Raw genomic sequence first — 144179 nt, 5'->3', positions numbered from 1 at the left:
GATCCAAAAACGGCCGGCTATAGAGCCATGTTTAAAGTTCACAGAAATTGATAGATAGTCAAGTTATCGATCATCCTATCCCTTAATAACCTTCAAACAACACTTGTCAGATTGACAGAGTGATAGTTGCAACTTGCACGTGTCACTTTTGTCACCTTTTTCAACAATGCAGTCACTTGAGCTTCTTTCCAATCGACCCGCAAAGTCCATTCGTTCAAGGTTTTATGGAAACATACTCTCATAAGGCCGGTAAAGACTGTTGCTGATTCTCTGAGTAATATGGGGTAGAATCCGTCAGGTCTACATGATTTATTGGGATTCAGAGAGACGCTTAAAAACCTCTTAGGCTCTTCCTGTTGTGTTTCAAAACTAATCAACGTCAAGGCCACTGGACGTCACAATAGCAAGAATGCTGTTCAAGTCCTCATTTGTAAATACACTGCTAAAGAACTGATTAAGAACGTTAGCATTTCCCTCATTATAGGACATCTCTCGTTGAACTACTTTCAAATCAGAAGAACGGTCGTTTGCCTTAAACTTCAAACTAACGCACGAAAAGAAGGCTTTTTTTGCGTTTCAGGCAAAAAAAAGTTTCAAGACTTTTCACTGCGGTGCGACAGATTTTCTTAGCTTGATTACAATTTTTGGCATACAGGTTATAATTAGCAGAGATACGAGTCCGTAAATAACGCTTTTAGGCAGAGATACGAGTCCTTAAATAATGCTTTTAGGCTTCATTCTTGGTCTTTAGCTTAGATATAACTGTTATTTGAAGTCAGGAAATTAAAAAAAAAAAAACACACACGCGCACATACACCCATGGACTCATCGGTAGAACGTAATTATAAAATAGATAGGTACTATCTAAGCCTAAAAATGTAGAGTTTTCTATTCTTTGCCTCGCTTGATAATCTATATTTTGTACTACACACGGCGTGATCATGACTAATATTACTTTCATTTCACTTATCTACAATTATCTAGCCCCATAAGACTATAGATATGATAAGCAAGTAAATTCTATAATAAAAGCTTTAACATCACCATTGTTTCATTAGAAGGCCATCATAGGTTTTTAAATTGTTCAAATCTGTCAGCGCAATCATACGGTCAGATATATATACTTTATTAACAAAACTATCGATTGTTTCCTGTCAATTTGAAATATTATTTTAAGACATTGACGAGATAAATAAAAACCTAATTATAGAAAATCATTAACATTAACAGGTTTATTTATGATAAAATTATGCGTAATTCCAAGAGGAATTTTTGAGTGAAAATGTTTTCCTCTTGCTTTTCTTTTGCGTTAGTTTCAATTTAGATTCCGCCGGTTGAGGTTGTCGTCTCCTGTTTTGAAGAAGTAAGATTTCCATTTAGAATTATATACTGTTAATTACCATTTTAAAGAATTATCATATAAAAAATGTCGTTCCATAGCAATGTAGGCGGAAAGCTTGAAAGCGATTGTTGTATAATACACACAATTCGATCATTGCGCCTTGCGGCGTATTTGTATGAAAACATCCCTCGAAAGGATCGATGAAGGATTAACCGGAAACTAACTTACAAATTAATGACATTTCTAAAATTCTACTCAAAAATGCGCATGTATGAAAATTCTAAATCAAAGAAAGTTCCTTAGTTACAACTTACAAGTTACAACCGACGAGAACCTAGTTTGTTATACGGAGAACTTGCTGATTAGCAATTTTGAGCATTAAACTAAAGCTTGTTTAGAGCTCAATGTATGCTATTGTTAATTGCGGATTATTAAAAGATCTCAATGAAAATAGGTAGGTAAAGGTGATTTTCTTATTAATGACTTGCATTGCAGAAAAGTTTTCTAAGCTGCAATCACGTTTTAGAATCGCTGCTGGGATCGTGTTGTGCTGCCTTGAGAGTTGAGTTCAACAACCAAAATCAAAACTATCCTAGTGGAAATCTTTCAGTTGAGTGCCATCGCAACAGTCGCAACTTATTGAGCACTACATCCAATAAAGAAATCCATCCTAAGTTAGGATGGATTTGTTTTTGGTGCCAGCTTCGATATAATGCTACGCATATTGAGCTGAAAAAATCATCGTATACTGTGGCTCGGATCTGTTTATTCTGTTATACTGTTATAGAATATGTTATTCATTGTTTGGTAGTAAACCTAAGTAGACAGCTGTTGTCTGAGACGTACTACATTCAACTTTACTGCGGAAAACTGGCTGATTTATTTTCAGCGTTGAATTTTTCTCGACACATTGAGTTATAGTATTGACTGCTCACTGCTTGGGCCCGATTGCAATTTAATGAAGCCATCACTACTGGCGAAGGCAAACCTAATCAGTTAATCAACCTAGAGCCTCAATCGATCTGTAGATTAACAAGATTTTTTTTCCTCGTTCAACCAAGTTTTTTTAAAAATTGTTTTTTTTTTTTGTAAATTCGTCGCTTCAAGAATTTTGAATAATGAATATTTATAACGCTTATTTCGTTTAGTTAGTGAGCCCTACAAGAGACTCAGGCACGTTTTCATTTACTTAATAATCTTGCGAGGGTTTCTTGTATTACAGCACCGCCCAATCGACACAACTCCAACATTAGCCACATCGAGTACGTGCAAGTGGTCAATGCAACGCGCAGTGGGGATCTTCTCGAACACCGGCAGTGGGTGCGGCGCGTCGCGACCCCAGCCCGGCAAGAAGTATGCTCCACAGCAGCGTCGTGAGTTACAGCTGCCTCATTTATGCACAGACTAATACTTGTCAACTTATTATGTATTATATTTTATGCAATGATTATCCCTTTACATAGAAGTGGCTATACTTTGGGCTAGAATTCCTTCATGTTGATTGCTGAAGGCTATTAACATATTCGCATTTCCTTATTTTAGTATCTACTTTCAAATTTGTTAATTTACAAATTTCTGTTTTGATTACTTATTAATTTCAGTCACGTTCACGTCCTAATTTCTGATTCATTTGTTACCACTTTCGGCTTCGTTTAAATACGAATTTCTGCTTTGATTATTTTCTGTCTTTCTCGTCTAAATTCAATACTGTTTTTTTTACAAATTTCTGTTAAATGTCTCTACTACTTCCTGTTATATTCTGTTTCGTTTATCTACAGTTTGGGCTCCAACTTTAGCCTACCGTAAGTGTAAACTTTGTCTTGTATAAAACGTCAAGTTAACGAAGCCCCTAAAAAAATGTAGTTTGCAGTTAAACAATAAGAAAAAAATTGCAGCGGTAAGAAATGCTGGGGATGAAGAATTTGAACAAATATAACATAAAATTCTCAGTTATTTTTGGGACAAAGAAACATATCACAAGGAAAAACTCGTAAACATTTGCGTCTTTAAGATGAAAGCCTTGCTCTATGTACATATATTACGCACGTTCATATGAAGTCTACGGTTTAAAGAACGAATATTTAACTTCCCCGTGACGTTTGCCAAACAGAATTTCTGGTAAAAAGAACAGAAAATTTCCAATCTTAACTACTTTATTGACAAATTTCTATCTATTCACTTGAAGAAAATGCAGGAGCATTTAAATGTTGGTCATAATAAAAGCTTGATTTCTCGCAGTGTATGCTGACGTCGGTGTAAAGCATCAGCAGCAGGAGACGGGACTGGCCAAGCGTGACTCCCTGCAAGCCAAACTGCAGCTAGAAACAGACAACATTTTGCGATGGAAGGCCGTCACCGAGGTGATGCATTCCGACTACGCTCTCTTCGTTACCATTTGTCTTATATTTGTTGAATTGTGTTGTGTTGTCCAGCATTTAGGGTAACCACGACTTACGATTTAATAATCGGTATGAAAAATTGGTTGGACGATCGCTGGTAAATGTTCTAAATTAATGATCCCATGTGGTTTCCGAGTGACTGAAAGGATTATGTGAATGAAGGTATAAGGCAAAGGAGACTAGTCTTAATAGTTTTCTCATTTAATTATTTTTCTTCTATTTGAAAGTGTTCATGTTGTGTGAACAATATTATTTTGAAAGCTGCAGAAGCGGTTAATAGCGACCAAGAAGTGCATTCAACATTGCGTTGCTCTGCTCAACACGCATTTTTCCGGCAGGTGGAGCTGAGCGACACGAAGCAACAGCTCGAGGAGAGCGAGAACACAGTGGCGACCCTGCGACGCAATCTCGAGAGCCTGCAGCTTCAGTCTCACAAACTGAACAACGAACTGGCACAGCAGCAGCACCGCAGTCACCTCGTCGACAACAAGTGAGTACAGGCACTGCGTGGTGTAGACAACAAGTGAGTGCAGACACTGCTTGGTCACCTCGTGGACAACAAGTGAGTACAGACACTGCGTGGTGTAGACAACAAGTGAGTACAGACACTGCGTGGTGTAGACAACAAGTGAGTGCAGACACTGCTCCTCGTGGACAACAAGTGAGCACAGACACTGCGTGGTCACCTCGTGGACAACAAGTGAGTACAGACACGGCGTGGTCGCCTCGTGGACAATCAGTTTGTACAGGCACCACCCCCATGGGGCGCGTCTACACCCGACACAAGGCTGATCTCGTTCTAAGATTGTCTCACAGACAATTTCATCGCTCAATATGGAACATATCATTAGTATTCAAACTTGGGGTGACAGAGTGGTTAAGATCACCAAGATTGGAGCATTGAGTTCCGTGTTCGAAACGCGCAGCGTAATGAAAAATTAATGTCAAAATAGATAAGGTATAAGGGTGATGCAGCACAGCCAGGTTGAAATAGTAATATGCGGGCTCGAGACCCACAGCTTGCTGTGCAAATTATACTATATGAATCCGCGCCGTTCGTAATGCCCTAATTTTAGCGCGGAAGCCACACTAGTAAAATGTCACTAATAAAGTAAAAAATATAACTCAGTACTCACTACAGTTAGTGACACAGCGCGCATTTTCTCGTCAACGTAAACGTGGTCACGGACGGACGGACAGACAGACAGACGGACCGACGGACATGGCGAGCCCAATAGCGCCTTTTTTCCATAAATGAGAGAAAATGCGCTAAAAAATAGTCTTTAATTGCCAAAATTTCATATTATTGCCAATGAGGTAGTGTTGATATTTATTTCAATCGTAGAGCGATTCAATATTGAATTTCGATTCTCTAATGCTTATTTGGTTTTGAGCAGAGTGGGCATAACTCGGGCCATGATGGCAGAGTTGCAGCAGCAGCAGAGCTCTCTACAGAGCGTCACAGAGCAGTTCAGCGCCAACAGACAAGCGCTGGAACAGAGGCAGCAAGAAACAGAAGCTGCTCTGTATAAGATACAGGAGTCGGTTCGTAAGCGGGAGGCTGAACAGAAACAGCAAGTGCAGGAGTTTATTCTCAAATGTAAGTTAGTTTATTCTCAAATGTGTTTACTCTCGCTTTTCATTCGAAGTTCTTAATTAATTGTTGGTTTCCTCGGGTGCGTGTCCGCAATACCGGTACCTATCGTGTCGGTATATTAGCTAGACCTGAATATTCTTTTGATGTCGTAGAATTATATCGCAGCGGACAAAGAGGGTGCAAATATATCGAAAATCGGATAGACTTGAGATATCCTCTAACCAAATTTGCAGGCAAATAATAAAATGAAAATTATTGCCAATTTCAGAACTGTGTTCAAATTGAAGTTTTTTAGTTAATGAGGGTTTGAAAGGGACTTTCATCTCTCTTTAATTCAGTTTGGATGACAAAAAAAATATTTCATAACATGAACGGGATTCTCGGGATTAGATAACGGGAAGGGTATTGTTAAATCTATGGGACGTAGAAACCAGAGGAACGCCTTTTTAAACCGGTAATGTTTTTTCATTTACAAATATTGTGTATTTTTATTAAGGCGAGCGCACAATGAATGGCGCGGATGAACGAGTTAAGGAGGCTGAGCAGCAAATGAGAGTGACCTGCACTGAGCTGCATGAGTGCAAGCAGCAGCTCTCCAGCACAGAGACTCAGCTGCAGCAGAGTAATCAGCAGCTGCGTGACTTGCAGCTGCAGCTTCAGCGTCTGCAGCAACTGGAAGCTGGGCTCACCCGTGACCTGGCCGAGGTAATTTGATTCATTCTTAATATTCACCTCTCGTACAGAAAACTATGAAAGAGAATATAAATGTTAAGAAAGTTTCTATGTAGAACAGAATAAATAATATACTCTAATTTGTTAACATTATATTGTGTATGGGAATAGATTGCTCGTGACACGTTCCTTTCGTTGACACTTGTATCAATAATCAGGGACACACCATTGGAGGTAGAACAATTTAAATGATAATTATTATGGCGATGATAATACTTCATCGTAGTTCATTTAGAGCCGCACGGATTGCTTCTGTTTGATGTGATGTTGACGTGGCGAGTATAAATAATGCTTGTATTGTCCTCCATCTCAGTACTCGAGCACAATCCTTGTACTATCCTCTATCTCGCTACAGTACAATGCTTATACTATCCTCCATCTCACTGCAGTACAATGCATGTACTATCCTCCATCTCACTGCAGTACAATATACACTACACTATCCTCCATATCATTATTATTATCATTTGTCTGGGCCCCCGAGTACCCCGACATGACGCGCTCCTGTTGCAGGTGCGAGCTGAGCTGGTGGAGCAGCGCGAGACTGCAGGCCAGGAGGTGGCCGCCCTGCAGAGACGCTCTGCTGACCTGCAGCGTCGACTTGACGACGCACAACTCAAGCAAGTCCACTGAGTTTACGTTTGTTTAGTGTGGTCAATTTAACAGTTTTTCATTTATAATGATGCAGTGTTCAGAGAAATTCTTGGAGAATTAGAGGCTTCGTAACTAGCTATGTACAGTCATGTCAATGCAATGCTTGTACTATCCTCCATCTCACTACAATGCAATGCTTGTACTATCCTCCATCTCACTACAATGCAATGCTTGTACTATCCTCCATATCATTATTATTATCATTTGTCTGGGCCCCCGAGTACCCCGACATGACGCGCTCCTGTTGCAGGTGCGAGCTGAGCTGGCAGAGCAGCGCGAGTCTGCAGGCCAGGAGGTGGCCGCCCTGCAGAGACGCTCTGCTGACCTGCAGCGTCGACTTGACAACGCACAACTCAAGCAAGTTCACTGAATTTACGTTTGTTCAGCGTCGTGAATTTAGCAGTTTGTCATTTATACTGATGCAGTGTTCAGAGAAATTCTTGGAGAATTCGAGGCTTCGTAACCTACGGCTAGCTATGTACAGTCATGGCGTTTTCTATGGTTTATTGGTGCTTGCTAGCAGCACTAGTTGTATATACAGCCGAACTTTTGCATTCATCATTTGCATGTATTCCAATGTTAGCATGAATATCAAACGATGAACTGGTGTAATAAAGTTTCCCAAGCAGGTTCGTAGGACGCTGGAGTAGATTGCTATTGTTCGTGCAGGACTTCGGAGACCATGGAGGACTTGGCGCTCGCAGCAGACAAGATCAGCGCCCTGGAGGACGTGCAGCTCACCATGCAGGAGAACAGGACCGAGTTGTGCGACACCATCGAGCAGCTCAGGCACGAAGCAGCGCTTCTTGAGAAGGTCAGAGCCAAACGTGCCCTTGCAAGTGCTCAACCAAATTCTTTGCACGATAATGAGTGCATTCTAATTTATTACTAATTATCTATTAAATTACTTTGTTAATTCTGCATTCATGAATGCTGGCACTTAATACTTCACTTTTTAATTTTAGTATGGTACAAATAAAAAATTATCGATTCTTAAAGCTCGTCGATAAGGTTGAAACTATAACTGTACTTGCACGTGCTAACATCCACAGATTATTAGTATCCGTGGTGAAAATTTACGTAAATGAATACACGGAGAGCACGGATTCTTAGATGTTTTTGAGCCACATTTTTATAATAGAAATTTGTGATAAGTATAAAGTAGATAAAAATTGCTTCACAAAGTTAATAACTTCAAAGTTCCTTCATAAATTCAGTGTTGAGCAGGGAAGTAATTCGTTGTGTAGAGAGTTGTGCCGAGCAATATATCTGACGCTTCTATTTCCCTGTGAGCAGAAGAACCTCGAGACTGAACAGAAGGCTGCCGAGTTTGGGGCGGCAAGCATGGAGGCAAAGCGGGAGAGTGCGAGCGTGAAAGCCGCTATGGTGCAACTGCAGGACCTACTCAAGGAGGTCGAAGAGCAGCTCCAGGTAGTGCCTCTCATCAAGTATCACTTAAAAACTTATTATTGTAAATTAACCATTCTTCTACAGATTTTATCAAAAAAGTCGTAAGATAGTTTCCTTACTCGATGTTTCACATGTGACAAAACTCGGGAGCCGAGAATCACCTCCAGGCATTGTGTTGAAATGTCAGGACCAGATTGTGAAGACATGGGGCAGCTACAGGTAGTGTGATGTAAGTTCTGAACTATATACTGAAGCCGCGGATCAGCTGTAGGTAGTGAGCTGGAAAGGTAACTCTGCCTATTGAAGCCGAGGGCAGCAGCGGAGAGTAAGTTACTCTCTCTTCCGACTTACGTGACCCTTATGAGTATCTCGAATATTTTGCAGGAGTCGCAAAAGGCGCTGGCGACGGCAACAGAAGCAGCGGAGCATCAGCGCAACGAGACACTGTCGCAGATACAAGCCCTACGAGACCAGGCAAGTTCTTGTCACTCATTGCCTATATTCCTTCCATCCTTATGAGTAGTAATAATTTTTCTCGGTACAAAGAGTTGTCTGATTACAACAGGCACCACTTCCGATAAAAAATAGGCGAAAAGCTTTAGAGGCCCTTTTTCACTTTCTTACTCATGAATATCGGTTCATTAACTAAGTATGAGCGTCTGGTTGGTGTATAGGCCACTCGATTGATAAGCGACTTTCAAAACTCAGGTTTAAATGATAATTATTTTGAACATTTCTATCGATACTCTCTCTATTTTGAAATTGAATCATCGGAAGGAGCTAACAATGTTTGATTTTTTTGTTCATCTTTCGCAAATTTATGCTAATGAGTAGAATTATGTACAGACTGACTTTAGATTTAATTTTCATTCTAATGTCCTACCATTATTTATGAACTTCACCAGGTAACTTCAAATTGAAATATATAAAAATATAAATTAAACTTATTTACGTGTTTCCTGTCGTTTACATGTTTGACGATGGTTCTATGATAAGTTAGGGAGTCCAGCTTGTAAAATTAGAACTATGAATATAATTAGTCCCTGAATTTGGGTTAACCTCAAAACAGACGGGATCCCGAAACATAGCGATGGGCTTCCATGCCTTTGATAAAATTATCACCTTGCAAACAAATTGAAACCATGCAACAAATCTCTTTCTGATTTGAAGGCTTTTATTTTAATTATTCCGATAAGGGGAACTATAGCGTTCATCTATTTCTCTCTACGAGTAGACATCTCTGTACGAGTAGACATTTCTCCAGCTGGAAGGCACGTTAAAATTCTTGCCGTGGATGATAATATTATTTTTCAGATTTCAAGGATACCAAATTGCTTTTTATATGGTCAAATTTTCGGTTGACCATACGTTTGTTAACATCACCCGAAGATTCGTAGATACGATTGATTTAATTTTGCATGTGGTTAAAATGTTTGTGTTAATGTTTGTGGCCCAGTGGTTAAAGTTTAGAGTACCAGGATTGGCGCAGAGAGGCGCGGGTTCGATCCCAGCTCTGTGCGCCAGTTTCTGGTCAGAATCGACGAGAAGGCTGGGCGGTTAAGCACCGCAGAATTATAGCAGTGAGTTGCGAGTTCGAGACCGCAACAAGCTGTGGATGTTCTGCGATGTTAAGAATCGGCGACAGGCCTATGGCCTAATAAACGCTGAAACCGCTATATATGACCCCAACCACTCGATATAGCTATAGCCGATGGATATTTGCTGAAATTTTGAACGTAATTGACGTGAGTTTTCTGGGTTTCAGATGCGTGAGGCGGAAGCATCGCATGAGGCGGTGCAGCAGGAGACCCAGCAGGCCGCTATACTGCAGATTAACTCACTGCAGCAGACGCTGCAGGTACGTTCGTTTGTTGTACAAATCACGAAATGTTCAAACACTTCCAACTACCAAACTTTGTATCATTTTAAATGACCTTCCATCTCGCCCTTTATTATAAGCTTAGCTTGCATTGGGGCTGAAATACATCTTCAAACTTTTTCGTGAATTCAGATACTAGCAATGAGGCTCAGCACGCATCTGTTTAGTAGGTGTACTCTCCCATAGGCTGGCCACTCTCGATTGACTTGTTAATAATGAATAACTAATTAATTTTATTATCTTATATTGACTCGGTTTAATGTCTGTGCCAGGACCAGGAGGCTCAGCTGGACGAGTTACGCAGCAAACTTCGCTCTGCTGAAGACGCGCTGCAGGATAACCAGCAGTGCTACCAGTTGCTGCAGGAGCAACACGACGCACTCAAGTAACTCATGTTCATTCTATGTCTTCCTGCTGATATAAGGAGTGAATTAAACGTTTTTAGTCGAGAAGGGAAAAATTTAATTCTCTTTTCTGTCATTCTGTCTGATTTTTCTGCTTTAATTGTTCTATTTGTCCAGGCAGGAGATGGATGTGCTGAAGGTACAAACTACTGCAGACGCAGCAGCCATGGCACACATGCAAGAGCAGATCACGTACAAGGACGACGCTCTCCTGCAGTTACAGCTCGAGTTCGGTGAACTGCAGCTGACGCAGCAAGCGCAGCAGGCTGCTCTTACTCTACAGCGGCATGAGGCCTTAGAAAAGGTTACTCGTCATAGCCAGGGGCTCGTTGATCGCAAACATTTTGATTTTGTGTCATGTATGATATCGTGTTTGAAGGTCTGATCCCTCTTTAAAATATCCTTTCCCAGACGTGGAAACGAAAAGCATAATTTCCGCATATGTTGTACTCAAACTTGTTTCTAATTTTATTAAATTATATAAATTTAAATTATTTCGTCTTCAATTATTTCTTTAGTTTAGTTTTATTTGTAAATATACAAACAGTCGATGGTAAGCATGATGATTTGTAAGAACGTTGAAACTGTTCTCGTAATTCAAGCTTTTATTTTCAATCTGCTTCCATAATACCCTATGTTTGTACTAACGTCATTTCAAATTCAAGTGTTACAAAACTCAACCTTTACTTGATAATGAATGTAGTTGCATTCGAAACGTCGTAAATTATAATAAAATTTCCCTTGGAAACCTGATACTTGAATTTTCAAGTTCTATCGAAAGCCTAATTTGCCAAATAAAGAAACAAAAAATTGTCAATAAGAAATACTCTCTGGTCTTCAATGAAACTTACATTAAGGAAAAAATTTCTGCCGAATTACACCAGTTATGCAAATATAAGTTTTTTGCTTTGACCCAGGTGAGTGCTGGGGAGCAGAAGCAGCAAGAGCTGAGCCAGGAGTGCGAGCGACTGATAGCTGAGGTGCGGGTATCAACTGCAGGACGAGCGAGATGAATGCGAGACAACGATTAATAAAGTCACGTACGTTTTATTGTCCCCACCTCGTTTGCTTCAGCTCTAGCTGATACGCGTCTTTTTCTGTGTATACTTATTTTTGAATAACTAATATAACTTTGATCAGTTGAGAGAGATAGAGAGATGAGGTGCATCATAACGATCGTTTACACGCAGAATCGGTTTGTAATAACATAACATAACATATTGATCTCGGCGCTGAAGTGTAGGCCTGATATGTGGCCTGTCGCCTATTCTTTTCCTTTTCGTGCCTTGTTCACAGAAGATCTAATATCGTTTCAATTGACCGGATCTTTTAGAACTTAATAGAGAACTTACTTACGATAAATTCTGGAAAGCATTGGAGTGTTCATAATAAGTTGTTACCGTTCATTTTGACGCTTATAAGTCAATTCAGACGAAACACCGCATTTGTGTCGTTTCGTCATGAGAAATAAGTTTCGACTAGTCGATATTTAAGAAGACGGGAAATTACGTTTAAATATTTACAGTATTTTTATAGTACCATTAGTGGTTTGATTGCGCTCATAAATTCGAACTACTCGCTATATTTTTATAAAATGTTGAAAACACCCTGCGAAATTAGATAAAATGTTTTACATTCTCAGAGCTGAGCTGAACAGCACCGCCGAGGCCTCCAAGACGCTGGTGAAACGCATGGAAGATCTCATGAAGGAAATCGACCAAAAAAATGCTGCCATCCGAGCCTGCGAGAAAGAGGTGACGCCACCGATTTATTTGCCACCAGTATTAAAAAATACATAAAAATAACTTTTTTAAAAAACTACGTTTTTTTCTTGTGGACTAGAAAGTAGAATATAAATTATGGCCCGCCCCAAAAAACGTTTCTAAGAAGAACGAACGTCTTCGCCACAACGTGGAGAAGCTAGAGAAGAGCTTGGACCAGCTACGAGAAGAATGTCGTGCGGCTGACAACACCATCGCAGAGATTCGTAATCAGGAGCTCATCGAAGACCATGAACGCTACAAGCTCGAGACTCAAGAAACTATAAGCCAGCTTACGAGCGAGAAGGTGCGTTAGTTTTATAAGTTTCACCAATAGTTTCTTTCAGAAGTTAATTTCACCAATAGTTTCTTACAGAATAATATTCAGAGTGGTTTTGTAGCGGACGTTCGGGGTGCGCTAGGACGTCAGCACAAGCCGTAAGACTGCTACGAGGGACGTGGGTTCTATGATCCACAAAAAAATCTGAACCCATGAAAATCTTCCTCGTATAAATGTAGTTGATGATACAAGTTTATTTACTTACAATCAAAATGCAATTATATGTAAAATTTGTCAGTGTAATCAAATTTAGATGCTGCCCAGCCTTCTACATTTTATTCGCGGCATACGATTGGAAGCTAATATAAAGACAGTTATTTTGTGAAATTTAGTTTTCCGCTATTTAATTTTTTTCAATTGCGTCTGTCGACAAAAATTTCTGATGGCAGTACTGCCTCTTTACAGTTGAAAAAGTACGGAAGAAAGGAAATTGCATTTGTGCACCGGAACGGAACTTACAAATCTAATAGTATTTTTTCAATAATTGGCCTTTTTATTCGCGGACTTGACCGTTTTAGGCCAACTGACAGCGCTGGTGGGTCGTGTCGCACTCAACGTGATAATGAATGCTCGTCTTCACTAACAAAACCGAGCAATAACAGTTTAGCAAATTCATGCATTCGATCTAAGTCGAATCATAGTAACGTCAAAATATTTCTAGTGGAGAGAGACGAGCAACTTTCCCAAATGAGTTCGAATTTGAATTAATATTGTCTCTATTATAACAGGAAACGGTGGAGCAACGAGCCGCTGCAGCGGCCCAAGAAGCGCAAGCTCTCAGGAAGCAACTGGCTGCTTCAGAGGCTATGCACAATAGCAGGTTTATTGTAAGACCTCTTCTGTCTCATTCGCCATTTCAAAATCATTTATATTATAATCAGAAAAGTTATATTTTTCAAAATCTTTCTTGTCTTATTTGGTGTTGTAATCTATGTTTGTAGATTAGATTAAACGGCCAGATTACTTGTTAGATAGATTAAAGATAAGATTAATAGATAGATTAAACGGCCATTTTTTCTCTCCTCTCGGCTTAGAAGATGATTCAAAACTCATTTTTAGTAGGAAATTTTAGAACAAAATACATGCATTTGTTGGTTGGTTAAGCTAAATATTAGATATTTTGTTTATGACTCCTGTAATTATAGTTATTATGGAACCTCTATAGTATATGCCTTTCAATTATGAAGTTTTCCTTAAGAGTTTTCTTTGAAGCCTCTTATTTTTTGTACTTCCGTGTTGCAGGAGATGAAGGAAATGCTGTGGGAGCGCAACGCACAAATTGAGAAGCTCCTGCGCAGTAAGGAGCAGGAGAAGGATGCCGCGGCAAGGCAATCTGCTCAACTCAACCAGATTCTCGTGAGTCTTTAACTGTCTAATTTCTCTTATGATGTCTGAGCTTTGCAGCACATATTAGTCTAGCGTGTACTCATGCTTGACTTTTTCACGCCAGAGTTACGGTTATTTCGAAGGCGGGGACAAAATTACAACTACAATAATTGTGGACAGTGCCGAATTTTTAATAAAATACAATGTCAAACATTGTTAATTGCTGTAAAATGGTAGCTTTGAAATTTTATCAATCTTACTTTTAGAAACTACTTTGAATGGATCGTAAAATACATTCAACAAATAGAAGATTTTTTATTGTGAGTGCGCGTGTGATTAGACTTTCACTGCTGCATGAGACTTGTATTTCCATCTACTTGTTTCACTATCGGTCCTCACATATTCAACGGGATTTTTCACAGGAGAAGGAAGGGACAAACGTGCAGCCGCGTTGCGAACTCACCTCCGTGAACCCGTTGCTGGTGGAGACGGCAGACTTGCAGTCACCAACGGCGACCGCGCTGACAACATCGCTGCTGACGAAGGTAGCTGACGATGTGTCTAAGGGATCTGCTGCCCTCGTCTCTCCTCTGCTTGAGGGGAAAGCTGACCAGATGTCTTCAGCTGCAGCTAGGATGTCTACTTTGCTGCCATCTCAAATGACAGAAAAATCACCTTCGCCGTTTGTTGATGTCGTCAACTCGCCTGAAGAAATGGTGTGACTCTTTTATTTTGTTATAATATGCTAAGATGGACGAGCTTGGCACATGGCTATACCTGTATAAAACTATATATCTTGTATATTAAGATTGTGATCGTTTTATGTGTCTATATCAAATGCTGCTTCAATGTTTATGACAATACGGCAATAGTAAAAGTGGTGATGTCATACAACTCATGTGTGTATGTATATGGTTGAATTTCAAGTATTTCCTTCGTTGTATTGTATTTATTCAAATAACTTTGCCTGTGAACGTTCTTTGCATGGTGTGGAATGAGTGTTTGCGAGCACGAATGTATCGTGTATAAATACTTCAACGTATTCCTGCAAGTCTGTTATCTAAGTTTTTTTTCATCAGATGCAACCTTTTTCATTGAACGAAGTAAACCGAAACCCAACTCCGACAAGTGCAACGGGGGTCGCAACATGGAGCGTAGTAGCCAAGACTGATGATGCCTCAACGACGCCCCTGAAGCCAAACATCAGGAATGCATCATTTTTTTCAAACAAAAAAGACGAAATCTTCACTAAACCAAGCATCACCGCCGGCCCCCTGCAAGAAGTACTTGAATAATAGATCAATAATATTTAAACTGAAATTACCTACAATAAACTCGCTTATTTAATTATCCCATGAATTTCAGGAATTAAAAACTGCATTTAAGTCTTTCTTTAAAAAGAGACAATGGAGTTCTTGATAGCAATTCATGAGTCGTGTACTTTAGGTTTGATAACATGTTAGGTTATCACAATCCAATGCGATCATTTCAGAAGCGCGTGGAGAACGGAGCAAAGAAGTCGACGCATCTTCCTACGTTTTCGTACTTAAAGAGGGGAATCCTAAAGGACCACAATTCGAGCGCAAGTTATGGGAAGAGCAAGCGCGTGGTCTTCAACTCGCCGGCGTCTGTGTACCACATCGGGTCAGACAGCTCGGATACTTACGAGGTTGGTTGAGTGTTACGGCTTGAGGTGTTTGGGGTTACGTTGAGATCACAAGAATGCTACGTCTACGCACTCAGCGTTTGGTTATTATCTCTCCGTTCCCGTTTGCGGCACATTATTGAGGGCGAAATTTCATGCTATTTCAATGAATTTATTTACTACGTCGCTACGGAAGTTATAATGAAAAAATTTTTGTTCATTACAGTTAAAAAATATCAGAATAAGGAAGAAGATTAGAAAATTAAAGAAATAGGGTTCCAAAGAACAAAGTTCATGCTGCACAGACGCTAGCAGACTTAGGGCCGTGTTATCCTGTACGAGTGGCTGTGTTGTACATGAGGTCTACCCGTATGAAGTAATTAGCTGTAAAAACAGTAAACCACATTTTGATTTTCATGCATGAAAAACTTCTTTTGCGGTTAAGATCTTTACAGATATTAAAGTTTCCTGCTTATTTGCTCTGAACTGCTGTCTGTCACCACAGATTGCGAGCGACGTAGAACGATATGTGAAAGAAAAACCTTTGAGCCAAGTGCAAGCAAGTGGCAGGATCCTCATCAACCCGCGTCCCAGCGCTAATGTGGCTCCTCTGCCCAGGAATGATCGTTATTCTCGTGCCAACAAGAAAGTGAGAACGAGTTTTTGTATTGAGATTTCCTTGAAGTAAATTATGAATTATTAGGTAGAAAATAAATTCTAGCCCAAATTTGTCCTTTCAGTTAAGTAATGATAACTGAATTCAGTGTGCGAACGTTCTCTGAGAGGTAAGTTACAGGTCGTAAATTCTCATTCTTTGGGTAAATATTTCCCAATAATTTACTGTGTAGCTGAGGTACGTGCTCTATTCAGGGTTAACCATGAATGCCTTGGTCATTCTGCACTATTCCTTACACGCAAAATGAAGTACATTATTTGATTACTCAATTATAAAACGTTACTTTTTCTATAATGACGTAAATGGTTTTATCCCATTGGTCAATGCAAGCACTTAACCCCTCCTATTGTTAAAACTAACAAATAACTTTTCTCTTTCACGAAGAGTTGACTCAAGTTTTTCATGTAGGTAATCATGACCGACATAGCCAAACATCAATAGAACGTATAATGCAAAACTATGAGGTTGATAACACTTCACGTTTCCCGACAGGCCCGCGTGGAGACTCGAAGAACTTACAGCGGCCCTCAGATGATGCCGTCACAGAGCGATGTCCGAGTGCCGGCACCGCCCTTAATCTGCACTCCTATCCGTCGACTCTCCATGATGTCTTCCAGCCGAGAAAATATCGCTGAAGTCAACGACAGCTCATTCGAAGATGCCGCTCAACAAAACTGTGGACAAGTCTAAACCTCTACACTAGAGCTGTGACTGTATCATTGTATGCACATTGCACACTTTGCACAGGCAATTTCGTTTTGTATAACATTGTTAACACAAACACTCAAACATTAGGCTAAGTCGAGAAACTGCATTCCTTTATGGTTTATGCTATAATTTTGTTGTACGGTAGTTGTCTGAGTGAACAGTCTGACGTCAGTTGAAAATGTTACGCTGGTAACCGGTTTTCCGTAACTTCACTCGTAGGCGTATCATATGTACTACTACTACAGAATCTCGACATTTCTCCAGCACCCGCCGGACGCCTAACCGAGGCCGGGTACAGCGTTACAGCCTACAGGTGCTTGCATCAAGTCAAGCGTGTCAATTGCTTAAATCTTGTCAATAAATCCAGTTAACGGCGGTTATAGTCAGGTAATTTACTAGTAATTGTGGAGGAAACCGACAGAAGCTAATGCCTTACGCCACTTTTCCGTCGCATGTTAGCGATGTTACTGACTTACTGCCTTAAATTCAGACCCGAACAGGTCAGGCAGACCGGACCTTGTGTCGCTTGTGACTAAAAGATTGATTCGGACCACTTAGACCATGACTGAACTTAGACCTCGTGAAATAAGTAAGTGCTAAATCATCTTACACAATGTTTTACTGCTCTTCAGAATTCTTTTATCCCGCGCAAGCCAATTAGATCGAGTGGCGAGATTTGTTGGATTCCTTTAATGGGCTTGGTTCAACTCCATTGTTTATTCAAAAATCTTTTGCTTGTAAAAAGTTACCAGTTGCTTTCATGGTGAATTGAATACTGCTGTACCTCAAAGTTTCCCAATTTTTCTTTACCAGGTGTCCCTAAAGTCAAATGATGGAATAAATGCAGCAGTATCATTCGTGATGATTGGTCCCTGGCAGGGTTTTCTATGAATATAATAACAAAACAATCGGTGCTTATAATAATAATACAAAAAAATAATAATAATAGTTATACTAATAATTATAAAATGATATTACCAATGATAACAGTAATAATAATACTAACAATAATACATAATTTTCACAGTTCGGTGAAGGTCTCGAAAACGCTGCTCAGTACCTACTACAATGTCCACTGTGACTATCGGACCGGCCACCTCGCCGATTTTTACCTGAACTTAACAATTGACTACTGGTGTCGAACCCACACCTCATTATACAAATATCGGTGCCTTGAACTTTGACCATTCGGCTACCGTAAGAAGGTGCATTTATTTGAGAAAGTTATCACCGCTCAACAGCAGCTACACAACCTATTCGCGTGCAAGTTTTATGAATTTTTCTTGTGGGTAGCAATTTGACTTACACAGGCATGCAGCTATGTCTTGCACAGTAATCCCTCACCTATTGCGGGTGTTACGTCAGATCTCGACAATGATTGGTAGTATTCCACGATAGGGAATTTGTTGACTTACATATTTAAGTATTAATATTGCTATTGTTTGATAATTTTTCATTAATTTTAGATTGATTGAGTTCACTAATGTTGAATTTGATTGATAATTCATGAAAAACTTCTCAGGGGAGTAAAAATTGGATCAGTAGAAGGACAGTTTATTGAGCGATGAATTATGCGACATGCGTCGCATAAAAAATTTATGACGAACGTCATAGCTCGGTATCGTCCCCGAATCCGGTAGCTGTGGCGGGGACCCCTGCCGCTGATAGGTAAGCAGTGGGCCAGTGCTTCCGCCGCAGTCCCAGGCAAAGTCTCAAGAGATCACAGCACCTAAATATACAACATAATTAAGTAGGAGACAAAGTAAATTAGCGGTTAGACTTGCAATGCTCCGCGCTTAGAATTGCTTAATGTAACAAATGTTTCAGAAAATCTTTCTAACGATCTCTGCAATATGAGATAATCGCACTAGAGATTTATTTAAATGAATGCTACTGAGATCATGTTTATTTATAAAAATTGATGGCTCGAGAAGACTATTTGGCTAAGCAAATTAGACAGCATTTGAAAAGGCATGGAGGACACTGCACAAATAGTCGTCACGCCACCCACAACATGCTGTTGTCTAGAGTCCACGTGTTGCACCGAAGAAGGGGCACGGCCAGCTGTTCACGTCTCACGCCACAGGCAGGAGGAGGACGGGAAGATGAGTCTAGTGGAGTTGAAGCATTAACCCTAAATCCGAATCAACTTCAAGCAGGGCCACACTGAACGAGAACGTCACCATACGAAGTTGCGAAGCACAGATGCGACGTCTAGCACAAGTGACAGAACTCTAAAGACTGGCGGATCTTTGCGATAAGAGGCCGAAGATAGTTCCTGCTGTATTCTGCTGTGCCCTGGAATACTTAATTCTCCAGGTGAAATTGTGGTTGGAAGGTAGTTGTGGCATAAGGAGTGACACAACGATATAGATGCAGTTCACTGATACAGATGCTGTTAACTGATATTTTAGACATTCAAAGTTGAGGTTTTTAACAAAGTGGAGGTCGTGAAAAAAATTCTGCATAAAGTTATGCAAATAAACTGTCCGTTAATTGAATTCCTTAACAATAATTTTTCAATATTTTTTTCTGCCGATTGAGTTGCATGGGCTGTTGAAATCTGCCGATAGACTTCTTCAGAAATCTGCCGATAGACTTCTTCAGAAATCTGTGACCCAGCGACAATTCGCAAATGATTCTACTCATAATTATTCATTAAAATTTCGCCATGAAGTGAAGCAGCATGTGGGTCAGGCCCAACAGTGTCGCATTCCCATCCCAAGAAACGTACCGACTAAATTGTGTGTAGTCGAAGGACCAAAATTGACGATTTTAGTACATTCTCAACCACGCGTATTAAATTGCAATACTGGTTGAAAGATGGTAGAAGTTGCTGGAAGCGATGGCAACTACAGTGCTGTTCCACTCCAAGTCGTTGAGCCGACGGTGATACTTGTACGTAATTCAACATTTTTTTCACTGATCAGTGATCATTACTCCCAGTCCATAATTCTTCTTTTTAATGACATCACTTCATCCCATCTGCTCTAACTCCTCTTATAGCGTTAAGATTGCTGCGGATTGTACATGACCCCGTCTAGAGTTGAAACAGCAGCAAGGCAACCGAAGATTACATGCTACCTTTCAGGCGTGGTCGACCCTAGACTAGGCGTGTGCCCCCAGGTGTGGTTGATCCCTAGGCCTGATCTGGTGTGGTCTTCTTCCTGGTGTCGTTTTTCCTTCGCCTTGGGTTCTCTCTGGCGCGGTCTCGGTGTGGCAAGTACCCGTTCTTGAAGTCCTACCAAACTCAAACCCTCGAAGCCCCACAAGTGCTGTACATTTTCAGATAACTTTGTAAGCTGTGACAACTTTCGTATAACATAACTAGAGGCAACATCCTGACAACTTTCTTAATTGTGCCTTGTGCTATATAAACCACAACCCGTTATGTCGAGGGACGACATGGTCTAGCTTCTGGGACTTCTATAATAATGTTAAAAAAACATTGCTGGCGTAACCTACTACAGTTACTCATACTCTCCATCTTCTTGTAGTCATTGAGGGTACAAAAGGTCCAGTTTGGTTTTGTTTTGGGTGGAGAATCTAGATAACGGCTGAAAATATCAAACTAAACGTGTTTCTGCTTGCCGAAGGATAAGGTTCTGATTGCTTAGTCACTTAACTTCGGAGCTACAAGGCCGTCCAGTGCGCTTACCCAGGGAAAGAAATATTAACTCGCATGTAAAATTTGATAAGGTTGACTTGCGGTATGCAATTCAGTTTGTGGCCAGAAGCAGGCTACCTGTATTAAAATTTTAAAGAAAAAATAAGTAGGTAAAAACATATGATAAAAAGCATTACATAGCAATATAGGATCGATTACGTGCTTCTTATTAGGTCTAGATAGGGATGCATCAAACAAGTCTACACTCCACTTGATATTCCGAGCACAAAATAACTCACCTAAATTCCATAAAATTAGAGGGTCAAAAAAATCGCAAAATTTGTCTTTTTTCAATTTTGTAAGCAAAAAGTAACTGCAGAAAAGACGCATCGAACGCAACGCACCGCATGTATGTGCGAGCTTTAGTTTTTGCGTCCGGTTTTTGCATGAGACAGTGTAGCATTTTTATTGAAAGAGCATTTTATTACCAAATTATCACAAAGATTTCATAAAGAAAAATGCACATTAAACTGGAAAAAATAAGTCATGCGGCGCATGATGGTATCCTAATATAAAAATAGGCGATGGGAAAGCTGGGGATAAATAATTCCCCATAAATACTCAAAGCACAGCACCGTATTTTCACAGCCACCGCTTAATCATGTTCAATTTATGGTGTTCTAGCGTAGTATGCAGCTTCTACCTCTGAGGCTGAGTGTAGCTAGCTCATACTGTGGCTGGGCAATAACTCCAAGATTAATTTAATACTTGAATTTGTAGTTCACGGCAGCGCCCCCGGTTAAGATATGTTTCAAATTGCCAGGGTCAGGCTCTACTTTAACAAATGTGTTTGAGTATTACTGTGGGCTACTGCGTGGAAAATTAAGCTAAATAAAATTTATAGATTGGAGCTAAACTCATTCAATTAAAAAGTGAACAAAATTGTAAATAAGTCATTAAATTCAATTGCGCAGTTACACGAATGGTCACAAAATGTTAACCTGCTTTCATTTTCCATACAAATTATTCGACGGGTACTCCGCCTTGTGGTGCCTGACAGCGGTGATGCACGCTCAGAAGCTAGGTTCACGGTTTTATTTTCTTAAACTTCTGTTTCAGAAACTAAATTTCTGAACAACGGGTGTACTTATATCAAGTAAACCTAGCTTATGAGCGTGCATCATCGTTGTCTGGCACCACAGGGCTGAGTTACCTGCTATGAGAGTAAATCTCTTGCCAAGTTATTTTGCTCTAACTTCCCTCGAGAAAACAATAACAGTCTGGAATGTCGAATCATATTTCAGTTATTTATTCTTGAACCGTGAAAATCAAGACAAAATATTTCAACTTTGTTTGACGGCAGTCAAACATCAAGTTGGTCATCAAGAGCTAGCTGTACAGCCTCAAACTGAGCGACACTGATCACTGTGGTATCTGCAGGAAATCGTCGAAGTGTAGTCCTCTATGTCTAGAAGAACTTGCTTGTAAAGATTCACGTCGTCGTTCTGAACACGGGGGTACATCAGGCCAAGAAGGACGAATTAACTAAGATGGCAGATCAGTAGATTAAATAACACGGCCTTTAATCTGACGGCCTTTAATTCGATCGTGTGACGATATTGTTTGACCCGCTCCGTGTGACATCTGTTTGACCCGCTCCTATTGTTAGGCTAGCTAATTTAATGCCATCTAGGTGTCTCTATTGATTGCCGAGAATGGAGAGAGGTGTTGCACAAGCTAAACTTCTTCAATTGCGCTGCAGCGCTTCATCTCAAATGAGCTTACACTTCAGGTAACTTACTCATACTTGTCTTCCGTAAATGCCCCCATAACCCTGTACTGAGATTCAACTGAAATCTTGTCAGCTGACCTCTCATAAGAAAGAAGGAATTGATTATTTTACCATACCAAGAAACTAAAACTCCACAATCTCTCAGCCACAAAGCTAATCCTGATGGCAGACACCATGCAAAGAAGAAGAAAAACATATGTAGAAGAGAACCGATTAAACCAAATCACCATACTACTCTGACTTGAAAGCGCAATTGTTGCTGGGATTAATAATTATTCGGCTTATTATTGGTCTTTTCCGACACATCTGTAATGTGCGCACATCGCCACATGTAAGCGAGTCTTTAATCTGCGACAGGGAAGGAACTGATGCATTTCGACTGAAGAAATCACTTTAAAAAATGTCTTGATCTTCGAACAAATAGATCGTGCGAAAAAATTGAGAAAACTGGCACTTATTTAGGAAGACAGAAAGGCTTGCAAGCACGTCCTCTTTCGATTACGATTGAGTTGTCTCTTCACAAGATAGTAGGAATATTAATAATAAAAACTTGAAGTATTATAGAGCATCTGTGGCTCATGTGACTATTAAAGGTCGTTTCATGCAAACGTTTGATGCAGACATATCATTTCTGTATACTTTCTACGTTAGCGAAATGCGTTCGAACTTCAAACGTTGTCACGTCAGTGAGCCAACATGTCAGATTCAGAAAAAGAACAAAAATTGGCTGCAGCTAGATCTAAGGTGATTATTTACTTTATCAGAATTTCATATTTTGCTAAGAGTGCTAAAAATTTATTACGTAAACAATAGATACAATAATTACCCTAGGGCGTTCAAGAACAGACTAGATAAAGGCATAAAGCTATGGAAAAATATATGTTCAGATTTGAAATGCCTACCTAGCTCCTTATCGAACCCAGTGGAAGTCTAGTTACTCTAGTAGCTACTTCAAAGTTCAAACTATCGCCAGTCATGAAAAGATCCGGTCAAATGACACGAGTTTAGATCTATGAACAAGGCACGAAAAGGAAAAGAATCGGCGACAGGCTACATCAGGCCTACACTTCAGCGCCGACATCACTATGTTATGTTATGTTATACCGAGTATCACTTTAGTGGCAAAGCAGAGTTTTTTTATAGCCTACTCTCTCTCGACTCAATCCTTTTAGACTCTCCCCAATTTTCGATTTTGATTTTTTACTAGGTAGGCAATAAGTACTATTAAGTAGACCAGTAAAGTAAGTATCATGGATACCAGCAACAGGCCTACTAGGCTAACAGCATTATCATACATAAGAAATTGGTTTAAATATTGAGTAAATGAGGAAATTAAAAATGAACTGATTCTAAAAAATCTCTAGTTTGCCAATTGCCACTAGGCCTATGTAAAAATAATAAAAAATAATTTAAAATAAATAAATAACAGACACTTAATGACTTATATTTTATTTTGCATCTGGCACCTTACAAATAGCATATGAAATTTTTTTGGAGGTGCCATTTGATTGCCCACGGCCCCACGCAATGAGCTTTAAAATGAGCCCAAACTTGTTTCTGAAATGTGTCATGGTGACTTGGTGAGAAGTTATTAACAAAAAATGCTCAAAACCGTCCCTTATTAGGTACTCCGTTTATGATTTATCCATTAGATGGTAACCTCACTATTTTCACAGATTGATCATGGACATTTATGATTTGTGTATAGGGATTTAGCTATAGATAGAACTTAGAAGACACATAATATGTATAAGTATATATATACCTTGGCTAAGTCATTAGCTACTCATTAGTCATCTAGTGTGAATCTTTAGGCTCTGAAAATTGTATGATTGACTGATAGCTCTAGTTATAATTTGGAAAGTAGAGATGTATATTCCATGACTGGACTGGTCCCACTTAATTCTTAAGTGGGCTGTGGGACCATTTAAGGTCTACAAGTAGGTGCAAATGAAATTCTGACTGTGCCTGCCCAACAATAATTTTAAACAAAGGTTTGTACAACACAGAAGCTCTTAAAGATGCAAATTTTTTCTTTGTTTAAATTACTCAATTTTTTCAGTTGCAAGAATTCCGTAATAAGCGCACTCGGGTGAGAGATGCCATCAAATTGGCAACTGCATCAAGTGGGTGCAGTGGCACTGAATCTCAGGTGTGTGTGTCATCAGTTGCTAATTGCTATTAAGGTATTGAAATTGTAAGCTAAATGTTTGTGTGTTAAGAAGGTAGTTTTAATGCTTGCATAATATAGAATCATGCTATAAAATGGATAGGAAAATTGTAAATTGGAGCAAGTTTAGTTATATACTTCTTGTAAGTTGTCATGCTGGAATAATGAAAAGGATTTTTCAGCTTTGTTTTTTTGGGTCTTTAATTGTGATAACATTTTCCAGGCAAGCACAGAGTTGTCTTCACGAGCCTCTTCATATGATCCACTCAACGATGCTGACCATCTTGAAGTTACATCCTTGGCTGCTCCATCACAACTTGCTTCTGTTCCTGATGCTTCTACTACCTCTACCATAACAAACACGTCACCAACTACTAAAGAATATGAGTGTGGAGATGTCAAGAAAAATGTGGATACCAACACTCATCCAGCATTTAGGAGTGCAGCTTCATTCTTCTCAAGTGTACAGTCTTCTAGTGCTGCTGATTTTCTGGCAGACAGTTTACAGTTTGCAAATAGTGATGAGGCATATTTGCAATCATCCTCTGTATTGCAGAATATTGAACAATCCAGTGCTCAATCTGATGTTGATAGCCTTCCTGGTAAAGTTTTGCCATTGAGCTCTTTAGATTCTCAGCATGATTCAAGTGCTCCACTTAGGTCTAGTATGAATATTGTTAGTAATTATTTTTCAGAATCACGAAATGAATCATCCAAATTGTTAGATTCTGCTACTTTGGCTGACACTAGTCGCCAATCTTTATCTAATGCTACGGAAGTCTCTCAAGAAATTCAAATGAAGAACCGTGAGAGGGATAGCAGTCTTGAGTCCATCAGGTCGGCTGCCACTGCTATTCATCAACCTCAGCACACTAGAGATGCAGCTCAAGACTCAACCATTGAGCCAGTTTGCCAAGTGTTTTCAATTCATGATCAGAGCTCAGCTGCCAACTTGATAGAAGTACCAATGCCGCATCAAGAACTTCCAAGTAAAGTCAATGCAGGTATCTATATAATATTGAAAAAAATTATTATTCAGAATCAGAAGTACCGTACCTGCTAAGGAGTATGTTTAGCAGCTTTCAAAAGATTTTGAATACCTAAAGACCTTTTTCAGGTAGTTATTTGTTCCATTAATTGCATTACAAATTAAGACATTAATTGGTAATGCAAATGCTGCTTCTTCACCATTTGTTTTTTCTCATTTACAGACAATCAAGAAAAACTGGACAAATCTCATCCACTAGTCATTGATCTGGAAGCTCGAAATGTGTCTCTCACTGATCAGCTTCAGCAGCAGCAACTACTGACTGCACAGCAGCACCAGCAGTTGCAGCAGCTCTCTGCCATGTTGCAGGAATCACATGTAAAGTCTGCAGAAGCAGCAACAGCCTCTGCTGATGAACATAACAAACGTACAAGTTTGAATGAAGAAGAGCTTGCTCATGTACGTCAACAGCTGCATTTTCATGTTCAAACAATTAGCATTTTGGTAGCTGAAAAAATGCAACTTGAATCACAGCTTAATGAAGCTAAAGAACAGCTTTCAGGAAGAGGTGAGCAAGGCAAAGGGATGGAGAGTCAGCTAGCAGCGTTGAGGCTTAAAGTTGAGCAAGCAGAGGCGGCATTTGCAGCAAAAGAAGCTAGAATAAGCGCACTCACTATGGAGAGAGATGACCTGCAGTCTCATCTCCATTTGTTGAAAGAAGAAAGAGACAGGTAAATAGTATCATATAATAATCAATAAATTAATTTATTCTTAAACAATATTTTAACTGTAGTCATTTTGTATACTGTTATCTAAATTGAATAATTGTAATTGTTCACATTACGTAGTTCTTTTATATTAGAGTGAGGATTTATCTATATTTTCTATACGTGATTTTGCTTGTAACTTCATGTTGTAAAGCTTCCCTTGCTATATATAATAGATTATATTTTATTTGCCCTTCTCTTGAGCGAACTTTGTTGCTATTTAATCTAGAGCTCACACTCCAGAATAGCCATACATTTTCTAAAAATTTATTGTTCTTCCTCTTAGGTAATCCATGAGTTTTGTTTTTCATTGTAGTAAGGTACCTATATCAACATTCCTCATATTTATCAGAATGTAATCTTTTGTTATTTCAGGTATTATACATACAATTCAAATAATTCTAGATTTACCTGCTAGGTAGTTATCATTATTACCTGGTATATTATACAATTTGTTTTGTCATTTGGATCCTCATGTTCATTAGATGCTTGTGTGCACAACCATTTTCAGGAATATAGTTATATATCATGTGCATCATGTTTATAGTTATATAATGTAAAAAAAACAGGATTATGGATTTAGTAGATCCTATCAGATAAGGTTTCTTTCAATGCGTTCAGATTATGATTTCACTCATTGGCTACCATTTCGATATTGCAGTGAATAATTAAAAAAATTCTTCGAATTATCTCTTTAGGTTTAAACTTCGCTGCAGCGACTACGAAATGCGTGCAGCTGAGCTAGCTGAACGTGTCAACAGCAGCAGCAAGGACCAGCAGAGCATGCAAGCTCAGGTCAATGAAACCAAAACTCAACTACACATGGCAAACATTCGCATTGAACAGGTAATTTTAAACTCCTTTTGCTCAGCTCTTCCATTTCAGCAATGTAGCAATCTATCACAATCAGCTGAGGAACTCAAGCCCTGCATTTGGGTCGATTTTTCTTTTATCTCTTACATTTACAGTGGTGCATTGTGTTCTTTTAATAATGCCTTCCTGTACACGGTGTCCTAATAATATTCAAGTCCACTGAACTTCAGAGCCATGATATTATTCACCCAATATTTCAAGATAATCTTAATTCTTGGCTTTTATTACTTCTTAACATAAACCTTGGTTCTGTTTGACTATAACGCTCAATCAATATCATCATAATGTTCATTGAAAGTCATCTGAAATGTTTGACTGCCTTATAAAATTTTAATTATGATGTCATCACTAAGCATTACAAAATATTATTTATTTATGCTGTTAAAACATTATGCCTGATAACTCAGTACTTGTAAAAGTTATGAAGCAATGAATGTGTTGTGATCACAGTTGCGGAATTCAAGTGGAGACTCTGCCAACATCCTGGATGAACTGAACCAAGAGAAGAAGGCGCATCAGGCCGCCCAAGAGCAGCTTTGTGAAGTCCGTCAGTTGCTGGCACAAGCCCAGGCTGAGAAGAACCAGATAGCTTCACAGTATCAGCTCTACACTGCCCAGCTCTCTCAGCAATCTGATCATATCAAAAATCAGGCAAGTTTTAATTCTAATTGGCAATGAAGAACGAAAATGAATTTGCTATGATCCAAAAGTGTATGGAATTAAAGTTATGTACGAGATTCATGAACTGGTACCCAATGCAAAGAATGAAAGGCTATCTGGCTCATATTGTGGAAAGTATTGGAAATATTTTGCTCTTGCAGCGTTCCAATCACAATGTCTTTTTAACATGATTTTCTTACCCTGCTTTCACTGTATAAAATGGTGATAGCTGCCAATTTAGAATATTGAATATTTGTGTGGATTAACGTGGAAAGCAACTATTAATTAATTATTATATGCCCAGCTTGGTGAGTCAGAGCAGCAGCGTTTGCAGCTGCAAGCATCGCTGGCCGACCTGCAGCAACATGTAGAGGAGCTGCAGAAGCAGTTACGGCATCAGCAGGCGTCAGTAGAGGATGATTCTTCTGCGCGGCAGTTAGTGGCGGATTTACAGCAGCAAGTGCAGCAGAAAGACCAGGAAACTCAGCAACTGAAAGAAGAAATCCTGGAACTAAAGGAAAACAGCAAAAATCTGGTTAGAATATTGCCATTCTCGTCAGACATGGCGACTTGATTTACTCAAATTTCTTCCATTATAAATTTTTGCTTGTGATTTGAAGTTGTAAAGATAATTAAGCTCAATAAATTTTTTGTAATAATTTTCCGTCCCCTTTTTGCGTATGGATTAAATGATATGTTTGGTCGTTAAACTAAGTTGAAAAGTGAATAGACTGAGACACCCTGATGTTGATGTTTAAGTCTAGCTTGGTCTCCCTAGAAATTATTTGATGAGATAGTTTGACAGTTTGTGTCAAATTGTGCATTTTGATATTACAGAATAATTCTAATCAATAGAAATAAGTTTTCCTTGAATGCATGTTACTTCAGTTGTGATTAGATGGAATGATTTTTTTCTTTTTCTCTTTGCCCTATGTTTACTAATCGTACGCTAATTTTGATTGTAGGACAACAGTCTTTCAGCCTATCATCTCAGTCTGATTGAAAATTGTAAATAGTCTTTAATACAGTCATCTTGTCTGAATTGTTACCAGTATATTTCAAATGTGTTTTAACCTATTATAGCCATTTTATTGTAATAGAACAACAATCTTTAAACCTTCATTTATCTTCGACATAATTAGTTTCTTTTAACCTGTTATTTCTCTATAACCACAGGAGGACAATAACTTGTCGTTGCACCATCTCTCTGAAGAGCTTCAACGTCAGGTTGATCAGCTGGAGCTTGCCCTGGACAAGCAACAGACGGAGCGCGTTGACAACAGCGGCCTGCTGGCCAAGCTACAGAGTGACAAGGTTGCTGCGGCCAGAGCTCTGGCTCAGAACAGGATGCTCAAAGAACAGCTCGCTGAGCTTCAGGATGGATTCATAATGATGGTACTTGTTTTTAACTACGGTAATTCATCTTTTTTATCCTTTGCAGTAATGATGGTACTTGTTCTTGCCAATTCATCATTTTTTTTATCCTTTGCAGCCTTATATTCTAAAATCTAAATCAAGCGTACGTAAACAAACTTAAGTGTTATTCAATCCAATTAGACTTAGAATTTTAGACTTAGAGAATTAGAATTTTCCGTGGCATCTATATAAATGTATAATGTTATTTTTGAGCTTTAATAACTCATTAGGGGGAGTTCACGTTTTATTTTTGTACCTAATTGATTCTGTATAATCTTACATTCAATTCCCTACAGAGTAACAAGAAGTTGGAGTTGACTGAGAGTTCACGTTTTATTTTCGTAGGTACCTAATTTATTCTGTATAATCTTACGTTCAATTCCCTACAGAGCAACAAGAAGTTGGAGTTGACGGAGAAGCTGGAGCGAGAGCTGCACCTCAAGAAGGGGCTCAACAAGCAGCTCAGTCAAGCTGTAGAAGAAGCCAAGTCGCTGAGGTGAGATATACTTCCCGTGTCAGAACTTTGAGTGCCTTATGTGAGATATGAATGTCATGGCTATCTAGCCTGGTTGTGTGCCAGTCTTAAAGTTGAGATTTTTTAGAATTTGAAATGCTTGTAATTCTATTTTGTTATTGAAGTTGCGTCTACAGGTAATAAGATTTGAGCCGCAATTTTTGTAGGAAGGATAAAAAAACTGGTTGTTTTTCTGTAGAATCGTCATCATTCATTTAAATGTTGATTCTTCTCCAAGAATTAAAATTTTGCATCATTCATTTCAGCAGGTCTACGGCGCGAAATTGACACTGGCGCAGTTGCTTTTGATTTATCATATGTTTAACCCTTGTACACTAAATATCAGGATCTCGATGGAAGGTAATATTATGCTATCAATTTGTATTGTACCACAGAACTCACTGATCTATCCTATGCAACGTATACAGAGAGGCGAGCAGTGTCAGAGAAACTGAAGTTCAGCAGCTGCGCGAGTCTTGCAGTTCTCTCGCATCACAGTTAGCAACTATGAAGCAGAGAGACCAGCAGCTGATGCATCAACAGCTACCACCCAAGTTATCTCCTGTTGATGTTCAGTGCGAAAATCCCGAGAAAATACCACTAGAATCTTCTGATGTGGCAGAAAATTCTCCGGAGGTGCTTGAAAACCACGTCCAAGTCTGCGGAGATGTGGATGTTAACAGTGTTCCTCAACACGAGTCCAACGAAGTGGGCGACGGGTCTGAAATTGTCATGTCTCTTGATGACGCTACCGAAGTGCGCACAACTGCTACGGCTGAGAGTGTGGGCGACAGTACTGACAAATCGAGCATCGAAACTTCTTCATCTAATATGAGTGATTCCACTGGTTCTTCCGATGGCCGGTCTTCATGTGACAGCTCTGGAAGTAAGTCTGTGTGTTAGTAATAATGAATAATGACATATACAGGGGTTAGACAACATAAGGGTAACTCCTGAGAAATGGGAAAATATATTCAAGTAGAGAAATGGAGAAAATATATTCAAGTATGGTGTAGCTGCGGCAATTACAGCATCAATTCTCCGAGGTATTGATTTATCCAAATTGTGAATTGTTTCCAAAGTAATATTAACCCATTCTGCAGTTAAAACTCCCTCCAGCCCTTTTAAAGGCGATGGCGGCGGGAATAGACTTCTGATTGCACCTCTATAATCGACCACAAATGGTCGATAATATTCAGGTCTGGTGATTGTGGTGGCCAAATGAGATGCTCATCTTCATTAGAATGTTTGACGTGTCATTTTTCAACAATTCCAGCTGTATGGATTGGTGTATTATCATCTTGAAAGATGGTGTTCCTCTCCGTAAACGGTGCTTGAGCCATTTGATGAACTTGGTCCTCCAAAATTTCTAAATAGCAACGGTTTTTTATTCTTTCATGAAGAGAAATCCTTGGTCCACTGGATTTCCAAGAAATAGCACCCTATAGGTATCATCACAGATCCCCGGACATGTTTTACGGTTGGAAGGAGGCAGTTGGGATTAAATGACTTTTTTGGCTGTCTCCAAACGTAAACTCGGCCAGAAGTTGGAAATAAGGTAATCGATGATTTGTCAGAGAAAATCTCATTTTTCCACTGCTCGAGGGACCAATTCTGGAGGTTTTTACACAACTCTAAACGCTCTGAAGCATTTGTATTTGAAACCAGAGGTTTTCTAATTGCAGCTCTTTCCTGTAATCCAGATCTGTGCAGCTTTCGGCGGACAGTCTTTTGGAAACTGGGTTTTGTAGGTGTTCATTGAGGCCTGCTGTAATTTTAACAACCGTGGTCTTTCGATTGTCCCTCAATTCGATTTATGTACCGACATACTCTCTCAACAACTTAAACTTTCGGCCAGACTAGTGCTTTGCTTAGGACGTTTTTCCTTCTCTTTCAAAAGCAGTCATTACTTTTGAGACAGTACCTCGAGAAATGTCAAGCATTCGGGAATTTTCTTTCACACTAGCACCTGCCTTATGCGGGCATCAACAATTTAGCCTCCTTGAAAGTCAGAGAGTTTTGTCATTTATAGGTTATAGTTAGGTTATTGACATAATTTACTAAAAAATCTGTTCAAGGATAAAATATCAATTAACAGCAACAATAAACAAATAATGTCACGTTTGCATTGATTTATTGCATGTTCAAAAATTGCGATATCAAAATTACAGGCGTTTCCCGTATTTTGTCCGATCCCTGTATATTGACAGTTTTTGAACGGATTTTGTTACAACCTGAACTACGAATTAACTCCAGAATGAAGTTAGTATAAGTCGGCCGTTTTTTCCTCCTGGCATAAAATATTTATGAAACGCTTATTTATACGCTTTTAATTCATATGCAAGCTAATTAATATTACATGAAGTCTTTCAGTGTTAATGAAATTTTCTCAGATGCAGATGTGGCTGTGGCAAGGAGTAGTGAGATTAACGTACCTCGGGTAAATGCGTGCAGCGAGATCAGCCTTATCGAACTCGAGAATAGATGCAAGAACGGTGATATGAATTATGCATTCATGAAGCACATGAAGCAAGGTGACATGGAGAGCACGAGTTTGGTGGAGGTGCAAGCCAGGCTGTGTAGGGAGGGAGGTTAGTGGGCGTAATCAGAGAGGCCTCTTCAATGTCCGACTGACCAGTGAGAAATTCCGGGAGAAAGTATTTTTTTCTTCACGTTTGAAAGTTGATGTAAAATTTCGTGAAAACTTATCTGTTAAAGATTTGCATATTTTTTTATTAATTCGCGTTTCAATATTACAAATTATCTGAATTGTCATACTTGAAATTAAAGCTTCTGTACGCTAAGAAATGTTCAAATATTGCTAGAGACCAAATCATATCCTACGAAAAATGCTTGCTAAAATCAGTCGGTGCTTAAAAGCAGAACAACGACGCCGTAAAGGACCATTGTCGAATTTGGGCCATTGTTTAAAAGCCCTGTCCTAAATATACCAGTATGAAAATAGTGTTTAAACGTGTCTTAGATATACCAGTATAAAAATATGGATCTAGCTGGCGTTCAGTCCGACATTTTTGAGGCCTCTAATGCATGTATTAATGTGAAAAGCTTTCACGTTATTGGTCACTTGTCCAAGCTTCTTATGCCCACGAATTACGTTCATTTGAGCTTCTTTGCTTTAGTCTTATTTTAATAGCTATTAATTGTAAAAGATAAATAAATGGATGATTAAATTTCTTATCCGCTGCGTGGAATAAATCATATATAATACAAAATTAAAGCAAGAGATTTGTAAATGCACTGTTGCAGAACTACTTGTTATGATACACATTTGCTATGAATTGCGAATTTCTTTTTACGTCACGAAATTGTGCTTTTTGCTTGTGTAAGAATTGGCCACCTTGAACCCACCCTCCTGCCATTCCCTGTGTTCCCTCCATGCCGCTTATCTTCCTTGCGTGTGGATAAAGATAACAATGATGCTAAATTACAACGAATTATTCTAAATTTCTGGTTAGGAACTGAGCCTGAATGTATTGAGTGCTAACGGAATAAATTTGCCGCTCATCGACACTTAATCTTAAACATTCAAAGTTTGTTTGAAGTTGAACGGTTGGTGTCACGCCAAAATGTCCAGTCCGATGAAACTCTGTACTAACAATATTTTTATCTAATTAGACTAATTTACGAAAGTGTTTATTATATAAAATAGGATGAAATTTGGTAACAATTATTTGAAACAGGTAAGTTCTATGATCAAATCTCTTGAGGTTCATTCTATTGCAGGCCAAAAGCAGTACTTCCTTTATTATACAGTTCTTTTTTATTCAGCTCCAATCTAGTCATGTACGAAGTAATGATAACTGCAAAATTTACTCCAATAATTATTATGAAAGTCACTGATAAAATAAACTTTGTTACCTTTAGCACATTCGAATTACATTTTTTTGCGTTTTTGTTTAATGCCCGCCGGTCAAATCAACAAGTATTTTCATTTGAAAAGACTTCTGCGCTGATGAAACTAGACGATGAAAAGACTTGATGTCTTTAAAAAAGTCTTCATCACTAATGAAGACGGATGACTTTTTCTAACTTAGCTAAGTTTAGATGTAATGAACATTAGCCTAATTGTTCTTAAACTCAGCACTCGCTTTCATGTGGTCATTATATTTCGTGCTGCTCAACCTATATTTTCCTCACTTGCATTAAAACAAAGCCTGTGACGCTGCAATGAACCTGCATGCCGACTTATCCCGAGTCTGAGGCCTTGCTTCTCTTCACGGTGGTTTACTTTCCGCTCATAATTCCTGCAATTCTTTAGACATAATTTTCTTTATAGCTAAACAGTGACTTTACATCACTGTTGCCTCATATAATTATTTATTGAACATGAAAATCCAATTTAGGCCATTGCCTAATGACTAATTTTCGGTTCCATGTTTTTAGGTAGCAATATCATACTTTTTTGTCTACTCTCGGTGAGTCCAGGCCATTAGGTAGGAATAGTATTGACGACGTTTAATTGATTCATAGACAAAGGGTTAACGTTTTGTCAACAACTCCCGCTCTATATAAATAGTATTGACGATTTTTAATAATCCATTGACTGTAGGTTAACATTTTGTCTACTGATGTTAACTTTAGCTACCAGACTTTGTGCTTAATGAACGAAAAACTATGACGACGTAAAATGGATCCGTCTGAAAGTGGTTAATGTTATAATTTTTCGCGCAGCCCCTGCCGAACGCTGCGCGCTGCTGGAGTACCGCTTGGCGCAGCTGTCGAGCACACACTCGGCGCTCGTGGGGCGCTTCCAGCGCGCCATGAAGCAGGTCGCTGAGCTCACTGAGGAAAACCAGAGACTTGAGGTCACCATGGAGCAGCTGCAACTCGAGAACGACACTATCGGTGAGATGCTCTGTGAAATTGAAAGTTACAGCTTGCAGCTTCGGGAAAAGTGTAGAGTTGATGTAAACGATCAGTTCGTCTATGAACGTTACAGTTTCCAGCTTCGGGAATAAGGGTAGAGTTGATGTGAATGATCAGTTCGTCTAATTTGTGAGGGCATTTGTCCCACAGTTACGAGCATAGACCAAAAATGTGGTAGGAAAAGTTTGTTCGCTAAACTGTTGATATTCCGACAGTGCTCCGTAATAAGTTGTTGCAGGTGTAATTAGTTGTCTGAAAAAGTTAGCTGTTGAATATTTATTTCAAGTGATTGCAGGTGACTACATCACCATCATCATCTTATGTTTGATTGCAGGTGACTACATCACCATCATCATCTTATGTTTGATTGCGGATGACTACATCACCATCATCATCTTATGTTTGATTGCAGGTGACTACATCACCATCATCTTATATTTTATTACAGGTGACTACATCACCATATATCAGTTCAAGCGCGGTGTCATGAGCCAGCAGATGCGAGAGAAAGACCTCGAGCTCGACCGCCTCAGAGGCGACCGCCAGACCCTTGTCGAGAAGCTAGCTGAGCTCCAGGTGAATATAATATTTTGTCCGTATTTTCGTTTTGTATTTTAAGTATTAGTTTATTTATGCTGCCCCTATGTTAATAGATACAATTAAATTAATATTTTAAACCACCGTCAGCTCTGCAAGAACATTAAAAATGTTTCTTAGACGTAATAATTGAATTTGAAGTCGTTTATTCCAATGAGATGCAAAGATTTTGCGTTCAGTTAACGTTGTAATTAGATCAATTAGAAAGCATTTGCTATCCAATTGATTATTGAAAATGACATCTAAACAGTAGTGAGTTCTAGTACTCTGAAATGCTTCCAACATGAAAGTAAAGTTTTTCTAATTCTTCTCAATGTTATAGATTAGGTCTTGCATAGTTTGTTTTTAGATTCCAACGAAATTTTGCCCAGATATGAATGTCAATATCGTTCTAGGTTATAATTATAACTTTGTAATGCATTGAAGTTTCTTTCTCTCATTAACTTATTATCTGCACATTAGACAATGCCTTAAAGTTATTTATTGGTTTAACCGTGCAGAAGCTGATCAAGCTGCTCGTAGAAGAGCGAGGCGGCGACACGCAGCGACTTTTGAGCTCCGTCAACCAACTCCTCACAACAGTCAGCCAAGGTTAGCCATACACTCGTGCCTTCACAACCCCTCACAACCGTCAGCCAAGGTTAGCCATACACTCGTGCCTTCACAACTCCTCACAACCGTCAGCCAAGGTTAGCCATACACTTCAGGACCTTCTCATCATGGCACCCGGACGTCTACATGCGAACTTCAAAATATTCCTGAAAAATGTTTGCGAGACTTTTTCGGAGACGATTGCAGATAATTTCTGTGTACAAAAGCAAGAAATTTTAGTCCATAAAATCAGACAAATATTTCCCGCCTCAGGCATATTGCTTCGACGTCCAGGATCATCCCTTCAGTTCGGTTTCTAATATATCCTGAATTTAAGTGTAACTCAAGTATTAAATTTATTTGTGCAGAATCTGATGCCATGAATGCAGTCGACGTAAAGGACCACAATGGCAACCCAGCCACTAGTGGTCCAAATTCCCTTACTACCTCTGGCAGCACAAATGAAGAGACATCTTCAAAGGTCTCATCGGGTTAGTAATCCTTATTAATTAATTTTCAAAAGATAATTATTATTAATTATCTTATTAATCAATTCGCAAGATTGTTATCATGTGATCGAGTAGAATATATATATAAGATCTTTTGGAAGACCTCAATTCCTACAAACACCGTTTTTATTTCAAAATAAAATTAAAGTAAGTGTAAAGTGCTTGAATATTGTTCTGGTGGTATGGCTTTAAATAAGAGATTAACATGCGTTGAAATATCTTACTTGATAATCTAATCTTCGAATTATCAATAAATTTAAATCTGCGTGGAAATCTTATTCGTACCAATTGATTAGTTTTATGAACGTTGTAATATTTTGCTGCATTTGCTGTCCTGCAAGTGCAACCATCAACTACGATGCATGACTTGAAATGAAATTACGAAAAACATTTTTTACGATATGGTATTTGCACTTGCTCATCTCAATAAAACGTTTCACTTATTCTAGATACTGAAATTTACTTTTACTTCTCTTGCTCAGCTAACAATTTCAATGCCTCATTTAAAGGTAATTTTTAAGTTCAGTTACTGTGCTCCATTCACCTCTTTTCTGACTTATTTAACCAAAAACGTATGCATTGCAGTTCGTGAGTAACTTGTTATCTTATATAATTATTCTGGCAGTTTCTGAGTAATTTTTTACCTTATTTTGGCAGCTTCTGATTAATTTGTTACCTTATTCTGGCAGTTTCTTAGTAACTTATTGCCTTATTCTGGCAGTTTCTGAGCAATTTGTCACTACATTATTTACGTTGCTTGCAGTTGGTGACCAGGAGACGAGGCCGCAGAGCGCGACGGTGTCCCGCATCATGTCTCTCATCAAGGAGATGGAGGAAGCTCCCACCATCGATCCTCGCAGCCTCCATCCCTGTGGCATGTGCAGCGGCAACCTCATCACCGTCTAAACTTTCTAATCCATTTTTAAAAATATAATATTCGTACTTATATCATGGTTAATCATTGTTTAGATATTGAATAAATTCATCGTTTGCTTCCAGATTTTTTTCTAAGAATTTATCTCTTCTCAACTTTGCTGGCTAATTTTCTTCTCACGTATTCAAGCGTTTTCTCATTCCTAAGAACTCTTCTCTACATTCGCTTTCTGAGCTCTTTACAATGTAATGGATTATTCCTTCTTAACCTCACTTGCTAGGCACATTTTGCTGCAGAAATCCTCTCGAGTCGGGATCTGGGTTTTCCTTAGACGCTCGTGACTCGTAGTATTCACAAGTATTCGGAGGTTTATTCTTTGAATAAATTATTTACTTTCGAGTGGGCGCCTGCGTTAAAAAGACCTGCACTTGCCAGCTCTTTCTCCTTTGTGTTATTTCGTTGAATAAATACAAAGTTTTATTTTAGTAGGATAATTACTACTTGGAAAGTTTATCTTCGCTTTTAGATCATGTTGAAGATGAAATTTGAAAGCTTTATGCATTTTCAAATTTTTTATTCACCGAATCACATCTATGTCGACAGACTTTTGAAGCTGATTTGTATCTACATTCCGTTATTTTCATCTTATTTTTGTTCCAATGAACTTCATTGGACATACCACTTTAATTAAAATTTATGAGATAACATTAAAGGCACAATATTGAGTATCTGATAGTCCAATTCTCTTGTCAAAATTTGCAAAGGTTTGTGATGTTTGTTCGTCAAGTAACATTGCATTTAGCTTTTACTCAGTTTGTTAATTCGTACCTATTATTTCTTCTTGAATGCTCTATTTATTAGTATTTGTGTTGTTGTCTAACTTAATTTATGTGCTGGCACACAATCACGTTTGATTGATTTGTAGCCTTGTTATAAGAAAAAAAGCGTTGGACACACTGCCCTCAGTGAAGAAGAATAATGAGGCAAATTGAATTGAAATTAGCAGCTATAGCGCGCACACACACGCTTCAAATATCAATTCCTAGACAAGTTTGGCCCGTCTGGCGTTTACAATTTTTGCACATTTCCATAACTTTATTGTATGCACGGTGTGAAAGCGGTAAATATTCTTTTGGTAAAAAATTTTCGTTGCAATTTAGTGTCTGGTGTTGGGAAAATTATAGCGTGGTCAGTCTGTTTGTAGATTTCTTCCCTCAATCCAAAACGTCCGCATATATAGCCAGGTTCTGTCTAGAATCAGTTTGAGCAAATGAAAATAAGAATGGGATATCCATTAAATAAATAATTTGCATATTTGTATATCATTTTATCAGCTTAAGATTTTGCAATACTTGACTATACCCTCCTTGCAATTTATTGAAAAATAAAACAGCCATAACCTTACTAATACCATAGTTTAACGATACGAAGCATAGAATTTTGTCCTACACTAGGCTGACCTTTTTTTTTGTATTGAGTGCGAGTCCGAGTGCCCCCGTGTTGTATGGCATTTTAATAATTACCGGAATTTTGGGACACTCTGTGTAAGATTTTATTCGTGGAGGTTTTTGTGTTAGAGTTTAATTGTCCGATTATATGTTCGGACGAGACTGTAAATGCAAATTTGTTGAAGTTTAGGCATAGTTTTCCTCTATAACCACTCCTTCAATGCAGTAGTTAAATAACTAAGTGCTGAGTTACACCAGTTGCCATTTTCAAAGGATTTTTTACGTCTGCAATTCTTTCTTTAAAAATTTGAATGAATTTTGAAGCATACCATAATTGCATAGCTATGTTCTTCAGTACGAGGGCGATTTCATTTGTAGCATAAGGTTGGAGTGCGGTAATAGGTGGATAGCAATTTATACATTTAACGTTTTTACTTGGGTTCTTGAAACGAATATATTTGCCTTTATAATTAGTTTTAATACGGAAATAAATGTTATTTATATCAGAGATCTATCTATCTATTAGTAGCTGAAGTCAACATATCTTCTTGAAATGCAGAATGTCTTGGCATCACTCGTGTTCAATGATTCAATATATATCCCATTTTCTCGTGAATGAAATTGATAAATATTCCTTTACTAGGTACTGATTACGGCATTTATTTAGAAAATCAAATTAATTTTCTAATTTGTTTCCTTTGTTTCGAGTGTTTGCTTGAAACAACTGTTACATTAATAAACTACACTACCTTCCTTCGTCGATTTCTTTGCTCAAATTATCCTGAAAGTAACCAACCGTTCTGGGGCCTGTTAATAATGTCTAACACAGAGCGCAGCGCTTTGATTACTTCAATATAAATGGTTATGTCGCGATGAACTACTTCTGTTGTTGTACAGTTTTCATTCCGGTCAGAGTTTGACTGACCATTTCAATGTTCCGTTCTTCTCTCTGGCCTTATTAAGGCTTCAGTGTAAAGTTAAATTGGAATTTTTGTTAGATAGAGCTGTCGAGCACGCTCTCATTTTTCAAATAATATGCTTGAAATTCGAGGATCTCAAAGCCCCTTTTTCTGAAGTTAAATTAGTTATTGAAAGCGTAATTTTATTGAAAGTATGAACATAGGCACCGACAAAGATCAGTTAACAATTAAGCGAAAAAATGATGTGGTTATCACAGCAAATAAGGTTGCGACCAAGTCAAAGATGGTTTATAAATGTTAGCCAGTACAATGCAATGTACCTCACGAAGGTTCAAAAGTAAAAACCGAACAATCTAATGAGTAACCGACATTTCTTCGACTCGGAACGAATGTTAAAAATAAAAATGATGGAACTGTGAAACTGACGCGCTACCAAATATTGGTGTAGGATTCTGTTCGTTCTAAAGCAAGAAAAACTATAATTGTATAGTTATTCGACAAAATACAGCGTAATTGTTGCTCGCTGATTTCAGTGGGATCACCAAAATATTGATAAATCTGCTCGTATGACACCAACTCTTGTAGAACTGCGCTTTTGACGGCCAATCATGGAAAGTGAGCTCAAAAAAAAAAAAAATCATTTGAAATCTTCAGCTAATTACTAACAATTCTACAATCCCAATACTATCACAATCCCGAGTAGCTGTTCGACAGCCAAACTATCTAAAATGTGACACTTATTTTAAATGATTCTAAGGCCATTTCTACCTAGTCCAGGCCACAACAATTACACTTGTAAAGAGAGCAAACAGTTTCCGCTAAGAATGTGGTAAATGACGTCCCATTTGCAAACTACTACAATGGCAAGTTTCTAACTTCAGTTTAATGCATAAGAAATTTTGTGCCAGTAGGCAACATATCTAAGAAGGTACCTGTGAAACTACCATTCTCCCTTCGGTATATAATTATTATTTTCATCATCAAATAAGAACTACAAATTAATTCATATGTGACAGCGTCAGTCGCAGTAGGATATAAGTTCGGTAGGTAAACTGATGAATAAAAATTCATTATTTGATTGAGGACACAACAGGTAGAGCAATCAATAGACCGTCGATATTAGCAACATTGAAAAAGAATGCAAGTTAGTAAATAGTTATACCCTTTCCGAAGCCGATTTTTGACTGTTATAAAAGGAAAGATATTAGAGATATCATAAATCATTTGACATCGAGAGTACGAAAATCAGGCATCCTATACTTAATTATACAGAAAATAAATATGAATCTGTAATTATTGAAAAAATATAGTTTTTGTAATGCTTATTTTTTCCTTTTCCTTAATTAAATGAAGACAATGAATGAATTTTCAAGTTAGAGTTGATGTTCAAAAGACCCATGAAGCACAAAATATTGGATTTACTGTTCTAGTGCTTGTTCCCTCAACAATTCAGCTATATCGTTGATTTCGAAAATATATTGCTGAAAGTAATTCTATGACAGTACAGGAATAAACCTGACAGGTTAAACGTTCAAAAAGTCAGAAAATAATTTATTGCCCCACGCTAGAAATTAAAAACAAAGCTAAAATAGAAAGCTTCATGCATGACTCATCTTATTCAAGCTCCGACAAGATAACGTCACTGGTAGAGTTAGGACCAGAATCATCGTAGAGGATTCAATCGACAATGTCTCATGTCGGGCTATTTTGTTGAAGTTGAGCAAATATATAAGTATGTTGGATATTTATCGTTGAAATGTAATAGAGAAGTAATCAGAGGAAACATTGCCTTCATTAGCATCAAACACATCAACAATAGCTTACATGAAATCAGCCGTAACAATAATTAGTTCATAATAGAATCACGATTTATTCAAAATATTAGAAATATCATAAACGAGAAGTTTCTAGAGAGTCGCGGAGCTGAGTCATCTAGTATCATAATAACACTAAACTGGAATACGTCATGGCAGAGAGGCCAGATTAACTGGTCAGCACGCGACGGTAATCTGCTTCACGATAAACGTTGAAGTCTACACTAAAACTATCAAACATCAAATGTTCTCAGAAAGTTAGTAGTCTAATCGACGAAATACCGCTTCTCGAAGTTCATGCAGTCTACAGCACTCTACAGACTTTAAGAAGAATGTCAAATATCGAAAGGTTGACGTTTGTTGCGGAAGAACCAAGTTACCCCATTGCTTTGCCCTATAAAACTTCACCAAGAAAATAAAATCTAAAGCACGAAGACTCGTTGCGATAAAAAAAAAGTGTAAAAGTACCAATTTCATGCGCATATTGAAACAGAATCGCATACGATGCTATCATTCCCAATACAGAACAGCAAACGATGCTATCATTCCCAATACAGAATAGCAAACGATGATATCATTCCCAATAGAGAATAGCATACGATGCTATCATTCCCAATACAGAACAGCATACGATGCTATCATTCCCAATACAGAACAGCAAACGATGCTATCGTTCCCAATACAGAATAGCAAACGATGCTATCATTCTCAATACAGAACAGCAAACGATGCTATCATTCCCAATACAGAACAGCAAACGATGCTATCATTCACAATACAGAACAGCAAACGATGCTATCATTCTCAATACAGAACAAGCGATGCTATCATTCCCAATACAGAACAGCAAACGATGCTATCATTCACAATACAGAACAGCAAACGATGCTTTTATTCTCAGTACGTATCCATGCAACCGAATCTACGGATGGGCACTTCGATGATTAGTCGTGCCTGCGTGCAAGCTGTATTAATTGATGGTTGAAAGGTCGGTAATATCGAGTAAAAAAGAACATTCGTTTCTTCCTCGAAGTCAGATGTAGTTCAGTACAAAATAATAGCGCCTGCACCAGGCATTAGTGCATAGCCAGGAATGACAATCATTCTATATTTGACGTCTACTCAGCTGATACAATTTAATAAAACAAAGCCATTCCAATATCAAATAAATATTGCGTCTAACAACACACGTCCCAAAAACCTGGCGAGTTCGATTCATAATTTTTCCGTGAACTCTGCAAGTCAGGCAGTAGAGAGACTTGCAGTAATGCCAGCCACATCTACAAAACAAAAATCCAACAACTTAGAAGCAACATAGAAATAAATCATGACAACTTTCAGAACAGAATAGTGAAGGAATATGAATTTTATGGCATCGCTTCTTTTATTCTCATATAATATTCTTGCATTCGAATAAAAAATGAGTGTAGCGAAAAATATGAAATACTCGATACTCTAATCTTACCAAAATCCTTGTGAATCCCACTTTGACAATTTTCAAAGCGCAAATGAAAAGCAAATGCTGCAACAGGAGTAGCTGCTTTCGATATCGGGACAGAAGAACATTACGATGTACATTCGACCAAGATCGCAGTTAACTCGACAACCACTACAGTTAATGGACAGTTCATAACGAACGACTTAACACAATCCAATTCAAACCGTCTGGCTTAGGAGCTCTTGCTGGCTCAAGAGCTGTTCCTGCCTACAGATCTTTAAATGGCTTCAGAGCTATTCCTGGCATAGTTCTTGCTGGCTTAGAAACATATTGCGGTTTATGAGCTCTTCTCGTCGCTCTCGTCCTCAGAGTCTGCGTCGTCGTCGTGATGATGAGTGACGTGGCGAGGAGCCTCGGCGCGGGCGTGGGGTACCATCGAGTTGGCGCGACTCAAGACCTGAGCGAAATGCAACCATCAAACCGAATCCATTTAATTAAAATAATGAGCGAGACAATGCAGATGCGCATAACAGTTCAATGAACACACAGAGTGTATGGATATAATGCGTAATAAATTCTAGGAAAAAAATGAGTGAGAGGATATGGATTCGCAAGCAATTCAAAGTGTTTCATAAACGAGAGAAAAAGATTCGCCTCACATTCAAGGAAAAATAAGATACGAGAGGAAATATATGCACTCTACCTTAGAATAAATAAAAAGAGATATATGGTTGCCCAATACAGTAATGTGAAACAATTTATGAAAGAAATAAGAGCTCAATGCATCAAAGGGCAATAGTGGATGAAAGAGAAATAGATGATCGTTCATTCAAGAAAAATGATAGTAAGAGCAAATTATGTTAAAAAAATTCAAGAAAAGCGATGAGTGAGAAGAAGGATTAAGAATTGACGTAGTCCAGAGTGACTGGCCATCTTCTCAAATTCTTAATAGTAAACACAAAAATGTTCCGATATGTTTCGGTTACTGAAAACTATAATAAAGAGTGCTTGAAAAAGTCAAAATAATTTAATGAATAGCAGGAAAGATACTTACTTGGACATTTTGAACTTAATTGCAAGTTCAACGGTTAAAATTTTGATTTTTATGAAAATTTGATACACGAGTAAAGGCAGGAGTTTATAGCAATAGAGAAATTAATGCATGCAATGAAATTAAGAGATAGGTTGCTAACTTGCTAGTTATAATGAATAAATATTTGGCTAATTTTGCAATGAATTTAGATGTATTATTTACGACATCATAGGACAGCTCTCTCATCCTCTGGCCCGCAAGGATGACAGGCAAAGAATTTATAAGGCCATCTCGACAGTCTCTTCATTCTGGCAACGCTTACCAGCTCACACTTTAATCTTATCTCCTATTCATTTTTGCAGCAGTTCTCAATCTCTCGCTTTAATCTTATCACATATTCATTTCTAACAACAGCTCTCAAGCTCTTACTTTAATTTTATCACCTATTCACTGAGGCAACAGCTCCCACTTTAATCTTAACAGTACTTATTGTGGCAACATCTCACGAGCTCTCACTTTTATTTTATTGAGGGGAGGAGTTTCTTTCTGCACGCTGTAGGCGCGACTCATAGTAGACAACGGAGCGTCGGTGACTTTGAAAACTTGTTCATGAGTGACGGTAGATTCATGCGGCATGAGCATAGCGGGCGCTCGGAACATGTAGCTGAACGGGTAGTAGAGGAGGTTGAGGACGGTAGAGGCGTAGACATCTGCATATCGTGATACTTGATTAGAGAAATGCGTTTGTCGACTGCCCGACCTGAAGAGCGAACCCATCATCCCGTAGCTCAGGTCCATCTCGTGTGTCACCTCCCGCATGGCTGACCTAAGCTTGCTCAGGTCAGGCCTCTCGTTGGTGCTGGAGTCCAGGTTTCTGGAAAAAAAGGAGAAGCTTAGGCCATGTTTTCATTAGAAACCATTCTCATATTAGAAACCATTTTAATATCGAGAAGCATTGATTTTTTTGTCTCAAAACTGTTCATGATTCAAATCTAAGAAGTACAGTATTACATGGTAATTTCTAGAGTTCATAATATGACTGTTAGTTGCTGAGAAAGAGTTAATTCCGAGTAGTTGATTTCCTGTTGAGAAAGTTTAAGCAAAAAGGACTTTACGCTGATTATTTGGTTCATTATTAAACGGCCCATAATTGGTTTACAAGACAGACTGAATTCTTCTTTAATATATAACGCAGAATTTTACCATCTGAAGCTAAATAAACATGATCAAATTAATGATGCTATACAATGAATAGTTAAGGAGCCCAAAAAGTTGATTTGAGAATTTTATCATTTTTCTCGCAGAAAATGCAAAATAGAATGAATAATTAATGAAAACTCCGAACAAAATGGAATCTCACTTGTATAAGTCACCCAACATGACGTCTAAATTTTGCAGTTTCGAAAAAAAGTGGTTCTTATCCGTCCAAACTTGCAGCTCTCGGACCAACTCCGGTACGATTAAGAATGTCCTCCATCCTCTGATTTTCTTAGATTTCAGAATATCGCCGAAGATGTGGTCGCCAACGTAGAGCACGTCTTTGCCTTTGGCACCGACTAGGTTGGTGAAGACGTCGCAAGAGCCTTAATGAAAGACATGATAACATTAGAAAAAGTAGAAGAAAATACACTGTTGGGAAAATGGCATGAAATGGTATCGCTAGGATGAATTAGTATTGCTTATAGTAGACTATGGTCCAGTCATACGAGACAAAGACGTTTAAACCTCTAACAATCACAGCTAATGTGGCGGCGAAAAAATCTTGCCTGTTCTTCCGACTACAAAAAGTATTTATTTTTTCAATTACAAAAACAATAAAAACAAAAATTTAAGTAGTTAAGCTCCCACGAAAATCAAGTTTGCAAACCTCCGGAATAGACCTGCCCGGGCTGGAATTTGCCAGTGTGGGTACCGAGCCTAAGAGCCCCGGTTTCCGTGTCGACCTGACGCATGATTGTGCCGTCGGAGAAGAAATTCGGTTTGTTGGCGTCAACGACGATTGTGTGGAAGTATGACTTCCAGTCACGCACTTCTCCGTTCTGGGTAGAGAAAAGGACAATCGTGAACTCATCGTGTAAACAGAAAATAAAGTTAGAACAAAACACACAGTAGGACGATAAAAAATCAACAATGCAACAATTTTGCGAGTGCTTGTCGAGAATGCAAGTGCTCGAGAATCGGATAAATTAAATTAACTTCAACTACATATTTTCTGTGACTCTAAACCTCTATTGTTACAGAAGGATTAATTATCTAGAGAAGTTCACAATCATGTTTAGACAGCAATTCGAGCTCGGTAATATTTTCTTCATAACCACTTATAAAATAGTTACACAGAACTTTAAAGATTTTTCATTTGTCGTTCAAGTTTTCTAGACGCAGTAAAAAACAACTCTAAACATCCGTGAATAGTTTCTCGTATCATCAGCCAGTTGACGTGCGAATTCCTAATTACATACACCATGTCTCCTTCTGCAAGAGCTTCCTTCTGGACGAATACTCACAACATCCAAAATAATTTCCCGGTTCAAGAGCCCCATCATTGAAGAATACTCACAACATCCACAATAATTTTCTGGTGTTCTAAGGCAGCCAATGGACGAGTTACTCACCGCGTCGGGGAAGTTGAGGAGGTACGTCATGACCTCCTTGGTGTACCAGTACTCGGAGTTGGTAAGCAGGAAGATGAAGGCGCCCGACTGCTTCATGCGGTCCAGCAGCAGCGGCAGGCGGTCGTCGCGCTGCACGTAGCGCGACATCGACTGCACCGTGCGGGTCTTCAAGCTGCCCTGGCAACAACACAAGGAAATTGCGTAACGAATTTAAACACATTAGCTAGGCGATTGAAAAAGATACAGAATTCGCGATGAGGAAAGCCTTGAAAAAAAAAGTTGAGAATTGTCGCCTACAGTTGTTTGGCAACAGCAGGAGACAATGCTCTACTTTCACAAAATTATGAGGATAATAGTATGATGAATAAACGGTATGAAATTATGAGGATAACGGTATTATGAATATCATAAAAATTATGAGGATAACGGTATGAAGAATATCATAAAAATTATGAGGATAACGGTATGATGAATATCATAAAAATTATGAGGATAACGGCATGATGAATAAACTGTAGCATTTGGCATAGCTGGTTCCTCAAAGATGACAGTCCGCGTCAGCACAACTTACCTTCATATGAACCCAGTCCATAGCTGCCCTGATGTCCTGGAAGATGCTCTTGTAACTCATGTACAGCTCGCCGCACTTGACGCCCTCCCGACTCTTGACGTACTGAGCGCTGTTGCTGAAGAAGTCAACGAGACACGCGATCATGTAAATCTCAGGCAAATTGAACAGGGTGTTCATCACGTAGATTCTTGACTCGTCGAGCTGGATGAATTTGTTGGGATATAAATCGTAAATTTCCGATCTGCAAAAATGGAAATGGATTGAAATTATTCAAGGATCCGAAAGTGCAATGAACAAAAGGAAACATGGAGAAACTTAAAAATAAGTTGAACGATTTTCTTTATTCTTTCAACTAGCTAACTATTATATTCAAACTATCCAAGTATCAAGTGATAGTAAATTATGTGCATAACTTAGTATAATTTTTTCGGGGTATCAATCAAAAATTTAGTGTTAAAAAAATAAAATTGCGTCGAGCTTACGGCTTCAGGAAGCTGAACCCATGAACACAGATGAGAATGTTGCCAAAACCGTCGACCTTCAGAAGATTGCCGTACAGGCGATCAAACCAGAGGCCTCTGCAGGAACAACCTTCCATTAGTTACTAACAAAGAGATAGTTTCCAAAATGCCATCAAGTTTTGATTTTAAAACTCAATACTTTGTAATGTTTGAGAAACGGGGGAAAATTGGAACGAAGATGTTGAATGTGAGACTGCGACTGAAAGTTGGAAGAAATAAGTGTTACATGTGCACAATGAATAATCAACAATATCGGATTATGTCTAGTTACACGAGGTCTGGATTCATTGAAATCCGAGTGTAACGTGAGGATCATTAATTTCGAAGGACTCCGTAAGAAAAATTTTAATACAAAATCAAAGTCAAAGGAATTTTGATTTGCTCCAACAGGCTGGAGATTAATTTAAAAGAGCAAGTAAATTGCCAATAACATTAAATGAACCTGGCTACCAATTTAACAATTTACAGCTGTATTAACATCGGTAATAAAAAAGATGAAGTCCTTTAAATCAACATGGTGACGTTGCAGCCAACCGTGTGCTGAGCCGCAGGTCAACGAACTGCTGAAACAGGCAGGCTGTCTGTCACATGTTGTGTGAAAGGCTGCCTGACACGTCGAATTATTGAGAATGAGAATAGGTGTGCATGTGGGACACGTACATAGCTTTACACAGGAAAGGCGATACGTTTTACAGAGCGTATAGCGAGACGTTTTGTGTATATATATTACACGACATTTGTGAAGCAACACTTTGATTTAGATCACAGAGATAAATCTTCCTAATGCTCACTTTCATACTTTCCATACCCAAATTTTATTTTCAACAGAAGCTATTCCAACATGTAACATTGAACGAGGAGTTAATTTAAACGGAATAGCAAATCATCGACGCTCGAAATGGAACACGGACTCACCAGCAGGTGTTGATTTTAGAACACGAGCTGGTGAGCTCTTGTTCATCTGCTTGTTCAATTCCTGAACACCTGCTAGAAAACAGCCAAACTTTTACAGCGGTTTTAAAATTATCAGGACCCGGACATAAAAGCATTCAATCGCAAATTATACGGAGCCAAGGGGCTGCGGCTGCGGGTTGGCGAACTGTAACGAAGAAACAAAATTAATAATTGAGAAAGTTACCGTGCGTTCATTGAAAGTATGAAAAAAACTGAAATGTAAAAAACGCAGCAAAAGTAGGAACGAATAACTGTTACCAGATAAAGAGAAAACCGAGTGTAGGCAGAGATATGATTAAAAAAATATATAATAATGTAAATACTTCATCAGCTATTCGAGGTTCGCCGATAGTGAAGTTGAATAGAACTTAAATGCAACGGTATCGATGAAGTGGTATGAAACCTGACAGCATAGACACAGATCAGCACGGTTTAGAGCTATCGTAAACGGTTGTCTGGCCATGGTTGTCTGGTCATCGTAAACATGGATAAACAACGAGCGCAGAGCGTTGGCTGGTGTCAGAGGGTTCAAACATTGCAATCGAACTGCGCAAATGAAATGAAATCTTACTGCTTATCTTAGAAGAGAAAGCTCAGGACTGTGTAGTGCATGTGACATGGTTGGTTGTGGCGCTCGACACAGGGATTGTACTTGCACACTTAACTCTACGCCTCATAACGGTCGCCGTATCTTTACGGGACGTATACGGGACGCCCCGTATCTTTATAAGGCGTGGAACAAAATTTTCAGACTGTAACTGATGCTCACGATAAAAACTGTTCAACAATCATGATTAGTAAGCTAATTTCTCAGCCCATGTATACATTATTGTTACCAATGAAATGCTCGTAAATCAAGCATTAGGCATCTACATACTTAATTTACGTCTACCAACACATGTATACAGTGTGAAGAAGAAAAAAAGTATAAAATCAACATTAGGCCAGCTAAGATAGAGCTGTAGCCAGTGATAGAGGAGTTCATAGCTTTTATTTGAATTTGGAACAACCGAGTGAGGAAAAAGGAACCAGTTTAATTGATTCCTTTCAAAAGTCTGCTGGCTATGATTGAAAGAGAGCTATGAAATATAAAAGAGCGCTTTCACCGAGAGTGGACGAAATATATTCACCGATCTATTTCGTTACATAACGGTCGACATTTGGTGGTGACAATCTATTCTGAGCGAGTCGTCACAGTTTGAACTCCCTTTTCATAGCTAATAGGATATATTTTCCCGTAATAGGGTACATTACACTATCTTCCCTAATAGAATATTACCCGAATTGTGCACCTACTTACTCAATTTCGAAACACCTGCTAGAAAACCGGCATAACTTTCATAGCAGTCGAGTGATTTTCAAACTGTCAGAACCCGGATATCGAAATACTTCAATTAATAGTCGAGAAAGTTACCGCGCATAGAAACCATTGTTATGTACAAACCAGTTGATAATTAGATAATGAACTGAACTAACCTGATGGCAAAAGCAGGATCGTACTGGAACTCTTTGATCTCCTCTGGGTAGCCGATGGCGATGAGTCTGCTCTGCAGCAGCTCAAAGCCCAGCTGCTCGTATTCTGGCGACGCGTACTCTGCACGACCAAATAAGAGTTATGCAGGATATTCCGGTGGCTTTAATTACATGATGGGAGTCAGCCTGCCATCGGTGCGCCATCGAAAGTTTAATATCAATGAGTACTTGCGAAAAGGCGAACCATTGGCTGTTCCGTTACTGGACCAGTTATTGAAATGATACGTGAAATATTAGTGAAAAATGTAAAAAAATTATACAAAAAATTAGTCATGAAACATAATGTCAATTGTCATGGTTCAAAGTTGTCTGCTTCTGATACTTAGAATGGACGAAAAAAATACATTATTCAAGAGTCAAAAATATGAAATTCCTCGATTATTTTCAGTAATTAACAGCAATTCAAATTATTTTATAAAGAGGAAAGTAGGTAATATTATTTTTCTGCAACCATCCAAAATTCATTTTCATTCTCAGTATCGGGTTATCGGAATTTCATATCACAATGCTTCAAGAATCGGCGAATCAGCCCACTTCTTCAATCATAAAATCAGGCAACAAAGAACATCCAAGTACAAATATCAGTAACCGTCTCGAAAATCGGAAATAAGCTCGAGTAAATTCAAACTGACTGCGTTTTCGAGACTAGAAAGAAACTAAATCACCATTTCTAAAACGCATTGCGGTGCAACGTCCCTGTACAGGTCTCGTCTCGAAATGCTGTTGCAACTCGTCTCTTGATTGAAAAAGTCCAAACATATATACATATAACTCGTATATCTGTAACAATTGGTCCGGAAACTAGGAAGCTGTTCATTTATTTGGAGTTATAACCTTGTGTTTTAGTACCTCGAGTATTGAATAATGTGCATGTAGCAAGCAAGAATTTTTTAAATACACTAACATCAAGTTACCCAATCTACCATTACCCTACTCATGTAGTGCCCGAGGGCCGAGACTAGTTATAAATGAATTACAAGAAATTGTTATCTTATAAAATTCCACGATTACGTATCAGTGATAACTCGTCTAATTTGTTTGCAGCATCTAGCACAAACGCAGGAAGAGCATGTCTTGAAATTAATCAAGGTTCTTTTTTTATTGGCTTATAAATATTTTTTTAAATTTCCTCGGGTTGACCAGGAGACAATAAAAGGAAACGTTTACTTAGTCGGTGAATTATACAATGTTTATACAATGTATATATAGTCCCGTCTGTGTCCATTATATCCAGAAGGTCTGTGCCGAACCGAACTAAAAAGCAGCAAAGCAAGCCAGTAAACAGAAGAGCATTAAGCTCTTCTGTTTGAGCAATCAATCTTGCCACACACTTATAAAGCTCAAGAAACCTCTTGAGCTAATGGAAAGGCTAAAACAACACACTTCATCGCTCTCAAACCATTGCACGGTTATTCATGCCAAAATATTCCAGTGAAATGGAGTTCGCAAATTGAAAAAATAGTTCAAAAGGACAATACAAACAAATTATTAATAAATGAACTGATCCAATGAGGTTGCGGAAGACGAACTGCGAAATTTTCGGAACGGAACTAATGTAAATAACTCAACCACACCAGCGCCTCTGCTTTCTATTAATACATCGTGTAAGAGCAACTCAATCAGCTCCAAAACTCCAACTGATACTCACCCGCCAAAGTGTAATCCATGTCAAATCCATAGTACTTGATTTTCTCCAAGTTCAAACTGCGGTTCACGAACACCCTGAAATAAAAGTTGCACATTACGATTTTAGTTTCTAAGATTGATATTGTAAAGATTGGTAATACATAATAATAAAGTCATTAACCTGAAAACTAGAATATCTTTTGATGTTTGGAGATGAAAAAATATTAATGATTTAACTAAAAAAATACTGGTTCGAAAAGAACAGAAGCCACAGGGAATAGATTACTTTTTCAGAACAGATTTTAATACAGATAACCTTGCAGTTATTTTATGAAGTCCATATTATGGTGGAACACACTCCACAGTACTAAAATCCCGAGATAAAAGTGGCCGAACGGTTCACAAATTCATGATAAAATAGGATGAAACTAAGTCTGAACCTAGTTCATGAACGCAATTTCGAATCTCATTCCTGCCCAGAGAAAAGTCTGTTAAATATCACAAATTATTGATCAATATCGTAAATAGCTGTAATTTTTCACCTTCTGTTAAAGTGCGGGAATTCGCGGGGCTTGGATCGCGGGAGATCCATTGCTGAGTTTTGAAGGAGGCAAAGGTTATAATCCGACATGATATCGGTTTCATTAACCATGTTATTCTAATAAATTTCGGAAACAGTCGACAGCTGCTTATCAAGTTCAAAAATGATTTATTATCAGCGTTAAGAAATCATGTGGCAAAATGATTCAGGGCATTTCCTGCGCGCAGTAAGCTTGCAACTAATTTCGCTGCGTAATGAGAGTAAAAAGCGAGCATGATATGGACCTCCGTATAAAAAGAACTCACAGCATCAATGAAAGATATTAAATTCACGATAGTAAATTAAAAACTTATGAGGATATTGAAGTAAATTAAAAATTCAAATATCAACGTGTTAGTGTAATCGGGGGGTTATAAACAAGCAAAACGGATAGTTGTTAACTCTATAAATATTTGGAAACGCAACCCAGGATACATTGGCATTTGGCAGTCGAAGAGGAAAACTTAAAACTAGAGCAAACCACAAGTGAGGCGGTGATTTCTTATAACTAAGTTATACTGCCAAGGTCGAGGAATAAACAGTCCAATCTTAACTTTTGCCTATGAATCCAACTTTTAATGAGTATAATGCCCTCCAGTATTAAATACGTATAATAGGCTACTTTGGATCAGGACGTAAATTATTTAAAGCCCACAAGAAAAAATTAGAGAAGTCGTTACAATAAATAGGATTGCAGTTTCTTTTTAAGGGTAATCAGTGAATTTTTTACTAGACTATTACTAAATGGTTATGGGGAAATTTACATGAAATCTAAACAAATTTCAAAGCTATTTCGGCATGATACCCGCGACGGCCGCGAGTGACAATTCAAGGTAGGTGCCCTAACCATCCGCAACCTTCTATGGTGAGAGTCCACATCAAACTGATGACATGATGCAAGGCAAGGCGCAAGCCTTGCAAGGCAGCAAGCCGCCGCGCACCAAGCGCAAGGCATTGCAACCTAACCTATCGCGAGCTTCAGATGTGGCTTACCAACAGCTACAATAATCAAAATCTCGCTGGTTGAAGCCCCAGTTACTAGGAACTAACCTCGATAAACTTTACCACGTTAGTGCTTGTCAACCCCCAAATCAATATGACGGCTCGTTTTCGTTGATATAAACTAAAAAAACTGTGTAGCAACTCATCCACGCGACAACACTTCTTTTCGCTCCGAGTCACCGAAATGTGGAAGAGCGTCCATGATAACATCGTTGACGCTCCCGGTGGCGGTGTGAACGCAGTCAAGAATAGACTAGCACAATATCGATCTTGGTAGAAGTTTAGTAGCTATTTCAAACTAACGTCAGTTTGGAAAAGATGCGGTCAAAGGACCTGTTATTAGATCTCCTTTAACAAGTCACGAAAAGTACAAGAATCGGCGACAGGCCACATCGGGCCTATTCTTGATCACCGACATCACTATGATATAGTATGATTTCGAAGATCTTAGGTGTCGTAAGACATTGAGGATTTCGGAAACTGTATCTAACAAATTCGAACCCATTGCTATTATTGCAAAATTAATTGTTCAATTCAAATTGGTACAAATTATTTTCAATACAAGATTGCACATAATTAACAAATAATAATCATTAAATACGCTATTGCGAATTCGTAATAGCGCTATTCATCTATGCGCTATTACGAATTCGTTGTATGGTTTAATGACAATGAAGTGACTCGAACTACCACTTGGGTTCGTAATTCAGAAGAAATGAATCCGCTGCTGTGGCCGGGAATTTATATTAAATATTTTAGGTGCCTTTAATTTTTAGCCCTTCAGTGACGTGGAACATGACGCGTGTCCTGGATATTGCACCACCTTATGAGACGAGGGCAGTGGCTGCTTGATTTAGTTCAGGAGTTTTCCCCCAAGTGCCTGTGACCCACAATGACTGTGGTCGTTACGGTACTGCAACGATTACATCATGCAAAGCTCGCACACAAAGCTACACCAAGGCAGAGAATTTCGTCAGAATATGAAACACTAGAAGCAGTTAATATTGTGTTTTTGGTATTTAATCACAATAAGCTGGCAAACGGTTAATACTTTAGACGAAAAAGTTGACGAGGCAACATTTTTAAAGAATAAAATATCTACCAGCGTTTAATAGTTCCCCAAAAGAGGTAGAAAAGAGTCTCATGGCCAATATCACAGTACTAGCAACAAGAACCTTAATAATAATATTTTATTGGATAAAATGAATTGGATGGTACGAATTTGATCATAGCTTTCTTTGCACGCACACAAGCCCGACGCAGATTTTCGTTGCTTACGATTATAATTTTTTATTGCTGTTAGATAAACATTTATTAAATAGTCCAGTAATTTCGTCGAACTTCCCAGAATTGCGGAAATTTGGAGACAAGATCAGCCACACAAATCGAGTGCATTCATTTACTAACAAAAGACGATGAACAAGTTTTCCGTCGAGAAAGAAAGCAGGTGATTATTGTATATATTCTATACTATAGGTAACTGATAGAGGTCATCACTGAAGAAACTTTTTTACATTGTGGAAGATTTACATAGAGATTTAACTTGGAACTGATAAAAACGTAACAACGAAAACTCTAAAACAACCTCACATAGAAATAGCAGAAACCTTCTTTACGGACTCTGAAGAGTTACCTAACTCACAACATATCGTTTTAAGCATAACACAACAAAAACATTGATACAATTCTGTTATTGACCAGGTAGGTATAAATACGATCACTGTCACATACATACATTTATTGAACCCCCGAGTTACATCTAAACAATTGTCTTCTATCTATCTGAGAACACGGGGAGGGGTTATGAAGAATAGTTTTAGAATAGAAATTGTGGTTGTGAAGAATAGTCTCGAAACATGATTGGAACTGGAGCTTTCCTAAGGGAGGGAAGGGAGAAATATTATAATAGCTACAAACAAACTGTCAATTGTCACATATACGAAACATATATAATATAAATCATCTGACTGAATGAATTGAAATGAATATGATTACGTAGACTCTGACCTCACCGGACCACGCCTCAAGGAACAATGCTGGTTTGAACTTTGAAACTAAGGCTACTGCGAAATTTCGGCTGTGCATGGGTCCATGCCATATACGTAGTACTGTTGTGTCCACACAGAAGACCATTACAACAGCATGAGACGAGATCAGTCTTTTTCAAAATATATTACGAGTTAAAATTACGAACATGCCCATTACTGATAAAGCATCAACGAACTAAAGTATTACAACATTCTTGAAGAAATTGATACTTCTGCTAAGAGATTTCGAGAATTCGCGACGCAAAAGCTCAAACTTGAATCGAACTGATAAACACTGCAAATTTTCTAAAGAAGGCGTTAAAATTTAGTTATGACATCAGCGGCAGCAGAGTATTAATAGCAACTTCTGTGTTGCCCAGGTGTGCCGCATCTGTCCAAGCTATGATTAGGTCTGAGGCTTAGCTATAGTAAACTTCTGCGCCTTCGCCGCACGACTTTACTAAGGCGTCAAGTTATGTCAATACCATTATTTCTATTTCTGAGTATTGTACCCATAGATGAAACTGCGTCGCGCTTGACATCGAACTTGAGTTTTTCTCAGCATTTAAAAGAACAGATTTTTAAAGTGACATTGAAAATATCTTTAAATTAGAGACATATAGGATCATTAAATGCAGAAATTCAAGTTCTTGAACTCGGAGTGTTTAGAGAAAAACAGTTGGAGCATCAAACAAACTGTTTGCACAATAGTCTTCTGATTATAATAAAATAGGAACCGGATTATCTGCTGAATTATTAGAATGATAAGAAAACATGGTATTACCTAGAGTGATTTTAGTGCAGTATATGCAGTTCAGTTCTGTAATGCTATGGCATATGAGCAAATTATACATAATATAAATCGATGGACATGAAGGAAATGAACTTACCTATGAGCAGGGTTCTTGTCAGAACGGTCGTATATATGGGGCAAGCCTTGCAGCGCCTGAGTTGGGGTACCCATACTTAACAAGATTTTAATAAATGAATAACTAAAGCCAAATTTTGGTATTAAAATCACGTTTCAAGACACTTTCACTGATTAAAACCTTTCCAGATTCTTTACACTAAATACCAAGATTAGGAAAATTAAAGCATTAAACACACATGGCAACAAGTGTAACAAGCAGGACGCTAAATGTGCAATGTGCATGAATTTTCTGGGAGCAAAGTCTAAAAATAAATAACATTTCTGCAAGACAAATGATGATGGTAATTGACAATACCTGCCAATAACGTTTACAGTTTAATCCATAATTGTATTAAGCAATAAGATTTGAGAATTACAATTTTATCTAAATTGTGGACATACCTACATCTTCATAATTTAAAATAAATGAATGAAAAAAGGCAGAAATTGTTACTGTTGAGCATCTTTACTAAAGGTGGGAGGCAATCCTGAACTGTTTGCTCATTGCTGAAACTTAAGACTGGCTAACTCGGCAGGTCAAGGCTCCAGCGAGTCATGCTTGCCGACCAACACAGAAATCCTTGGCATAACTCCCAGTCACGGCGAAACCACAGAGACTCTTTCCACACAATTTATCTCTCAGTAAAACCGAACTCTTTTCTTTAGTTGACCTCTAAAAGTCACCAGTCCAGTTGACCTGGCACAGTCTGAAGACAAAGCAAAGGAAGAACATTTACACGATCATAGATAAATTAGGTTTTGAAATGGAGAAAGTACCAGAGTAATTTACCGGCTATGTTAACTGATATAAACTATACGAATTTCTATTTAAATGATGGCAGTCATAATCTGCCTCCACACAAAGGTATTCCATGGTGACATTATAATTGAATTAGATTGCCCTAAGGTTTGCACTGAAAAATTATTTAGGGACAATTTTCTTGCTCCCTCTTTCAGGAAGTTTATATACGACAGCACGAACACTTATAATGAAATCGGTCATCAGTTAGCACACAACTAGATTTGTAAATTAAAAAGTTGTAAGTTACAGACAGCATGTAAGTCGCCCAAATTGATAACCATTTGGACGTGCATCAAATGAATTACCACAGAGATGTTCAGAAAGTTCTTGTACTTAATTTCGAAGATAATTTCGCCCAGCTCAACTCTGAGCGCTAAAAATGGAAGAAATAAATTCGTCTGAATAAAAAATTTGCTAATTTATAGGTAGAAAATATAAGTAATTACTAAATCAACCGCTGCGCCGCAAAATAAAAAAAAAACATCAATATCGAGAACCGACGATATCGTGCAGGAAACACATGAGATTTCTCTTGTCCAAGGCCAACCAACGAACGGCTGGAAATCGATGAGCTCATGAGAGTCATTAACGAATAAACGTGAGTGCAACACTGCAAGGCTCTGAGTTCATTGAGCAATATACCGTCATTGTACTTACGCGTATACTCATTTAACGGGTGTTGTTTAACATTTTGAAGTTCCGTGGAATTTTTCCGTATTTGATGTATCTTACGGCTAATCGGTATTCATTATAGAGATTGCGATTTAGTATGCTGATGTAGTGGATTTTACAGCTAATAGTTGAGGACTTGTTCATGAGAGAATGTCTCGAATTTTCGTTCGTTTACGGAAGTTGTTCCTTGGGCATGATCAGACTCATAAGGCACGACCATGTAATAATCAACACAGGATTACGGGTCTCCAATATAGAATGAAGGTCACGAGGCTTGTGGCATGACGGCCTGAGAATGCCAAGGGTCGAACGAAAGTTAAAGTTAGAACCAAGTAGGAGGGAAAACTTCCCAGCAGTGAAGCGAAGTCAAAAGAGTAGAGAAGTCATCAGAATTATGAAGCAGGTTAAATTTTCAAACAACAATTCAAAACATGCTAGTTTAACTAATTACTATCCATAAAGAGGACCTCTTTAATTTATCGCAGACCCATTGTGAAAAAAGTGATAAATACAAAAAATAGGAGCACTGAAAAATAACATAATAAAACACAAAAAATGCAGGACAATGACGTAAATAGTGAGGAAGACTGACACTGAGAGTTGTTATACAACAGTCCTGAAATCCGCGAATATGTTTCCAAACAGACTAGAACACACAGTAAATTCAGCAATTAAATGAATAGCCTTGAACAAATTATTTATCTGCGCTCTACATACTTCCTTGTGGCGACTCTTTGTGAACGCATCTTATAAAAATGATTATTTAAAACTGCATCGATACGATTACGATGCCAACTCAGTTGCATAGACTAACGTTCTAGGTGGTCGCCTTACACGAAGCTTATCTGTTCATCAAGGGTACAAACATTAGCTGCAGATAAGTCATTCACAGGGCACCTTCGGTCAGGAGTATGAGTTTTATCTTGCATTGCCATCGCCATCTCAGACCACGAGATAAGTAACAAATAGATAAGGATGTGTCATTAATGCGATAGTCAAACTTATGAAAATTTTACAGTCGGTTTAGAAGTATGTAGATGAACTCGACTGCAATAACTGCATTGCAGTCCAAGGTTATTGGTACCTAAGCCCTCACTAACGCTAAATAAAAAACAAAACCATCTAGTTTCATGCGTCTAAAGATTAAAGTAACGTTTTGACATGTATACATAATACAGATTTGCCGTGTCGTGCATATTTACCAATCGTAGAAGTCTCAGGAGTAATAATTTTGTCTGCTTTTATTTAAATTTTATTTAAAAAGTTGAAAATACACAATCAGCATTCTCACAGCAGGAAAAAGTTAATTGGTAAACTATTAGAGTCTGACCAATCTTCCATCAGATTGGAAATTAAAAAATCTAAGTTGTCCAACGTCACTGCTGCCACTGCAATGTTAATGAGATTCATTGGTTGCATCGGAATCATGAACCGCTGATGCAGCAGAGAGGATGAATCCTGTTTAACGGTTACACAGACATAGCGAAGACAACATCTAATGCATTTGCAAACATCGGCAAACAAAACATCAACCAGCAAGACATTGATGCAACGATAACCATAAGGGCTTGCCAATAACTTGTCACTAGGTAGAAGGTGTCACAGGAACGCCTAAGCACGTACGATCGGCGTTAGTTTCGACAGAAAAACAACAATGCTTAAATCAGCCTAACTACAAAAAATATTAAATAATAGTGTGCAAAGCGAGCAACGACATGCGTGAAGCAGCACCGGCCTCATCTCGACAGGACGGTGACGAAAGCAGTAACGTAATCAGAAGGCTGACAGCTGGGCACTAGTGCAATACTGCGGCTTGACGAAACTGGGTGATAAAGTTAGATATATTTTGTCTAATAAGTACTAGAAGAGAGAAATGATCAAACTGCCACCATGAACATTTTCTAAGTACTGCAAATGAAAAAAGTAAAGGAGTATGGGCGTCAGATTCAGCATACAAAGCTACAATAATAAACCATCGAATCCCCTTTTTTAGCAGGAATTTGGTTTGTTGCACGATGAACACACAACTAGTGCAATTAATTTATAGCTACAAATTAATTAATGAACATCAATATATTATTTGATTTTCACCGTAATAGCTAACTCAAGGAATGTTTTTGCTACCGAAGTAGCCCGTTTCAGCGCAAAAAAACGGTTTCCTCATTTAAATTAAGAATAATTCGAGAGTTAAATAGCCAGTGCGTTTTCTCAGCCATGAGACTAAAGCGCGTGCTGTGATAATGGAAATGTTAAGCCTTCCTGGCCTCAACGGTCAAAAGCTGTACATGATTTCACGTTACGGCATGTATGTAGTCTCTAAAGTTTTTCCGGTGCGCAATATATTTTGAAAATCTTGAAAATCACGCACTATATTGCGCAACCTATCATTAAGGCCCCTAGACACTCAATATTATTACACAAACCGAAATATTGCGCAATAATATTGTGTGTAGTATAGAGACTGCTTGAGAGTGAGACCATAGTAAGGAGAAATGTTCAACTCATTTATCGTCCGTAAAAGACTATCAGATTAATAGCCTGAACTACGCATTTAGTAGAGAAATGAAGTGGAGAAATGAACTATAGCGGAGAAATGAAAAAGCAAATAAAATTGAGAGTAAGTTGGGAATAACTTAACAAATCTAGAAAATCGACGTACGTATCTCCGCCGTATCTGTAAACATGCACTGATTCACTGTCTCAAGTCTCAAACACGATCGTCATTGTATTCAATAACGGAAGCAAAAAAAAAAAATCCTCTTAAGCTCTTTTAGTGTAAACCTTGAAAGCTTCATTTAGTATCAACATCGTAATTAGTAAGTATTTTGCCTTTTTTTAGATTTAATCTCCTGAGCAACGACAAAGAGCGCACAGTTTTCAAAGGATCCTTTAAAGCGGATATCTCAATTTGTCTTTGCTCAGTCAGCAGCTGAACACTGAGTAGGACACTGGTTGCCTGGGTGCTACAGACCGAATAATACCCGACCGTTAGTTTGCCGTCTAAAAGTTGTCGGTTATTGAATAAGTTCATAACGTGTTTCTTCATTCTTATTTATAAGACACAAAAGAAGGAAAAAAGCAATGCACTATAAGAACACTGATAAAATGCTTCCGTCGATGATAAAGGGATTAGGTCACTTGTGTTGTGAAACACTGTATGACTGTCGATGGTTTTGGTTTAAAAAAGGATAGTCTTTCATCTTTAGTATAATTAACAACGAAAGCAACTAGGCACTGCTGTTAAGTGACTCACGGCGCCAAGTGTAGAAACGAAATCAATATTGTTTGACAGACAGCCCGTGAAACATGATTACAGTTGACAATGTGACTGTCAGTCTGTCTGGTCATATGATTAGGATTTAGGGGGGCATAACAGTTATTAGAGCTAATAACATTAAGTCACGGTTAATGAGCGCTTCAATAAAACAAATATGCAAAATCCATCACGGCACCAACGTTTTTTACACTAATCAATAGCAACGTCGTTCGGTATTGATCTCTAGGCGGGGAGTGTGCACGCACACACCCACCTTCGTTCGTGTCTGTTGCCCAACTGTTCAATGTTCACATTTCACAGCGGGAGCCTGTCGTGTGATATGATGCTATTGGCATTTTGCTTTCTTTCCCCGACGTCAGATGATTACCTACATCTTAATCCTTTGATCTTGGATACATTTACCGTCTTGAATGCTATTCGTACTTAGTAGCTGAGGACCGACAAATTTCATCATTCACGAAAGGGACCAAGGCCGTTTTTTTCAAGTGTCAGGATTCAACATTGCAAATTTATTTGTGCTGAACAAGTTTTCGTGATAAATTCTAAGCCGGTTCAGTATTTAACCTTTGCTACCCATTTAGCCGAGATACGATAATTTTTTTATACTTCGTATTCAAACCAAAATTATAAATTACAGACTTGGGCCATGAATGAAACTAAAGTGTGTGCAAAGTTTGATGCAAAGGTCCTAAAAAAATTAGATCAGTTCTCACTGCAGTGAGTGACAGAGAGCGAATTTTCTCGTCCGTCCGTCCGTCCGTCCGTCCGTCCGTGAAGTCACGGACGGACGGACATGACTAGCACAATAGCGCATTTTTTTCCATAAATGAGAGAATGCGTTGAAAAGGATTGAAAATATCGCAGGATAGTATGACAAATATGAAGCTTTGTTGCTAATCAGGTCAAAATCGCCTCCGATTTGACAATATTATGCTTCAAAAGTTTGCTGTATGAGCGCTAAAAATATTCGGCTTAAAAGTATCTTTTTAGACACGTAATCAATTATTCAAACACTATGTCTCATTCATAACTCAATCTCAACCGTTTAAGTATTTATGATAAGTAATGTTATATGTAACTTATATCATATGATCAATTATCTGTAAAATAATTTCATCTATTTTATTAAGGAAATTCTTTCCAGACTTGATGGTTTTCCCACCTGCAATGAGCATCTCTGTAGTATTTTTGTCTGCCTGAGGTGTCCATGTTCAATACCGATGAGGTGCTGGAGCTGGCGAAACCGGCGTCACCTTCGGAAGTGGTCATGCATTTGTCATGGGCATCCATTGCTGGAATTGGTAATGCAAGCGGCACAGTGATGGCTGTGAGGAAAAATAATGTTACATTTCATATTGAGTGTAGTGTGTAAACACAATAAGTTAGCAAACTTCCTCCAGGTGCAAATTATATGATCACGATCCTGACGATACGATTTATTTTCTTCAGGTTTCTTGAAACATGCATTAATTATGTACTCGTACAATGAAAGTTAAGCAGCTAACACTGACATGAGCGTGCACTACAAAAGTGATATGCTCACTTGTCCGTAGCCTTGATACTTGTTATTCTGCTCACAAATCAAACGTTCCCTACTCGCTTTACCGTTCAGAAAATGACACCTCTTAGAGCGAGGGAGATTTATTTATAGCCTTTATTTTTGTAGGGCTTCCGCTTCATATTTCTCTTTTACTAGGTCCTCAATAGATTAATGCGATTCATAATTAATGACAGAGCTTGATCCTGGCTTGAATAATAAATATACCTTTCGTTCTCACCTGAAATATTTTGACGTTACCAATCGATTTCTTCTGTCCGAGCTTTTACAGGTCCGTACGTTTCGTTAGTTTCATTTGAGATACACTGTAACTGAAACTTTCTGCTCGTAAATATACACACAGAGAGGAAATATTTCCTGTTCAGTTGAATGGTTTGCCGTTTATAACTTCTCAATCGCATACACGGCAGGCATTGGCACTTGTTGGTAGCACGGATACCTGTGGCACTCTGCTACCCAATGTCACGTCAGAGTAACACTACTGGCACAGCTCGCAAGCACCTGCCCCGTATGCCCAGCGAGATCGTCACTTCCTCCTGTAGTGTACTGCTATTGTATGCACGTTGCGACAGCGAACTAAAATAATTAGTATTTTGAATCAGCGTCAGTTACTTGTATGTGCATGTTTTTTTACGTGCGAAGCATTATTGTATTCAATGATATAATTATCAGGAAGAGAACATATTATAATTTTCACGCTCTTGTTAATAGATGATGAAAGACAAACATTTGTAATTGATGTTATATCGTCATGGATCACAAAATAAACGCTTTCGATAAAATAATAATATAATTGAACTTGGTATTTGGGAATAGAGACTTTCAACTATTTAGTAATATTAGTTAACTTTACAGTTATTCAAGTTTTTTCATTAATAAAACTAAGCATAGAGCGCACCTAAATGCTTCCTCAGTAAAATTTTCAATGCATACAGAATTGGAAATTCGTGTGCGACCTAGAACATGAACGAAAGCTTTTTCCGCTGAGTAATTTTTGTATCAAAATAATTATTTACACCAATCTGCCATTATATAATCTATATATTATCAAGTTGACTAAATTTATGATACAGACATCTATAGTATGTACATCGTGTTATGTTATATCACGAAGGGTTTAAATGAAAACATTTCAATAGAAAAGGGATGAAATTTTTCAGAAATCTGCATAATGAGACAAAATACTACAGTCACCCCAACGCAGTTTTCGTTCTCGTTGTCATGACTACGAGGAGAAACTCTACAAACAAACAAATAGCCAGTACTCCGTATGGCAAAGACGCGTGTTCGGGGTACCAGGGTCTTTGAAAATGTTATTCTATCGACAGATTTTTACACGAGACGAGTTCTTTGCACTTTTTCAGTAGCCTGAGTGTGACAGAACGTAACGAAACTCAACGAAACTACTTGCGTGAAGCGTGATTAGTGTGATTATCCCTGATTGTATAAGCACCTAACAATAGAAAAACTGTAAAAATGCGGACCGTTCCAACTTGGGTAGACAAAGTACACGACCGGGACAAAATTGAACAATGGTGAGCAATATCCAATTATATCCATTGGTTTTAACAACTCGATTGGCAACCAGAGTCAATGACTCGACTTTAATCATCAATGACTGCTATAAACTTGAAGGTCACGGAAAAATGCTTCTGTTATGATCGTGAATCACAAAGTCCATGAATTATTTTGTGAATCAATATCGATTCGCAAATAATTCATTTGAAATAATTTGATACCGTGACGCAATAACACCATGACCATCCATGATCTTCCCATAGCATCTACGACCTGTGCTTCTGCCCCGACGGTTCACAGCTGATAGTGGCCGCCGGAAACCGAGTTCTGGTCTACGACACCAACGATGGAACTCTGCTGCAGCCTCTTAAAGGTAATAATGTGAACCGCCGTCTTCATACCGCATTATAGAGACCAATAATTCACAGTATTCAGATTTTAATTTGACTGGCTACACGGTTTTGAATGTTTTTTTTTTTTGGTTCGTGAGTCGTACGGAAAGACCAGTTCAGGTAGCATGAATTTCTGAGTTATACAAAACTTGGAATTGGCTAACAAATTAGTTTTGGTTCGTTGATATAGAGTAATTACATTGTATCTCTATAGTGTAGTGACTTAATAACTACCGAAATGAAGAATTTGTTTCCATCATATATTAGTTCCCTAATTTTATAAGGAACTGAAGATATAGCTGAATAAGAAGTGTATTACCATAGGTCACAAGGAAGCTGTGTACTGCGTGTCGTACAGCAAGGATGGCAAGAGATTTGCGTCCGGCAGCGCTGACAAGAGTGTTATTATCTGGACCTCGAAGCTCGAGGGGATCTTGAAATACTCGTAAGGAATTAAGGAATTGCAATATTATTGATGATAAAGCCTTTAAAAAGTCGCGTACTATCTGTAAAATTTACCAGCACAATAGAATAATTGCCATGGAGATGATATGAAGAACTCCAATTCACTGCGTTTTTTGTGGAACAATAAAAAGTACGCAGGAATAAAATCCTTCATGCAAATGTCTTGCACCAAATTTTTCTTCCTATACACCGCGACGTGTAGGATCTTCGGCGCAAAATACATCACGGCTTTATGAAGCGCTTGAAAACCTACTATTACTGCTACTGAAAAACCACTGTTACTACTACTGAAAACCTACTATTACTACTACTGAAAACCTACTATTACTACTACTGAAAACCTACCATTACTACTGAAAACCTACCATTACTACTACTGAAAACCTACCATTACTACTACTGAAAACCTACTATTACTACTACTGAAAACCTACTATTACTACTACTGAAAACCTAATATTACTACTACTGAAAACCTACTATTACTACTAATGAAAACCTACTATTACTACGTACTACTTCAAACCTACTATTACTACTAATTTTAACCTACTATTACTACTACTTTAAACCTACTATTATTACTACTTTAAACCTACTATTACTACTAATGAAAACCTACTACTACTACTACTTTAAACCTACTATTACTTTTACTGAAAACCTACTATTATTACTACTGGAAACCTACTATTACTACTACTTTAAACCTACTATTATTACTACTTTAAACCTACCATTACTACTAATGAAAACCTACTATTACTACTACTTTAAACCTACTATTACTTCTAATTTAAACCTGCTATTACTACTAAATTAAACCTACTATTACTACTGCTGAAAACCTACTATTACTACTACTTTAAACCTACTACTACTTCTACTTTAAACCTACTATTACTACTACTTTAAGCCTACTATTAGTACTACTGAAAACCTACTACTACTACTACTTTAAACCTACTATTACTACTACTGAAAACCTACTATTACTACTACTGAAAACCTACTACTACTTTAAACCTACTACTACTACTACTACTACTACTTTAAACCTACTATTACTACATCTTACTACTCGAATTGCGTTTCTGTCGCAGCCACAACGACCCCATCCAGTGCCTCGCGTACAACCCTGTCTCCCACCAGCTCGCCTCGTGCGCTCTCAGCGACTTCGGGTTATGGTCTCCTGAACAGAAAAGCGTACAGAAGCACAAAGTAAGCGTTCAAATATTAAAATAATAAGTTATATTCTACGACAGTTTAGATATTACCACATCAAAATGCGTAATAAAATCAAATTCAACTCTTCCTTAAATCTAAATAGAGGGATTAATATCGATTCAGGGACCGAGATTCGAATGCATTTACGGTTAATTTGAGAAATAAAATTCTTCATCGATTTGATTAGTAGATGAATTATTTTACACCGCAACACAATTGATACAACTATAAATAAATAACGATAGCTTTCGCAGCTAGAAGCTTTCTGACCTCACATTTGATCCTGGATTAGTTTATGTTTATATGGATTAGTTATATTAGTTTATATTAGTTTAGTTAAGCTAAAAAAACTACGCTGCAACTTCTCCACGCGACAAAATTTCTTCTCGCTTCGAATCACCGACATGTGGAACAGCCTCCCCGATGACATCGTTGGCGCTCAAAGTATGAACGCGTGCAAGAGCAGACTAGATAAAGCTATGGAAAAATATATGTTCAGATTTGAAATGCCTAGCTCCTTATTGAACCCGGTGTAAGTCGACTAGCTATTTCAAACTATCGTCAGTCATGAAAAGATCCGGTCAAATGACACGATATTAGATCTTCTGTGAACAAGGCACGAAAAGATCAAGAATCGGTGACAGGCCACATCAGGCCTACGCTTCAGCTCCGACATCACTATGTAATGTTTTGTTATGTTATGTTTACTGTTAGCTATCGTGCTGACATCAAAGCTTATTTGATAAAATTGTTTGTTTTATCCCGACTTAATTTGGATGCATTATTAATGTGAAGCAATTTCATTATTGAAATATTTTATAATTATAATTATTTGTTACTAAACATTTAACAATATTATTGATCAGATTTTGCAATTATTTTACGTATAAATTCCCTATTTATCTGTATAGTTTTGAACCAAATAATCATTCTAGCAGATATTATAATGTATTTACCTCTCAGAGCTCGAGTCGCATCTACAGCTGCGCCTGGACAAATGACGGGCAATACTTGGCACTCGGCTTGGCAGACGGCACGGTCTCCATACGAAATAAGGTTCATAGTGCATTACGAAATAGGGTTTACATTGCTTTACGAAATAGGGTTTATATTGCTTTACCAAATATAAGGTTTATATCGCTTTACGAAATAAGGTTCATATTGCATTAAAAAATAAGGTATACATTGCTTTACGAAATAGGGTTTATATCGTTTTACGAAATAAGGTTTATATTGCGTTACGAAGTAAGGTTAATACAGCTTCATAAATAAGGCTTAGCTTGCTGTATGATATAAGATTTATATTGTTTTGCGAAAAATGGCTTAGGAAGAGTTCCGAAATAAGGTTTGCATCGCTTTGCGAAATAAGGTCGCTATATAGTTTTACGAAATAAAGTTTTCTAATTGCCTGTTCCAAAGTATTCTTATAGCATGGTTCCCAGAGAGAAATGCGTAACTTTTTGCAAATTGCGAAACTTTTATTGCACTTCTGTTGGCCATCCTATCCCAGTTTGACCCGACAAAAGGGTGTATCATAATTACGTATGTTCAGAAAGTCTGTCACTATTTCTACAGTAGGACTCATTAATCATTTTCAGTGTATTCTTTAGCGCATTTTCTCATTTATGGAAAAAATGCACTATTGTGCTCGCCATGTCCGTCTGTCCGTCTGTCTGTCCGTCTGTACGTCCGTCTGTCCGTGACCTCAAGTTTTTGTCGACGAGAAAATGCGCTCTCTGTTACTCACTGCAGTTAGTACTGAGTTATATTTTTTTACTATGGTTACATGCCACGATGGTGCGTTGTTCACGCGCGCCTGCTTAAATTTCTGTCGTTCTGAAATAACATGTTCATTACCGGAGTTGACGGATCGACGTTATATTACAGAAATACGAAAAATTTATTCCTTCTGGTGCGTGAAATATCAATGAAATTATTGGATTCGTCATGAAAATCGCTTTGGTACGCTATGCAGTGTCGCAAGTTTTTGTGCTCCATGCAACGTAATCAATTTAGAGTGATTTTTTAAATTTCTTCACATTGCAAACATATTGGAGCAAACAACGTTTGATGAAAAATTTTATCCCTATTAATGGGATTTTCTTCTATAGCATTATATTGTTCGGAATGAAATATTAAACAGGAAAAAAAATTTGTAGTAAACTTGAATTTTTAGCAGCAAGGGACAAAGAATTTCCATTCACCGGCATTTTACCTAGGCTCGAAAATCCACAAATGAATTATCTCTATTTTCAACGTTGTAAATATTCTTGACTTGAAGCTGTGTTTAGAAAAAAAATTTAAAATCTTTCTAGAAAATGTACGAATGACCGAAGTTTGTTTGAGCAAACAAAATATCTGCAGTTTAGTTTAATAACAATAAATGAAGCCTTGAGTTCTTTGGCGTGATTAAAAACAGTATCGCAAGAAGACTTCACAATAATACTTTTCCTCTCTCCAGAGCGGAGAAGTAAAGATGCGCATCGACCGAGGAGGAGCAAACTCCCCCATCCGCTCATTGGCCTGGAACCCGTCCAAGTAAGTTGGAGGGTCGGCGAGTTCAGTCTGGCTTAGACCGGAAATTTCGCTGCGAAATTCAGATTTTTGGGAGACGAACCGACACATTAGTGAAAAAAGCTGGCAAATCCGGGGCAAATAATAAATTTTTCGATATGGTTGCAGCTAATAATTTTCAAGTATTTTTCATATGATTATGTTTAATCCATAGCTTGATTTAACTGATATATTGCGGAAGAAAGGTGTACGCTAGCTGTCTCGCGAATCAGTAGCGAATAAATATTTTTATAATTAATTTCAGCATTCTTTTTAATTTACATGATGTCACAGAATGTTCTCCCAAACACCATGCCAAGTCGAAACTTAATAGGAGCTAACGTGAATTACCATCAGAATTAAGCCTCACATAAAGTTGCAATGAGGATTTACATTAAATAAACTTCTCTGCCAACGTTTTAATTTTGTATGAAGGGAGGAGGCGTACGACATCCTTTGCGTGGCAGACTGGGGACAGAACCTCTCTTTCTACTCGATGAATGGAAAACTGGTGAGAGATATGAATTTTTGGCAGTTAAATCGTTCATCCACGACATGGATGTCGCATGACGAAACCTTGTTTATTCTTCAGAGATATAAAGTCAGTAGCCACAGTATTGCTTTAAATATTTGTTTCTTTATTCAAGGTCTATCCATTTTTAAACAAAAAACATATATTTTATAATTATTTTTGGTAAGAAGAGATTTATCAGTATTTGTTGAAGAACATATGTTTTTGATGGGCCAATTGCCTCATTTCAACAATTTTATTTCGGTTAAAAATTGTACTTTTTAAATTGCTGAGACTATTTTATGAATTAATCAAGAGGATAAAATAAATGTTTCAGATCGGCAAGGAGCGACCCTTGGGTTTTGACCCCTGCTGTGTGAGCTACTTCAGCAAGGGCGAGTACCTCCTAGTGGGGGGAGCCAACAGGTCGTGCAGCCTCTACACGAGAGAAGGAGTTCGTCTTGGCTTGATATGTGACCAGCAGTCGTGGGTGTGGTGCTGTGAAGCTCATCCAGACTCTAGTTATGTGGTGAGAAAACTTCTTCGCCGAACACGGAATATGAAAAAATAATCATGGCTATAAAACGTTGTCAAAACTATATGTCATTTGTGTAAGATGATAAGAATTAATCACGGGCAAGTGTTAACAGATAAATAACTCCTAACCAACTCCGTGGGTAGAAATTCAACTCAGATTTGGAATGATCTATATACACGTAAGAATCACCTAAAAGTTCTTAACAGTCGGTTGAAAGTATGAGCCTAATATTTTGAGGTCTCGGAGTCTTACCTCAACTTTGACAGTGAAACTTCACTTAATGTCCCTACAAGGATCTTATAGATATATTTGAGACAAGTCGCTATCGACTGGAAAAATTTAACCTTTTAAACCTTTAGTTCAACTGTGAGGCCGACGTGTTGCTGCTATATAAAATTTCTTCGATCAGGCAGTGGGATGCCAAGACGGGACTATCGCGTATTTCCAGCTCGTGTTCGCCACTGTGCACGGTCTGTACAAGGAGCGATACGCGTACCGGGAGAACATGACGGATGTCATCATCCAGCATCTCATTACCGAGCAAAAAGTGCGCATCAAGTGCCGGGACTTGGTAAAAAAAGTCGCCATTTACAAGCACAGACTTGCAGTAAGTCCGGAAGTTCTGTTAAAAATGATACAAAATTATGATACGTATAGAGTCAAAATATGTACTTTTGTGGCCAAAAGAAATTGAATTGGATCCAAATTATTTTGTAGAAAATGATTTTTAAAAAAGTCAAGGTTAATTATTACGAGCTTTTAATGAGAAAAATTTTATGAATCAGCGTTATTTTTTCCGATGTCAAAGGCAATAATGTGTCAGAACTGTAGCAAGATTTTAAAGCAAGCATAATACATGATTCATATTCAGAAGAAATATATAAGTACCAATTTGTTTAATTACAAAGTTTTAAACACACGTAGAGGCATCATAATTGAGGTCGGCTTCTATATATTGATTTACAGGTTCAACTCCCGGAGCGCGTGATCGTATACGAGCTCTACTCCCAGGAAGCTGCCGACATGCACTACAGGTATTCAATTCTTGCCGTGCTACCTAATCCTGGAAATCAAGACAATCTTGCTCCTGGTATCCGATTTTGAGCATGGATGTTCTAAAAATAAAGGCTGCAGGCATCCGATTCTGGGCATGGTAGTTCTTTAAATGAAGATAATAGTGCTACAGGTCTTTGATTCCGGCATGGATATTCTGGAAATACAAATTTTATTGTTACAGATATTCGATTCTGAGCATGGTAATTCTGGAAATGAAGAAAATAATGAAATTTTTGCCAGAGGTGAAATTCAACTTATAGACCTTCTCGGAAATCCTTAATTGCTGTTATGAAATTTCAAACAGTGCATTGAAAATTACATAACTAATATTATTTTTAAATTAATAAAGCCAAGAGTCTTTGTGGTGCTGCTTGATTGAAAAATATGGCTTTGTCATTTAATTCATTGCGTTTCCTTATTGAGGTACTGTTTTAGAAATCACTGATATCAGGTTATAGGAATAATTTACGTGAATCAATAGGTAGTGTATTAAACCCTGTATCACACGAAAGAAATTTTTCGCCTCAAATCTGATCGTTCTTTACACTATTCGTTCAAAAATATTTAAATATATTTACAACCTTGAAACAATACGATTGAAATGATTTATAATACAAATTTCTCAAAGACGAAATAGTTGTCTAAGTTTTGCATGACATTTAATTTTATAATTTCTTATTTCTTACTGATAAATTGTTGTAAAATTGGTTTTAATTTACATTAAAAATGTTTTCATATCAATATAGGACGTTCTTTTGTATTACCTACAAATGAAGTCATAAAGTTTGGTAAGTAAAATATAAGTTCAATGAAGGAGACGGTACAGACGTTGGAACAGCACTTGTCATGTGCAACTGCAATATGAGTAGCGGACTGAGTTTCGACGAATTATGACAGCTAGTCATGAACATCACGGTCGGTATCATCTGAAAATATCCATTATTCATGACTACCCGGATGAATTTTCCGCTTAACATTAAAAGCTTTTGCTTATTACATGCCTGAAACTTTCTCATTACTTGGACATGTTTCGGAGATACATTGCATATTATTATTAACAATCAGTTTTTCATTTATGTTCGAATCAAATAAAATATTGGGATTGCTATGAGACGAAAGAATTATGGGACAATCTTATTACCTTAAATACATTTTGTAATTTCAACCTAAATTGTTAATTTTTAATTCGATTGGATACAAATAACATGTAATAAATTCAATCATTTATTAACTGTTCCTGTTTTGCTGCAATTTTATTATGTCTTGCAGCCTTTCGGCATTGAATTAATCTTTATCATTTCCATTTGATGGCAGAGTTCGAGACAAGATCAATCAGAAGCTGGAGTGCAACTTGCTGGTCGTATGCACAAACCACATCGTCCTGTGCCAGGTGACCTGCACTGGTTTTTTGAAAAAAACACCTCAACGATCGACAAAATAATGCACTATTAGTTGCAGCACTCAAAATTAATAGTGAAATTAACTAATAATATTTTCATTGATTGGTAATACTGTCCAAAACGCGACACACTTCTTGCCCGGAACACTGATACGTTTTTTTTGCCGAGCCTAACAGGATCAGATGGTGAAAAAAATGACAAAATGTTTATCTCTCGTTTGTTTGTGTGGGAATTTGTTCTTATCAGCAGCGCGGAATTAATAAAAGGGCTGCTGGTACATATTTGCAATTTATGTTTTACAGTAAGTATATACATATATTTACATGTATATTTACATATATTTATATGTAAGTTTTATAGAAAACTGTGTTTTATTGATAACTGGTTACGAACTGAGAGCTGGAGAACAAAGGAGAAATGTTTGGAAAAGGATTACAAATTTTGCTGTCCAAAATTGCGTAGTTTCTCCACCATTATCGATTATTAATGGTGGAATGAGCACAATGAAAGGAGACGAAAAGAGAAGTTGTAAAATTATTTATAATGACATTGACCGCGAGAGCAACATTTTACTTCTTGTTATTTATATAGACATGAGAATCTAAACAAATTCGACCAAGGAAATGTACATTTCTTTGGTACTCGAATACTATCGACAGAATAAAAATCAATCACTGAATAACTATCATGCAATCATATCTATACTATCAATCATAAATGTAATAACTGCCTAATACGTTCAGATATTAAGCAACACGATTGCTCTATTTAACATGGCAGGATGAACTACTAAATTCAACTAATTTAACGTACAGGAGAAGCGGCTGCAGTGTCTGAACTTCACGGGCCTCCGGGAGCGAGAGTGGCAACTCGACTCTATGATCCGCTACATAAAAGTGGTGGGGGGGCCGCCCAACAGGGAGGGGCTGCTGCTGGGGCTCAAAAATGGACAGGTTAGGATTATGGTTGAACTATATGAGGTTAGGTACTATAAGGTATTAGTTCAACCAAGGGTGAGGATTCTGAAGACTATCAAGTTGATTGTTTGATAATTAGGCGCTGAAGTGACTCTGCTTAGGATCCGGTTCAGTAGTTTATGGGTTTAAACTTTAACTTATGCTTGGTCACACCGTGGAAAAGTTAGTTTGAACTAACTAACCACTTATTATAAGTCATATTTTTCCATATTAATGGCAGGTGCTGAAAATATTCCTGGACAACGCGTTTCCCGTTCACCTGCTGACGGTGAGCTCGGCCATCCGCTGCCTCGACCTGAACAGCTCGAGACACCGCCTCGCTGTGGTGGACGATAACAGCGATCTACTCGTCTACACTCTACCTGAGGGCGAACTGCTCTACAGTGTGAGTCTACTTCTGTACTCTACCTGAGGGCGAACTGCTCTACAGTGTAAGTCTACTGCTACTCGCTACCTGAGGGCGAACTGCTCTACAGTGTGAGTCTACTGCTACTCTCTACCTGAGGGCGAACTGCTCTACAGTGTGAGTCTACTTCTACTCTCTACCTGAGGGCGAACTGCTCTACAGTGTGAGTCTACTTCTACTCTCTACCTGAGGGCGAACTGCTCTACAGTGTGAGTCTACTGCTACTCTCTACCTGAGGGCGAACTGCTCTACAGTGTGAGTCTACTTCTATACTCTACCTGAGGGCGAACCGCTCTACAGTGTGAGTCTACTTCTGTACTCTACCTGAGGGCGAACTGCTTTACAGTGTAAGTCTACTGCCAGTCTCTAACTGAGGGCGAACTGCTCTACAATATGATTCTACTTCTACTCTCTACCTGGAAGCATTCTGATGCTGATGTACATTGTAAGTCAACTGCTACTCTGCACGATCAAAGGTAATGATATTTTTACATAAAATTTTTCAATAATTCGTTCTGTGTAAATGCCGAAAAATCTTGGGAGTTTCCGAATAAATAAATTCTCATGAGTGCAAAGGAATTTCGGACATTTCAGAATTGTCGGGGTTACAAAAAAGTTTCAATCGAATAGCATCAAATACCAATTTTGTGTCAAACTAGAAATGTTATTAAAGGTTTGTGTTGAAGATTAACTTGTTACACTCATGAATGGACTAATTTTCTAATTGGTATTGATGCGTACTTTTATGATAAATCAAGTGATTGGTAAAAACCTCATTTCGAGGTACAAAAATAAGAACGTCGTCAACTGAACGTACTTTTTATCATAGGATTGACTCGATAAGATTTAGAGTGAAACTTAGTAGAACGAGCATGCAAAAAATGTTAACAGTAGGCAGTGATGCATGCAATATTTAGTGAGTGATTAAAAAAAATATACTTACTGCAGTGAGTGACAGAGAGCGCATTTTCTCGTGGACGAAAACGTGAAGTCACGGACGGTCAGATAAACGGACGGACAGACGGACATGGCGAGCACAATAGTGCATTTTTTCCATAAATGAGAAAATGCGTTAAAAATACTCTTGTGATTCATCACTTACTAGCAAAGTAAAAAAAAAATATCACTGAATTAGAGTAAATTCTAATTCGAAATAGTGATCGCGATTTCTTGAAGAATTTTATTTTGTAACTCCATTTTTAATTAATATTTATTGCATTCAATTCGAAATAATCAATGCGACCGAATTATGCCAAAAATAGTTTAATGGCAGCATAGCCATTCTACCAACTCTGCTGCCTAAATTTTATTTGTCTACATTTTGAAAGGTGTAAATTAGAAGTACTTAAAATTTATAAAAATAATATTTTTGCAATCAAATTCATTAAATCCTTTATTGAACAACTTCAGAAGAATGTGCACATACTTAAAATTTATATCCGAAAAATCAAATATAGATAAATCGAGAACCAAATATATATGGGAGCCTTGAGCATGATACAGTACTTTAGAAGAATCAGTACTGTACTTTAGAATTACAGTACTTTAGAAGAATCGCAGTACTTTAGGAATCAGTGCTTCTTATAATTTTTATAATGTATACTTGTTTGTTCGGCAACGCGTTAACACACAGTCAAGCGCGAAGGAGATGAGTATTTGAAGATCTTAGACTTAGAATAATAAGATTGAAATTAATTGTCTCAGTTGTGGGGGGTTGAGTTGTTGCGTAGGCAGGGCAGTTGCGGAGTTAATTTATTAGATAAGCTAGCCAGTTGTGATGGAAATTGTGTAGGCAGATCAGTTAATTGTGTGGTTAAGATGGGATCATTATATAATTTCCCAATCATTAACCAGAATTGTACACCACTAAACCAATGAACGTAAGAAAATCATGGCGTTAAATTCGTTGATGGCGTCGACGATATCTTGTCCAAAAATCATACTAGTTCCGTTGTGCCAAATGCTTATTTTCTTCCTAAAAAGAAAACAATTTCCTTAAATATCAAAATTTACGAATCATGTAACGACAAGCTTTATACGGAGATTATTTCTTAATCTTCTTATATATGTTAGGAGAAAGGAGCGAACAGCGTGGTGTGGAACACGAGTTGTGATGCAATGCTCTGCTATTCCGGCAACTCAACATTCAACATCAAGGCTGATAACTTCCCTCCACACGAACAGAAGCTGCAGGTGGGACGATGTGGTGTAGAAATGAGTTACGCATTAATGGATGTGATGGAAAACGGGATACCATGAAATTGCAATGATGCACATGCATGTAATAAAATATGTGTAATATGCAAAAAATCATTTAGTTTTTGCACAAAAGTAAGTTACCAAGACGTCGTCCGGGATAAGTAATCCTCGCATTTTTCAAATCCTGTTATACCCGAATCCTGTCATCCTGAATTCTGCTCGTATTCAATATTCTGTCATCCCGTGTTTCGTTAATAATTTTGGTCTTATGCGTGTTCATTATTCAAAAAAGTGTTCTCCCAACGGATATTTTCCATGGAACTCATAATTGAGTCCCAGTTTTAAATTCGGGAAAATTTCAATTTTAATTAAATGCGACGTTTTTTTTGTTTTAATTAAATGAATTTTTAATTAAATTTAGACGCGCCGAAAAAAGGTCACGTTTAATTCTGGTAATTTTCACAGAATTTCTCATTCAACCTCCATCCCTTCATTCTGTAATACCTAACACTCCCCCAAACTGAAATGGAAATTTTAGGACCCAAATTGAAAATCGATATTGTATTTATATACTAGTGTGTTATTGAAAATAAATTTAGAACTAAAATGAAATACCATTCGAATGTTGTAACTGTAGTTAAATGTGAATTTTACATGTTCAATGTAAAGTGTTAAATGCGAGTTTGAACAGGTCTTCCTATAACAAGCTTACATTAATGTTATTCATATTAACAGAATTAGTGGTAAAAAGCTTAAAAAAATTATAGATCCCGGACAACACCGGGTTATTCTGCTGGTATATAATACATAATGACAAGAGCAATGCTGCAAAGTTATGACAAAACATTTTTGAAATTTACTTGCAACGTTTTTAATGCTGGCACCAATATGTGAATAGAAAATGTGTATGAATTTAATAGCAGTTCTGCTTAAAAAATGTTAACATGAAATTGTACTGGGCTCATTGAACTGTTATGATATAGTTACAAATAGGTTAATTAATTTCTAAACCTTATCCAGTTTATGCTGAAATTATTCCTATGTTATTCCAATTTCAGGGTTTCGTGGTGGGATTTAGCGGCAGTAAAATTTTCTGCTTGCACGTGATCAGCATGTCGACGGTGGAGGTGCCACAGAGCGCCCCCATGTACCAGTACCTCGATAAAAACATGTGCAAGTGAGGTTTTCTTCTGTTTAAGCCAAATTCATTTAGTCTGCTTACAATAAATAGAGAATAAATAATTAAAACTCTAAAGATTCAAGCTTCATTTTTCAAAAAACAAGAGACAACCAAGTACTCCAAAACAAGAACATAGTCTGGTATGAGGGCTTTTCATTCATCTGAAATATTTCGTAAATATCTTCAACTTGGTTTTCGTTACTTCGACTACGGAACTTTATTGAGGCATGAATCCTAAAATATATTAGTATCCAATCAGTTCAATATGATTAATTTATTGCATATTAATTATATTATAATCTTTTCTTTACATTATTTGTAACCTCAAGGGAGGCGTACAGCATCGCATGTCTGGGTGTGACGGATGGCGACTGGAGGGCGCTGGGTCGCGCTGCGCTCCACGACCACAACTACGACATCGCCAAGAAGTGCTTCACCAGGACCAAGGACATGAGGAGTCTTCAGCTCCTGCAGATTATTGAGGTAACTTGGCTTAACATCAAAGTCTAGCGCGCTAACCTCCCGGGGCACAATGAAATAATTATTGTTAAAACGCGGGCTTTAAGTAAGGAAATGTCTTGACATTTCTCTGAAAGTAGAACTCTTTCGATTTTCGAGCTTTCAAGTTATTAAATTTCTATTTTATACTATTCTTTGCAATGCCAAATTTTTCACGCTATTTCTACCTTTCGCTAAAACTACGGTGGATTTCAGCGGGGAACATGTAAGAGTTCTGCTCCTATCAAAGAAGTCAAACTTAATAAATAAATGGAGCCGTACCACACTGGTGGAACCGTATAGAGGTTGAAGCTTCGATCTGCCTCTTCCTGCCCATTGTTTCTTGGAAAAATATTCCCTATTTTTCACATTCCTTAAAAGAGACTTGGTTTTATTCAGTAGATCTATACTCTGAAGGCCCACGTTCTAACGGAAATATATATAAAATTTGTACCTAACTTTGCACATAATTTTGTTCTGTACGACCAGGAACGCGGTCAGCAAGGCAGTGGGGATCCGACTTTGGCCGAAGCTGATATTTTGGCCCACGAAGGAAGGTTCTCGGAAGCCGCCAAACTTTACCGCAAAGCTGGCCAGGACAGCGCAGCCATGAACATGTACACCGACCTCAGGATGTTCGACTTGGCGCAGGTGACAATTTTGTACACATATACACCCTCAAGATGATCGACATAGCGATGGTTTTAATTTAGAGCAGATATATACGCCGACCTGTGACGGTTCAGCATGACGTAAACCAGTGGTTCCCAAACTTTTTCAGGCTGGCGCCCCCTTTGGCTCCCTAGTGAATTTCTATCGCCCCCCACAGACATACGCCTCTTTCTTGAAATTTAGTACGCTGCAATTTTAAAAGAGAAAGGCTAAACAAAAATGTGCATTTCACAAATAGAAACCCATTTAGTGAACCACTGTGTTTTTCAGCTGTTTTAACTGTTTCAGCACTAGAAACCTAGGACGTCTCGGGCGAATTTACGGCCGGACTTGTAGCCGGTCTCACGACCAATCTCCAAATTCAATTATCAAGTAATATCTCCCAAACTAATGAACGCAGCTCTATGAAACTTGGAACACGTATTCATCAGAACCTAACGGTGATGTTAGCTCGTAACTTTTTTTTTTAATTTCACCTTCGAAATTTTAATCGAAATTTGAACGAAATTTTGAATATACATGCCTAACTACCAAACGGTAATTTTTAGCTTATAAAATTTTGTTCGATTTTACCTTAGTTTGCGAGTTTTTTTTTTCATTTCACCGTCATTCTTGATTTCACACTTCCTTATATTCGGCCCGTATCGCCGGGTAATTTATCACTTAAACTCGCGGCGATCAAGAAATTTCTTCTAAACTACTGAACAGATTTCAAGGAAACTTTGTATATAATTACCTAACCTCTCAACTCTGATGTTTAGCTGGTGACAATTTTTATTTTGCTTTCGTTCGCGAGTTATACAGATATAGGAGGAACGACCGGCTTTTCTACAGGCCGGTTTAACCAAGAGCCGTATACGTATAGCCGTATAACTCGCAAACAAAGGCAAAACGAAAAAATTTTAACGAGCTAAACATCACCGTAGCTGAGGTTAAGTATTTAAATACTAAATTTCGCTCAAATCTGTTCAGCAGTTTGGAAAAATTTATTGATTACTATGAATTTAAACACGTATTGCTGTTAGTCACTAATGAAAGGGAAATGAAAAAAAAAAACTCTCGAACGAAGGCACAATCGAAAAAATTTTCAGGAGCTAAACATTACCGTTCGGTAGTTAGGACTGCAAATTCAAAATTTCGTTCGAATCTGTTCAGTAGTTTTGAAGAAATTACTTGATAACAGTGAATTTAGGCCCGTATTTAGGCCGTAAACAAACGATGGCAAATTCAAACAATTTTCACGAGCTAAACATTATCGCTAGGTCCCAATGAGTACGTGTAGGTACTAAGTTTCATCGAGTTAAGTTCCTTAGTTTGAGAGATATACCTTGAACATCGAATTTGGAAATTGGTCGTGAGACCGGCCGCGAGTCCGGCCGTTAATTTGTCCGAGACGTAAACCCAGGAGAGGTTAAAAAACAGATCTGGGTGACAAAACCATCGCTGGGAGTCATATGCTGCACGTGTTGTGTACAAATCGTCAAACAAACGTTCGAAATTCTGACTTCGACTTCGGACTAACGCCCCCCTTATCGCCCCCTACCGCCTTCTTCTTCCTTACCGCCCCCCAAAATCTTTCCACCGCCCCTAGGGGGGCGATATCGCCCACTTTGGGAACCACTGACGTAAACTATTTAAAAACGTCATTATTTAACAAAAGTAATACATTTTTTGATATTCTGGTATAAATTGTATTAAATGTTTCCGGTTATCAGTTTTATTTAAAAAACATTGGAATTGGAAATTTGGTAATGACAAGGGTCATAAACTTTGCGGCAGCTTTGAATAATTATTCTTTAGGGTTGTTGCATAAACATATCACCGCAACAACCCTAAAGAATAATTATTCAAAGCTGCCGCAAAGTTTATGACCCTTGTCATTACCAAATTTCCAATTCCAGTGTTTTTTAAATAAAACACTGGAATTGGAAAAAATGAACGCTTGAAAAATGAACAACGCTTGAGTTTCTGACAGGAATACCTGGGCGCGGACGGCACGATGGACAAGCAGCAGCTGATCAAGAAGAAGGCGGACTGGGCGCGCAACATCAACGAGCCGCGCGCAGCCGCCGAGATGTACCTGTCCGCTGGCGAGACCGCCAAAGCCGTCGAGATCATGGCAGAGAACGGCTGGGTCGAGATGTGAGCAGGAGACAATTTTTATGGAAATTATTTTTTGTATACCTTGATAAAAAAATTATTCAGAAAAATTAGGGAAACTCTGGTTTGATGAAACATTCTTGTTTTATTTTGTTTTCCATTCACACTGTGAAAAAATCTTTGGAATTTTAGTTCATTCTGATGTGGGTTAATATCAATAAGTACATGATGAATATCAATAAACTCATTCTCGATTTTTTTTATTCCTGCTCGTCAGCGATGCAAACGTTTGAGAGAAAGAAATGAATGTAATGTAAGCAAAATGATCAATCAATTAATTGTGAAAAACATTTTATTGATTCGATAATTATTCATGCAAGGCTCGTTGATGTGGGTCGCAAAGCGGACAAGGCTGACCACCAGACGCTGTCGCTGTGTGCGCAGCACTTGCGGCAACTCAAGGCTCGCACCTACGCCATCGAACTCTACAGGTTAATTTACTTACTTAAGATTTTTATTGTCATAATATTAAATGAGCTATATGCACTTAACATAGCATAAAAAGATCAATCAATATAAATTGCAACATCGTAAATCTCGTGCTAGGCAAGGAGAAAATAGTGGCACGCACTTGCGTCGTCGAATTCTACAGGTTAATTTACTTCCTTAAGGTTATTGTTGTTATAATATTCTGTGAGCTACACGCACCTGCGTCGTCGAATTCGACCGGTTAATTTACTTCCTTGAGGTTATTGTTGTCATAATATTAAATGAGCTACACGCACTTGCGTCATCGAACTCTACAGGTTAATTTACTTCCTTGAGGATTTTGTGTAAATAATACGTCAATGAGCTACACGTACTTGCGTCATCGAACTATACAGGTTAATTTACTTCCTTGAGTTTTTTGTTGTCATAATACGTCAATGAGCTATACGCACTTTCGTCATCAAACTCCACATGTTAATTCACTTTCTTTTACTCTCCTTTTATATTCGTAGTCAATGGACTGCAGGCACCTACGCTATCGAACTTTACAGGTTCCGTCACAGTACCAAAACGATGGACGGTCGTCCATTAAAATGTCTCATTAACAGGAAGATGTGCTTCATCAGTAGTCAATAATTGCATCGAATTAGAATAAATAGGGTCTATTTGCAGTTTTCCTCGACTTTCGTTAAAACATATAATCAACAGGAAGATGGGCGAGTTGCAGTGCGTGGTCGAGCTCTTCGTAGAGGATGAAGATTGGGAAGAGGCGTTCGCGTGGGCTGAGAAGCATCCGCAGTTCAAGGAGTTGGTCTACGTGCCTTATGCCACCAGCTTGGCCGAGAAGGACGAGTTCCTCCTCGCGCAGAAAGGTGAATAAAATCAGTCCGAGAATGTGTTATCACCGCTGCAATGCAGCATGAATGGAATGAGTTGACAATGATGACTTAAGTTTGGAAATTCCAACCAGAAAGTGGTGGTTTATAGACATTTAATCTCAGTAGCGGGGATACGAAGTTTGTAGAATGTGAAGCTCAGGTTAAGAGCTACAGTACCTATAGCTGCTAACGGTTCATCTTTCTTTATTACATCCTTATCAAATTTTAGTTCAGAGTTAGCAAGCAGGCAATTTTTCCAGATCCATCATACAGACAAGTTATAAAATATAGATTAAATATTTGGGCATCACAATGAATCTTGCTTAGAGATAGTTAAATTTCGAAGTATCAAAGTTTACTACCGACGTCGGGTGAGGTATAGCTGGGTACGCGGACGACCGCATGACTGCAGTTAATAGCGTTTTCTTGGATGATTCTACAACTAATGGTCTAATTAAAGTGGTAAACTAAGAACATCTTAGTATAGTTATTTTCTTAAAAAGTACGTTATTAATATCAGAAAAATATATTATGTCCTATAGCATTCCATAAAGCCGGAAAACCTGGCGAAGCATTCCGTGTTCTGGAGCAGCTCACGCACAACGCGGTGACGGAGAACAGGTTCAGTGACGCTGGCTACTACTTCTGGATGCTCTCCCTGCAGTGCCTCGAACACCTGCGTGACGACCAGACAAAAGGGTATACTAAAAATTTTCTAAATAACTTAGGTAGTTAAAGTGTAGTGTATGAAAATCTATCAAGAACAGGGGAGAGAAAGCCGAGATTTCTGGACACTCGCATTCAAGTGCATCATGGCTTTTAACTCAATCACTGGGGTGTAAGAAAGTGCATACTTTGCTGCTTCAACATTATTGTCGCTAAACTAGTAAATAAATGATTAAGCCAGTTATCAATGCATTAATTGAAAGATGATGGATGTGTCCGTCAGTCACAAAGTTTAATCTAAAAAAACTAATCATGTCGACTCGCTCTACACATCAAAATATCTTGCTAAGCCTAATGCAGGTGAATGCGAGTCTCTTGAATAATTAACTTGAAAAAAACTTGACAAATTCCAACCACTCTTTATAACGAATATTTAATAGTATTTCATTGTTAACAGTTCTGGAGAGGATAAAGACGCGGCTGTGGAGGATAAGAGCGAGTCTCGAGCCGCTTCTCCCGACGCGTTCCCGAGACCAGCGAACGCGGACCAGAAACTTGCCGAGGCTCGCGAGCTCGAAAAGTTTCACGACTACCAACGCCGCGCCTCCATGTATTATGTGTACCACACAATACAGCGTTACATGGTACGTGAAACATACAATAATAGCCTCCATGTATTGCGTGGACCACACAAAAGAGCAGTGCATGGCACATATATGGTCATACATTCTACAATCATACACAGATAAAAGCACTGTGTTATCTTTAATAATAAAATTGTCATTGATTTCCATAAAATTTCTCTATCTGTCGCACTCGGCAAAGCCAACGATACAATAGATTTATTATAAACGATAATAAATAGATTACGATAAAATCGATTTAATATAACGATATATATAATAGATTTAAACAACGATATAAATGATTTATGACAATAGCACCTCATTGGATTACAATTAAAACAAGAAAATTTATTTGTTCTGTAACAGGACGAGCCGTTCACTTCGTACATGCCCGAGGCTCTCTTCAACATCTCCCGCTTCCTGACACATGAGCTAAACGTCATACAACCTCCGGGCATATCGAAATTGTATCCTTTACTACAGAATATTCATCTATTTTTCAAATACTAAAATAATCTGAATATATTTTGGAAAGATCTTAAAAATCAAATAGAATCATTACAAATAAAAACGCATTATAGCAATTTGTGTGTGACTAAATTATTTCGTTTAAATTATATTTGATTGCCAGGGCAGAGATTAACGAAACTTCGCCAAGTTCACGTAACTTTTCGTACTTACGTTCAAAAAGTTACGTATGGCGTAAGTCAGTCAAAATTTGGCATTAACAAAACTGTCTTACGCATGACTTATCTGAAAAGGTATTATCGAAACCATCCAACTAACTGACCAATCAGAGGCTTTGGATTTGCTGTTCCTAGCAGGCTCAGTGCGCAGAGCGCGTGGATGGAAGGAGGTTGTGTCGTGTCAGCGGCATCAGCGTAGACTGACTAGGGTGCATATGGAGAAATAAGTGTGACGTTATCCAAATAGCAATGCACTTGTTATGATCATTCATCAAAATTTCTTGCAATCAGGGCAAAAAAATTGCACCATTCCCATTCAAAACTAGAAGACTTTTTAGAGAGACCTAGAATTTAGAAAATTTTATGAGTTGGAGTTGTGACTGTCAGAGAAAAAAAGAAATATGTATACGAAGCTAAAAAAAATGGTTGGCTTGTCAACCTCCACATAATTTTGAATCAAAAAGGCATGAAGATATTTTGAATCAAAAGGCATAAAACTCTTGGACATGAATACCAACATTTGCTTGTAAATTGAAACACAAGAGGAAGACAAATTAGCTTCTGGTATAAACTCAATCAAATATTTTTTCCTAAAAGCACTAGCACGATCCCATATTATACCTAAGTCTCATTATTGACAAAATTCTATTACAATTCAACTTGCTGCTAGTAAATTAATAGTCTCATATTGCTTCAACACTCAAAATTTGTACGTAACTCCGCTTACGACACCTCCGAGCAGGCGTACAGTTATGCACAAATTTTTGTACGTAGCTTCCCGCGCAAATGTTTCGATAATAACGCTCAGTAGAGTCACGTCTACTTAGCTGTACTTACGTTAAACGTTAGCGGCTACGTATACTTAGCATGTTTTGATAATCCGGCCCCTGATCTGTTAGTCGATAACCTTTCTGATAGTCAACTCAAACACACAGCCGCAAAACAAGAATTTGTGACCGAGTCCTTGTTTGATATTTTCTAACAACTTTTATGAGCTGAAGCCATATTGATTGAATACAATGGTGTGATCCTTATATAACTTTTGTGGATTCTAACTTTATTTATGCATTAAAATTTAGCTTTTGCTCGATTACGCACAGAACGGACAATACCACCATCGATATATCAGTCTGGGGCCGTATTATCAAAACTTCGTAACTTTTCGTACTTCCGACAAAAAAGTTACGTGTTACGTAAGTATACCCTAATTTTGGCATTATCAAAACATTCGTACGTAAGACTTAGCTAAAAGCGTACTATCAAAACCATCTGGCCAACTGACCAATCAGAGGCTAGGGATTTGTTTACATTCTGTGAACTTCGATGGCGGGAATCGATGCCTTCGATGGTATCGACTATCGAATGCTGTCTGTCTGTATTGAGTAGGTATTGCTCCTTGTTGGCCCAGAAAAAGTCGTTCTAAAATAGTTGTGAACTCTTTTTAATTAACAGCGTGAGTTGAAGAAGAAATCTGTGTACGGAGCTAAAAATTATGGTTGGCAAAGATATAAAGTACCGACTAGAAGGAATGAATGAATTGAATTTTTGAAAATGAATGAAAAATTTTTTGAAAGAATGAATTGAATTTTTTCCAATAGCACTGTTTAGCACGATCACATATTTTGATCGTGCAAATGTTGCAAGATCAAGTAGTGGAGCCATCACAAGTAGAGCCATCATTCTATGCGTGTATAATCCGCGCTGTCGGATTAATGACAAAATTCTATCACAAATCAAGGTGTTGCTCCTTGCTAGTAAATCAATAGTTTCCTATCGCTTCAGCAGACACTCTAAACTTGTGCAGAACTCCACTTACGACAACTCCGAGCAGGCGTACAGTTACGTTACTTATCTTCCCGCGCAAATGTTTTGATAATACCACCTCTAGAGCTACGTCATCAAGTCAGTACTTACGCCTCTCGTCGATTTTGCGTACTTACGAAGTTTTGATAATACGGCCCCTGAGCGAGAAGGTCAAAGCACGTTTTCAAAAATTCAAAAATGAATTTGTTCTCGTTTATTTAATTCTATCTTAAAAATTCAAACTGTCATGAGATAAACTGATTTTTTAAATAGTCGCTAACGTGCAAAACGGACAGAAATAAAAATCCATCCGCTCTTCAGTCTGCTAAATTTTTCAGCGTTTCTCTGAATAACGAAGAAAAGAATAATACATAGGAATGATTTAATTTTATCTTGAACCAGACGACTCAACATGTACTTAGTCGTGCATAAACTGTCAGATATCAAATTGAACTATAGCGTTATAAAAAATTTAAACGGTTGATAATAAGTCAAACATTAATCAATTGCTTTCGTTTTCGTCAAACTTATCGGAACCTTAATAAAGGCGCATGATTGTTTCACAAACCACGATCATTTATAACACATAAATATTGTCTGATTCCTTAATAACTTTCTGCTTAGCTCAACAATGTACACGCTTGCTAAGCAGGCCCGCAATCTGGAGGCCTTCAAACTCGCTCGACACGTCCTCGACAAGCTTCAGCACCTACACATTCCTGAGCGATTTCAGGTCAGTATGTCCAATGTCTCGTTGTTCTTCATCTTAATAATGCATTGTTTATACATTTTTAATGCAGAATTTGGGTAAGTTCGCTCTCTGTGCCTTAGTTATTTGTTTAGTTGAAAAGCGTCTGAATTGGCTTATTACATTTTCAAGATGTTCTCGGGCATTTTTCGGATCGAATCACTGTTACAATAGCACTCAAATAATGTCATGAGTGGAGTAAACATTTAATTTCATTCCAATTAATTAAAAAATTTTGAGTGGAGTAAACTATATTGAAGGTAATATCAGAAAATGTTCATATAACAGGAGGATGTGGAATTAGCTGCTCTCAAGATTCGCTCGAAGCCTTTCCAAGATAACGAAGAGCACCAGCCCCTCTGCTACCGCTGCTCCACCACCAACCCTCTCGTCAACGTCACCGCCGGCAACCAGTGCATCAACTGCGCGCATCCCTTCGTGTACTCCTTCGTCTCTTTCGGTATTATCGTTGTTCTCGATGCTGCCGCTCAATAATTCTTTATTTTAAAGCATATTTATATATATTTTTAATTAAAAAAAGCATCAAAAGATTTTATTTATCATTTTAATATTTGGTATTCTTAATTTCCGAGCAAATTTTTTTGCGAGTAAATCATCCTAACGAATTTTAGGAATCAAATTACGCGCTCAAATTTAATCAATATTTAACGTAATTCCCCTTTGCTCATGGCTAATAATTTTCTCGAAGGTAATTTTTGTAAACAACATTTCAAGATGATTTAAGAATTTATTGATATTCTTTTCGGTAATACACTTCCTTATTTATTATATATCTCGATCACTGTAAATTTTGAGTGTTTGATGACTAACGAAAATTTTCTTCAATGTTACTCCTCTTATTTTACCTAGCAATCCCTACGGTGTTCAACTTTATTTCATCTTATTGAATTGTAAATAGTAATTCCCGAAACTGGAACCAATTCAGTCCTGGATCCCCAATTTCACTGATGCGTCCATAGCTGAATTCAAAGCCGTCGGCTTACTGAGTGAAATATTAATTTGTATTGTGGACGTCATTGTCGCATACTCGAGCCCGCTCTTCTTAATAATTCTTGTTCTTGTTGAAATGGGTAACGTGCTGAAATAAAACAAATGGGTATGGGACTGAAGTGACAGAAATGGTTATGGAACTAAAGTAATAGAAATGAGTATCACACTGAAGTAACAGAGATGGCTATAGAACTGAAGTAACCCGTTGTATTCGCACAGAGGTCCTGCCTGTGGTTCAATTTGTGCTCGCTGAGGGCATTACTGATGAGGAAGCAGTTCGACTTATCCAGCAAGTATGATAGAAAACATGTTTCCAATTTCCCTGTTCCCAGACAATCGTTTATAATTGTTAAGAAATTGTTAAGTTTAACCTTAGTTTATAATGTAACATACAAATGCAAAATTGAAGCCCCTTTCATGATGCTTTACCTCGTAAGGTGAAATTAAGTAAATATATGTAATAGATAAGGACATGAAGAGTATTTATTTGTCATAAATTTATTTATGAATATTATTTCACATACAGGCGGGCGGAGATTCTCCGCTGAAGTCAACGGACGCAGAAAAAGACGAGGGTGAGGACGACGTTTGGACAGCTCCTGAGGAGGGCGACGCAGAGCGCATTAACTTGGAGGGCAACAAACTTAACCCCGACGACCCCTTCTCTGCCAACCTCAATGCTATCTACGTCAGTGACTAAACCATTCACTCGATAAATAAACACATAATAAAACCTATCAATCAATAAATAAACACGTAACAAAACCTACCAATTAATAATAAACCACAAAACAAAACCTATCAATCAATGAATAAACGCATAATAAAACATTTCAATCGATAAATAAATACGTTACGAAACCTACCAATTAGTAAATAGTCACAAAACAAAACCTATCAATCAATAAATAAACAACGAACAAAACCTTTCAATCAATAAATCCACACAGAACATAACCTATCAATCAATAATTAAACAAGAAATAAAACTTTTCAATCAATAATTGAACGCAAAAAAAACTTTCAATAAACGGTTTAATCGCAAATGAAACCTTTCAAGCAATAATTGAACAGAAAATCAAACCTCTCAGTAAATAATTGAACTCAAAATAAAATATTTAAAGCGGCAATTATTTAACATGCACTTATTTTCATGTGTATCTTGTTAAGATGGCTCTCAAGTTTTCATTTTTTTAATTTATACCGATTCAGACAAATTTTCAACCCTTTTTTCTGTCGAAGATAGTTAAATATTAGATTAATGTTGAATATAAATGCTTTTAACATTATCAGAGTAGGGATATGGCTAAATAAATATTGCATAATGTATCGCAATTAAAAAATACCTACTGCGTTTTCTAACTTTTTAATAAGTAATATTGATCGAAAATGTTTTAATTTTGCAACAAATTATACAGAATATTTCTATGATATTGTAAATTAACATAACTGTTCAAGTAACATATGCTACAGGTATCAGCGGTATATTTCATTAATATGATGGAATCAATTCCTGAATGTGTGAGACAATTCCTGTGTGAAGCACATTGGGTGACTCCACTGCTTTAGTACAGTTGTATCGGCGCTGAAGAATAGGCCTAGTTGGCCTGTTGCGTTTTTTAAAAACAAAAAATTCTATTCGTTAAGATACGTACACAAGTTGGTAATGTAAATAAATATATTCAAATATAATAATATAACACATAAATATTCAAATAATATAAATATAATTGCAGCCAGGATCAGAGATGGAGCCTGTGACGCTGAACAGAGCGGCGCTACAGGCACAGGATCCACAGGATATCATCATCTGTCGGTGGCCTAAACCTCTGCGCTTCACCTACTACAAGAACCTAATGCCGGACGTACCCATCACGCACTGTCAGCACTGCAATAAGGTGGCCGTCCGGTTTATGAAACACTTTCAGATAAAATTTTTACATAAGTGAATTTTATCATTCAGATAAATTTTTTACACATTTTATATCCGCTTCGATGCTGTTGTGCATTACTATTTACAATTAAGCAATATTATTGCAAAACTGTAAGGTATAGTTGACAGGTTTTTAAACACTTTCCGATGGAATTTTTATATGCATGGTTAATATCCGGTTTAATTACCATGCTTTATTTGCAACTAAGCAATATTATTGCACTTGAACAAGGTAACTGCCCGGATTTTTAACTTTCTGGTGCCAATTTCATTTCCATTGCTCGAAAACTGATCAAACAGAGGAAACTTGCCTTGATTATGGATAATATATAATTTTAGATATATAATTCAACTGTTTGCACGCAAGAAATAATCTAAGCTAGTTTGGAAATTTCGACTGCATGTTTCTCAGTCGTGGTGACCTGTACAACACGGAAAAGCTGTATAATTACAGTTTGATGACTAACTTACTTTGCATACTATTGTAAGGAAATTCAGGGAAATATTGTTATGAAATTTAAAAAATTTTGCACCTGCTATTATTTGCAGGTAATGAATATTATGTAATACTAATCATAACGATCGATTCATTTTTATAAGACATTAGTTTGCAATTGAAACATTTTGGCTGCCTCTTTTTGATCATGATAATGAATTATTTGATCAGAAAAATCGTGTTTTTTTTTCAGCTGTTCCACACGGACGACTTCATCCTGCAGGTGCTGCAGAAAGGACACTGTCCGTTCTGCCGGACGCCGGCGCCTCACATCACCGACACGCCGGAATAATATATTTTCTCCGTTAAATCGCACTTTACTATTTCGATGGTTTTAAATAACAGAAAGACGGACTTTGTAGCAATGCTGACGCGAATATATTGAAATTTTGTGTTGAAATGAAAAAAAATAAACACGAATGTGTTTTTCAAACGCACGTAATAGAAGTTCTGAAACTCCTATGATTACCTGAAAATGTTAGTCACAAGTGAAAAATATAAGGTGATTTAAGATTTAAGGAGTTAAAAGTGATTATAAACCTGTGAGGGTCCAATATGAACATTATGAGAATTAACATTTAGCAGTTACTTCTTAGGATAGCCATAACATTGCATATCACAATATACTAAATTATACTCCAACCGCCTGAATTAAGACTCCATATAGGCTTTTTAGAGCTAACGTAGACTGCAAATTGTTTGTCAGTCTAATACTTAATTGCATTTGTTGTGTGAAATTCAATTTCTCTCTTTGAGCCGGTTAAAAATTTAACTTTGCTCAAAGTTGAATGTTTACTGAATAGTTGCCATGTTATTTTTATGTTTGCCTTTTGTTCGCACACGAAATTTGTTAATGGAAAACACGAATCAATGTGCTATGAATAACTTGTAAAAATCGCTTGTATGCAGCGCACCGCAATAAAAATCGATTTTTGAACTATTTGCAAGTATTTTTCAAGCTGAAATAGAGAAATTCGATGAAAAGAAAGTTCTGTTCGATATATACACCACTCTAAAAAAATTTTAGAGACTTGTGCAAGATTAGACCTAAAAAAAAAACGCACAACACCACAAAATGCTGAAAAAGCAGGCATATTTGAAAATTCGAAGCAGTCAAAATCTGTGTCTGCCTTTTCGCGTAACTTTGGTCTTGTGGTTGCCAAAAAACAATATAAGTTCAGAAAATGGGTAAAATTATGAAACTCTCTTGGGAAGCAAACGATTGTATTCCGGTGATCGAGTCAATATCGGAGTCATCCGTACCAATTCCTCTATTAGCAATGAACTCTCGAATACGGCCGTGTAATTGATGATGATGTAACTGGATGCCTAACCTGCTGTTGAAATAATACGTAGACATTTTTTTGAAGGTTCCAAAAAGCATTCCGAGCGTAAAACAGGTAAATAAAAATGTTTGATTTATCATGACGCGTACGTACACTGTATATTGGAAGGTATTAACAATTCACATAACGCGGTGTAGAAAAATATAAAAGGATATCGTCTCAGTTTACATTTTTTTCCTGTTCAGTGGAACGAGAAATAGAAATACAGTAAAGTTCATAACATGTATTTTCGGAAGGAAATAATGAGTGAAAATAATCAAGTTTCGCGGTAGAAATTTATTATTTTGCCCTGATTTGCAGAAATATTGAATCACAGATATGTCTTAACTTCCAGGTACAGATAATTAAGCGTCCGGATCAACAAACGGCTTATACTCGTATATTATATATATCATCGTTTGATATCTTAGAATTTATTGATGAGGCAGGCCGGCTACTCAGCAAGTATCCAGTTGACAGAGAATGGTGACGCTGAGGTTATTTATAATCAACAATTGTTATCAGGCTAGGTGTTTATTTATGCCTTAGATATAGAGTTAGATTTTTAGTACAGAGTTTAGTACGTCACATTATTGATGCTCGACTTGACATTATGATAACTGACTTGGACTAGACAGTAATTGCGCATAAATATGGAATATAAGGAATATATAAATATGGAATATAATATATTCAATCAATCGTCAGCTATGGAAAGATCGGGTTCCATAGGCCGGATCCTTTGTGAATCAAGTCACGAAAAGTTCAAGAATCGGCAACAGGCCATGGGCCTATTTCTTCAATGCCGACACTTCTATTCTATTCTATAAGATTAATAATTATCGGCATTTTTATTTTATTTACGAGAATAATAATTATCGGTACACATTAGAGGTATTTTGATCTTTGTATAGTTTTCGTTTTTTTTTGTGCGAATAAGGTAATCCTAAAATTCATTAGGCCTCGACAGTAATTTTTGCAAACACGAAATTATGATTTAAATACAAATTTCAATTATAGTCATGTGTCTGCAACCAATTCTTTTTGTATAATTTTCTATGATATCCAGTGCATACGAATTAATTAATAAAGGTGTTGCACTATTTCACCTAAATTCCATATTCGTTTGAGAATACTTATGGAAGGACAAATAAACGTTAGAATAACAGTTTCATTTATGTACTTATTTATATTCATATACATTTATATACTTATTTATATTCATATGCATATATAATACTTATTCGAGTCTGAGTTAAACCAGCCAAGAATGTTCACACAAAGGAAATATTTTGTCGGGATCTGTTTTGCCAATAATAGCGTTGTAACATCAACATCATGCAGCAGTCGGTCGCCAGAGTCCGGTATGGGAGGTTGCCACGCATGAATTTATCTGTTTCATCGACTGAAACTTTTGTACATGAAGTTAAGCTATTACCGTACGCACTTATAGACTAAATACAGCGCAATGTTTGTATAATGAATCATATAATATTATTTCCACAAAATATGTAGATAATGCTATTTAACTATAAATATGTATACTCGTATATCGGAATGACCCTACCATTATATTAAGTAAAAACCAAGGCTGATATTTCATTATTTTGTGCAAAGAAGGAAATGATGGTGCAAAGTTTACTAATATAAAATAGACAAGTTTAGTGCTCGAAGAGAAAAACTTTCCAGCTCAACTAGTAATGAGATCAAAACCCACTATGCATTCACACAACTTTTTGCTATTCTCATTACAATCATGTTGAATCTTTTCATTTATTGGCATCAGAATGTCTTATGGAATGAGCCGATTCAATGTCAACTATAAAATCTTTGAATTAATCAAAAAAAGTTTAATTAATTTTTTAATTAATTTTCATTAAATTATTTCAAATTAATATCATTATTATTTAAATTTAAATAAAAAAATTATATTAAATACAAATAATTAATTAGTTAAAGTAATATTAAATTATTTCTACTTAATTAAATTATTTAATTTAATTAAATTATTAATTAAATTATATTAAATGTAAATTAAATTAATTATTAAAATTTATTTAAAAATTAGTTTTTATTTAATTAAAAAGTAAAAATTATTTCTCATGAAAAACATCCAAGTCTAACGTTTGTGACACAATGTTAGGTTAATGCTCAGCCATTCTTCAATTGTGCCTAGTAATAAATGAGGAATTATTGAGCTGTAGTAAATACATATTACCGGCAAATGTTTGACTTATGACCTAAGCTGCGATCTACCTGAACCCATGCATTTAAAACACGTAAACTTATTTAATTTTACCACCGCTGGTTGGTTACTTAAATGTTCATTTTTAAATCCGTGGACTTCTGTCACATCGAACATTATATATGTTCGTTTATTCACAAGAGAACAGGGGCATGCTTGTGTAAAGATTTTTACACACAACTTTCGAAAAAGTATAAATTTCAGCTAATATGCAGAAATGCATTTCAACTTTTGATTACACGGAAACTGAGAGGCATCATCGACAAAATTCCACGTCCATTTCAGATAATTATTTAAAAACGCAGTATGAAAATACTACCAAAAACATGATAAACCAAGGCCCTAAAGGTTTCTTGTGAGAGCCCGTTAAAGTGAGCAATTTCGTAAGCAATAAAAATGATAATATGACTCGAAAATAACAATCTTATGAGCAAACACTAATGACATCAGGGATCACTTGACAAAATAAACCCGACATTTAAAACGAAAGCAGGATATAACTGAAAGTATGGCGTGATAAATTCACATCAATATCAATGATATCACTGGTTAAGTCTGCTAATAAAACTGCTAGAGAAGTTGATTTTGAAGTCGGACGGCAGCTCGCTGAAAATATTTACACAATTATAATCAAGACAATTCTCTAGATTTCAAAGAGAACCGATGGTAGATATAGATATCTCTTTCTTGCACATAGAGCGAATACGGTTTCATAAAGTCTACTGCAAAGTAAATAATTGACTGAATTATTCGAACATATATTTGACTCAAAATTATACACATATACATTCTATTTTCAAGTACGCTGCAAATGTGGTGTTTGACAACTCCGAATTTCTGCGTGCAAGCCTAAATCAAAAACTTTTGACGAGAATGATTGAATGTTGTTACATATAACACAGGCTATAATGTCATCCATTGTACTGCACGTAAATACATCAACTAAGAATTGGTTATTACAAGAGCTGTGACTGAACAATGAAGAAGGTCACAGCTAAATGGTAGGTAGTGGTTGGGAATGCTAAAACAAATCATTAGTGTTATGTAATGTGTAATTTTGAGGTAACTAAGATAACCGAGATAACAAATCACTGCCATGTTCAAAGACGAAATATTTTCAATAATTTGAACTGATGAAACAATAATCATTAATTTACACTATTTAATTGGACGACTTCAAAGTTCGATGATCAGATTGTGTATTTATGCCTAATATTATAACACTCAAATGATTGAATGTCTACTATAATTATATTCATGCCATCTTACAGAAGGCTTTCTATGGACTGAGAAGAAGCGACTAATCGTTTTCCAGTCCAATGCATGATTGGCAGCGATGAAAAATTACGTGTAATTGATCACAGTTTATAATGTCATGCGACGTGGTTAATTCATTGCTGTTGATTGTATTTCATTTATAGAAAGCAAAAACTTAACTAAAAACATCCAAACATCAAACTGAATGATTTTTCTCGATCTGGAGCGGCATCAATAATAATTATGTTTATTATGTGTCCGTATGCGCACGTACGCTAATTGGTCGGAACGAAAGTTATTTGTGACGCAAATTATGCCGAAGAATAAACATAAACCTGCATTTACCGGCTTGGGTTTGAGCTTCTTTAGCTTCTGCTCGTTTCGTTTCAAATTGAATAGTCTCCAAACTTTGATATACCGTGGATATAGGGTGTGTTTTACCTTCCATGATATGCATTTGGAATTCGATTTCATTCGTAATATATTTCAGCTTAATGGTTTTCCATCGTGCATTGTGTATAGTAAAATCAAACGCTTCTTATCTAACAAATTTTCTGAAACTGTGACTGAATGCGATAGTAAGAAAATTATTCATTGCACATTGCCCTATTTTGGTAGTGCGTCTGAAACTATGTTTCGAACTGATGATGGAGCTGGACTCCGAAACGTTTTCAATATCGATATGGTGAATTTTCTTGGCGTTTTCTTTGCTTTTAAATTCCTTGTGAACTTGCGATTTAAGCAGACTAATGATATAAGTACTTAAGAAATTAATGCATTAGTTTGTTGCTGTGCCTAAATTTTGAAATATGCTGAAGAAGTAGTACCGAGCAAATTAGACACAGAATATTTATTAATCATGTCTGGGTCGGCAATGTTTCAGTTATACGTTTCATCTTTAAATATCAGTCATAGAAACTTAAATTGAAAACATGTCTGTTGAATAATAGGTGTAGCAGTCACGTTCAGATAAAGTTTCTTTTCTCTAGTATTTTCAACAACAGTTACGCACATGACAGCTTCATGGTAATTGGGATCCCACAAGCTTTTTAAAAATGAATCAACATTCGAAATTTGTTTCTTTCAGGAGTCGAGACGCATTAAGTTTTTTCCATGACAGGCATTATGGTTTTCGATTAGTGAATCAGAATTTTCGTGCCATAATATGTTATGCTTCAGATTTTACTATGCACTAAACAATACGTTCATCTGCCCTGCAGCCGCGACTACTGGTTTGGTGCGAGATGGTCGTTATATTCCTGTAAATGACTGGTTAGCTCTTTTCGATTTATCTTGGATGAAAATTACAAACTTCAGTCGAATGTTTTATTTGCATGCTTATTGCTGAATTGGTGGGCAGCCTCATCAGGTTTGGACGGTTTTTTGACGTTGATTATTTTATAGCTACAAACGAGCGTTCGAAATTGTACTGACGAGTATTAGTTGCCTCGACCGCATTATCCACGAAAGGATTACATCTAAGATACTTTCTTTGGTGGAATCGCACACGACCAAAAACACAACTACAGTCATCATGGGCACTAAACACTGACGTGAAAAAAGTCGTATGTCTTGCAGACGAACCAAATCACGACGGAGCCAACTATATGCTTCTTGGAAAAGTTACTCCGAAGTTGTCTCAAATACACAGTTTCCACATTGCTGTAGTATCTTCCTATGTCGTTAGTTACGCAACGATCATGACATGGCATCTTTCCTTCGCGTAGTTGATGGTGACACAATAAGTCATTTATATACGTAGAAATTATGTGCATGGACGAGTATTCGTCAAGCATATGAACAGTATCGAATTAATAAGTTTCTTTACCCGTGTGAGACAAGAAAATATCAAGTAAGAAACAGGGTATTATGAAGAAATGAATATATTGAATTATATTCCAAATAATAACGTTATATAGAACGACTGTAGACAACTCGCTCTTGATAAGAAACATAGACACAAGAAACGATGAAAGTAAGTGTACATTTATACTGTTCTGGCGCAATAGTGATCAGGCTTTTCGTCGTTGCAGGGACAGAGGGAACCTTGCTGTCGCTTCACCTCCCGCCTCTCCTTTTGAGCGCAGGTTTTCAAGAAATTAATGAGAATAATCATCGCGGATCTTCGCTGGTTTTCAGATTTCCGAGGAAATTGCTCGGCAGATTAAAACAGGACGCTGAACTTGATCGGTCGAACGAGTGTGGGAAGGGTTTGGAACACGCGAAACCATGAACTTTCCTTGGATTTACAACATAAATGCTTATATTCCATCCGTCGGCCCACACGGAAATGTTTCAGAAATGTTATCCTGAAAACACACCCCTGTACATTTGCGGGTCAGCCTTCCAACACACGCACCGACGTTGACAAATACCTAAAAACTAATTAGCGATAGGCCGGCTCATAATTCGATCAAGGAGAAAAATAGCTAGTACATATCTTAACAATTCTCGCCACTTCTGTTGTCGTTTCACGATCATAAGTTCTCACGGCACACCAATTCCAAGAAAGAAAGTTCGCTTACGTTTCTGCTTTTTATCAAGAGGGTTTTTACCTTCTATACATACCACCTAGCTATCGAAGATGATTTTTCAAAAGTCGTTGTAAACTGCCTAATATTGCTCCGACACCAGGGGTCCGAAAATGCAATATACAGGACAATAAAATTCCAACTTCTCCGAAAACTACATAATCATTTGCCACGAAGGTTCATATTAGATACGAAACAAAAAAAAAAAAAACGTGCCACAGACAATCACTAGTTGCTATGCTGCTATTTAATCGCAGAATTGGTGCATGTGCAATGCTAATGAATTACTCTTTCCATCCGTAAATGTCCGAGGCGAAACTGCTCAGTGCCGTCACATAATACTTGTACTGCAGTGAATCAGCACTAAGCTTGCTATTAGCGGACAGCACTCAGCTTGTTAGTAGCGGATGATGCTCGAAATAAAATTTCGGGGGACAGTCGTGACGTACGAGGACCCAGGTATTTCATTATATATCGGTTATTTAATGGCTAAAGATTTTCTTCGGGACTCAGACAAACCAAGATTAAATCCAAAATTTATTAACGTTCTCAAAAGTTTAAAACATTCAGGCAAAAGTGAATAATGCTTGTTGGCGTGCATAATATTAAACATTAGAGCGGAAATACTGTCAAGTTAGAAGTTATTTGTACAAACATCATAAGATTGTATTTTATTGGGCATTCAAAAAATAGAGATTGTCAAACTGCAAAATTGTTAATACTATTACAATTCGTTGATGATGGTGCGTTTAAGAAACTTTGGAACACTTTTTACATTACAAGAGCAATGAAAATTCTAATAAAAGGTAAACTAAACCAAAGCAACTGCTAAGAACAACAATAAGAAACACGAACAAACTCAATAGAAACGAAAACCCAATATACTATGACAACAGTCAGTCATCTCGCCATCGCGAAGTTGAGAGTACGCGTCAAAAACATTGCAGACGCACGATGCATTGACTTCACCTGCGTGTTGCGTCGTACTGGCGTCGCAAGACGCGGTCCGGACGATGGTAGCGCAGAAGACTTGGCCCGTTGCCATGCAAGAGATCCAGCAACAACAGGTGCCGCGGTCGCGTTGCGTCCGGCATGCGACGGCGGGCTACTCTGTTCGCGGGTTCGAGCATGTCGAGTAATGGGCCCAGATAGACGTTCGCATTTGGATTCTCCACTGGACCTCCACCTGCTCCTTCAGCGCCACCATCATTCGCTCCTCCCTCTCCTGCACCCGCCCCTCCCTCTCCTGCACCCGCCCCTCCCTCTCCTGCACCCGCCCCTCCCTCTCCTGCACCCGCCCCTCCCTCTCCTGCACCCGCCCCTCCCTCTCCAGCACCTGCATCCCCTCCTCCAGCACCTTCCTCTTCTGGACCTGCTCCTCCAGCACCTGCATCCGCTCCTCCAGCACCTCCCCCTCCTGCACCCGCTCCTCTCTCTCCTGCACCTGCACCCGCTCCTCCAGCACCTCCCTCTTCAGCAGTACCTCCTGCACCTGCATCCGCTCCTCCAGTACCTCCCTCTCCTGCATCCGCACCCGCTGCTCCAGCACCCGCACCCACTCCTTCAGCATTCGGTTGGTGTTGGTTTAATGTCGCTAAAATTGGCATTTCAGTCGACACAGACGGGTCAAATCGGTCGGAATTCGAACCTTGTATTGAACGGACAGTAGGTTGTTCAGTAGCTCCACGTCTTCCACATGGCCGAGCCTCAGCTTGTAATGATGCGGAAGTCTCAGTATTAGGAACCCCGGACAGAGTTCGGCGTGACGACACATCTTCATCTTCGTCTATTCTACTTATCCGGCGTCTACGGGACACAGGAGATATCCGTCTAGAAAAACCGAACGTCGACAGTACTTTTATTTTTGCACCCGACAGTGGCTCCAGCTTTGAATTGACTTTAGGACGATGAGCAGGAGAGGCGAGAGAAGAGATAAGTGCTTGCCGACTTGGAGGTGTGGCTGGCAACAATTTTTCGATCTTACGAGCGGGACTTGTGGGGCATGAAGGAGATGTAGACCGACGGGCAGCAGGTGGCGACTGAGAGCCTCGACGGGCAGCAGGCGGCGACTGAGAGCCTCGACGGGCAGCAGGCGGCGACTGAGAGCCTCGACGGGCAGCAGGCGGCGATGGCGGCGACTGAGAGCCTCGACGGGCAGCGGGCGGCGACTGAGAATCTCGGCGGGCAGCGGGCGGCAACTGAGAATCTCGACGGGCAGCGGGCGGCGACTGAGAGCCTCGACGGGCATCAGGCGGCGACTGAGAGCCCTCAGGAGGAGTCCTGGGTCCAATGCGCCGTGGCAACCTCACTGCCTCCTGCCAATTTCGCCGCAGTAGCGGATCGATACGAACTCTACCAATAAGGCCTTCCTCGGCTCTTTCATCTTCGTACCTGCGAGGACGAACAGGTTTCACCGTTTTACCATCTTTTCTCTTAAATTGAAACTGCAGTACATTGTTCGCTGTTTTTTCGTACATTGATGGTTGCAAACGCGCATGATAATAGCGCCTGTAGGCCGAGAAGGTGGTGTAGGAAGTCACGTGCACCTTGCAAGCCGGACACTCATTGCTGTTGGAATGTTAACAGATTAGCAACCACAGACAAGTGTCAATAATTTGGTTCAATGTCGTAAAATTAAATTCTTTATGGAGTCTAGGTTTCTCATTACTTCAGCATTAGCTGATCTTACCCTCTTATAAGGAAATCCCGGCAGTTGTTGCAGATAATGTGTTCACAGTTATCGAAAATAGTGAAAGCGTTTTCAGCTACCGCGTTTTCACTATGGCAAATACAGCAGAGCTGATTCAAAACCGCCCGCTTCAGATCATTCGGGGAACTGAATGACAACAGCTTTTGCCAGAGGTTAGATATTGGTCGAGAATTCGAAAAGACATTTTCGCGTTTGAAACTGAAGACGTTAATGCAGAAATTTCGAATTGTCTCGTGTCGCCTCATGACGGCGAAGAAAAAATTTTCATTACCGTAAATGTTGGTGACCAATGCTTCAGTCGCGACATCAAGAACGTGACAAAGCTCTCTTGACTCGAACGTTAACTGATCGCTCAGGAAAAGGTCCTCGCCAACACTCAGCAACATCGAGGCGCGCAGGGCGTGTAGATAAATATCGATTACTTCTCGTGAGAGGTCATGAAACGTCATACAATGAAAAGGGTCATCGTCAGGTTCTGTTGTTGCAACTTTTTTCTTTCCTTTCTCATTCAAGATAAGCTTGAGTCCGAGTTCGACAATATTATTGATGGAGCGGCTTTCTGACATTATACGGTGCAGCTTGTACAAGAAACACAAGTCGTTTTGAGGAAATTGTCTGAACAAAGCTGAGTGATAGAAGAATCCTTTTTGAGGCTTTTCATCGTCTCTGGTCAGTTCCGGAGTCTGAAATGGAAACGAGGGCAAGGAAATAGTCAATACTGATGAATATTAAGGATTACAACCGACCAATTCAAGCATTCGAACCTTCAAGCGAATTTAGAATGATGTAGATAAACAATTTCACAAATCAAAGTAGTTTTACAATATTATGACATGCATCTATAAAAAATGAGACGAGTGTTTGATTGACCCACTGACTAATGAAAAATGAATGATATCCATGAATGCACATTATGGACCCATAATATTTGAATAGAGTGCGAATATAAAAGGTTCCCTGGCGACAAATATTAGAGTGCGTGTCATGAGCCTTAGCTGGGATACATCGAAAACTTCCTCTTACCATCACATCTCTCAGGTGATCATAACATGGCTGACGACCTTTTAAGAACGTTAACAGCTCGTTGATGCAACTAGTAATTCGAATATTCCTTTTACGGTCTTCTGCTTTAATTGCTTGGCTTCTTCTGAATTTAAAGAGACGCTTGTTGATCTTAGATATATGGTTAGACATATTTGACAATTCCTTGTCCGATATGAGAATCTCTTTTCTGCTTTTCAACATGAACAGATTGTAGAGCAGACAAAAGCTGAAGAGAATGAGGACATCTCTAGTTTCTTCAGGTGTGAAGTGTTCAATTTTCTCCAATCTACACTCTTTCACCATGAAATAGAATTCCCACAAATTGGCTGGAGGATTTTCGTCCGCCATGTCTACATAAATATCAACTAAGCTCCTTAATTTACTTTTGCTACCGATAAAAGATGCGGCGAAAGGAGCTCTGGTGCTGGGATGAATAGTTTCGTAAGCTGGATGCACATTCTCTCTCCGTGTTGAGACCTGGTCAACGTCGCTGACATGAGGACTTTCAGTTCGGGAAGAAGACGTAGCTCCATCTCTAGGCGAAGTAGAATCGCTGGAAATTGGGGCGGATGACTCTGTTGGAATGGTGACTAGCCTTGGAGAATCAACTGCCGGTAAAATATTTTCCGAAGACCTGTTGCCAGTAACAACTGATGCGGCTGCACTAGGAAGTAAAACGAGAGCGCGAAATATGCTTTGGCGTAACGCAGTTTCATCTCGCTCTTTCAACTGGCGTCTAGAACCACCTTCTTCCGACTCCGATTCGGATCTAATCTCTTCAACAGTACGAAACAACTCTTTGGCATCTTGGGAAGACGGCTGAGTGGCAACTTCATCATGATCTAGAGGAGCGTCTTCTTGTTCGTTTGATGTTAAAACCTCATCAGGTACCACACTTACAGGTTTTTCGAGCAATGCTGTAAGATTTGGGCTTTTTAAACTTTCAGGAGCTATTGATTGACGGTTTTCCTCCACAGACTTAATTGTTGGAGCTACCTCATCGCCAGATGAGATCGCTTGCGAAGATCCCCTTCCTCCCGACTGAGAAGTAGTCGACGGCCAATCAACCCCCGGAGAATCCGAGCTCGATTTTCCTTCTGACAAGAGAAAAGGAAGCCATTCGACACTCGTCGACGAAAGTGTCCGCTTTTCAGGAGACCGGCTTGATGACTGTTCTTCGGTAGAAGAGTAATGCCATTCGAGGGATGGTGTTAGAGGAGACGACACATTGGACAAAGGGATGCGAGACGAAGGTCGAGATGGCAGAGCTAACGAAGGACTACCAATAGACACTACCAGAGACGAAGACGCTTTCTTGGACTTCAGAGCCAGCGACGATGGTCGTTCATGGGGTCGGATGAAAAGAGAACGATCAACTGACATAGTACATCTTCGCCGCCTCGCAGCTGCGCATGCCTCCTCTCCCACCTCGGCGGCCAAGGAACTATGACACGCCTTTGAGGTTGGAGTTTTGACGCTCGGAATTCGCGTCGGGATTGAAGTGGTCTTTTTTATTTTCTCTGGTTTATCCATGAATCAAAAGCAAGATCTTGTATTCACGAGTAGAAGTTATAGGATTTCGTCATACGCTTACAAAAAAAACTGCAAGAAAAAAATACTATGAGCGATGAGAAGACAGCATAGCAAACTTGTGTCAAGCTGGGATGGACTAGCTCTTTTCACTTTTCAAAAAATACACTATTTCGTATGCGTGTTAACGCAGGAATAACTAAACTCAGGTTTTCCACGAGTTACTTTCCAGATGCCCTTATTTGTCTAAATTCATGTACCTAGTTTGTAGTTTATACGTGGGATATTCTTCAAATAAATTTTGAAATGTCAAAACGAAGTATGACATTCTTAACGTACGTAGAGGACTGACAAATTTTTTTATACTATTCCATATCTAGAACTACTCACCTCAGACTGCCTAATAACTATATTTACTTGAAGAGTATAAATCACTTCTTCACCTAGGCATGAAAGCTCTAAAAATGGCATGTTGATGACAAATGGCCTGCAACGCGTTCTGCAATCTAATTACGTTAAACTGAACGATATAAACGTACCATTTATTAGGAATGTACCATTTATTCTCCCTAATGTTTACCAGCACCAATACTACACTCGTCAATCACCAAATAGTCGTCAATTGCAGCACTGCTACTTCTTTAGCCAATGATCGCGGAGCAATTGAAAGTAGTGCCTTTGCTATAGAACTTATAGAAGAAAACAAAGTATTTTCTCTGCATCCAATGACAACTAATGTTAAGAGGAATGAAAACTAGAAATAGCCTAATTTAGTATAAAAATTAGGTATTTTTGCAATTTGAGGAATTAGATTACGTTGATAACTTTTTCATCAATTGCGAGGAGCGATCCAACAAGATTTCTGGTCTGGTTCACTCTGACTACACGCAGTCGCACTCCACATGAACTTCATTCCATCACCCAACGATCTGCACGTAAATAAAATACCAACTTACAACGGTCAAGTAGTTCAACTTAGTTTTTGAATGTCAGATCGTGACACAAGAGGCATAAGCCGACTTAAGGTCAACGGCCGGCTAGTGTATGGTTCTCTACCAAATTTATAAACTTCAGTCTTATCAAAATGAAAATGGAAACAATTTCTAAGTTAATTGTATAAATTCTTCGAAAAGTAAAATCAGAGAAAACTCCACGAAAATTCATACTATCTTTATAGAAAACGTTTGTGCTATAAACGTTTTGCTCCAAATATATCAGATTGTGCTCCATCGTCAGGTCGAAAATTCCCGAACACATGAAAATCACTAATTAGGACAGTCAGGATTCCGAAAAAAACCTATACGGCAAAGCCTATCTATTTAAAATTTCAAGTTGGTAAGAGCTAAAAGCTGAATTTAAACTAGGCCTCAGTTTAAAATTATAAAATGATTGCAAAATGTGCAAATCGCAAACATTAAAATTGAAACACAATTTTCAATGGTTTCATGAAGATACCACTGAAATCTGCTTGAATTCTCCGTTCAAGGACGTATGCAAATGACTTCGTTATAGATTTGTAACGTAATTTTCTTAAACCTCTTTTGGAATTATCTGTTCAGAAACTTTTTTCATATGTGCTGAGAAGTTTTACATGGGTCTTCCGCTCGGCTCAACTTTTGCGAATATTTTTATGTGTTTTCACGAGGTTTTTTGGCTGTCCAATAATTGCCCTCTTGATGTTAAGCCAATATTCTACAACAGATACGTTGATGACACTTTTTTAATTTTTAAGCATCCCTCTTACGGCAAACTCTTCTTCGATTACCTAATTTTGTAACATAAATCCATCAAATTTAACATGGAGATTGAATCTAACAATAGCCCGTCCTTCCACGATTGCAATAATTCTGTCTAAATTTAATGGCCACTTACAAACTTCTGTGTCCCAAAAATCGACTTTCACAAGTCTCAGAACCAGCTTTTCCAGCTTTTGTTTTTTTTTTCGATTTAAGATTTATTAGCATAAAACACTTTTATATCGGAGCTTTCGTATTTGTTCTACTCTCCATGCTCTGCACGCTGAATTCGAATTCATATCTTCTCGCTTAATGGATTGCCGACTAATCTGATGTTTACCAGAGTAAAGAAATTCATGTCCGAGCGGTAAAATGAGGTCGCTCCCGAGTACGACAGTAGGAATGTTGTTTATTGCTCTCTTTCATACTTCGGCCCTGTATCCGAAACTGTATGTCAAAGGAGCTGAAACTTTTGTGCTCAAAGTACTTCCCAAATGTTAATTTTTGTGCTTTATAAGTCAACAATTATTTTACAATCGTTTTTTAGGTACAAAGATATCCTCCCTATTCACATGCGAGCGTCCCTAGTATATAAATACAGTTGTGCAACTACATATGTCGGGATGACGTCTCACAATTTTTTATTCTAGTGTCGCAGAGCATAAGGGCTGGAGTTGTAGAACTGGTCACTTACTATCGCGCCCCCCTCATTCGGCTATGCGCACTCACGATGAGCAGTGCGATGTTCCAATTTCTGGTAGTGACTTCACGGTTTCAGGTTCCCCTTCCGGTGTTTCCGATTAACGCATTTCAGAATAATTGCATATTCTTAATCAGAGGCCTAATTTTCAGTCAGCTTTTTAGCTCCTACCCACTTGAAATAGTAAATAGATAGGTTTTACGTTTACTTTTTTTTGTAATCTTGACTGTAATAATTTCTGGTTTACCTATATTCTGTAATTTTTAAACTGACAATAGAGCTGGACTCCGAAACGTTTTCTATACTTATTGAATGAATTTTGTGGAGTTTTCTTTACTTTTTAGTTTAAGTATACGTTGATCAATTTTTAACGTTTTTATGTTTTTAAGTATACGTAGATAAATTGGGTAGGAGACCCTAACATCCGGACTGTGATTCGTTTACTTTCCCTAAAGTATCGGTTTTTGTGTCACGGTCGGAGTTCGTGGTGGCGATACTCCGCATACAATAACAATATGAACTATTAATTCACGTAGAGCTATTGCTACTAAAAATACAATGACGCATAATAATTGGCACACATCCATGTAGGATTAATATCTTTATCCGTTGAGAAGTTGTGTTGTTAGGGATGGAGATATTGTCTTCTTGGGAAGCGTGTTGCGGGAAAAGACATACGAGAGAAAATACCTGACATTGCTCTCAATTTTGAACTTGAATAAAAATGTGTGTTTTTACAAAAGTGGGTTCTCTAGTACGGTAAATAGAAATGTAATTCCACGATTATGAGCAAGAAACGAGCTTTAAAGACAAAATTTTGAAATGTTTTGTTCACAATCGTATATTTTTGTCGCTAATTGATTAAATTAGTGTCTTGCATGGAAAACAGAGTAAAAAGTGGAAATAGATGCCTGTCTATCTAAATATGAGAAAAGACAATTCAAACTTACGAGTTCAAAATATAAAAAATTCTTTTAGAGGGTGATTTAGTTTTAATGACTTTGATTCGTTCACTTCTCAGTGCAATTCAAAGTAAAAACATGACTCGAGACTAAATTATAAATATAACAGTGCAAAATCCATGAAAATTTTTTCTTTATATATTCGAAATTATTCTTGGGTAATGATTATGATTTATAAGTGAAACGGTCTTAGGATTAATATTTTTTCTATAGGATTGTAGGATTAATAATTGAAAGACACGTTCAAGTTAAACGAACAAAACATTCAACACGTGAATATTTATCACAAACAACATTGGCTCTGTTGTGAACGCAACATTTGTTTAAATTTGGTGTCTTGGTTTTACGAGGTTCTGCCTATTATCGGTTTTATTTATTGTCTGTAGTCTGTTGAATCAACTACTAAGTTAAGAGGAGGAACCAATTTTAGGTAAGCTCAACATTCGCGTTCGAAGATATGACTGTATATTTAAATGTCTTTGTACATATTTGAAATGTTTATGCTTATTAAGAAAATAGCGCTGAATGATCAAATACTTGTATTGTGTAAATACATACTGTATGTTTTTTTCCGGTTTCCTCACAGAAGTTGTATTGTCTGGGAATACAGAAATCGAATGACCCCTGCATGACACGCGTATTCAATTGGTCCTCAACTAGATAAAAGTTGCGCTCTAAAGCTTTAAATGGTCCGCAGCTGGCCCTATGTTAAACTTAGCGGCAGTAGAGACAATAATTTTGATAAATTCTTGCCTAAAAAAGGATTATACAATTATTGTCATTCGATCAGTCTAACTGTTTTCTTTTCATATGATTTCTAGAGATTGAGAGATGATGATAATTATAAACCGTGCATAAATTAATTCAACTAATTGCATTAAATTCAGGTCTCAGAAAGGTCTTGCAAGGTCAAATGAACACAGTCAGGGAAAAGAAATATCAATAATAGAGAAACTAAATATTATCTCAAGTGAAGCTCGACATTGGCTTAAAAAGGATTCTGATTCTGAAATCTGGCCGTTCGTTTTCTTTCAAGAATTGACAGGAATATGTAAAAATGTATATATATTGTGTTCAATATCGAAAAGGAGCTTTAAATTAAATCACCAGCTTCGAAAACTATTGGAATTCGTTGAATTTCGCATCACTCGGCGCAGAGGCCCGTGTATTTTCTAGATAGCTTCTTGCATCTTTTTTTGCTGCTGTATGGCGGCTGCGGGATGCCATTTATGTACATGTTGCCGGCGGGCCCGTAATTGCAGATGTACTTAACGCAGTTCATATTATTCCAACCGGCCCAGGTACACTTTTTATTACTGCTGAAGACACCACAGCCAACTTCCCGAGTCTCGGACCATACAACCTGCAGTCCAAGTAAAAATTACATGTTTTGTTATCAGTTACAATCTAGAGACATTTGTACAAGAAAATTAATTGTTGTGTCCACGTTCGTTTCTTCGCCAGCAGAGCCTTATTTGCAATAATATTTGACTCCTTCAATAAGTACAGAATTCGACAAATGACTAAAAATGAAAGCTTTTTCACATCCAAGAGTAACTCAACAGATCATACAGGATGCAACGTAGATAATATGTCGTGTTGCTTCATCGGGACAAATACCGTATTTATGAGATTTTTCTACACCGCAAATATTGTTAAGACAGATTTTATAGTTAATGCCATCCAATTTCAGTGTGCAGTCACCTGCGTGTAGTGACCAATGACGCCTCCGTTGCTAGTCATGTCGGTGCTAACCACATCCTTGACCTCATCGATCCAGCTATCAATGGCTGCTTTCCAATTCGCTGACTGCCGAGGTAATAGTAGATATAATTTGTAAAAATCAAATGAGCGAAACCGACGACAAAATGACACATTTTTTCTGCTATTGTTCTCGATTTTGGCATTGTGTTTAATTCTCTAAGTGTCTATATGTTCAACAATGTAGAAACGACACAGAGTGGCATGAAATACGAACAAATAACATTTGATTTTTTCATCCATAAAGGCCAACATATAATATTTCTTACCGTGATCTTTGCACTGGATCCGCTGAGGTATAAATTCTGGCCAACGGAGTCGTACCTCGGGATGCGACTGCAGCGAGTCACTGAAGAATAACCGACGAGTTCAGACTGGCAGTCGTGCCCTAGGACAGGCTGCTCGGCCCAGCGCTACAATAGAATTGGAGACACGGATATGGAAAGACGGATTAAAATGACGGATTAAAAATTCGTCGGACTTCAATCCGATTAGACGACTTTATTCCTCTATTAGAATCCGTCGAGTAGACCGGCGGGTTTTTAACGCAAGGACTAGATGTTATCAATCAGAATGTTTGAAAGCACAGGCTTACTTCTTGCGTGTCAAGAAGAAGAACTTGTTACAAGAATATAACAAATTATTTGCATTTTATACAATTACATGGAAGGAATTGGATTCTTGCATCGAAGATATTAACAAATATTGGAAGAGCTGCGTTTTTCAATTGGCGATAAAAACAATTTAAAGTTCAACCAATCAAGAAAAAATTGGTGCCTGCTTAATTTAGTTCTAATTGGAGCGAATTCATTTAGTTATCGGAGTTGGAATTTTGAGTATAACGTGACACAGATTCTTTTGGTTTCGTTTAAACGATAATCACAAGTACCATGAAAAACGTAACCGTGCACGAAAAATAATTTTCATGAGAGTGGTCGCAGTCAACCATCCTCATCATTCTAGATTTTAAACAGTTTACCATATAAAATCATTGATGTGTTCGACAAATGATTTATTAGAATATATTGAGAGTTTCACTAAATATCTTTCGAGAGTTTCCGACCTGCGCAGTTCGTGCGAGGTCGTCATTCCAGGTCAACTCGCGGAGATTTGTGCCAGCAGGCTGCGGACCAGGAGACCCTCGAGTCTCTTGTCCCCTCGAAATCTGAAAAAAATATAACTCGATCAGTACTCACTGCAGTGAGTGACAGAGAGCGCATTTTCTCGTCGACGAAAACTTGAGGTCACGGACAGAAGGACGGACAGACAGACAGACAGACGGACATGGCGAGCACAATAGTGCATTTTTTCCATAAATGAGAAAATGCGCTAAAAATGACGCCACAAGATGCTAGTGGGACGAAATTAAAAATGAAAAAACATAGCTAGTTTAATATCTGGCATTGATTTACTGCTTTTTTTCAACGATGATAGGTGGTGATGAGATTAGACAACATAAAACTGAGGTGGTTGAATTTGTGAATAACAATAGAATCCCAAAAATTGAGAATTGTGCAATTGATTACCAATTATGTCAATTATAAAGATTTGCATTGAAAAGATGCTCTTGCATGACGTTTACACAGAAACATAACATAAGTAGCAATTTTTTATATATAATGCTTAATCACTAAAGAAATATCGTTTGAATTATTGTATTAAATCACCTTATTTAAATAAAAATGCGCAATTTTACTTTTCATGGTGAAATGGTCGTTTGCAAGCAAGAGAAACAAACATTGGGAGCTCAGCAGCGGCTTCTAACCACATACACGTCCAGTGGTATCATGCGTGGTCCTTTATATATATATTATCAAACGGGGAGGTGTCAATTTATCATCCGAGTCATGCGAGCGTAAGAGACAATGTCTGCAACTGACAGTTGTTGATCCTTCCCTTCTTATTTTTTATGGCATAATAACAGTCTGTTAAATTTTTAACGCTAGATAATACTGTGAACCGGGCCCAAAGATAGGCAGATGTGAGTCATTGTGAAGAATTAATTGTAACTGAAGAACTTCAGCAAGCAAGACTGATGAAATAATTACTAACCTCACATATTACATATTCATTATTATTGGCAATTGATGAATCGATGAAATTAAACTAGTTAAGAAAATATATTCTTACAAAAGTAATCTAAACTAAATATTCGCTTCGATCGGTCACACAGCGTTTCACCACCCTAGCTGCGTTGTTATGATCAGCTGCTAGAACATCAAAAATTTAATAGGTAACTTATCTATTTGGGGGTATCAATGAAATCAAGTGACGCGAACATTTAATTCGTTTCTGACAATAGCAGAAAGGAGTAAGTGGTAACATAGCTATATTTGAAATTTGCGACCAAGAGCACACCATAAAATGCAGCCTGTGTCATTGGCTCGCAAGAAGTAACTAAATACTCAATAATTGACAGATTGATATAAAACTTTCATGTTAAAATATAATCCTTCTACATGAAAATATCAGCTAAAAACTAAATTGTGATTCCGTGTTTCTATTAATTGCCTCGTTGCCTTTTAACAATTTATTCCTGTAGTTTCCTCGCATGACAATTGGCCATCGTCAGCTGAGGTAGATTGACCCTTAAGTTTAACATCGGTTCATGGTAAGAAAAAGTTTGTTGTGCCGTAGTGTGATCATGTAATGAGTTATCGTCCTTGTTTATGCATCACTGGTTGAGTAGCACCTCTGGATGAAATTCAAAAGATCGCACAAGACACCAGAACCTTTTCTAACTTTGGGCCAATATGCTGCACCTTACCCCCTCTGACGGGACTGAATTAAGTGAAAATCTCATTAACAACGAGTTTCTATTTCAACACACAGTTAATGCAAATCTGGTTACTTGGTATATAGGTCATAAAAATTTATGCCCTACCTTTTGTCGGTATTCGTTATGATATTTAACGATAAAAGCCTTGTCAGCCTCCGTAACTGCGCATGGTCCTCCATTGGCATCAGCGGGGCAGTTCTTGGCCGGGATGCAAGTCGTGTGGTTGCTGCCGTACTTGGCACACAGCGGATCGACGGCTGCTTCGCTTGCTGCAAATAAAAAAAATTCTTGCGTAGTGACTTTGTTTTAGTACTAATAAAAACATTAACAATTCATTTATGCAGCAATATCACTATGAAATAAGAATAAAATTTATTCAACATTTACGACAACAATTTTTAACATAAAAATTTGGGCGAGGTATTAGCGATAGTAACATTAATCTCCTAGACAAAATTATCGTACTAGGAAAATACGAATAATGTTTGTTGTCCTATTATTTAATTCAGTCGTGGCCGTTTTAGCGTCGATGCATTTGCAAGAAGATGCAGGATAATTATCTTTTGGTAGGGAGCAACAGCAATAATACGCGGATAAACTTTGGAGTGAAGGAGGCAAAATAAAATTGCAAACTATTTTGTGGGAACAGCCGCAATGTAAGGAGTGCTTCATTCCAACTATTCTCTAATTTAATAATTAATAATAATTAATAATAATAATAATATTAATATTATTATTAATATTATTATTATTAATAATAATAATAATAATAATAATAATAATAATAATAATAATGATAATAATAATAAAATTTCCAACTATTCTCTTCTTACTGATGTTTTCTATCAAAAAAAAAAAAATGTCAGGTCTCCTTGGAAAGTCTTTGACTATCAGAATTAAGATCAAGAAATAAAATTTCATCTAAACATCAACGCATAGATTAGGGGTTAAAAACGTTTCTACTCACGGAGAATGAAAAGATATATCCCAGCGATCACGATAGGAGTTTTGGCAAGCATTTTAACCTGGAGAAGAAAGAAAATTTGAATGAATATTAGCAGGGCCTAAAACAGGGGCAATATATAAATAATAATAAATTATGTTTTAAGTGTAATATTGACTGACCCAGAGGTGTACAAAATTTTGCTATATATACTGTTATGTGATCATCAGAGCTGGGCAACGCTACTTTGAAATGTAGCGGCGCTACCGCTACCGCTATACCCACTAGATTGTAGCAAGCGCTACTGCAACCGCTACAGTAAAATGTAGCGCCGCTACATTAGCCGCTACAGTGGCCAAAATTATTGGAAATCTCTAAATATTTATTGTTCTGCTATTGGGATTTACTCAAAAACATTTAATGACAATAAAACATTTTCAAAACATGTCATTGCAACTTTATTGCAATTAACCTAACCGAACTAGTAGGGTAACATGGGGCAGCGAGCCCACTGCGGGTCATGGGCCCATAGCGGGTTTCTCGTTAAGTATGGCAGATATTGGTCCGTGTTCTCTACCGCCGGTCGACAGTTTCACTGGGATTAAGTGTACGGATTTACGTTTTGCTAAGTGTTTGCGTTATTAAGTTATTTGTGAATAACTGTTTTAGTCCAAATAAAAATTTTTTTGCTGCTACATAAATTTTTTTTCGATTACTGTAGATGAAGCTTTTGAAATTACTGTGAATTATATTTTCAAAGTAATATTTATAGGGAAAATTTTGAGATCAAGTTTAGACTATTAGATTTTAAAATGAAATGTTGACACGATATAAATAGAAATGATACCTAGTGGGGCAACGGGCCCACGCGTGTCACGGGGCAAAGCGCCCATGGTGAAGTCTTGTGTTATACCTGTCTCTTATACACATCTAGATGTGTATAAGAGACAGATCGAGGATGAAGTTCATTCTCCTATCACTGTTTCCAACCCCTACCCCTCATCCCTCTCTCTAAACCCCCCCATGCACGGCCTGCGTATCTGCTCTGTACAGCTCCCTGCCGGGCAATCCCAAGTACCAGCGCTAAAGCAGCGCAGAGTTCCGTCTCTGCCGCGCTGCTAGAATTTTGTCTCTGTATCAGCCATGGCGCAGCGCAGTTTTAGGGATAGATGGCCGGTTATAGTTTCACGGCTCCATCCTGCTAAAGCGCGACCAGCCCGGCTAAACCCGGCGCCGGTCTCGGCTCAAAATTTTAACTGGGTATGTATCATGCTGGTTTTTAAATAATATTTAAAACTATTAAGTAAAATCTAAAGGCTTTATCTATAAATGTAGCGGTAGCGCTGTAGCGGCAAAACCTCGTATCGCTACTTATATATGTAGCGGGCGCTACCGCTACCGCTACATTGCCTTAAATGTAGCGCCGCTACAGCTACCGCTACTGAAAATGTAACGCGCTACTGCCCACCTTTGGTAATCATGTGATGAGTTACTGACCTAGTTAGTCTATGTTTCACTGGTTAGGTAACACCACTGGCCTGTTGTAACTATAAAGCCTAAAACAATAGTTATTATAAGTGAGAAGGAGTACCGTTGAATACCGTCAGCTAAAATCCAGAGTAATGGACATCAAGTAAATTCATCTGAAATAAAAACGAACATGAGACTTTTTATGCAGTCATGCTTTTTCATGAATACGAGTAGATGCTTTGCATAAGAAGGCAGTATATATAGTTTCACTTTATCCTCTATTGCTGGCCCGTTCGCAATGGACGATCCTGCTATAAGCTGAATTTTCAATGAATTAAAATAAGGCAAATAAACTGCGAATATTTATTCAAATTTCACAATCTTACTTGAAGATATGTTAGCTGAAGAGGATAAAAAGCGGCACATATCACGGCAAAATGTTTAACCAAGGAAGCAGACATCAACGCTGACCGTGTCTCGATCTCTTTGTCCCATATCTAAATTCTTAGACTCAGTGCAGTCACCCACCTGCTCCTTTGTTTATGACAAAGCAAAAACAAAGACCGCCACCTTCCACGAATACTTAGCTTACAACATGGATGAGTTTACAAAAACAAATTTTCTAATCAACATCTTCCTTCGATTTCACGTGTCAAATGTGTGCGATAGATTTAAACTCTATGACGACAAGAATGCTGGAAGTGTTTTTTAAGTGACTGAGGCATCAAAAGTTAATAAAAATTACAATTATTTTATATAAATTTCAGTAAAGGTTAAAACCTCCTATAATCTCCTCTTAAGTGGAGCCTGGTTATTTATAAAGCAGCAACAATATCGCTGTCATAGTTTATCGTAATATTTTAGATCTTAAGTAGGATAGACCTCCATCAAATTTAATATTTTTTCCATATTGTACAGCATCAAAAGTAATACCTGTTTCGTTGTAAAATTAGTTTTGCATTCACTGAGAACTAAAGATATTCCAGTTATCACGTTGAAATATTGGGCGAGCATTTCAACCTGGATGTGTACAGTTTGAAAGAAATTACTAGCGACGGAATGTATGTAATTATATCTAATGAATACACTAACTAGACATGACAGCTTAATTAGAGGTACAGCTATTTCCTCTATCGTCTCCATGTTAACCGTTTCCCGTGAACCAGTTAATTAACAACCTTTGATATAATTAATTTTAAACTATAATTTAAATCTCCACGCATTTTCATAGAATATTATTTGCATATCAGGATTGAATCCTCTTTAAATTCTACGAATTCTCTAAAAATTGCGCACACCGCTGCTCACCAAATTTTGTTGTTGATACAAGCGTGAGGCACTGTTCAACAGTTTCGGCACCCTGACCAATAACGAATGCGATATCAACACAAAAGTTATGCGTACAATAGAATCAGGCGCAATTAGAGATAACAATATTACAATTTTTAAAAACGATATTTAATTTTGAGTTAAATGTTTTATATGAAAATCTTATTTCTGGAAGCCATAGAGATTAATGAAGCAAATCTCTTATTACCAAGAAGATTTTTTATACTACATTTTTCTAGAAGCCTCTATCCCGCACAGAGCTGTCAAGGAGATAATTTTTTACTGGCATTTTTGACGAAGAATAATTGCTCAAGTATTTACTTGGTATCACCTGTGACGACGAACATTGTTTGAAGTTCATGGGCTGTCAAAGCGAACGAGACAACGTCGGACCTTGCACAGTTTATTCAAGTGGTTTGTCCCATGAATCATGAGAAGCCTAGCAAGAAAAACGTTCAGCATATGAAATATTTTTGCAGGACATTTAATTTTTTTGCGCTCTATTGGAAACGAATAATAAAATATTTCTCATCTTTTCTAGATAGACACTGAAGTTACAATCATAATTTGTTTGTTCCGATCCTGTATTTCAACAGTAATTCATGAATTATTATTAAGCAGAATGCAGGAACATGTCGCATCGACTTTTTTAGCATAAATTAAAGCCACGTGCAAATAATTATACTCTTTTTCAGTCGCCATGCATCTCTCATCGAGTAGGGTACACGTAAGCCATAATTTTAAGCGCTACAATCAAAGGCAAGTCGGTTTCCAAATAACAAAAAGCCAAGGTAAAAAACTCAACAAGAAAAAAATATGAATACATAACGTGAATACGGAATAAACATACGGTTCTTCTTCCTTTATCGGTTACGAGAGCTCTTCATGGTCCGTACATTTTTTGTCACCCTATTATATTGCTTTACCTGTCCAGGTATTTTAGGCAGTAAAGTCATCGTAAATTTTGGAATGACTTATGCTGCGCATAATAAATATCTGGCATTCGTTTCCAACGCTTTGTTGAACAATTGCTGAAGTCTTTCAAGTTTAAATTCAATATAGATTTTTATACCTTCTTAATATCGTTTCGAGCATGCCCCAATCCTTAGTTTTAAAATATTTCTTAGGTCAATTATTATGTTGGCCTCTCTGGCACGGAACATCAATGCAAGGTGAAGTTTTGCTTTTCATATTTATTATTATGTTCAATAGGCAGTCCCTGAAATTATTAGAACGCATAAGTTTTCTGTAAAATTTCTATAAATCTTCAATTTCTATTGAATATTCTTCAGACATCTCTTTCTGACAGCGTTTATCAGATGACTGTGGAGTTGCGAATTCCATTGTATTCAATTTGCTGAGAATAAAATTGTAGAAATGTTTACTTTAGTGATCCCATATTTTGTTACGATTTGTAGTGATGTGAAAAATGAAAAACTCACGCCATGCAAGATATATTAATAAACTATATGCTAAGCTTGAAAATAAATTGGAGCGAATCTAAAGCAGGGACGTTTTGCTTCAAGATCAGGATGTTTACTTTTTTGTATAAAGCGATTTGCTTCAAGGAAGTTTTGAACAATTCAAATTTGGAATAGGAACAAAAACATCAACATAACCACATTTTTCACGTGTTCGAATCGAACACTCGCTCAAATGGAGTGCAATCGTCGAAATTCTAATCTCGCCTATTACTTTGCAAACGTCTCAAAAATTTAACATAAAAATTATAAATGTTTACTAAAATAAAATAGTAAAAAATGTTTCAGAGCCAACAAATCTGATTGATACTTCCACTCCAAGAACAATGACTGAAACTCATGGATTATTTTCATCACTCGGCGCAGAGTCCAGGGTAGTTGGTGGACGGTTTCTTGCAGGCTACAGTGGTGCTGTAGGGAGGCAGAGGGTTTCTGTTCTTGTCTACCATGTTGCCTGCGGGTCCGTAGTTGCAGATGTACTTGGCGCAGTAGAAATTATTCCATCCGGCCATCCATGCACACTTCTGGTTATTGGTGAAGACTCCGCAGCCAACTTCTCGAGTCTCATGCCACACAACCTTCGTATAAAGACGCAAATGGAAATCCGAAGAGAAAGGAAATCCGAAGATATTTTTGCTATGAATTTATTACAACTGAATGTTCCTTTATAAAGTTTGATATCACCACAGTGTAAATTGTTATCAAAGATCGTAGTCAAAATTATTTACCTGAAAGCAATCACCGTCTAAATTCCAAAGAGAAAGAGGTGCAACATTACACACGAAGAAAGTTTCCAGTCATTCTAAGGCTTTAAAGCAAAAGTTAACACACGAGGTTGCTGTCACCTGAGTGTAGTGTCCGATGTCTGCTCCGTTGCTCTTCATGGCGGGGGCGACGACGTCCTTGACTTCGCCGATCCATCCATCAATTACACTCTGCCAATTCGCTGACTGCAAAGTAATAACCACTAAGTTAGAATGATACATTATATTTATATGCATCATGCATGTATAGTACATAGAGATTTATAATGAACAAAACTGTTAAATTGCGTCTCTCTATTTCAGTATTCGTAAAAATATTTAGCATTGCTTACTTTGATCGGTCCACTGCTTCCAGGGAGGGCGAAGTTCTGACCGACGGCGTCGTAGCCAGGGACGCGACTGCAGTGAGTCACTGCCGATAAGCCGACAAGTACGGCCTGACAGTCATGGCCCTTGGCAAGTTGCTCGGCCCATCGCTGAAATGGAATAATGTCCCCATTGAAATAGTTTGAACTGATGAAATTGATTGCGTCTCCAAAGCCTAGTAAAATTATTATTTTGAAAAAGTTGAATTCAAATGCCTCATTCAAGTTACTAAAAATTGTATTTGAAGCTGATTGATTCAGTTCGCAAATGGTCTTCAATAATTTTGTTTGGAACTTGTTTTAAAACGTACAAACTCTATATAAAATATTTTGGTAAAAACTATGGGTATGACATTTCTGTAGAAGTAACTAGTAACTATTTTTAACTTAAAAATCAATTAATCTCTTTCATTTAGACATATCTATGCATTCATCAAATGCTAATTAAATTGGCGCACCTGGGCACCGCGAGCGAGGTCATCGTTCCATGTCATCTCGCGGAGGTTCGTGCCGGCGGGCTGTGGACCTGGAGACCCTCGGGTCTCTCCGCCCCTCGAGATCTGAAAATCAGTATGTAAGTAGCCAAAGTATTTCTAAATATTACTCAAATACTCACACAGGGCATTCGAATGGACTTGGGACACGAAACATTTATTTCTCCTTGTCACGGAGGGTATTTTGCAAATTTGAATCCTGGTTTGCGGTCGATTTTTCCATTTAGGCTGAAGAATTATAGACATAACTGAGAGGTATATTAAAACATAGTCACCTTTTGCCGATATTCGTTATGATATTTAACGATAAAAGCCTTGTCAGCCTCCGTAACTCCGCATGGTCCTCCGTTGGCATCAGCGGGGCAGTTCTTGGCCGGGATGCAAGTCGTGTGGTTGCTGCCGTACTTGGCACACAGCGGATCGACGGCTGCTTCGCTTGCTGCAAATCAAACAAAATAATACGTTTATTGTAACTTTTTTTCGTGCTAATAAACATATTACACATTATTACATATTACATATTTTATTGCTGAAAATAAAAGTTTAAAAACCGTTCGAATATTCCTAGACTTTTCAAATTAAACTTTTAGAATTTGAAAAAATTACTAGTATAAGTATTACAGGAGTATATCGGGAAAAATTATTTAGATGATATTTTTAAATGCACCTAATACTGTTAGAATAAAATCATCGATTTAGTTTCAGACGAATATTTCATACTCACTTAGAACGAAGCAAGATATTCCGAAGAACGCGAGTACAGTTTTGGCAAGCATTTCAACCTGAAAATGTAAAAATTTAAATATATCACAAACTGCCGTACAAAATTTGTAAAAATTTGTATATAAATGTATATTGAAACACAAACTCGACTTTTTAAGATTTTCAACACAATTTCTTGTAGTTACATGCATATAATTGAATGAAGGAATTACATGTACAATAGCAAAAATCGGAAAGCATACAAACGAGTTACAAGATATTAATCAGTAAATTTCGAGGAATAATTACAAGGAACATTTCTACAGTTAAAAACAAAAAGCCATCCTTGGTAGTTATGAAAGGTGAAGAATATTCAGGCTAAAATTGGAACATTCCGAAAGAAACGTAATAATAATAAAAATAACGTAGAATATCAATAATAATAATAATAATAATAATAATAATAATAATAATAATAATCATAATAATAAACGTAATCGTGATTTATTATAATCAAATTAAAAAGCACGACCTGTAGAGGTTGAAGAACTGCAGTCAGGTTATTGAGTGATATATGGTAAGCACGGAACTCAAGAACTTACTGAGAAGAGACGAATGCTGCACCGGTACAAACGAGCTTAGTCAACCCGTAAGTTACAATGTCTTTGTTCCAATTAGCGCCGAAGATCTTATACTTTTCTCTCGATCAGGTTAAAATTTGGACAACTGTCACCCTTTAATGAAAACCAAACAAAATGACATCTCGAAGTGTGCCCAAGTGTGTAAACGACAAACGTCGACCAAGGGAACTATGTCTCATGTCTTTGTCACGTGCGATATGTAGCATATGGAGTGGAATGGAAGAGTACGTGTAGCTACAGTAATTTGTTCGATCCACCTTTATGTTGCGTTTCATTAAGTGTGACAATCCTTGTAAACCCCTGAAAAATCGCACATGGCGATTAATTTTTATATGAAAGAAAATATTCTCGCTCTTTGACGAATAATATGATTTACGAATAAAATGGCTAAAGTAGACAAGTAGGCGAAGCTAGACAATTACTCATTAGACATTGGATCCTTTGAGAAATACTTCAACGGTGAATGTTTGCCATCATTACGTAAAATCTGCATGCATGCTGAAATCACTTTATTTGAAAAAGTTGGATATAATAACATGCATAATTTTCATATAAAGCTAACACATAATGACATTAAAAGAAAATTAAGCTCTTGATCTGTATTTCACTCCTTTTGATTAAATTCACCCTAGCGGGAATATACTAATCCTGTGTAATACAAAACACCATCAGATGTTAGAGAATAGTCACTCGTGACCACAGCCCAATTTTACCAGGAAATATCACATATTAGCGATAAATATTTCAACATTGAGATTGAGATGAGCACTTTTATTCGAGTAATCCTGCCCTAAACTCAAGACGGACAATGTCGACGGTTTTATCCACCAGCGCGATTATTAGTCAGTAAAATATTCCTTGAAGCATTAAACCGGTTGATATTGACTCAGAATTTGTCTTCTAATCCATCCGAAATTTGATCGTGTTTGAGGGAGCCTGACTTCTACCCGCATGCATTGTTATCCGTGGATTATAATCTTTGAACAGCGCTCTCTATGCAACCAAATTAAACACAGTTGGCTCCAAAATCTAAAAATTCGATAGGAAATTGCATTTATTTCCATAGGTCACCCTATATACTTGCATTTCTCTCGCGCCACCTACACCTTAGGTATATGGACCTCCTAGCTGGACACCAGTATAATTAATTTATATATTTCATGTATGTATGATTTCTCAGTACTAATTAAATGCACCAATGAATGTTTTTATGTGTATTACTGCACTAAATCGGAGCAGCTGAAGCGAAAGACCAAACTGTTTCTCATGTAAAGGACGAATTGCAAGGAAATACAATACTTTCACACCTTTTGCATATCATCGGTTGTGTTTTGAAGAATGTTGAAGTTTCGAAAGTATCTAAAACAGGCTGGCACAGTAGTTAGTTCTACATTTTCAGCAGCCGGTTGAAGCGGAAAGAATTCAATGTAAAATTAGTGTGGAAAGGACTCTGCGTCCCAAAAGAATATGTTACTATAGACTTCTAAACTTAGCATTAATAATGGAAAAAATGTGAAAATCGGGTTGGTCAAAATTAGAGAAATTAAAAAAATTAAATCAAATGCTAGCAATATTTCTTCAACAATTTTATTCGGTTCCAGAAGCCTTTGTTCTAAATTGAAGAGCCAACAAGACGATTTTCCACTGAAAATTTTGACGAAGAATAATGGCTCAAATAATTGTTCAGCATCACCTGCAACAACAATGATCGTGTACAAGAAACGGGATGTCAAACTGAACGAGACAAAGAAAACTTGGCACTGTTTACTCAATTTTATCTTTCCATGTGCCTAGGGGGCCTAGAAACGAAACATTGCTAAAATTCTCCCCTTTTTCTTTGGGCGACATGTACACTTGTCAGTATAACAAATAATATGAATCATGTTCGTACAGTTGATTCACTTAGAACAGCTACACGATGAAAATTCTGATGAATCACTGTTCTATTTCTATGACATTGCTGAACGGAATACGAACGGTAGCATTGAATGAGGTACTACTCAGACTAGGATGTTGGAAAGAAACTTACACAGAGCTATATAAGAAATTTTACACAATTATCTTATTCGACAGAATATATTAATTGCTTTAGTTTGCATAAAAGGAGACCAAATTTCCAGGATTTTATTTAGTTCGACGTCCAACAAGTACACAAATAATTGAGAACGATAGATGCAAGTTATAAAGTTGAACAATAAAAATACAAAATTATTGTCTTTGCAGTCCATGGCACATGTACCTAATTTTATTACTGAAATAATTTTTTTACGAACAAAACTTGGTTCTAGAGCAGATAAAATTACCGGAAAAAATAATGAATTGGTGATATTGATTCAGCAATACGACGAAGAGCTTTTGAGGAACGTTGAACAAAATTAAATTGTTACTTTTACAATGTGCCCAATATCATAAAATTTGCCTTGAATAATTTAATCAAAGTAACAGTTGCATTGATAATTGCAAACGAAAGTTTGCAATTGACCACAGCTCCATCACTCAAATTTTGGAATGAAAATTCAGGCACCGAGCGAAGTTGCATGCTTTAATATGCAATTTCTGAGTGAAAAAACTTGAAACTCTAACATTGCTTTCAAATCTACAGCACCTTGTAACGCTCACATCTTTATGGAGTTTTGATACTAAACTTGATTACTTCCCTAAGCAATGGTAATTTACGAAATCTTCCGTTATTTATGTTGGTAAAAACTTAAGGGAACATTAACTTGAAACATTATTGGTTCGGTAACGAATTTTGTCAACTCCTAAGTGAACGATTCATGTGATGTGATTGTTTTATTAGATGCCCAATTGAATGTAATCGGTTCATGTACCATGAAATACTAAAAAATATGTACGATTACATGTGATAAAGAAATTTTTCCATTCAACAGTAATATGAAGTATACATGAAAATTTTCGGATAATCAACTAAGTTTTTAACTTGCCTAATTCCAAATTTCGTCCAGGTGTTTTCAACAATGATTTAATTTACAAGTAATTTACCTATCACGGAAATAGTTAATCCCATGACTCATGTTTAGTAATCTCCCTCAAAACGATTGATGCTCGTATGTAGATAATTCCGAGTACAAGTTAACTTAAAAATACATAGAAACACAAGACACCCCGAATTTTGTAAAGTTTTGAGATTCATTTCTCATAAAACTCTTATCAAAAATTTTGAAATCGTTTTGAGTTATGAACGGTGATGTCCTGTATTACTTTCAAAACAATTTACTAGTAAAAGACAGTCTCAAACATCAATAAAAGTTTAACTGAGAGGGTTTGGCTGGTTTACTGTATTGAATGCTGTATTTCAGATTGTAAGAAAATTGTACAACGCAACAGTAAAATATTGGTCAGTAATGGTTGTTCTTCCTATCAACCATGGGAAGAAGCACATATTGATAGGCGATGATAAGAAAATCGCTGTTGATATTGCTTATTTTATAATAACTTTGCTGGCATTTTGCTCTAGATATCCAGATATCCATAACAGTTCTGTCTTACCAACAACATCCTACAATTAATGTGCGCATGTTACGTTTGAATTTATTCACATTCAAGGGCAAATATTCTGATGTTTGCTGCTTACTTCGAACTGATGCAAAACATTTAATCACTATCTGGATTTCAAACTGAATTTATATTTTCGGTTAATATTGTTAACTACTGGAAAATTGTAGATTGTGACAAATTTCAATTAAAATATCAAGTTAGTAAATTTAATTTTCAACCTCAGCTCGAATATTGGCGGGAGTCAAAGGCTGCAATATTTTTAATCGGCGTGGGTAGAATTTTGATAATTAAAAATTACAAGCTCTAGATCTTAATGATAGAACCCCATTAAATTTTCGGATATATTTCATTTAATTTAGATAAAATTTGAAAAATATCCTTCCAACTATTTATTTTTTCGGAGTTACAATAGCATTTACTTAAAGTAAATAATAACTAATTTTTTCTACATGAACATAAATTTTTGAAACAGTAGTAATTATCCTGAAATGTAACTTTAAACTTAATAATATTCTGGGAAATTCGTAAAGCTCTTAACCCTAAATAAACCATTTAGCTTACAATAACAGCAAAATCTCCACAACGATCGTTTCTAAACAGCAGCTTAATAATCCATATCGTTTATCGTTATGAGCTTGCGAGCTAGAATATATGACCGTATTTATCTAACGTATTACGACACTGATTGATGGACATCTCTCTTATCTCTCTTAATTTGTCACTTAAAAAAATTTTACACATTAATTATCGTAGCGTTATAAAGGTTACAATGACATTAACGTTTAGAATGATAGAACGGAGTTGTCGAGATTACATCATGCCGTGATCAGACTCCATCTTGAAGTAAGCTTCACTGAAGAGCTTGAGGTCGTTGCCTATTGTTCGGAGCAGTTCCTTGATTTGGTACTTGGAGTCGAGCGTCTCAATGGACTGCGTGTACGGGTTGTAGCGAACTGAGAACGGCCGAGGGATCGTCGCTGCAAACTCACTGAAAGTTAAAAAAAAATTCATTTCATGCAGGTTCAAAAATGTTTACCGGATTCTCATTAATGCATTGGAGTTTAAAAATATAACACATAATATATGATATGAATGAATGACTTCGTTAATATATTTGCATGGGTATCATTCCAGGAAATTGCACAAGAACTCGAAAAAGATTGGAAATGCGTTGTAGGCTCAAATCGCTTATTGAAATTTACAACAACCGCTAAAAGATTTAGAAGCTGTTTTCATGCTGATGATTACGTATAAGAAATTTAAGAAATTAATTCGCAAGAAAATATTTAAGAGTGTTCATAAAAAATCATGAGAACCCTAGAGGAGCGGACGTGGGAAGGAGAAACATATCTCATGAGTGATATAGCAAGCGCCAAATATAAATATTTGTGTCATTTATGTTTCAGGACAGCAGTCTAATAGTAACAAGATGGTCAATTTTCATTGAAGCTTAATTCTGTAACGAACCTTATTTAGCAATATTGACTCAGCTGATTCTAAAACACCTAAACTATATGGAACAAATGTAACCTGATGTACGTATGTATCAATTATCCGGAAACTTACATCATTTTCTGCTGAGCATCTTCGAAGCTTTCAGCTACGTAATAGAGCGGCTGGAATTCAGTGATAGGATACTTGGTGACGCCAGTCTTCTCAGGCTGGAAGGGTAGGAACTTAGGAGCGTCGCTCATGGCGTGCTGCAGTTCTCCAAACGACGACAACAATCCTGCACCATAGGCCTTGAGCTCTCCGTTCTGGCGGCACACTCCAAACTCCACGGTGAACCAGTAGCACTGTAATGTTCAAGTTATGAAAGGTTAATGCTGATGTAGGGGTCGGGTGTTTCAAAGTAACAAATATAATATTAAATGCAAATTAAAAAAGTCTGCTGCTTCGTGACAAGAAATATACGTTTCTTTTATACCTTGTCACGGAACCACGTAAAATAATGCAGAGAAATCGTTTGTTCTGGAACAAGTTCCTCAACAAAGAGGCATCGGATATGCTCTAAACGGTCCAATTTTAAAGTAGTTGGAAGGTAAAACAGTAAATTAATTATTATAACTTACAGTGGCGAGTTTCTCAATGTAGTCATCAGGGGCTCCGAGCGATGCAAGTCCAATTTCTTGGGAGAATTGTGCAAAATTTGGGTCGGCGAAGAGCGGCGCATGGCCGAGGAGTTCGTGGCAGACGTCGGGCTCGGGGGTGTACATGGGCTTGGAGGGATGACGGATGTATTGCGTGCTGTGGAATACCCGGAATGCAAGGCCTGAAAAGAAAAAAAACATAATTTCATACCATGAACGAGCTATTTTCACTCATCTAGGATATGGTAGTTTAGAAGTTTTCTCTTGAAATAATCGAGTTTTGTGTCAGCCTCAATTTTCACTATTGCTAAAGGAACGGAAGACATAAGCAGTATCTTTTTATCGTTAATACATTCATTAGTTATTCATAATTATTCATAATCTTGTTGATGCTGTTATAACACTTATATTTACGAGGTTGTGAAAAATGTTTGAAACACAGTAAATAGAATTCAAGACGTGTTGCTTTAGTAATGTGCACGAGAAAAAAAAGTCAAACGATTTTTAGCAGAGGATAAGTCTGTCACGAAGTAAATTCAACCAAAACACAGAAAATTAAAACGAGGCAAATAAATATTTTTCTGTTCGAGTAACAACTGAAGAGCCACGGACTCACCAGCGAGGAAGTCCCTGGATGACAGGAGGCCGGCGACAGGGCGGAGTGTGAAGCCAGTGCAGTCTGAAGCAGATTTTAGAATAAATTAATTACTTGAATGAGTTAACCTTAATGAATAATGTTTTTTCGACAAAAATCTGGACCCGAAATTAATCTTTAAATCGATGAGAGCAAATTGTTCTGATCTGTCGAAGATATTGTATTACAAATTTTTCCACTGATTACGTGGAAGGTAGAACTAATTGGAAATTTATAAATGCATTGGCCATTTGAAAATTTGAGACGAGTTAAGAAGACTCCATGTTAATATCGACGTTATACTAAATTTGCTGATAAATTTTTTTTTCATGATAGATTCTAATTACTTAAACCTTTAAGAAACCCAAAGATCTCGTAGAAATTTGAAAAAATTAAGCCAGAAAAAATTCAAGGAGCATCATAGAAAATATTCAACACCGGTTTTTGAAATTTAATCATATTCTACACTGTTCGCCTTATTTAACTCTGTTATTTATTTTGTTACCAGACAGGGAGGTCGGGCAAGACAGGTAACGGAGAATGCCTCGTGAGGTTCAGGTACTCGCATTACAGTATAAAGTGTGGGGGATGAAGAACACTGTATGCCAAAAGTTACCTTTCAGGAAGTCGGAAACATCTTGCAGTTGCGGAATGTTGTCTTCCCTGTAGCCACAATTCTCTATGAGCAGCGGGAAGACTTTATTGTGTTCAGCACAGGCGTGCTTTTTGTACAGCACAGTCAGGTTCCGGAAGACTTCGCCCCAGGTCGCTATCTCTTCAGCAGTGTAATCGATACGCGGGATTTCTTCTCCACTGGAGGAACGAGTACAAATTAATTTCTAAGGCAGCGGTTATTTTTTTTTTTTGGCAGGAGTAAGTCTTAAAATAAGTTAAATAAAATCATCGGTTTTTGGTTTTAAATCGCTAGCTTTTTAACTGACTTAAATCTAGTTAACTAAGTTAACTAAAGACTCTTTCCAAATTCTCTATTCAGGTTTTATTTCTAAACTAATTATAATCCAATTTACCAGATAACAATTTTTTGCTAGGAATAAACTAACATTAGGCTTTCTTTTGCCTTCAAATCTAATCCCATTGCACTGTAAAAACTCTCTTTGTATTTCATGAAGCTCATGCTCTCACTTGAAAAAGATTGTTCTTTTATGAGAATATGTCATGACGATTATGATTCTGCTTGTTACGCATTCCGACAGAAGTTATGAGTAATGAATGAGCCGCTTCCCAATCTAGATAAAACCTGTTTTAATACAAAGAAAAATCATGTCAATATAATCTTACTATCGGTAGTTATAGGCGATATCGGCGAAGTATTGACGGCGTTCGCGGTAAACCTTGTCGGTAAAGCCAGGGTGATCGGCGTCGAGCTCGTTTCCGTAGGACAGAATCTGGTTGGCGAAACGGTCCAGGTCCTTGATGCGCCGGGGATACCACGGCACAGTTTCTAAGGAAAATTATGGTTTCACAATATTGCTCGACACGAAATAAATATATCACAATCTTGCTAGGCATGAAATAATATATCACAATATTGTTAGGCACGAAATAAATATATCACAATATTGCTAGGCACGAAATTCGATCAAAATATGATAAAATTGATGGTACAGAGATGCAACTTGATAGAACGTCATCTTGCAAAAAATAAAATTTTTCGTAATTTCCATAAATTTTAAATTTCACTCTACTATCTATGAAGTCACTAGTGTTGTTAATTTTTATCGTATTTGAAATAAAATTTCATAGGAAAATTAATCTTTGGCTCACCTTTGCTGCCGCGGTGAGCTCGGGACACGACCTGGAAGTAGTTGCACACGGGCTTGAGGCGGTCGACGGCAGCAGCGAGGTGACCATTCCGGGCATCGCACTCGACTACGAACTCGTAGTCGGCCTTACGCTGGCTTGGTCGCGACTCGATGTGTCGCAGGTTCACACCTTCCTCCTACAAAAAGAACATATTAATGAATTTTATTCTATTGCATTTAAAAATACTGAAATATGAGTGGAAGAGTGGAAGGATAATCTACGTTGAAGGAAAAGCAGAAGTAGGATCTGCTTTGAAGTACATGCAGATCCGAAGTGATTTAAACGTCTAGCCACAGAAATACAAGAATGTGAAAACGAATATCGGGAATTCATGCTCAGTATGAATTCAATAGCTTTTATTTTTATTTAATAGCACAGAGCCAAAAGTGGGACGCACTCGTGATTTCTCTACTGATTTCCTGCTTGAAATAATTTAATAAAATAAGTAAAATTCAACTGGAAACTTACTATATTATCTTATTTGAAATATCTAAAATTTATCATTTAAAGTTTACTAAATTGTGCTTGAATAAGCTTTAATTCTTGTTATTTGACGAACATCATGAATAAATTTAGCACGAAAATTACAATCGGTTGTCAATGGAACGTTTCCAGGCAAAAAAATAAATATATAAAACAATAAAATAAATAAAAAATAAACTCTGTGTGCATTTAACATCAGGTGGTTATCAAATATCAGACCTCGGCAAAACTCTGCATTACCTCAAATATTTTGAGAGCGCGAGCCAGAGCCCCGACTTCCTCCTGCATGGAGAAGATGAGGAAGGTGCTCTCCGTGGCCGCCATTCCCTCCAAGATGTAATTCCCGCCCTCCATCAGCTTTGGCGACTGAAATAAATAAGTTAATTATAAATAGATAATAAATTAAATAATAAATAATAATAAATAAAATTAATTCTCTGGTCTTTAACAAAACTTGTTTAAGACTTGCAGGACTGTAGACTTGCAGGACTGAGATAGTTTTACTCATAATTCTGATTAAAGTTTGCTTATTAAGGTAGTGAATATATTTGTCGTTCTACGTGATAATTCAAAGATTAGTGAATAGAGTAAATAGTCTAAAAAAATTTCATTTGATTATGCACTGATCCTAATCTTATGACTACATAACACGGTTGTAGGTGAAGTCTACTGACTGAAATTTTTAATTCTCTCCACCAATGAAGTTTCACACCGTACTATTACAAGAAATGAAAATTCCATTAAGGAAAATTAGATATAACAACGGTTTCATTAAACTTTTGCCTGTATTTGAAATCGAATTTCTCACCTACTCCTCAATGAGATCAAATAGAAAAAATATAAAAAATAGGGTCCTGTGGTATTTGACGTAAAGTTCAGCGGCTGTACTTGCACTATATAAGAGCACCGAACTATGGAACTTCTTCCAACTGAATCGCTTTGTGTCGGAGAGTGTCTTCTTATATAGAGGCTCGAACACCTCGGGTTATCTTCTCCCTAATATTAACGAATGACACTGGGGAAAAAAGAACATGTAATACGCAGGTAGGAATTACCGGAAATTTGCCCGTCCAGCAGCAGCTGCAGTCGGTGTGACGTCAAAGAGAGGATGCATTTCGACAGCGCAGGAGATTTTGAGCAAGATGTTCAAGTGTGCATAAGTGAGCAGAATCTCTCGTCGCTCAATTCATTTATTTAAAATTGATTATAGGAGTTCGAATTGAACGAAAAATTTCAAATGTTTAGGTTTCCATTAGTGAGATGGTTCCTGGTATAAATAAGTCATATATTTTATCAAAACCCCCACATCTCTATTCTTCGTGCTCAAAACAAATAGGTAAAGGTGTTGGAGGTTTGCAGAATTAGACGTAAACCATAGATGAAATCAAAATCATAATTATTACTTATACAACGACAGTCACGATTTTACTGTTGCAATAATTAATGTGTTTTGACCACGACTGTTTCCTGAGCGGGAGCTTCTTTTCGTTGCGTTATCCAAAAGGTTTCCGCTTTAAACCAGAAACGAATGTTGTTTTGTTCGTCAGGCACAAATTTTCCTGTTGCGATAGTGAGATTTTTACAGGAAGCTTACCTTTATTTTTTCATATCTTTTTTTGCTGTAAACAAATTAGACTTTTCCAAACATGGGAGCTGCAGCCTGAATTACCCAGAATTTTATTTGAGCTCGGCTGAAGCTCGGCTGTAAATCCTAGAATCTCGAGGAGTCCAGTTTATTGTTCCAAGGAATAAATTAACAGTTTCCTGAAGTCCCAGGCATAAAGACGATTAAAGAGAAAAATCGCATATTGAACATGTATACATTAAAGATAAATGAATTTTACTTAATTTTTGAGGAGTATGAGTTCATAAATGAAAGCCAAGCTAACAAAATTTTATAACCCGATAGGCTTATTAGATGGAAATGTAAATATTAATTTTATGCTTCGCAGATCAAATAATTGGCATTTAATTACGATTTTAGAAACGTGTCCATTTGATATTTTATTCGTCTTTAATTTTTCTCAACTTTATTATATATGAATATGAGAACGGTTATATTGCGGTTCAGAGAACTTTTATTTAGTGATCTATTATTTGGTTAACCCCAGGCTCTATGAATAATAGTTTTCATTTTGACCCCGTAACGCATAAAAACCTTGTAGAAAAATTCTCGTCTAGAAAAAAAATTGCTTGCTCGCTGGGAAATAATTTGTTAACGATAAAAATAACTGAAGGGTAGGTACTTTTGTATCAGTGCGTTTGGAATCAGCACATTTCAGGATGAAAACAGTGTGTTTAGCTCTAGTGATTGAGTTCGAGATGGTCAAATTTTCCGATCAGTAACGTCTGTTGCAAAATTTGTATATGGATTTTTGAACTATCAATAGATTTTCGGTCAGCGGAACGAGGCTAAAATTTTTTCCATTTAAAATTTAGTACAATAATATTGGCAAATAAATGCGCGATGCAGCAGCGCAACTGAAACAGATCTTTACCTCGATTCTTATTCATTAAACTGGAACCTTTCAATAATTTTTAGAAATGAATAAATAACATCGAGAAGCTTATTTATCCTTATTCTTGATGGCTACTTCCCCTGCTTCATTTCATTTTAAATATAATACCACATGTGAGTTTTACCTGCCACACTATACGTTGTGTATCATGCCATGTACAATAAACGAAACACTGCAAAGAATGTTTCGTTATGTCATAAGGTTGCGCTGGAGTTTGAGATTACGCAGTTGGGATAGCTAGAACTCGATGGGCTAAGGCTAAGGCTTAGGCTAAAATAGCTAAGCTCAGTTCGAGGAACCAGTTTCAGGGCTAAATCTATTCATACTCAGGTATATAACTTGACGACCAGCAGGCTGGCAAATTCTTACGCTGCGAGCAACTAATTTGGAGGAGCTGCATATGTAAGTTATGGCCATGCATGTGCAAAAAATCCAAGCTGGTGCCACTCGAGTCTCCTTGCAAGGCTTGCAATTGGAGTCTTTAAATGTTCCCTGAAGCAATACAAGACCGTCGAGTTGAGCCATCCACATTCTAGCAGAAATTTTTGAAACGTTTACTAGTGCCATTATTGATTACTTTTGCAACCTCAAACGCATAATTTCTCAAAGTTTTCACAACTTACATTAATTTTAAAGGTCCCTAAATCCCAGATGCAGTTGGGGAACAGAATAATTTCAATCCATCTGACTTAACCATTACGCAAAAAGACTTGATGTGGACAATCAATAAATATTGCCCATAAATTTTGGCTAGTTAGGTAGATTTTTTTGAAATAATAAAAAATTTGTACACTTTGATGAATAATGTACATGAGCAGTTTACTTTCATCAGTTTTACAATTAAAACAAACATGGAAAAAATTTGTGCCGATAAAAGAAAAATGTATTTGCTGGCACATAGTTCGAAAGAATTATTCGTGTGAAATCGAGCTGAAAATCGAGCAATACGACATCAAATTTGCAACTCTTCTGATTTATATGTAAATCTTTTCCCCCCCCAAAAAAAACACTACCTAAAAAGACTGCAGTTCTTCATTCGATTGAGGGTTTTTTATGGTTGAGTTTTTTCATCAGTCTAACTACATTCAGGGAACAACTTTTTTACAGTGGCCGTTGTCCGGTCAATTGCGTCGTACTGGTCATAAAGGTTCAGAAGGTTCAGCCTCTGGAGCTGACCAATCAGACCCAAGGTAGCCCCGTCACTCCCCTGTATGCATGAACAGCATTGGTCGCTTATGATGAAGGTGAAAAATCTCGTTTATTTTGTAAAACAGAGATAAGAATTTGGCCAAGTTGAGAATCCACAGAAGCTATATGCAAAATTTCAACTGTGTACTGCGCCAGGGAACCTATATTCCATTTTATGTGCAATTCCTGGAAGGAAAACTATAAAAATTTCCAGTTATGGCTCGGGAAGCGAAAAACATATTATTCAATATTTATTATGAAAAAACTCGACTTGAGGCAATTAACATTCTTAATTTGCCTAATTTTGAGAGGAGCGAGCACTGGTTTGTGATAAATAAAGATTGGTGCTCAGTACCCATACGAATTAAATCACATTTTGCTCGAAAGTTTGCATTGAGGGAAAAATAAAGCATAGAAGTTTTGAAATATAATTTATTTCCTAACCACACAAAGGTTCAATAATATATTCTGCGCAAGGATTCCCTACGTATTTTATCCTTCACAAATCCCGTAAATCCCGCAGGTAGCAGCGCGTTTGTATAGAAGAGCTTATGAAGGCCTCTGTCGGCCATGCAATAATTTATTGACAGCTGCCCATAGCGCTCTTACCAGGCGGCACGGTGCGTCAAGGTTGCATGGCACCTCAGCCGAGCGAGTTGCAGCCGAGATCTTAGTTCTAGTCGTCGTGCATTTTTGTATCATGTTTTTTTGAATTTATGTGTAGTGTAGGGATTTTAAGAAATGATAAGCTATAATATAATGTATAAATTTGTAGGGCTATTCGCGCTTATTCATTGATGTAAAAACTTTGATAACGTACCTAGAACGATCTACTCAAGTTCCCGAAAATAATGCTCAAATATTTCTCGGTTTCACGAAATTACAATAAACTAAATATTTCTTTGCAGTAACAACTAGTAATTATAGCACAATTGTTAGGGAAAATATGTACTGAATTTGACGCCACTGCACCCACCTGTCCCAGCTTGGTGGTGGTCGTTCCAACGTCACCATTGGTCTTGGCAAGTCCAGCGTCCATGACGAAGATTTTTCAACGCCTAATGTAAGAAACAAACTGTTAATTATTAGCCTTCATCTAACAAGGAACAAACAGCCAAATGAGTTTAATTTCAATTTTTTTAAGTCAAATTGTTTCCGAATTATATCTCATCGTAACGCTCTGAAATTAGTAACGGAGAAAATTCCCGATGTAATTTCTGAAATATATTAAATTACTCGATTAGAATGAAACAGTAATTTAACAGCATCGCTGCATCTCAAGATTGCGTGATTTAATTAATTTTGTTTCCATTTTGAACTAAATGTAACGGCGAATTATAATATAAAGTTCCTGATCAAAGATTACAAATATTGTACAGATTTTTTAACGAATGAGAATTATTTTTATTAAAGTTCCGTGAGAATAGTCACTTGATATTTTATGAGTAGACTTTCAAAAAAGATCATTAAAAATGAAACTAGTAGAAAAGAATTTTCAGCATATTTCTTACACGCATTTGGGTAATTATTATAAGGCGGATGACTAAAGAACGACCGCGTAAGGAATTGGAAAAAAATGTGTTCTTCGAAATAGAAATAATAAAATATTAGATATTAAAAAAGAAAGTAATAATATATGTATTCAAGGACTAATAACATTGAAAAGAATAATATTTCGTAAAGAGGCACAAAGAGCATCACGGGAAGATCTAAGCACACGATAAGCTTAAGTTATCGGAGAGACATGACCACAATTTGGACTTCACAAAAAGCTGTTCCACAGGTGCAGTTAAATTATGACTGAGACGCAGTCACGTACATAACGCCTGAAATGATCTGCTGGTTTAAGTTCGAGTGGCTCTGATAAAGCTAGAGTACTTCGAACTTCTTCTTATCGAATTATCATTAAGACTTTTCAAAACATTTCATGCGTTCGATGATCTTCTATGTTAATTTAAAAGAGTCTTTGATGAAATCTCGTCATAACCACAATTTCCATTGATAATTTATTGATCTTCATGATAATGTTTTTTAAATGAACTATTGAATGAGGAATGATAGCAAGTCTGACTACTATTTTTAGGCTTTTAAACCTTTCAGCATCAACAGGCGATTAAATATTATTAATTACCGAAACCCAATTTCTTCATATGCAATTACTCAATCGAAATTTAAATTTTAATTTATTCGCAATCAATTTTAAGATAATAATAGCAAAAACCCAATAATTCTGAAATACACACCGATGCTTCTTTATTTGTGTTGTCAGACACAGAATTGATGCATAAATTGTTTTATAATTGATTGTCGTGGTGTAATTTTAAAGTAAAAGATTCAGTTAGTTTGTATTGAAGTATAGTGTAATGATCAGTCATGATGCTGGAAATATTCTTGATTTCAATACATGGGACTATTTGCTATCTCGAAATCAAATTAATATCAAAATATCAAATTATCTTGAAATTAAAGGGATATCTAACGTAAATTACGTACAGAAATAGAAATAAAGTAGAAATATTACCTTGATGAACTAACTATTAATTAAAGTTGCCGAAGATGGAGCAGTGGAGCTTTGATACTCTTCGCTGGTGCACCGCTGGATCACAAATGGCGCGTCTCGCATGGATCTGCGTCGTAGTTAAGAACAGGTCTGTTGTGAAGCCTCCACTCATATTAGGTGGCTAAAATTGCCTACCTGGCCAGCTTCTCCTGGCGCCACATAATTGACGGGGAGTTCGTCTCGGGTATATAAATGACTAGAAGTTCGTATCACAATGCATTGGATATCTTGAACACTAGAATTTTGAATAAAAATTAAAAATAATTAAAGTTTGTTTTTAATTTCGTTCCCACTTGATCGTTAATTTCTCTGTGAACGTCTAAAAAGAGTTACATTTTTAGGCTGTCGTGTGTTTTGAGACTCTAGACTTCATTTGCTTGCACGGAACGAGATAATTTAGACAATAAATCGGCTGGTGGAACAAAATCTCAGTAACATCAACCTTGTATTTTCAATGCCAGCAGACAATTCAATGGTTATGTGCAGAACTAATTAGTTCAAAAGAGCCAAATTATATAGTGTTTTTTTGTGTTTTTTATTAAATAGTGTGTTTTTTATTAAATGCTATTGTCGCATTAGTCCTATGAAACTCTCATGCAACTAATTTGCTTTGGATGATATTTTTTGTAGATACTGTTTGAACATGCATAACAATAACGCTCATAAAATTATGATCACGGATCATATTTTTTCTAATTTTATACGATCTTTTGATTTTCATTAATTTTCAACACAAGTGTTCTACACAATATCCCTTAATTAACAAAAAGCAAAAAATATTTGAAAATATGAGATAAAATCATTAGGACTATGTTATTTCTGTGAATTTGTTCCTGGGTTGAATTGAATTATCTGAAAACATTTTCGCATTTTTACGCGTAAAACTCTTTGCATATGACACTATATAAAAGGTCTTTCCATTGATTACCACTTACACGATACTCAGCACTCTGCAAATATCATCGATGCACTCATGAATTTCGAACACTGATGTGACGGAACATCTCACTGCTATGAATTAACTACCGAAAAGTCAACTGATAACATATAGTTTTGATTAAATTGGTTGCTGCTATACGGTCCTCATACATATGTATGTAGCAAGCCTACCTACTTCCAGAGGTTGCCGAGCGTGGATTTTGAACCGAGGATTACAGCTGGACGAGATTCGAACCCTGTACACTGTATCTGATTACCGACTGCTTAAAGTTTTGCTTCACATATGTGAAAAACTGTTGAATGGAATTCATTTAAATTAGTTAGCCCTAAAACTTTTGAAAAAAATTTCGCTCAAAATTGTTTATTGGGGCGATTGCAATCTGAGGTTTTGTATGATTCCTCGCCATTAAACGTTTGGGAGAATACTTATTGAAATTTTCCATGAAATCCCAAGAAAGTGCTTAAAAAATTAATAATAATAATAATTGGAAGGAGTATTGTGGATAATTTTGCGGGCTAAAGAGTAAGTATATACGGCAAATTAACTATATTTTAATGAAAAGGTAATAAATGAGTGTGAGTGCCAGTGAGATTATCTGTAAACGTACATCTGAGAAAAATAAAGCATTAGCTTCAAAAGAACGATGAAAGCACACTTAAGTTCTTTGGAGCACCATATGAGCGATGAAGCACAAGATGAACTACGATGAAGAACAGCTAGTGGAGCGTAATTGTCTCCTTGCAACTAAAATAAAGAGCTTTTATTGAGCTGTTTCTAATTAATGTGTTTATGATATAATGCTCATATTATTTCATTTTAGTAACCTTGCCTAATTTCACATCGTCCACAGTAGCCGGATTTCTGTACAGGTTTGCGCTGCAACGATTGTTAGGAAATAGTCTACTCAAATGCAGGGTTGTGCTGCATAATTAAGTAATCAACAGAACAGTTCTGAGTAAAGTGTGAACAGAACAGTCTTGCAAATTCTTCCCCTCATGTGATAAATATAAATGAGACTCGAACAAGTTGGCCATGGCCTGTTTTCAATATTAAGTGTTGTGCAGAAAAGACGCTTCGGAAGCGTGAACGTTTGAACTTTGCGAAAGGCGACTATGATACACTCCGTGAAACGGTGAATGCGGCGAATATTTCGGACTGTATTAAGGACATGAATGTGGCTGATTCATGGTCGTTTCTCAAAGACACGGTTATGTCTGCAGTTAATGCTTGTGTACCCAAGATTACGCTTGGAAGAGTCAAAAAGTCCCAGTGGATGAACAGTGCAGTTAAGACTCGGCTAAAGACCAAGAAAGAAGCCTACAAGCGTTATTTACGAACTCGCAGCGAGTCTGATTATAACCTGTATGCCAGAGCTCGAAATCAAGCTAAAAAAGTTTGTCGCACTGCAGTGAAAAACTTCGAAAAAATATTGCTAAAAATGCAAAAAAGAATCTGAAAGCCTTCTTTTTGTACGCTAATTCGAAGAGTAAGTCAAAGGACGGTATTTCTGATTTGAAAGTAGACCAACGAAAGATTTCCTCTGATGAGGGCAAGGCTAACGTTCTTAATCAGTTCTTCAGCAGTGTGTTCACAGATGAGGACTTGAACAGTATTCCAGATATTGAGGAGCGCCCAGTCGGCTCGAAGTTAACATGCTTTGAAATACACGAAGAAGAGGTTCTCAAGCGCCTGATAGCTCTAAATCCCAACAAGTCATGTGGACCAGACGGTTTCCATCCCAGATTGCTCAAAGAATTAGCAACTGTTCTGGCCGGCCCATTGACAGTATTCTTTCAAAAAACCTTGAACGAAGGAACTTTGCCGTCCGACTGGAAAGAAGCTCAAGTAACACCATTGTTCAAATAAGGTGACAAAAGCAGCCCCGGCATTTATTATCTACGTTGAACGATTGGACTCGCCTGCTGGACGAAAGGGAGCCAGTGGATGCATTGTACCTCGATTTTGCCAAAGCATTTGACAGTGTTCCGCATGAGCGGCTGTTGCGTAAAGTGAAGTCCTTGGGAATTGAGGGAAACGTACTCCAATGGATCAGAGATTTTCTAGTAGGTAGATGACAACGTGTCAGTATTAACGGAACCATGTCAGACTGGGCATCAGTGCGCAGTGGCGTGCCACAAGGAAGCGTCCTGGGGCCTATTTTGTTCGTTGCTTTTATAAATGATCTGCCAGAAGTAGTGTCCAGCGTGTGCTCCATGTATGCCGACGACACAAAAGTTTATAATTCAGTGAAGAATACGTCAAATAATGCACAATTGCAAGATGATCTTGACTGGGCTGATACGTGGCAGCTGCGGTTTAATGCTGACAAGTGTAAAGTACTTCACCTCGGGAAGAACAATGAACAGCAAGATTACAGTACGAAAAGACATGGTTGCAACGAGAGAGTAATGATTGAAAAGTCTAGTGTGGAAAACGATCTCGGAGTTTATGTCGACAAGGAGCTGAAATTTTCTAAGCATGTTGAAACGCAAGCTAACACATCCAACAAACTTCTTGGACTAATCAGACGCTCATACGAGTTCCTAGATGCTGAAACGATGAAGCAGTTGTTTGTTGCCGTCGTACGCCCGAGTCTAGAGTTTGGAAACGTTGTGTGGTCACCGAGATTTGAAAAAGCCAGAAATTTAATAGAGAATGTTCAAAGACGTGCAACAAGGATAATTCCAGGCTTGAAGGGCAAGTCCTATGAAGAAAGATTAAAGATTATGAAGCTTCCAAGCCTCAGTTATCGACGTCTGCGTGGGGACCTCATTGAAGTATACAAGTATACTCATGGTCTATACTATATACAAGGTCCCTGAAGGGTTACTAGAATTTGAAACAAGAACCAACACCAGGGGCCACGGCTATAAGCTAAAAAAATTACGCTGCAACTTCTCCACGCGACAAAATTTCTTCTCGCTTCGAATCACCGACATGTGGAACAGCCTCCCCGATGACATCGTTGGCGCTTCAAGTATGAACGCGTTCAAGAACAGACTAGATAAAGCTATGGTCAGATTTGAAATGCCTAGCTCCTTATCGAAACCGGTGGAAGTCTAGTAGCTACTTCAAACTATCGCCAGTCATGAAAAGATCCGGTCAAATAACACGAGTTTAGATCTACATGTATGAACAAGGCACGAAAAGGAAAAGAATCGGCGACAGGCCACATCAGGCCTACACTTCAGCGCCGACATCACTATGTTATGTTATGTTAAGTAATTCAAGTCTTCAAAATTCCTGTCATCAATGTTGCTGCTCAACTGCGTGTGATTAATTTCACGATGATTCATGCAACGTTTCTTCTACGCCCTGCAAAAATTTCTGCAAAGCTTTCGTGGGGGAGGGGGGGGGAAAGCAGTAGGAGAGTAGTCCGCCTTTCAATATTTTCGTTTTGCAGATTGAGAAAGCTAAGCCACTGGAGAAAATAATGTGTAAGTTCAGAATACAAGCCAGTGAGAAATTATCTGCAAACGTACATTTCTCGTGGAGTACATCCAAGTCTGTCACGCTAAGTGTTTATAATAAAGAGGTATCGGTTGGATAAGGCCATGTTAGCCGGGTGCCGATTTAAACATCACCTTAGAATATTAGAATAGAAGTGTCGGCGTTGAAGAAATAAGCCCATGGCCTGTTGCCGATTCTTGAACTTTTCGTGACTTGATTCACAAGGGATCCGGCCTTTGGAACCCGATCTTTCCATAGCTGACGATTGATTGAGATAGCTGCTGGACTTATTGCCTGGTCCGTAATTTGCTAGGCATTTTAAGACTGAACTCATACTCGGAGCGTCAACGATGTTATCAGAGAGGCTGTTCCACATGTCGGTGACTCGAAGCGAGAAGAAATGTTGTCGCATGGATGTGTTCCAACGCTGTTTTTTTATTACCGATTTTGATCAGATTATTTACCACAATTACGGGTCTCGAACCCCTAACTCGTTGCTCAAATTTTGATTTTAATTTCTGATACACACAAGACCTTTATGTGCGTTGGCTGCACGCAAAAAAGCTTTGATTGTGATTATTATTCGAGATTAATGTTGCTGCAGCTTATCAATTGCGTCACGTATAGCTAAATAAATTAATTCTAGCAAAATCATCAGAATACTGTTGTTATATTGATAGATTTGCAGATCAACTAATAAAATTTGCCTTGATTGATAAAAGAATAATTCCATTTGATGAAATCCTGATCATGAAATGCAAACCAAAACTCGAGCACAACCAAAGGCAAAGCTTCAGTTAAAAAAAATCAAGTTGCTATCAGCATCATGGAAGAATTTTGACCGATGCATCGTTCGTGAAGAGCACGGAACCCTTGTCTAAATCAACATCGTGGAGAATTTCGACCTATTTTTGACTGATACGTCACTGACAAATTCTTGCTAGTGAGGCGGTGCATGATTGGCAGTCGAACAAATAATGATCGAATTGTCACCTTTTATCAGCTACAACCTGGAGTCAAATTGTTCGATTAGTACAAACCGATGAGATTCATTATTCGTTTAGCAGCAGTTTAAAAAGGTTAAACTCCTTAGTTAGAAACAGCGATGGTCATGTTATGCACACGGCATGTTTGGGCGAGACTTGTCCAGCTCAAACTGGATGAACCACTCGACCTCACCGCCCGTCAATTTGAACTGCATACAAAAAAATTGACAAGGCACTAGGAACTAATTTTGAACTGGAAATGAAAAATATCCTTCCAAGGAAAACGAAGACCACTATTATTTTCTCTCAATTTTACTGAGGATGACAGTACAAGCTATGGCAGGCTGCAAAAGTCAGCGCTGAGTTTTTAGTTCCTAGTAGCAATATACTTATAATTACATAGGAAGGCAAGCGCGTGTGAGAGGTCAGGTGCGACGAAGCATTTTTGACATGAAGACCAATTTCCTTACCAAGAATTTTCATCATTTGGAATAACATTTTCCGATTAAGGGACGGGTTATCAGAGCTTTCAGATGAAAAAATACATAAGTAATGCAATAAATTTCCCACGTTATGACTTTAATAAGACCAAATATAGTAGCATTTTTTGATGAAGTAACGTGAAACAATCAAGGGCATGTAATGTTCGAATCAAAAATTAAATATTGTGATTCATGAAAATGCATTTGTTTTATAAATGAACTCTGCGATTAAGCTTCAGTTTCCATTCATATTCAATACGCATAAATTCAGACGAGATTCGATTTGAAACAAAAAACCAATGAATAACGCGAATAAGCAGCCTTTTCAACGTAACATTAAATTGAATGCAAATAAACTGAAAACTAAAACCACAATTATCCATCAGAAATCTATCCCACGTAGAATGCGCTTGCAATGAAAGGTAATAACATCCCAGCAGTGAATTACACATGTATTACGAGGTAGAAATCTACGTTGCTCCATGTGATTATATCAGTTTTTCAAGCATGACTACCTTAGACAACAAATTTTCAGGTTTTTCTCGGCATACAAATGCGACAACTTCGAGCAGCCACCAGAAGCTCTGAGGAGCTGAGCTTCTGATGGCACTACGCGCGTGCCTAATTCCATCAGGAGCTGAGCCCATGATGGCACTAGGCGCGTGCCAAAAATGTTCTAATGGATTTACAAGATGAATTTCATTTGACCTTAATTCCAAATCCTCTTCGTCATCACTTGGATCAAGATCTTCGACGCCATTATCTTCGTCACAGATATCGTTATAATCATCAGGAATATCATCAGGATAATCATAAGCAACTTCTGAGTTTTCGTTCTCACTCGATATATCATTACTTGAGCTTGGAGGATTCTCGTCGATATCACAGAAAGTTTCGTTCGAAATATTTTTTTTCTTTTTCATGCGTCTCGTAGAGAAAGAATTTTGAACCCAGCTGAGTTGTGACCACTTCAAGATTTCATTACTCATGGACTTGACTTGAACTCGGAGTTCAGATCCAGAAGACGCAAGAGCTGCCTGCACTGGCTTGACGTTACTCAAAAAGTCAAATTGGTGACACTCAAACGATGTTCGGCAAATTTCATCGGCTACCTGTCGTATAAAAAAATTAGTTAACATAAACTTAGTGCTTGAACCACAACAGGCTAACGGCCCATGTTAAAGCACTAAATTTTGTGCACTGCGGACACTATTTACAATAATGTTACAACAAGCACGGCTAATCTGCGAGTTAATTTCATGCTAACAGTCGTCCAAGACCAAAAACCTTGCACTTGATGGGAAATAATATCCAATAAGCACAATTAAAACTCCTGCTAGAGAACACGAATTTATCACCTTAACGGTGTGAATTAATGTATCACCTCAATAAACGCACTGATATTTGAGTACAAAGCTGAACACAGCTTCGCTTCACCAACACACCTGCTTCATGTCGTCTTTGTCTGCTCTGACGTCATTGAGCCAGCAATGCTTGTACTGCTGCGCGACGCCGGTCAGGTGATGGTACGTGACATTGAAGAGACGTTCCTCGTTGAGGAGCTTGGTAATGGATTGGTCATTGGTACGCAGCAGCTGATGGAACAGCGGGGCTAGCGAGTCCTCTGGAAATGAGAACGAGTATAATATAGTTAGGATTCTCATGACCGAATTGTTATGGCAATGCATTCGTAGTTGGGCATATCTTCAGTGAACAACAGGTGCTCCTACAATTGCTTTCATTTAGTCAGTATATCTCTCTACACTAAAATACTTCTGTAGTGAACATTATTATTACTATTATTATTATAAATACGATAATGCAAACAGTAGTATAGCACGCCATGACATTATTAGTAGATTGCAGTTAACGCCAAGTAAATTTTACAGGATTTATCCCCCTGTTCAAGCTATGCAGTTGTTTATCTCCATTAAAATTACCTCTCTTGGCAGTAGATCTGGACCTTCGCCAAAGTCCTTCCGACCAGAAAGAGTGGACTAAAGAAGACAGGTCCATGGAGTGGTTGAGAGGTGGTCTCCTGAAGGGATGCCTTGGTCCACTCAGATCTACCGTCTCATTGAACCACAGTAAGCGATTAATGTGCCTGAAAACGATGAGCCAAGTACGTTAGCAACAATGGGTGACGGTAAGTATTTTGCGACTCGATCAGAATATTAATTATTCAACAGCACAACCACTGTAACTAAACATGAATATTTAGTTCACAATAAAATTAAACTTCATAATAAAAGGATGAGTTTCATCCGGCAAATGAGCTAGTAGGTACTGTTATAAACACTAGATCAAAGTGCTCATCAATGATTGGATCACATCCATTATTCGAGGTTAAAATACCTAACAAGATAGACTGGTGTTATTATGAATACAAGAACAGATGAAGGACATTCCTTTAGGATGGAAGACCTCAAACACAACTAACTAGATGATGGATAAATACGAGTGAGAACACAGTAAAAACTTTCTCCAGCCTTTAAAGAGTGCTACATCGAAGTCACATGGGTTTTGTGGGAGAAAACCGCGACAGAATTAAATACAAATAAGTGGTACAGAACATGATGTAAATTTAGTGAGTTAAGCTTAAAGCAACTGATGGGGTGAGGTCATATTAATGTCTACATTAGGGAAAGAAGTCTTACCTGTGCCAAGTTCGCCAGCAGAAAAGTCGGTGTTTAGAGCCGTGGCGCCGGAGTTCCGCATTGATGCGCAAAACTTGACACGAAAGTTTATCTTCTTGCACGCCATCCAAGCCCCAGGACATCTGACGGTAAAAGATAAGACTAGACCTGTCATTTGACCTGCCATCTCCTCGTGTCAATAGATTTCTAAGCAATCTTTTTGAAACCCATTTATTTACAATATCAAATCTATATAAAATCATGTCGGCGGTAAATATGCGATGAACCAATTTGAGAGGAAGGAATGGAGTAGCAAAGAAGTACGTATTTCGAAATAGTATCATCGAGCTACTTTAACCCTCAATCGCCTGACAAGAGTAACCGGAGCAATATATATTGTCACAAGCCTACTTCCCAAAAGGATACGTTCTAGTGAGCGCAAAATGACTTGCACTGATGGTTGCCGCCACGTACGACAACTTTAAAATGTTCTCTGTTGCGCACAAACGTCTGCAGGTTGCTACACTCAATAGTTTACGTATAATTTAAGTTGAAAGCTATGTTCCCGGAGAGTGACATACGGCGGTAGAGGGTTAAATTGTTGTCATTATAAATGAAAGTTTTAATAGTAAAGCAACATCAGAATAGTGAACAAAATAATCATTCTCCGCATGACTAGTAGACTAATCGTCACCTTAATTCACTACTTTCCACGAGTACAAAAAACACAATCGCCCTAGTTGTAAACAAATCATGTGGCTCGTAATAATTGTGAAGAATCATCTTTATTTTTTGTTCCACATTTTTTCTACAGATACACTAATCTTCGTCAATGTTTATCATATTAAAATGCTTGGTAACTTAGAGTTAAGAAGTTCAGCAGATAAAAGACTGAACTTATCACCACAAAATTCCGTTCATAAAGTAAATACCTTCAGAAGTAAGACTATGATGGCGGCGACGAATGTCTCAGGAGAATGCACTTCAAATTTGTAAGGAGATTCCAACTGGTCTATCGGCCACCGCTGCACTAGCGCGCTCACGCTCGGGGCCAGGCTTTCTGGAATACAAATCGGATATGATCATAAGGGTTTCACTCAAATCTACAAGTAATCAGGAACTGAAATAGATTAGTTCTTTTCGATCAACGTTTGAACTTCATCATTCTGTTGAATTTTTAGATGTTTAATTAGAAAAATGAGCTTTTTCTGACTCAAATAATGTGTCATTGCATGAGGAACTTACAGTTATGGGTTATTTAGTGACAGTAGGTAGCAGAAAATCGCAAGCAATTATTGTACATAATAGAATGATTGCCAATTGGAGAACGAACAACTGACATGGCGGGAAATATGAAATTTCGACGAATAATTTTAAATCCCACTTGCAGATTAACAAGAAAAAATGTGCGAGAAAGAAATAATACAAAAAGATTCATGCGCGCTAACATGCAAATGACAGACTAGGCAAACAAATAACGATTTTCAGAATTCAATTGCTATAAATAGATAGATTTTTCACTGGAGCTAAAAAGTTGTGGCTAAGTCTTCTTTTAGCGAAGCGAAATAGATCGTTTCTATTGAAGGCAGGCGAAATAAGTGCTGTGACTAAGTTAGTAACATAGACGGTACTATTATGTTGATGACAGACTTGGCAGACAGAGGATGTGTAGGAGGCGACTGGTGACGACGTCAGAGCGCGGCAGAGGAAGAAGCTGAGCATCCAGCAGGACACTCAATCTGTAAACGAGAGTCGTCTTAGGACTAGGATTCAGAATCTTATGATGATTGAGAGCTGGTGGAAAATTGCTAATAGGATTACTCCTGGAATCTCATAGGTAGCATCCAAGAGGTTGAATTTATCCGACGACAATTATTGGAAATTAATTTATTGAACAAGATTTGACATGGTTCCTGAAACCTTATACCGTACATAGCTTTCAGAAGGTTGAATTGATCCAATGACAATTCTTGGAAATTAATTTATTGAACAAGACTTGGCACTCAGGACTTGTCTTTGTTACTCCTCAATAATGGGAAAGTTAAGTAGCCAAAACATACAAGCCACCTTGGTTGCCTCAACAGGTGCTCATTGTACAGAGACAATAAACTCTGAAATGCATCGAAATAACGCTAGTCATACAAAAATTGCATCTTCCTAACAAACGATAGTCGAAAAAATTACCAGTTAACAAAATTAAATTGAAAGTTTCAATGCACCTAATTTGAAGAGAACAACTACGGTTTACACAAATAAAAATGGAAATTCTCACTTGATGACAAGTCGATAGACATGCCCATGCCACGGCACGCTCTTGCACTGTCGCAGTTGGTAAAGATCTAGGCGGGTCAGGTCTATCATGGAGTCCTCCAGTAAATACGGCGCTGCCTGGTACGGTAAGTGGTTCGAGTTGCACCAACTGGAAGTGAAATCTTCATATAATTTTCTGACAATATAACAACGTGAATATATTAAGAATCGGGGAATGTCGAATAAATATAATGATTGAAATAAAAGGTAAATACAAAGTTTTGCTAATTATGGCCATAAATATATAGCTTTAGAATCCTATCGAGCAGTTTGAAGCCACAAAACCCTAATTTAGAAACTACCACGCAAATCGACAGCCAGGAGCCTAGAAATTGACTAAACTGGT

At 37.6% G+C, this 144179-nt stretch overlaps 10 protein-coding genes across 13 annotated transcripts in view; 4 read left to right on the top strand and 6 right to left on the bottom strand.

Annotated features, from left to right (window-relative positions):
• Nucleotides 1-2627: 2627 nt before the first annotated feature.
• On the top strand, nucleotides 2628-11396 carry LOC108664852 (myosin-3; the record flags this gene model as incomplete). Its single annotated transcript, XM_047885298.1, is given in 13 exon segments — nucleotides 2628-2715; nucleotides 3581-3702; nucleotides 4080-4231; nucleotides 5139-5341; nucleotides 5835-6043; nucleotides 6975-7081; nucleotides 7394-7538; nucleotides 8021-8155; nucleotides 8519-8608; nucleotides 9900-9992; nucleotides 10286-10398; nucleotides 10535-10776; nucleotides 11335-11396. Coding segments are annotated over 13 exon segments (1761 nt in total), but the record flags the coding sequence as incomplete, so codon positions are not given.
• A 712-nt stretch (nucleotides 11397-12108) lies between these two features.
• On the top strand, nucleotides 12109-17741 carry LOC108664860. The gene is made up of 9 exons (XM_018151551.2): nucleotides 12109-12171; nucleotides 12305-12484; nucleotides 13246-13344; nucleotides 13760-13873; nucleotides 14266-14559; nucleotides 14923-15126; nucleotides 15336-15512; nucleotides 15994-16137; nucleotides 16657-17741. The coding sequence occupies exons 1-9, from the start codon at nucleotides 12109-12111 to the stop codon at nucleotides 16852-16854; spliced, it is 1473 nt and encodes a 490-aa protein (XP_018007040.2). The 3' UTR covers nucleotides 16855-17741.
• Nucleotides 17742-22944: 5203 nt separating this feature from the next.
• Nucleotides 22945-39318, top strand: LOC108664864 (golgin subfamily A member 2). The gene is made up of 15 exons (XM_018151554.2): nucleotides 22945-23015; nucleotides 24334-24423; nucleotides 24665-25445; nucleotides 25653-26160; nucleotides 26895-27042; nucleotides 27520-27720; nucleotides 28034-28264; nucleotides 28906-29124; nucleotides 29535-29641; nucleotides 30088-30545; nucleotides 34352-34525; nucleotides 34995-35122; nucleotides 35644-35734; nucleotides 36103-36225; nucleotides 37007-39318. The coding sequence occupies exons 1-15, from the start codon at nucleotides 22968-22970 to the stop codon at nucleotides 37147-37149; spliced, it is 3450 nt and encodes a 1149-aa protein (XP_018007043.1). The 5' UTR covers nucleotides 22945-22967; the 3' UTR covers nucleotides 37150-39318.
• Nucleotides 39319-40824: 1506 nt separating this feature from the next.
• Nucleotides 40825-62855, bottom strand: LOC108664865 (cytosolic purine 5'-nucleotidase). 3 transcript variants are annotated; one of them, XM_018151555.2, is made up of 11 exons: nucleotides 62636-62855; nucleotides 62020-62182; nucleotides 51610-51683; nucleotides 49905-50022; nucleotides 47436-47531; nucleotides 46954-47194; nucleotides 46383-46559; nucleotides 45638-45809; nucleotides 45131-45353; nucleotides 44287-44644; nucleotides 40825-43194 (listed from the first exon to the last, which is right to left on the bottom strand). In XM_018151555.2, the coding sequence occupies exons 2-11, from the start codon at nucleotides 62145-62147 to the stop codon at nucleotides 43075-43077; spliced, it is 1707 nt and encodes a 568-aa protein (XP_018007044.1). In that variant the 5' UTR covers nucleotides 62148-62182; nucleotides 62636-62855; the 3' UTR covers nucleotides 40825-43074. The 3 variants fall into 3 exon arrangements, with proteins under 3 accessions (XP_018007044.1, XP_018007046.1, XP_018007045.1); XM_018151557.2 differs by lacking the exons at nucleotides 62020-62182; nucleotides 62636-62855 and adding an exon at nucleotides 56087-56391; XM_018151556.2 differs by lacking the exons at nucleotides 62020-62182; nucleotides 62636-62855 and adding an exon at nucleotides 52130-52362.
• Nucleotides 62856-63693: 838 nt separating this feature from the next.
• Nucleotides 63694-89806, top strand: LOC108664866 (intraflagellar transport protein 122 homolog). The gene is made up of 29 exons (XM_018151558.1): nucleotides 63694-63950; nucleotides 64197-64306; nucleotides 64650-64770; nucleotides 65894-66011; nucleotides 66981-67073; nucleotides 68479-68555; nucleotides 69006-69081; nucleotides 69419-69610; nucleotides 70029-70226; nucleotides 70586-70653; nucleotides 71990-72065; nucleotides 72891-73028; nucleotides 73273-73437; nucleotides 75532-75651; nucleotides 76716-76834; nucleotides 77167-77320; nucleotides 77825-77986; nucleotides 79983-80149; nucleotides 80488-80598; nucleotides 81305-81468; nucleotides 82017-82173; nucleotides 82598-82784; nucleotides 83133-83233; nucleotides 85880-85988; nucleotides 86292-86463; nucleotides 87234-87307; nucleotides 87541-87702; nucleotides 88751-88912; nucleotides 89637-89806. The coding sequence occupies exons 1-29, from the start codon at nucleotides 63892-63894 to the stop codon at nucleotides 89733-89735; spliced, it is 3711 nt and encodes a 1236-aa protein (XP_018007047.1). The 5' UTR covers nucleotides 63694-63891; the 3' UTR covers nucleotides 89736-89806.
• Nucleotides 89807-97906: 8100 nt separating this feature from the next.
• LOC108664851 lies at nucleotides 97907-102176 on the bottom strand. Its single transcript, XM_018151543.2, has 4 exons — nucleotides 100535-102176; nucleotides 99491-100194; nucleotides 98547-99369; nucleotides 97907-98362 (listed from the first exon to the last, which is right to left on the bottom strand). Exons 1-4 carry the CDS (start codon nucleotides 102086-102088, stop codon nucleotides 97907-97909), a joined length of 3537 nt encoding a protein of 1178 aa, XP_018007032.1. The 5' UTR covers nucleotides 102089-102176.
• Nucleotides 102177-106561: 4385 nt separating this feature from the next.
• LOC108664858 (venom allergen 5) lies at nucleotides 106562-110695 on the bottom strand. The gene is made up of 6 exons (XM_047885297.1): nucleotides 110671-110695; nucleotides 110129-110292; nucleotides 108308-108409; nucleotides 107514-107657; nucleotides 107188-107292; nucleotides 106562-106846 (listed from the first exon to the last, which is right to left on the bottom strand). The coding sequence occupies exons 1-6, from the start codon at nucleotides 110693-110695 to the stop codon at nucleotides 106628-106630; spliced, it is 759 nt and encodes a 252-aa protein (XP_047741253.1). The 3' UTR covers nucleotides 106562-106627.
• A 4512-nt stretch (nucleotides 110696-115207) lies between these two features.
• LOC108664859 (venom allergen 5-like) lies at nucleotides 115208-118249 on the bottom strand. The gene is made up of 7 exons (XM_018151550.2): nucleotides 118174-118249; nucleotides 117594-117651; nucleotides 117145-117308; nucleotides 116834-116935; nucleotides 116343-116486; nucleotides 116092-116196; nucleotides 115208-115824 (listed from the first exon to the last, which is right to left on the bottom strand). Exons 2-7 carry the CDS (start codon nucleotides 117643-117645, stop codon nucleotides 115600-115602), a joined length of 792 nt encoding a protein of 263 aa, XP_018007039.1. The 5' UTR covers nucleotides 117646-117651; nucleotides 118174-118249; the 3' UTR covers nucleotides 115208-115599.
• A 1712-nt stretch (nucleotides 118250-119961) lies between these two features.
• LOC108664871 (protein henna) lies at nucleotides 119962-133071 on the bottom strand. Of its 2 annotated transcripts, XM_018151559.2 has the most exons (10): nucleotides 132991-133071; nucleotides 131446-131527; nucleotides 127003-127128; nucleotides 126241-126415; nucleotides 125755-125917; nucleotides 125072-125268; nucleotides 124438-124500; nucleotides 123804-124003; nucleotides 123298-123527; nucleotides 119962-122719 (listed from the first exon to the last, which is right to left on the bottom strand). In XM_018151559.2, the coding sequence occupies exons 2-10, from the start codon at nucleotides 131506-131508 to the stop codon at nucleotides 122542-122544; spliced, it is 1395 nt and encodes a 464-aa protein (XP_018007048.1). In that variant the 5' UTR covers nucleotides 131509-131527; nucleotides 132991-133071; the 3' UTR covers nucleotides 119962-122541. The 2 variants fall into 2 exon arrangements, with proteins under 2 accessions (XP_018007048.1, XP_047741255.1); XM_047885299.1 differs by lacking the exons at nucleotides 131446-131527; nucleotides 132991-133071 and adding an exon at nucleotides 127571-127695.
• A 6255-nt stretch (nucleotides 133072-139326) lies between these two features.
• LOC108664874 overlaps nucleotides 139327-144179 on the bottom strand; it is a 7585-nt gene continuing 2732 nt past the window's right edge. The window contains exons 4-10 of the mRNA XM_018151569.2: nucleotides 143796-143942; nucleotides 143174-143262; nucleotides 142456-142583; nucleotides 141545-141666; nucleotides 140828-140991; nucleotides 140333-140511; nucleotides 139327-139999 (exon numbers count right to left, since the gene is read on the bottom strand). Coding sequence (XP_018007058.1) covers nucleotides 139376-139999; nucleotides 140333-140511; nucleotides 140828-140991; nucleotides 141545-141666; nucleotides 142456-142583; nucleotides 143174-143262; nucleotides 143796-143942 — 1453 coding nt within the window. The 3' untranslated portion in view covers nucleotides 139327-139375. The remainder of the gene's footprint in view (nucleotides 140000-140332; nucleotides 140512-140827; nucleotides 140992-141544; nucleotides 141667-142455; nucleotides 142584-143173; nucleotides 143263-143795; nucleotides 143943-144179) is intronic.

The sequence above is a fragment of the Hyalella azteca genome, unplaced genomic scaffold, assembly GCF_000764305.2.
Source record: "Hyalella azteca isolate HAZT.00-mixed unplaced genomic scaffold, Hazt_2.0.2 contig17497, whole genome shotgun sequence".
Taxonomy (NCBI): Eukaryota; Metazoa; Arthropoda; class Malacostraca; order Amphipoda; family Hyalellidae; genus Hyalella; species Hyalella azteca.
Note: the sequence above shows the minus strand (reverse complement) of the source record. Positions and strands in the feature narration are given on the sequence as shown.

Excerpts from the sequence above, each read along its gene's own strand:
- LOC108664860 (XM_018151551.2), top strand. The coding sequence starts at position 12,109 with ATGGAAGATCTCATGAAGGAAATCGACCAAAAAAATGCTGCCATCCGA. Across the intron at positions 15,127-15,335 it reads CCGCCGGCCCCCTGCAAGAA|AAGCGCGTGGAGAACGGAGC; the intron begins GTACTTGAATAA and ends CGATCATTTCAG. Across the intron at positions 15,513-15,993 it reads ACAGCTCGGATACTTACGAG|ATTGCGAGCGACGTAGAACG; the intron begins GTTGGTTGAGTG and ends CTGTCACCACAG.
- LOC108664864 (XM_018151554.2), top strand. The coding sequence starts at position 22,968 with ATGTCAGATTCAGAAAAAGAACAAAAATTGGCTGCAGCTAGATCTAAG. Across the intron at positions 23,016-24,333 it reads TGGCTGCAGCTAGATCTAAG|TTGCAAGAATTCCGTAATAA; the intron begins GTGATTATTTAC and ends CAATTTTTTCAG. Across the intron at positions 30,546-34,351 it reads TTCATGTGACAGCTCTGGAA|CCCCTGCCGAACGCTGCGCG; the intron begins GTAAGTCTGTGT and ends TTTTTCGCGCAG.
- LOC108664865 (XM_018151555.2), bottom strand. The coding sequence starts at position 62,147 with ATGGATGCCCATGACAAATGCATGACCACTTCCGAAGGTGACGCCGGT. Across the intron at positions 47,532-49,904 it reads GATCCTGCTTTTGCCATCAG|AGGCCTCTGGTTTGATCGCC; the intron begins GTTAGTTCAGTT and ends TTGTTCCTGCAG. Across the intron at positions 46,560-46,953 it reads TGGACTGGGTTCATATGAAG|GGCAGCTTGAAGACCCGCAC; the intron begins GTAAGTTGTGCT and ends TGTTGTTGCCAG.
- LOC108664866 (XM_018151558.1), top strand. The coding sequence starts at position 63,892 with ATGCGGACCGTTCCAACTTGGGTAGACAAAGTACACGACCGGGACAAA. Across the intron at positions 77,987-79,982 it reads GGATGTTCGACTTGGCGCAG|GAATACCTGGGCGCGGACGG; the intron begins GTGACAATTTTG and ends AGTTTCTGACAG. Across the intron at positions 82,785-83,132 it reads ACACAATACAGCGTTACATG|GACGAGCCGTTCACTTCGTA; the intron begins GTACGTGAAACA and ends GTTCTGTAACAG.
- LOC108664851 (XM_018151543.2), bottom strand. The coding sequence starts at position 102,088 with ATGGATAAACCAGAGAAAATAAAAAAGACCACTTCAATCCCGACGCGA. Across the intron at positions 99,370-99,490 it reads CGGGATTTCCTTATAAGAGG|CAATGAGTGTCCGGCTTGCA; the intron begins GTAAGATCAGCT and ends ACATTCCAACAG. Across the intron at positions 98,363-98,546 it reads CACGCCGAACTCTGTCCGGG|GAGTGGGTGCGGGTGCTGGA; the intron begins GTTCCTAATACT and ends CGAATGCTGAAG.
- LOC108664858 (XM_047885297.1), bottom strand. The coding sequence starts at position 110,695 with ATGAAGCACTCCTTACATTGCGGCT. Across the intron at positions 110,293-110,670 it reads GCACTCCTTACATTGCGGCT|CAAGCGAAGCAGCCGTCGAT; the intron begins GTTCCCACAAAA and ends TTTTATTTGCAG. Across the intron at positions 107,293-107,513 it reads GATCCAGTGCAAAGATCACG|TCAGCGAATTGGAAAGCAGC; the intron begins GTAAGAAATATT and ends TTACCTCGGCAG.
- LOC108664859 (XM_018151550.2), bottom strand. The coding sequence starts at position 117,645 with ATGCTTGCCAAAACTGTACTCGCGTTCTTCGGAATATCTTGCTTCGTT. Across the intron at positions 116,487-116,833 it reads ACCTCGCTCGCGGTGCCCAG|CGATGGGCCGAGCAACTTGC; the intron begins GTGCGCCAATTT and ends ATTCCATTTCAG. Across the intron at positions 115,825-116,091 it reads ACATCGGACACTACACTCAG|GTTGTGTGGCATGAGACTCG; the intron begins GTGACAGCAACC and ends CTTTATACGAAG.
- LOC108664871 (XM_018151559.2), bottom strand. The coding sequence starts at position 131,508 with ATGGACGCTGGACTTGCCAAGACCAATGGTGACGTTGGAACGACCACC. Across the intron at positions 126,416-127,002 it reads GCGCTCTCAAAATATTTGAG|GAGGAAGGTGTGAACCTGCG; the intron begins GTAATGCAGAGT and ends TTCTTTTTGTAG. Across the intron at positions 125,918-126,240 it reads AGCTCACCGCGGCAGCAAAG|AAACTGTGCCGTGGTATCCC; the intron begins GTGAGCCAAAGA and ends AATTTTCCTTAG.